This window comes from Anomaloglossus baeobatrachus, chromosome 1 (assembly GCF_048569485.1).
Source record: "Anomaloglossus baeobatrachus isolate aAnoBae1 chromosome 1, aAnoBae1.hap1, whole genome shotgun sequence".
In the NCBI taxonomy this organism is placed as follows: domain Eukaryota; kingdom Metazoa; phylum Chordata; class Amphibia; order Anura; family Aromobatidae; genus Anomaloglossus; species Anomaloglossus baeobatrachus.
This window is the reverse complement of record NC_134353.1, coordinates 332,362,867-332,501,805: the sequence shown is the minus strand read 5'-3', so window position 1 is coordinate 332,501,805 and position 138,939 is coordinate 332,362,867. Positions and strand designations below refer to the sequence as shown.

The window sequence follows — 138,939 nt, the reverse complement described above, 5'->3', positions numbered from 1 at the left end:
CCGCCCCCATCGTTCGTGCGACATGTGGTGATCGCTGCCATAGCGAACAATATCGCTATGGCAGCGTCACACGCACATACCTGTTCAGCGACGTCGATGTTGCTGCCGAACAATCCCTCCTTCAAGGGGGAGGTGCGTTCGGCGTCACAGCGACGTCACAGCGGCGTCACAAAACGGGCGCCCAATAGAAGAGGAGGAGAGGAGATGAGCAGCCAGAACATGCCGCCCACCTCCTTCCTGCCTCCTTTCCGATGGACGCAGGTAGGATGATGTTCGTTGTTCCTGTAGTGTCACACACAGTGGTGTGCGGTTCCGCAGGAACGATGAACAGCCTGCGGAATGAAACACCAACGACATTATGATTTGGAGCGACGTGTTAACGATCAACGATTTTTGCCGTTTTTGCGATCGTTGATTGTTGCTCCTAGCTGTTACATGCTACGATGTCGCTAACGACGCCGGATGTGCGTCACAAACATCGTGACCCCGACGATATATCGTTAGCGATGTCGCAGCGTGTAAAGCACCCTTTAGGCTGTCTCTCGTTTATTTTTTCAATTTAATTAGGCAGCTGTAAACTGATTCCTCAGTGACCAGGCAATCTGATTTCTCTCAATTTTTGCAAGGTTTGTTCAAATACAGGCGGGAGGTAGTGAACTCTCCATCAGTGGAAATCTTCAAGCAGAAGCTGGATAAACATATAACTGGGATGAGTTACGAAAACCTGCACTCGCATTGAACTGGACTTGATAGCGCTTGAGGCCCCTTCCAACGCTACCATTTTATGATTCTGTGTAATGACAGTGATAATATTGAACCGCTATTCCAAAAAGTTTCTTGAATTGTTTTTAGAGCCATTTTGTAGTTCTTTCTTTTTTTAAAGAAATTGCTGAAGCCAGATGTTTTTCTTAAAGTCTCGACAAACGTAGGGTAAAGTCTACATAACGCAGCTTTTTTGTAGCATTGTTTTCTAAAAAAGATAATAATTATAAAAAATATACATTTTCAAGAAATAACATGCCATAAATAACATTGGAAAACCAAGTAGATTTTAAAACTTAAAAAAAAACAAAAAAAAACACAGCAAAAAGTGCATGTGTGAAGGAGACCTAAGCGATACATCATTTGTAATGATCATAAAAAAGAGTGAATCAGCTTACCACCATGTAGTCAATCCAGGAAGGAAAATGCGGACGGTCCTCGTGGGTCAAGAAGACTGTAGGCAATAAAAAAAGGGATCAAAGGAGTTATGTTTTATTCCTTCTTCCCTTTTTTTTAACCATTATTGGAATAAAATGAAATTTTAACTTTATTTCAAGTTTCTATGGACGTTATTCTTGATCATTTGTAATGTAAAGTATTTAAAAAAAAAATGCATTGCACATTATGGGATTACTTGATATGGAGAAAACAATCCATTTTATTTGTATTTCAGAAATATCTTTAATCTTTGGGACGGCAGATGAAAACATTTTCAGATGAGAAACCTTAAAGAGAGGACAGATGGACCATCTATTACTGAATATGAAGTTTTTTACTTGAATGAGAATGAATTATGTGTTTAATGTAAACTAACATTTTTGTAAGATTCTATATACAATGAATTTATGTATATATTGTATATAAATGTGTAGGATTAATGTTTGTATATATAGTATATTTTTAATATAATCTACCATCCTATAGACCATAAGATGCCATACTATAAAGCCTGCTTTACACGTTGCAATTTCACATACTATATCGTATGCGATTTGCAACGCCCCCATCGTATTTGTGGCACGTTCAATTGTTGAATGTGCCGCACATACGAGTAACCCCCCGTCACATGTACTTACCCGTCCATACGACCTCGATGTGGGCGGCGAACGTCCACTTCCTGGAGTGGGAGGTAAGTTCGGCGTCACATCGACGTCATGCGGCAGCCGGCCAATAGAAGCGGAGGGGCGGAGATGAGCGGGACGTAAACATCCCGCCCACCTCTTTCCTTCCGCATTGCCGGCTGGAGCCGCGGGAGGCAGGTAAGATCTGTTCAATGTTCCCGGGGTGTCACACACTGCGATGTGTGCTGCCTCGGGAACATTGAACAACCGGACGTGCAATTCTTCAGGATTCAACAACGTGTATGCGATGAACGTTTTAACGTTCAATCGCAATCGCACATAACTGTCACACACTACTATGTACCTTATGATGCCGGATGTGCGTCACTTACGACGTGACCCCGCCGACACATTGTAAGATATATTGTAGCGTGTAAAGCGGGCTTTAGAAATTATGGAGATTTTAAGTGTTCATCACATGCATGCCCCTTTCAGATCTTAAGACATTTGTGGTAAATTATATTGCTCCTAATTGCATTCAGACCTATGATGACAATTTATATGATAGGATATTAGGATTTTTACAAGTCCGAGTAAATGGGTTTCACATACGTTCAAAACATAGGAATCCAAAAGAGGGCTTGCCAAGGTATGTTTTTACATCCAGTTTATAAATAGACTTATATTTTAAGTCAAAACATGGGATTAAATGGGTTTTCCCACGAAAAAAAGTTCATTTTAATCAATAGATCTTGAAATACAGATAAGTTCCACAATTGGATGTGATTGAAAAAAAAATGTTCCTGTGCTGAGATCTTATAAATGTGACCCTGCTGTGTAATGGCCGTGTCTGACCGTACAGGGACAATGTATGATCATACCACATCTCCTGGTCCGGGGTAGATGTTAAAAAGTATACAGACATTATAGCACGGGATCACAAATAATTATTTGTGATCCCGTGCTATAATGTCTGTATACCTTTTTCTTTCAGGTAAAATGTTGCTTAAAAACAAGCAGGGAATTACTTTACCTTACAGAATCAGATGTGATCCAATACTGTAATGTTTGTATATTCTTTTCATCCTCCCCAGCCCAGGAGATGTGGTATGATCAGACCATGTTCCTCTATGGTCAGACACAGCCATTACACAGTACATAGCAAGACACATACATAACATTATCTCCGCACAGGAATTTTTTTTTTTTTAATCACATCCAATTGTAGAACTTATTGTTATTCCAAGAGCTATTAATTAAAATAAACTTTGTTAATGAGAAAACCCCTTTAAACCTCCTTGGCTAAGAACTAAATAATGGTCTAAGCTATACCAGGGCCAATGTAAATGGCACTGGAGTCAAAGCAATGAAGATGTGACTGTCCTAGACACAATGACACCAAGTCAACATGCTGCAGGTTCTAATGACTTTTTTTTATTTTTTTAGTTCAAGCACAGTAAAAAACAGAGCATGTTATTTTCTTATCAAAATCTTTACTTACTATGACACTAAGGTGTTACATTTTCTCACATCATTTGCCATTTTGCAATTACCAGTTATCTGGTTTTCCACTATAGTCAATGATACACCATATTTTTCGGATTATAAGACGCACTTTTCCTCCCAAAAATTAGCATCTTATCTTAATGTAGCTTACCGGGGGGTGGTGCAGAATGGTGACAGGAGGCAGGGGCAATGCTGCTGGCTGTGTGCTGCTGGGGCTGTGTGGCGGGCACTGCTCTGTGCAACGGGAGGTGCTGATCTCTGCGGCCATGCTCTGTGCGGCAGGTGGTGCTGCTCTGTGCGGCTAGCGGCGCTGCTCTGTGCGGCCGGTTGTGAAGCAGGAGCCATCCTAAAGACGTTGGCGGAGCAGGCCTCAAATAATGTCGCTGTCGTCTCAAGATTTCATCTGCACATAAGCTGTCTCTGGCCCATTGATGTCCCAGCCGGGGACTTAAGAAAAAATGGCGTCCAGAGGTGGCGCGTGTGCAGATGAGCTGTCGGCTTGTCATTGAGCTGATAACTCAATCTGAAAAAAAGAGAAGATTGGGTTGCACAGCTATATCAAATCAAAATTAAAAATAGACAATATGTATAGTGAGGGTGCAAAACCAACCAAAATTCATATAGCAAACAAGAAAAAGGGGGTAGGTAAAGAGCACTCTACTCACAAATCAATCTGCGCACAAGCAAACTTTGGGCACCAAAGCTTTCAAGCCCGCACAGCCGACAGTTCCTGGATGTTTTCTCACAGCGTCGCCGAGCATCTGGGGCACCCACTGCACAGCCCTGCTCCACAACCGCCCCTACCTCCTGTGACCCCTTCTCAAACAACGGTGTCCCACCACCCTGCTATAATCCAATGTGTCTTATAAAACAAAAAATATGGTAGTCTAGTGGCTTTATGCCTTGTGATGTTGTGTCACACTGCACCACCCATTCAACAAACACTGTATCAAAATCTCCTGTCTAGATTGCATTACCTAAGCATCTCTGCAGCTTTAGTTTGCTGTTCTTTCACAGTTGCCTACTAGTCCATTGTGGAACTAATATCAACCTCCAGACCCTCCATATTCGCTGCTCATTGGCTGACTACCGTAATATGTCTGCATGGTTCATATTTTTTAACTACATGATGTATAATGTACCTTGCTCTCCACCCTCCCTCCTTCGTTTGTTGCAACCACTTCCTTCTGCGACAAAATCTGCTGACTAAATATCCTAACCGAATCTGCTGATCCAAATTTGGAGATGTAAACTGTAAGTGTGAATAACATGAAAATCATGGTCTGTATCCACCAGTGACCTTTTCTTATCCATCCACCTAGAGATGACCATATCTTTTGAAATTCAAATTTGCCAAGTTTGACAAATTTTTTCCAAAAGAAATCAGTTAGATGCTAATTGATTCACTGCAAACTGCAATATTGCACAGCCTCCATTTGCCATGAAAAGACGAATGTAACCCTCATATGTCACTAAGGACTCTATTTAAATACTTTTAACTTCTTTAACACATACACAGCCTTAGTAATTAATGTGATTCTTGCCTCAAAGTAGAGATGGATAGTAACCAATAGTCCATTTATTAATAAATTGCACTAACCCACATTTTTTTAATTTAAAATCAAAAAGTCCAAAAATTATACAATTTAGTAAATTGTAATCAGACAGACCATTCTTTGCAGGACACTAATTTATATTGAGTGTATCACTAGAAGAGGTAACATCATATGTTGTGACTAAAATGAGTGATATGCCATATATTACATAATGTGCTCCTCTTCCCTACTAACCTACCTGCCAGAGGAAAAGAACAATTGTAGACTGTGTTTGGTAGTGCTACTACTCAGTTGGGAGGTGCCAGTGGTTATGGTGCTGTTTTTGCTACTAGCGGCTCCCACATTTGTTTCTGTGGTATATTGTTTTTTTCATGTATATTACATTATTCGACCCTTGATAAAAAGAAATGCTAGGTAGTGTCCACGTAAGCAAAACAAAATGTGACTGCAATTTCGGTAAGGCATGTACGGTTGTCAAATTGAACTAGTAAACATATATGTAAAGAAATATTTGGCGAGTAACTGAATCATCGTGATTTGGCCTCTGCATGCCGCTATATTTTATTTTAAATGATACAGCTAAGATGCAATTGAAGTGCAGGCTTTCAGGTTTAATAAAAGGGGTTGAACAAAAATATCCATAAAAAGTATAGGAATTGCAACCATTATTTTTTCTACAAATCCTCCTAATTTAAAAGGCTCAAAAGTAATTGCACAAATTCTTTACCATAAACTAAACACTGAGATTCCTCCTTTGAGATGCTTTGCCAGCCCTTTTCTGCTGCTGACTTCAGTTGTTGTTTTTTTGTGGATATTTCTCCTTAAGTTTGTCTTAAGCATGTGAACTGCATGAGCAATGAAGTTGAGATATAGTGATTGAATCGGCCATTGCACAATATTCCACTTCTTTGCCTGAAAAAAACCCTGGGTTGCTTATGCACTATAATTTTGGATCATTGTCAAGCTGTACTGTGAATTGCCGTACTACATTTTTTTGAATCTGAGCAAAATGTATAGTTTCATACACGTCAGAATTATTCTGGCCTCTGTCTTCAGTCACATAATCAATAAGCACTGGTAACCCAGTGCTATTGGAAGCCATGCATGCCCATGCCATCATACTGCATCCACCATGTTTTACAAAGGACATGGTGGGCTTTGGATCATAAGCCGTTCCAAGCCTTCCCCATACTTTTTTTCCCCCCATCTTTCTAGCACAGGATGATCTCCTCCATAACCAGCTTCTCCACCATAAGAGAAGAACAGCTCTCCTCTTTGCTCTGCAGATCACATCTCACCACCTGTGCACTTGACCTGCTCCAATTCCACCTCATCCCCAACCTCACAACAGTTTGCATCCCAACCCTAACCCATCTATTCAATCTATCTCTAACAATTGGTGTCTTCCCCTCATGCTTTAAACATGCTTCCATCATACCATCCTCAAAAAGCCTTCCCTTGACCCAGCATCTGTGTCTAGCTAGCGCCCCATATCACTTCTACCATATGCTTCTAAAATACTGGAACATAATGTCCATCTTGAACTGTCCTCCCACCTCTCCTCCTGCTCCCTCTTTGACTGGTTACAATCTGGCTTTCAACTGCATCATTCCACTAAAACTGCCCTAACTAATGTCACCAATGACCTACTAACTGCCAAAGCGAAAGCAAAGTGACACTACTCTGTTCTCCTACTCCTAGACTTGCGTTTGACACTGTGGAGCATTATCTCTTGCTACAGATTCTCTCATCTCTTGGTATCACAGACTTGGCATTAACCTGGATCACATCATATCTAATGGACCGGACTTTCAGCCTCTCCCTCTCTGCTCTCTCCTTGAAGCCACATATCCAAGCCCTTTCTACTGCCTTCCAACTCAAAAATATTTCCCAGATCCGTACATTCCTTGACCAAGAATCTGCAAAAAACACTAGTGCATGCCCTCATTATCTCCTGCTTGTAATACTGTAACCTTCTTTTCTGCTGCCTCACTTCTAACACTCTTAGTCCCCTCCAATCTATCCTAAATTCTACTGCCTGACTAATACATCTGTCCCCCCGCTATTACCCAGCCTCTCCACTCTGCCAATCTCTTCACTGGCTTCGCATTCCCAAAGACTTCATTGCAAAACACTAACCATGACATACAAAGCCACATGCAACCTGTGTCCTCCATACATCTGTTACCTAGTCTCCTGATAGTTACCTGAACGCAACCTCCGATCTTCACAAGATCTCTTTCTCTACTCCCCTCTTATCTCCTCATCCCACAATCGCATACAAGATTTCTTGCATGCCTCCCCCATACCCTGGAACTTGCTACCCCCAACATATTAGATTCTCGCCCACTGTGGTAACCTTCAAAGGAACCTGAAGACCCACCTCTTCCGACAAGCCTATAACCTGCATTAATCAGTCCACCATAGTGTTGCACGACCTGCTCTACCCTCACCTACTATATCCTCGACCCCCTTTCCTGTAGACTGTAAGCCCTTGCTGGCAGATTCCTCTCTCCTCCTGTACCAGTCTGTGGCTTAAAATATTCATGGTTATTGTATTTGTTTATATATGCCCCTTTTTTCATATGTAAAGCGCCATGGAATAAATGGTGCTATAATACATAATAATAATTAATAATCTTAGTTTCATCTGCCAAAGAATGCTTTTTTAGAACTGGCTATCTTCATTACTTGTTTTTTGGCAAATTTTAATCGTGGGCAGTAAAGTTACTCCTATTTTTATGTGACTTAACGACCAGGGACGTAACTTTACTGCCTAAAATTCATTTGATTGCCAAAGCATTGCCAAAGCCATAGAAACAGCTTTCAAATGATGTCCCGTGCTGTTTCTTACAGCAGAGAACCTTTGCTTGACCCTATCCACGATTGTTGTGATTGGCTGTTAATATCTGAACCACCAATCACTGCTATCGCACTGTTTCAGACAAAATAAATGTCTGAAATAGTGCGATCCAGCTATGATCTGTGCCCCAGGAGCACTGATCATTGGTTAGAGGCCAGCAAATATGGTGATCCCCCCCGCAGCACTGATTGCGTGTCATTGCACGATCACTCCAATCACCCCAATCAGCGTACAGGGGCGGGCTGACCTAGCGGTGACATCTCTCCCAAGGCTTAATTTAGCCTGGAGAGCCCTCCCCCAGCCAGTCTGTGGCGTGCCCCTGCTGGGAGTTGTAGTTCCATGCCACTGCTGCTGCTGCCCATCGCCGCTGCTCGATCACCGCCACCGCAAGTACTGCCCCACCTCTGATCTCTCCATCTGCCCCCCCCTCCCCTTCCCCATGGCTTCTCCTGTCCCCCCTCCTCCCCCCATGGCTTCTCCTGTTCCCTGCCCTCATCCTCTCACACCCCTTGGTTTCTCCTGTCCCCCCCCCCCCAACGTCCCTTTGCCTGCTACCGCCGCCTGTCCGGATCCTCCAGCCGTTTGTCCGAGGTCTTCATCCATCTGAACTCATCTGCTGATGAGTGCTTTCGTGGGTCCTAGCTTTAGTCTTCCTTCTAACTGCCTGCTGTTCCTCTGGTCACTGATCTTCCTGGTATTGTGAGTACAATTTTATTTTTTTTTCTCCATCATCCCACGTTAATTTTTGTACTCCATCCGTCCATGCGCCCTGCAGCGGCCGATCGCCGATCTGTGGTGCACATCACAGATCACCATCCGTACGCAATTTCGGGCAGGATTTTTTTTTGTTTTGTTTTTTACTGAAGACCGTTTAGTATGTTTCTTTTTCATGTTACCAAATCCGAATCTCCTTTCTATTTTCTCTTTTTCTTTCTAGGTTTTTTTCTACTCAAAGAAAATAGATTCACACACACACACTTTTTTTTTACACATGCCCCAAACACCGTACACAATGTCCCACAGGTTTCCGGGGAAGGGGTCACATGTGTGGCGTTTCCACTGTTTAGGCACATCAGGGGCTCTTCAAATGCAACATAGTGTTCGCTAACTATTCCAGACAATTTTGCGTTTGAAAATTCAAATGACGCTTTTTGCCGTCTTAGCCCTGCCATGCGCATAAACAGTGGTTTCCCCCCCACATATGGAGTATCAGCGTACTCAGGAGAAAATTCCCAAGATATTTTGAAGTCCATTTTATCCTGTTACCCTTGTGAAAATGAAAAAATAGAGACTAAGAGAACATATTTGTGGTAAAAATTTATTTTTTTCATTTTCACGGCACAACATTATAAAATTCACTGAAGCACCTGAGGATTCAAAGTGCTCAGTACACATCTACATAGGTTCCTTGGGGGGTCTAGTTTCCAAATTAGGGTCGGGTTTCCACTCTGTAGGCACCTCAAGGGGTCTCTAAACCCGACATGGTATCCACTAATGATTCCATCTAATTTTGCTTTCAAAAATTCAAATGGCGCTCCCTCCCTTCTGAGCCCTGCCATGCACCCAAACACTTGATTTCCACCACGTATAAGGTATCGGCGTACTCAGGAGAAATTGCACAATAAATTTTATGGTGCATTTTTCCTGATACCCTTTTGAAAATGCAAAATTAAGGTCACATTTTTGTGTAAAAAAGTAAAATTTTCATTTTTTCCTTCCACATTGCTTTTGTTCCTGTGAAGCACCTAAAGGGTTAATAAACTTCTTGGATGTGTTTTTGAGCAGTGTGAGGGGTGCAGTTTTTAGAATGGCGGTCACTTTTGGGTATTTTTTCTCACTTAGGCCTCTCAAAGTCATTTCAAATGTGATGTGGTCCCTAAAAAAAGAAAAAGTTTTCTAAATTTTGTTGGAAAAATTAGAAATTGCTGATGAACTTTGAACCCTTCAAATATCCTAACAAAATACAATTTTGTTTAGAAAATTGTGCTGGTGTAAAGTAGACAAGTGGGATATGTTATTTATTAACTATTTTGTGTGACATATCACTCAGATTTATGGTCATACAATTTCAAAGTTTGAAAATTGTGAAATTTCCAAACTTTTCACAAATAAATGCAAAAAATATAAGCCTAAATTTACCACCATCATGAAGTACAATATGTCACGAAAAAACAATCTCAGAATTGCTGGGATCCATGGAAGCGTTAGCCAAAGTGACACTGTTCAGAATTGCAAAAAATGGCCTGGTCAGTAGGGTGTTTTAGTGGCCGGGGGTGAAGGGGTTAAGGCTGATTAATGGCTTGCACCTTGTGGTGAACCCTATGTGTTTGCTCTCATAAAGTCTTCTCTTTATGGTAGACTTATATACTGAGACACTTACTTCTTGGAGAATGTTATTCATGTGAATGAATATTGTTAAGGGGTTTTTCTTCACCATGGACAGGATTCTGCAATCAACCACTTCTGTTGTCTTCCGTGGATGTACAGGCTTTTTTGATTATCTAACCTACCTAGTGCTCTCTTTTTTTGGAGAATGTACCAGACTACTGATTTAGCCACTTCTAACATTTCTGCTATCTCTCTGATGGTTTTCTTTATTTTCTTTAAGCCCAATGATAGTTTGTTTCTTCACAACAACAGCTTCAAAATGCAAATCTCACACCTAAAATCAGCTCCAGACCTTTTACCTGCTACATTTATGGATTAATGAGGGAATAGACAATGCAGCCCATTAAAGAACTTTTGAGATAATTATCCATTTACTTTTGGACTCTTGAAATAGAGGCAGCTATATATTAAAGAGCTGTAATTCCCAAACACTTACTCCAGTTAGTATGTCAGTACCCTACAATTAAAGCTGAGAGTCTGCACTTTAATCCCATATTGATTATATGCCTGTATCTTGAATATGTTTTGGTAAACAGCTAAAATGCCAACGTTTGTGTCACTGTACAAATATTTCTGGACCGAACTGTATGCTTACACAGAGCACACACACAGACATGCATACAGAGAACACATACATAGACATATACAGTTAGGTCCAGAAATATATTTATTATTAATTATTTCAGAAAAATATAACTAAAATATGACTAATTTGCATTTTGTTATCAATCTCATGTGGAACCCCACCTATAGGTTTTACATTCAGATGTTTCATGCATACTTATGGAGATACTGTAGAATTTTTTTTTCCAGTATAAGAAGATAAGTTAGTTCAGAATCACATACCATATGAGGATATTTTTCATAAACTTCTGATTGTCTTTCATTTAATATTACTATTGACATATAAAGAATATAACCAACTAATATTGTAGATTTTGAAACTAGTTTGAAATAAAAACTTTAAATTCTTCAGATTATATAATTGACAAGTCTGTTTTGTACTTTCACATTATCTTAACTGTTTTTTGCAGCATCAGCTTATTATAATTTACAAGAGCATTTATAATTTCCTAGGTTATGTTACAGAACTGCAAGTTATCCGTAAAAATCAGATGAAATACTGTGAAATCTGCCGATTTTTTTTATTTTTTTTTTCCTTTTTTTTTCTCATTCCCATACACTTGAATGGTTGAGTCTCATCCAATTTCTGGAGGAAAATCGTTCATACTGCGTTTTTTTTCACACACAGATTAAGGCAGTAAAAAACCCGAAAACTGTCATACTGAGTGTTGTGTCATAACTATTGATTAATGTAAAGTACAAAATTGAAAATGGGCTCATACTATATATAGGAGGGCTATGTGAGTGCTCATACTGTACATAGGGGTTATGTGAGGGCAAAAAAGGGTATATAGGAGGGCTGTGTGAGGGCTCATAATGTATATAAGTAACTACAGTGCTGGCCCAAAGTATTGGCACCCCTGCAATTCTGTCAGATAATCAGTTTCTTCTTGAAAATGATTGCAATCACAAATTCTTTGGTATTATTATCTTCATTTATTTTGCTTGCAATGAAAAAACACAAAAGAGAATGAAACTAAAATCAAATCATTGATCATTTCACACAGAACTCTAAAAATGGGCCAGACAAAAGTATTGGCACCCTTAGGCGGGCTTTGCACGTTGCGACATCGCAAGCCGATGCTGCGATGTCGCACGCGATAGTCCCCGCCCCCGTCGCAGCTGCGATATCCTTGTGATAGCTGCCGTAGCGAACATTATCGCTACGGCAGCTTCACGTGGACTCACCTGTCCTGGGACGTCGCTCTGGCCGGCGCTGGATTTTCTTCCTTTCTTACTATTGATTGACTGCCAAGTCTAATCCGTGCGCAGTATCTGGATCACACTAGCAAGGCAGTACGGTGAGCTGGATTACCCTCTTTCCTTTCCTTTTTTATGTTTGGTGTGGAATTATATCCAATTATATCCAATTTGGCTTTATGGCAATTTTTTTTTTTTTTGTTTTTCATTGAAGACAAATGCAATGAAGATAATAATACCAAAGAATTGGTGATTGCAATCATTTTCAAGAAGAAACTGAGTATTATCTGACAGAATTGCAGGGGTGCCAATACTTTTGGCCAGCACTGTGTGTGAGGGCTCACACTGTTTATAGAGGTGGCTGCGTGTGGGATCATAAGGTATATAGGGGGTGCTGTGCGACGGCTCATATAGGATGATGTCAGCATATTTTATTCTGCTCAATATTATGTGAAAAAATTAATATTAGTATAAAATAATTATAATTAATATTTTATATTAATATTGAGCAGAATGAATTTCAGTCTATTGGTTCAGTCCTCCACAATAGTCACGTTCTCTTATGTGGCTTGTTGGGAAAATTAATTTCCCACCCCTGCTCTATTATATACAGTGGGTACGGAAAGTATTCAGACCCCTTTAAATTTTTCACTCTTTGTTTTATTGCAGCTATTTGGTAAATTTAAAAAAGTTCTTTTTTTTTTCTCGTTAATGTATACTCTGCATCTTATCTTTAAGGAAAAAAACAGAAATGTAGACATTTTTGCAAATTTATTAAAGAAGAAAAACTGAAATATCACATAAGTATTCAGACCCTTTGCTCAGTATTGAGTAGAAGCATCCTTAAGAGTCATGAGTCTTCTTGGAAATTATGCAACAAGTTTTTTTACACCTGGATTTGGGTATCCTCTGCCATTCTTCCTTGCAGATCCTCTCCAGTTCCGTCAGGTTGGATGGTGAACATTTTCAGGTCTTTTCAGAGATGCCCAATTGAGTTTAGGTCAGTGCTCTGGCTGGGACAGTCAAAAATGGTCAGAGTTGTTCTGAAGCCACTCCTTTGTTATTTTATCTTTGTGGTTAGGGTCATTGTCTTGTTGGAAGCTGCACCTTCGGCCAAGTCTGAGGTCCAGAGCACTCTAGAAGAGGTTTTCTTCCCGGATATCGCTGTACTTGGCTGCATTCATCTTTCCTTCAGTTGAAACCAGTCGTCCTGTCCCTGCAGCTGTAAAACAGCCCCATAGCATGATGCTGCCACCACCATGTTTCACTGTTGGGATTGTATTGGGCAGGTGATGAGGAGTGTCTGGTTTTCTCCAAACATACCGCTAAGAATTATCACCAAAAAGTGCTATCTTCATCTCATCAGAACAGAGAATCTTATTTATCTTAGTCTGGGAGTCCTTCATGTGTTGTTTTTTTTTTTTTTTTTTGCAAACTCTATGCAGGCTTTCATATGTCTTGCACTGAAGAGAGGCTTCCGTCGGGCAACTCTGCCATAAAGGACCGATTAGTGGAGGGCTGCAGTGATAGTTGACTGTGTGGAACTTTCTCCCATCTCCCTACTGTATCTCTGGAGCTCAACAACACCTGATCTTGGGGTTCTTCTTTACCTTTCTCACCAAGGCTCTTCTCGCATGATTACTCAGTTTGGCTGGTCTAGGAAGAGTTCTAGTGGTCACAAATGTCTTCCATTTAAGGATTATGGAGGCCACTGTGTTCTTAGGAACCTTGAGTACTGCAGAAATTCTTTTGTAACCTTGGCCAGATCTCTGCCTTGCCACAATTCTGTCTCTGAGCTCCTTGAGCAGTTCCTTTGACCGCATGATTCTCATTTGGACTGACATGCACTGTGAGATGTGAGGTCTTATATAGACAGGTGTGTGCCTTTCCAAATCAAGTCTTATCAGTTTAATTAAACACAGCTGGACTCCAATGAAGGAGTGGAACCATCTCAAGGAGGATCATAAGGAAATGGACAGCATGTGACTTAAATATGAGTGTCTGAGCAAGGGGGCTGAATACTTATGACCATGTGATATTTCAGTTTTCCTTGTTTTATAAATTTTAAAAAATTTCTATATTTCTGTTTTTTCTGTCAAGATGGGGTGCAGAGTGTACATTAATGAGAAAAAAATGAACTTTTTTTGAATTTACCAAATGGCTGCAATGAAACAAAGATTGAAAAATTTAAAGGGGTCTGAATACTTTCTATACCCACTATATTATGGTATGCTGTGAATAGCGCTGTACATAAGGAAAAAATGTGCTTGATGCGCTGTCTTTGTAATATATCTGCTCTAGTGAATAGCTGAATCCAGGAGGAGCCAAAAAAAAGCACAGTGTGAAGAACAGGAGACCTAAAATATAACTTTTAATAAGTACTGATAAAAGTGAACCATAGGCTCACAAAAAGGTGAGTAAAAACAGTGAACGCACAATAAATCAATCATGCTAGATAGGGGCATGAAACATAGCCCAGATCATATCACCATTGGCAAAACCTGTGTGGCAGTGGTATCCTCAGTTCTCAACCAAAAAAACACCCAATAATAATGCCATGGTATTGACTCGCCCACCCCAGGGCTATGGGACACCCGGTGCCGGGCCGGACTAGTCCGGGAGACATCAGTGGTGGCGGGGCCCGACTCTGTGGCCCTGGTGGGTGTCAGTTAAATATGGCTGATGAATTAAAGTTTGTGTTCGTGACGCCACCTGTGGTATGCGGCTATAAAGCCGCCGCTGCTGTGTGAGGCCTCCGGGGTGATGATATGGCAGCAATAGTGGTACTGCTCCCCACAGGTGGAGCAATGCCCGGGGCACTGTTGGTGCTCGTGAGAGTCTATGGTGTAGTGGAAGTCTAAGCAGCTAAAATAACAGAGACCACTCCAAGGGTGCAGTTCAAGTTCTTTACTCACAATTCTTGTCAAGGCCGGCAGGAACCCTTGGACTGCTGGGACCACTGTCAGGGACCTCCGCCGTTTCTGGGTGATTCTTGAAGCAAAACCCGGTGCCCTTCTCTTAAGTGTCTCTGTCTTCCGCTGTCTTCCTAAGCCTTGCCTTTTGTAGGGTAAACCTGGCTTGGCCTCCACAACAACCTCCAGGCTGGGGGGTCACCTGTCGGCTGATTACCCCTTTTCTAGAGGTTCTGCTGTGGGCTGTGGCCCGGGGAGTTTACAACTTTCCCTGGGCCTCGGTTTTTACTGTTTGGAGATGATTTTGCACTCCTCCGTTTTCTAGGGACCGTCCCCTGTTGCAGCTTGATCCCTCCACCGATGTTCCTGTGGAACAGGCCACCGCAGCTCTACAGCTACCCGTGGCCCTGGGACCCCTTCTGTTCCCTGCTTGGTGGCACCTGGACCCTCTGAGTCCCAGGATCTTCACCAGGAAGCATCACTTTCTTCGTTTCAGCTCCTGACTGACTTGGAGCTCTCTTGCTTTCTCTCCTCCTTACCTGCCTCCTGCAGGCCTCCTTCTCCTTCCCCACCCTCTCTCTATCTGCTCACACTTGACCTTCCTTTCTGTGTCTGCTCTCATGTGGCTCCTCCCACCTCCCCAGTTACTCTGATCTACCCTATAGGAGCAGGGATGGGTCTTACGGCCCCTCCCAGCATGCAGCATGGGAGGGTTTCTCCCACTATCCCTGGTCCCAGTGTGTTCCTAGCAATGGGTGTAGTGTAGATTTACCAGGGGACCGGTGTTCACTCCCTTCCTCACCCAGAATGGGCATCACACCGCTGGATGGGGTGCAATGACCTGTGGCAATGGAAGCCTCAGGGGCGCCACAGTATATATAAATAGTGTGAAGACACACTCCCCCTTATTACCCCTAACCAGAGGCAAAGATGGAGAAACAAAACAAAGTGTGTCAAAAAATGTACTTAACACAATAATCAAAAGCTGGATATCCTGACGTGATTAAATCCCATATAGGGAACGATCTTACCCACTCTTGTGAAGTACATAAAGGGCGACTTAGAGAAACATCAAGGCTTCTGGGGAAGCTGTTATCCAGCTCTTCAAGTTCCACAGGAATGCCGCAGAGGGGTCACCTCCATATAGTGAAGAATCACTTACTCCCAACGCATTTCATGGGGAACAATCATCAGGGGAGTTCATGTGAAAGATACTGAATACTGCCCATGTATATCCTGTACTGCAGTGTAGTCATGCCCAGTGATGCTGTAAATAAAGCCAAAATATAAAATAAGCCCAAAAATACACATTAAACTGGCCTATTTTAATGCCCCAAAGAGGGATAACTCACCCCATACTGCCGTATGTCAGAACAAACAAATTTCAAATGTGCCGCGTTAAGCGTCCAGGGACACGCTCCCTTTATACCCCAGCGCATGCGCAAAGGCACATTAACCTTCCGTGACATGTACTCCCAGAGTGCATCGGAACCGGAAGTACGCGTCATCGGTCGCCGCGTCGCAGTGAAGCGAACACCGCATACCCCAGTGACATCACATCCTGGAGATCTGCACACGCTGGTTGGATATAAGTAGTAAGGGGGCCATATGTCTCGTCAAATCTGACAGGTGCCCCGCCCCTATCAAACCCTATCAAAGTGTATTAAACACACCCCCTCCCCTCTCCTGACAGGCCCTATATTTTATAGGCTTTTGATTAGGCTTTTGATTAGGGATTTGATAGTGCAACTACACAGGTCCTATATTTTATAGGCTTTTGATTAGGCTTTTGATTAGGGATTTGATAGTGCAATCCTGATAGTGTAAATGCTTAGGATCCCACCCCCTCCCCTCTCCTGACAGGCCCTATATTTTATAGGCTTTTGATTAGGCTTTTGATTAGGGATTTGATAGTGCAACTACACAGGTCCTATATTTTATAGGCTTTTGATTAGGCTTTTGATTAGGGATTTGATAGTGCAATCCTGATAGTGTAAATGCTTAAGCTGGTGTCACACATAACGACGACGACAACGACGTCGCTGCTACGTCACCATTTTCTGTGACGTTGCAGCGACGTCCCGTCGCTGTCGCTGTGTGTGACATCCAGCAACGACCTGGCCCCTGCTGTGAGGTCGCCGGTCGTTGCTGAATGTCCAGCTTCATTTTTTGGTCGTCACTCTCCCGCTGTGACACACACATCGCTGTGTGTGACAGCGAGAGAGCGACGAAATGAAGCGATCAGGAGCCGGCACTGGCAGCTGCGGTAAGCTGTAACCAGCGTAAACATCGGGTAACCAAGGGAAGACCTTTCCCTGGTTACCCGATGTTTACGCTGGTTACCAGCCTCCGCTCTTGCTGCCAGCGCCGGCTCCTGCACTGTGACATGTGGCTGCAGTATGCATCGGGTAATTAACCCGATGCATACTGTAGCAAGGAGAGCAAGGAGCCAGCGCTAAGCAGTGCGCGCGGCTCCCTGCTCTCTGCACTGTGACATGTAGCTGCAGCACACATCGGGTTAATTAACCCGATGTGTGCTGCAGGAGAGCAAGGAGCCAGCGCTAAGCGCGGCTCCCTGCTCTCTGAACTGTGACATGTAGCTGCAGCACACATCGGGTTAATTAACCCGATGTGTGCTGCAGGAGAGCAAGGAGCCAGCGCTAAGCGCGGCTCCCTGCTCTCTGAACATGTAGCACAGCGACGTTATGATCGCTGCTTCTGCTGTGTTTGACAGCTAAGCAGCGATCATAACAGCGACTTACAAGGTCGCTGTTACGTCACCGAAAATGGTGACGTAACAGCGACGTCGTTGTCGCTGTCGTTTAGTGTGACACCAGCTTTAGGATCCCACTATTTTATTTTGATTAGGCTTTTGATTAGGGATTTGATAGTGCAATCCTGATAGTGTAAATGCTTAATCCCACTATTTTATTCACTGATTATGAGAAATCTGATTTAGTGTAATTGTTTGGAATCATACCATTTTATTCAGTGTGGTTTTGTTGCAGAATTCATTCTGCTAGTGTAATTTGATTGGGCATATTATGTATATGGCCAAATTTATTTTATAGGCGTTTGATACAGAATTCATTCTGATAGTGTAATATGGTTGGGCATATTATGTATATGGCCAATTATACTATTACGCGTCTTATGCTGTAAAGCACTTCTTATAGCACCCATGTAGAAAGTTTGTGTTTTATACTGTTTGTATAAAAATGAAAGACAGATTGTGTTTTATACTGTTTGTATAAAATGAAAGACAGACACACTATCAAAATTTAAAAAGTTTATTGCTCAGAATTTAATTACATTCAGTTGCACATTACAGCCTTACCAAGAGGACCAGTTTCTTACCATTACAATGAGTGTTTCAAGCTGTATGTATAGATACAAAGAGGCCCTCCTATCTGATCAGAACCATCTTTACAATTACCCTTCAATGCAGAGATCAAATGCTTCCCACAGACTTATCAACAGGACATGTTTCTTACCATTACAACGCGTGTGTGAAACTGTACATATAGATACAAAGAGGGTTTCCTATCTGATCAAAACCAGTATTACAAGTACCCTTCAATGTAGAGATCAAATGCTTCACACACCCTTACTAATACAATGAGACTCTAGCCCCTCATCAAAGAGGCCCTCCTATCTGATCAAAACCATCATTTACAAATACCCTTCAATGCATAGATCAAATACTTCACACACCCTTACTAATACAATGAGACTCTAGCATTCAAAGCTGGTCCTAGCCAGATGAGATACATCTGTTTGATTAAATGGGTTTATTAAGACATGATCAATGATCACTTCTGACTACTTGGCATAGGGGCATACAAAGCTGCTTATAAAGACAACCTGAATTGATCGAATGCTCTGGTGAAAGAGACGCGACAAAATCAGACACCATATTGTCATTTTCTTTTAAATCACTACTAAAGCATTGTAATATTTTATTGAATGACACTCCCCGTGCTATATGGTACAAAACGTAAACACAGTAATGTCCGCATACTTTGCTAAATGTGTCCTGAATCTGAATGGATTGAAAACAATATAGTTCACTGTTTCTATTTAAGAAGGTTACAAACTCATCAGGAAATAAAACACTTGTTGGTGAACATCCATAACTGTCAAAGAATATTGCCTTCTTATCATCGCAAAGTACAATCAATATCCAATGTCGCCCACTTTGTCCGGAACTGTCTGTATTCACGATGTAGGCAGCGGGTCTCTGGGTCACTCTATATGCCGGTAGCAAATCACACGGAAACACTCCAGCAAATATGCATTCTGTATAATAATCAGACTTCAACAGGTTTGTGAGCTGGAAGTTATCCATAATTAGATGTAATCAAATAGTACTTCTCTTCTATGGTTGATTTCAAGTATAGTTGTGTTGATGGCATATACTATCATATTTACAGTATGCGGGGTAGCTAGCGCAAACCGCACTTCAGCACGTAGGTTACCCGATTTAACGAGCGAGAAATGACCACCAGGTTCTTGATCTGGTGATAAATCAAATGCAAACAATGTGAACCCGGCCATAAATTCTTCACGATCTATCGCCAGAGCATGATCAGATTTTAAACGGCCAGAAACATGAGCCAAAGACATAAATTCGCGGACGGCTAAGTCATCACTGAAATTAGGTTGGAAAGGGCGGGCGGGAAATGGTTGGCCGTCCAGATAAAGCGATGCAAGACTTATTTCGTAATGGTGAAAGCACAACGGGTTTTTATTGTACGATCCGCTAAAGGCTTCATTATCTACAAAGCCCAATATAACAGTTTTTGGAATTTGTCCCAAGAAGAGGTTCTCGTGGTTTGTAATTCGCGTGACGGCTGGAATACTGTATACTTTCATAACTATAATGGCTTTCGTACATGATGCTTCTGTAGAGTGCGCAAAATCTGAACTGGATATTTTTGTCATTCCCCCTACGCAAACAAGTATTGAGAAATCGCTTTTTGTAGAAGTACAACCTATTGCGGCTCTGTCGGAAAATGCCCCCCTGGAATTTTTCATATCGGGTAGCGGTGAATATTATTATGATCTGAACAATACCCTACTGTACATAAATTGCCATATCGTGAAACAAGATAATACGGCTATCGGCGATGGTGCGCGTGTTGCGTTTATAAATTACCCCCTGACAACGTTGTTTAATCAGGTCGATATCACTCTTGGAGATCGCCTCATCTCGCAGTCGGATAACCTCTACAGCTATAGAGCGTACATTGAAACTCTTTTAAATTACAGCACGCAAACACTATCGACACAGTTTATCGCTGGATTGTTCTATAAAGACACTGCAGGTCATCATAATGATCGGGCCTTGGATGGTCTAAATGCTGGATTTGTCAAAAGAGCGCGTATAACCAGGAACTCTAAGACTGTAGATCTATTAGGGCCAATTTTTGGAGATGTATTTAATCAACCAAAGCTCGTACTGAATGGGCTTGACCTCAAGATCAAGTTGTCGAGGAATAAGGACACTTTTTGTTTGATGTCTGGTGATGCAGAACCATATAAAGTGCAGATCTTACAAGCGTCACTCTATGTGAAGAGAGTGCAAGTCTCTCCAGCTGTACGTATAGGCCACAGTCAGGCCCTACTAGCCACAACGGCCAAATACGCTATTGATAGGGCCTGCATGAAAGTATACAGTATTCCAGCCGGCACGCGAATTACAAACCACGAGAACCTCTTCTTGGGACAAATTCCAAAAACTGTTATATTGGGCTTTGTAGATAATGAAGCCTTTAGCGGATCGTACAATAAAAACCCGTTGTGCTTTCACCATTACGAAATAAGTCTTGCATCGCTTTATCTGGACGGCCAACCATTTCCCGCCCGCCCTTTCCAACCTAATTTCAGTGATGACTTAGCCGTCCGCGAATTTATGTCTTTGGCTCATGTTTCTGGCCGTTTAAAATCTGATCATGCTCTGGCGATAGATCGTGAAGAATTTATGGCCGGGTTCACATTGTTTGCATTTGATTTATCACCAGATCAAGAACCTGGTGGTCATTTCTCGCTCGTTAAATCGGGTAACCTACGTGCTGAAGTGCGGTTTGCGCTAGCTACCCCGCATACTGTAAATATGATAGTATATGCCATCAACACAACTATACTTGAAATCAACCATAGAAGAGAAGTACTATTTGATTACATCTAATTATGGATAACTTCCAGCTCACAAACCTGTTGAAGTCTGATTATTATACAGAATGCATATTTGCTGGAGTGTTTCCGTGTGATTTGCTACCGGCATATAGAGTGACCCAGAGACCCGCTGCCTACATCGTGAATACAGACAGTTCCGGACAAAGTGGGCGACATTGGATATTGATTGTACTTTGCGATGATAAGAAGGCAATATTCTTTGACAGTTATGGATGTTCACCAACAAGTGTTTTATTTCCTGATGAGTTTGTAACCTTCTTAAATAGAAACAGTGAACTATATTGTTTTCAATCCATTCAGATTCAGGACACATTTAGCAAAGTATGCGGACATTACTGTGTTTACGTTTTGTACCATATAGCACGGGGAGTGTCATTCAATAAAATATTACAATGCTTTAGTAGTGATTTAAAAGAAAATGACAATATGGTGTGTGATTTTGTCGCGTCTCTTTCACCAGAGCATTCGATCAATTCAGGTTGTCTTTATAAGCAGCTTTGTATGCCCCTATGCCAAGTAGTCAGAAGTGATCATTGATCATGTCTTAATAAACCCATTTAATCAAACAGATGTATCTCATCTGGCTAGGACCAGCTTTGAATGCTAGAGTCTCATTGTATTAGTAAGGGTGTGTGAAGTATTTGATCTATGCATTGAAGGGTATTTGTAAATGATGGTTTTGATCAGATAGGAGGGCCTCTTTGATGAGGGGCTAGAGTCTCATTGTATTAGTAAGGGTGTGTGAAGCATTTGATCTCTACATTGAAGGGTACTTGTAATACTGGTTTTGATCAGATAGGAAACCCTCTTTGTATCTATATGTACAGTTTCACACACGCGTTGTAATGGTAAGAAACATGTCCTGTTGATAAGTCTGTGGGAAGCATTTGATCTCTGCATTGAAGGGTAATTGTAAAGATGGTTCTGATCAGATAGGAGGGCCTCTTTGTATCTATACATACAGCTTGAAACACTCATTGTAATGGTAAGAAACTGGTCCTCTTGGTAAGGCTGTAATGTGCAACTGAATGTAATTAAATTCTGAGCAATAAACTTTTTAAATTTTGATAGTGTGTCTGTCTTTCATTTTATACAAACAGTATAAAACACAATCTGTCTTTCATTTTTATACAAACAGTATAAAACACAAACTTTCTACATGGGTGCTATAAGAAGTGCTTTACAGCATAAGACGCGTAATAGTATAATTGGCCATATACATAATATGCCCAACCATATTACACTATCAGAATGAATTCTGTATCAAACGCCTATAAAATAAATTTGGCCATATACATAATATGCCCAATCAAATTACACTAGCAGAATGAATTCTGCAACAAAACCACACTGAATAAAATGGTATGATTCCAAACAATTACACTAAATCAGATTTCTCATAATCAGTGAATAAAATAGTGGGATTAAGCATTTACACTATCAGGATTGCACTATCAAATCCCTAATCAAAAGCCTAATCAAAATAAAATAGTGGGATCCTAAGCATTTACACTATCAGGATTGCACTATCAAATCCCTAATCAAAAGCCTAATCAAAAGCCTATAAAATATAGGACCTGTGTAGTTGCACTATCAAATCCCTAATCAAAAGCCTAATCAAAAGCCTATAAAATATAGGGCCTGTCAGGAGAGGGGAGGGGGTGGGATCCTAAGCATTTACACTATCAGGATTGCACTATCAAATCCCTAATCAAAAGCCTAATCAAAAGCCTATAAAATATAGGACCTGTGTAGTTGCACTATCAAATCCCTAATCAAAAGCCTAATCAAAAGCCTATAAAATATAGGGCCTGTCAGGAGAGGGGAGGGGGTGTGTTTAATACACTTTGATAGGGTTTGATAGGGGCGGGGCACCTGTCAGATTTGACGAGACATATGGCCCCCTTACTACTGATATAGGTAAACACAAAGCGCGTTGCCATCGCAACGTACATGCGCTCCGGTTAATCCAGCAAGGCGGCCTAAACCAATGTAAACATGCCGGCTCAGGGCCACAACATAGTGGGCAAATCAGGCTGTACATGGCAGCGCACCCAAATGAATCCAGACACCATCGCCCGCATAGGAGGCAAAAATTGTTATCCAAAGACATATAGAAGTTGGGGGCAATCCCATATACAGGGATCAGGACCAACAGTACAAAGATAAATAAAAGAGATGTTAAAAAAGACACAGCTACTGCGTATGCAGCTACATGGGATCATCATAGCACAAGGGAAACCGGGAGGTACAGCCTTATCAAAGAACAACAGTGATGTATAAACGCCTAAATTCACAAAAAATAGTACATATATAGCACCACACGGGGTAGGAAATTTGGCTAAGTAGTTGAGCATATAACGGAGGAGATCAGAGTCGGACCATATAGCTAAAAGAGGACAAAGGAGAAGGGAATCTGAATGAGGATGGGCCAGTATAGTATATGCAAAGTAAACCAAGCATCCAGACATACATGCGACAGGCGTGGGGAAAAAAAGGGGGTTATAAACTAAGGTGCACACTAAGAACAAACCCCTACAACCGTTCTTACCCTACCTATCATGTGGAGGTCGGCACCCTAGTATAGCCCATGTAGATGGTGCCCCCACTCAGCCGTCGTCTCTCCCTCCTATACTTACCCTGAATACTAAGGTGCTCCTACAGGAAGGGTGTAAAGGATAGGGACTCATTTAGACCTAGTAGTGTCATTGTGTTCAGACTATATATCCAGTAGCACTCTTTCTGGAGTATTTTCCTGTCCCAGTTGTCCCCTCTAGCCGGAGGCCGGATGAGGTCAATCCCCTGAATTTTGAAGCTTTCCAAGTCACCATTATGAAAGTTGTTTATATGTCGGGCAATCGGGGTGTCATTTTTCTTCAGGATGTCGTTCTTGTGTTCCCCCACCCATCGTCGTAGTTCCCTGATGGTCTTTCCAACATAGAGTTTTCCGCAAACACATTTCATTCTATAAATGACCCCTTTCGATTTGCAGGTGATCAATGACCTTATGGAAAAACTCTTGCTGTTGTTGTAATTAGTGAACTCCTTGCCTTCCTCAATGAACCTGCAGTTCACACAATCGTGGCATTTAAAACAACCCTTGATCACATTTGCTGTCAACACTGGCCCATCCTCATTAAAATGACTATGGACAAGTCTGTCACCCGGGGATCTTGCCTTCCTGTAGGTAACAGACGGATATGTCAAAAGGTATTTCTCTATCAAGGGGTCCATATGTAAGACATGCCAATATTTGTAGAGGGTTCCCCTAAGGTCCCCTGCCCCATTGTTATAGGTCGTAATGAACCTAAGGATGTCCTCCGATTCCTTCTTCTTTTCATTTGGATTCAATAGCTTGGTACAATCCATATTGCGTACGGAATTGTACGCTCTATGGATGCTCCCCTCCGGATAACCTCTTTCCCTCAAACGTCCCATCAGATTGTGGGCCTCATTCTAATGAATTGCCCTTTGGAAATTCCTCTCTTCAAAGGGCCAGGGTGGGCACTCTCCCACTGAAGTAGGGAATTCGAGGACATCGCCTTCCTGAACGTGGTGGTAACAAGGCGACCATCCAGCCCCCTTTCCACCACCACATCCAGGAAAGCCAGACTGTCCCTGCCTACTTCGCTGGTAAATTTTAGGCCGATGTCATTATCATTCAGTTTAGCTATGAAATGATGGAACCCACTCAGCTGACCCTTCCAGACAACGAAGACGTCGTCAATGTATCTTAGCCACAAGACGACGTCCTCAGTATCCAGAAGGCCCCCAAAGACCACCGTTTCCTCCCACCAGCCCAGGATGAGATTAGCATACGATGGGGCACAACAACTCCCCATCGCAGTCCCCCTGAGCTGGTGAAAGAACCTCCCTCCAAAGGAAAAAACATTCCTGGTAAGGCAGAATTCAAGGGCTCTTACAACGAAGTCATTATGCTGGCTAAATTGACTTCTTCTTGAGCCCAAGAAGTATTTCACTGCTCCTAACCCCGCCGCATGTGGGATGGAGGAGTAAAGTGCCTCAACATCAATGGAGCATAACAGCATCCCTTCCTCTAGAAAGATATCCTCTATCCTACGTAAAAAATCCATAGTGTCCCTGAGATAGGAATTAAGGGACAGCACGAAGGGGCGCAGAATTTTATCAACATATATACTCAGTTTCTCTGTTAAACCACATATGCCTGAAACAATGGGGCAACCTTTCAAAGGGCTCAAGCCCTAATGGACTTTCGGTAGAATATAAAAGGTCGCCACCACTGGAAAAACAGGTAGAAGGTAATCAAATTCGTTTTTATGATGTTAGACTCCAAAGCCACCCCCAATAGGGTCCTCAATTCTTCCTTGTACCCCAACATCGGGTTGGAGTCCAGCTTTGCATAGCATGTTCATCACTCAAGATGTTCAAACAGATCCTCTTATAATCAATAGAGTCCAGTACCACCACATTCCCCCCCTTGTCAGAGGGTTTTATGGTGATACTAGAATCACTCTCTAAGTTTCTAAGACTGCGCATCTCAGCTTTGGTCAGATTATAATGACCCCTACGTCCCCTCGTGCTGTTTCTGATATCTTCGGTGACCAGATTGACAAAGATGTCAATTGCATCAATCTCAGCCATAACAGGAGGCATCTTTACACTTTTTTTTTTTAAATTGGTGAAGGGGCCCTCACCAAGGTCATTTGGATTCATATCCCCAAGGTGGAATAACAATTTCACATCCTGGAGAAGTTCCCCTGGAATTCCCAATTCAGCCGAAGTTCTCTCTGTTTGCCTGCCAAAGAACTTCTTCCATTTGAGATGTCTCGCAAAAAGATGCAGATCTTTTATTGTCTCAAATTCGTCAAAGTCCGCTGTCGGCACAAATGACAGACCTTTATTCAAATTGGATAAATCATTTGAGATGGAGTTATCCATTTTGAATAAAGGTCTGTCATTTGTGCCGACAACAGACTTTGATGAATTTGAGGCAATAAAAGATCTGCATCTTTTTGCGAGACGTCTCAAATGGAAGAAGTTCTTTGGCAGGCAAACGGAGAGAACTTCAGCTGAATTGGGAAATCCAGGAGAACTTCTCCAGGATGTGAAATTGTTATTCCACCTTGGGGATATGAATCCAAATGACCTTGGTGAGGGCCCCTTCACCAATTTAAAAAATAAAAGTGTAAAGATGTAAAAAGTGTAACAAATTGGACCATAATGTGAAACTGGGACTAATCAAATTCATTTGAAAAGAGTTTGTCCTGCAATAATTGATTATTAATTCTGCCTTAACTCTGGGGAAGAAAAAATATTTGAGTTTCTTGATGATTGTGAAACTGATGAGGCGGTAGATGGGGAGTGTGCACGTAGAGATATTTTTTCTGTTATAGAGGGCTTCAATGTGTCCATTAAAATGGGTCAGCTCAGTTTGCTAGCTTGGAGTTTAATGTGTGTCATTTGTGAGGACGTGTACAAAATCCAAGAATAGTTTATCAAATATGGAGGATCAATTAGCAAGTTTGAATATAATGTCTGATTTCAAAAGTTCTAATAGTCCACTTACTACTAAGGTTATTGACCAAGAATGATTAATCCTATAAAGGAATATTCGATGTTTGGGTGTAATGTTGGCGCCAGTGTCCCGGGGCTGCCCTGCATCCTTCAACCGGCAGGGGCACTGGGGCACTCATCATCCCAATTGCTCAGCAATTGGTCCGGTCCCCGCCATAGCTTCCAGTTCCCAAGGCCTGCGCATGCCACACAGGTCTCCTGGGAGTGCACTTAGGGAATGTGGCTTTTTCCTCTCCTTCTTTTAAAGGGGCAGCGTGCTTAATCCTCAGAACTAAGAGTCCTGTATATCTTTACCCATGTTCCTGAGTCCATATTGTCTTGCCAGTGCCTGCCATCCTGCCCAGTACCTGCCAGTATCTGTCATCCTGCCAGTATGTGCCGTCCTGTCAGTACCTGCCATTCTTCCAGCATCTGCTGTCTTGCCAGTACCTGCCGTCCAGCCTGAAGCAATCTTTCCATCTGAGACCCAGAGTCCTTACCTGCTTGGTTGATCCTATCTGTGGTCCATGAACATCCACTTCAATGCTCTGGCACTGGCTGCCTCATGTGCATAAGTTCAGCCAGCAGTTCAAGCACAGCTTGCTATTCCTGTTCCTTGCTCTGGACACCATTTTTCTGCTCCTGCGCAGTTTGACGGTGATTACAAGCAATGTCATGGTTTAATCAACAAGTGCATGTTGCACTTTGAACTTCTCCCTCATCCATTTCCCTCAGACCGGGCCAAGGGGGCATTCATTATGCCCTACCTGAGAAGAGAGACCCTTGCATGGCTCAGTCCCTTATGGGAGAGAGCAGATTTCATAATCTTGACCCTGCAAACCTTCCTGGAAGCGTTCCTCAATATTTTCTTACAGTAGGCTAGTATGTTGTTCATTAACACACCATGTCCTTGGAACTCGATTGGAATAAATGTCATTGGTAGCAGCCTTCTGGGAGGGTTTTGCTGGGAGAATGAAGGAAAAGCTTGCGCAGGTTGTGATATTTTCATTTCCTTAGACAACCTGTTTTTTTTGGCTATCCAAATCTACCTCTGATTTCAAGAACTCTCTAGAGAGGTGAACAAAAAGAAGAAGTCGATGCCTTTGGATCCATCCTTCCAGAGACTGATAGTTCTGCAGTCTTCATCTTCCACAGCTCCTCCTAAACCTACGCAAGTTGACTGAGGGAAGTTGGCTAAGCATTGCCAGATGGCCGTCACACGAGGGGAAGTGCTTCTACTGCAGTAGCCCAGAACATTTAATCCATTCCTGTCTTGAGAAGCTGGAAAACTCTCAAGCCTAGGGTCTGTTTCAGAGGCTATGCTGGGCGAGAGCCATACCTCTCTGACTCTGTCAGTATCCATTTTCTGTGGCAACACCTGGTTCATAGACTCGGTGTTACGGTTGCTGTGGCACTGGAGACTATGTTTGGATTTCTTGCTACTGCACATGTGCGAGCACTGGAGACTATGTTCGGATTTCTTGCTACTGCACATGTGCAAGCGCTGGAGACTAAGTCCTATCTTGAAGCCATTGCACATGTGCGGGTGACATCATCGCTGACACGAGGTCACATGTCTCTGACACATTCTAAGCTGATTGGCCGCTGGTCATGTGCTTGTGACACGTGGTCACATGTCTCTGACACCTTCTATGCCGATTGGTCGCTGGTCATGTGCTTGTGATGCTTTGCTCGGTGATAGGCCAGCGTGACGTCATTGCTGTCATTCTGGCAGCGGATTGGCTCTGGTGTCCTCCATCTTGGATGAGGCACAGAGTCTATATAAGACCCTGACGCACGCCGCCCGGCGCTCAGTCCTCTTGGTTCATGCATGAGAGTAGACGCTCTGTGCACGTCCCTCTAGGCATCTCTCTGTCTATGCTAGGTGAGCGCTACCAGTAGGGTAGCATTCTTATACCTTACAGCTTTGGCTGCGGTCCGTATCCTTACCTCTTAGCGGAGCGGACATAGGCAGGTGCCTGAGGCACATGGTCCGGCTGGGCCTTGTGATTCTACTCGTAGGTGGACGTTGCCGCTAGGGTAACGTTCCTTATACTGCGTCTGGCAGTTGTTCGTATCCTCGCACACTAGGGGAGCGAACATAGGTAGGAGCTTTGTGCGGCTTATGCTGCTGTCCGTCTCTTTTGCACCACTAGTGGAGCGGACCTAGGCAGGTGCCATATCTAGTGGTTCGTGTCCTCGCACACTAGTGGAGCGAACGCAGGTAGGAGCTTTGTGCGTCTTACGCTGCTGTCCGTCTTCTGGCACCGCTAGAGGAACGGACCTAGGTAGGTGCCATTTCACACTCACTGCTTTTGTCTCTGTGACCATTAACTGAGACCATACCACACACCCTCCAAGTAAGGAAGGAATTGCTTTATTTTCTAATTATATTCCTCTGTGAGTTTAACAGAGGTATTGCACTCTGCACTTGTGCTATTACTATTTACAGTGGCACACTTATATACCCCTTATCCTCTGCCATAGTCTGCAGCAGAGTCTTTGCACGGTGGACCCTGACTGTCTGATATTCCTTTGGGTTTTATTATCAGACAGCCCCTCGTAACAGTCGGCCTATCTGGACTCCAGGAAACTTCATGCAATAGGCCATAGTGGATCGGTACCAGATTTCTATACAATGTCTCCAAAATCCTCTGGTGGTGTCGTCTGTTGATATGAGAGCTCTATCTGAGGCCATCCATTTAATCACTGGGCAAGTGGAGCTTTGGGTAGAATTGCTTCATTCTGAGAAGATTGCCTTCTATGTGCTACCAGGTCTGGCGCATCCGTGGCTACAGATGCACAAACCCATCATGGATTGGAGGTACAGAGAAGTGCTTCATTGGGGAAAGTCTAGTCATGAGCAATTTCTCGCTCCCATTCATCCAGCCAGACCTCCAGTGACACCAAGATTACTAGGGGTGCCATCCACCTACTGCTCCTATGTTGAAGTAAGAAGGAAGTAGAGATATTGCCTCTACATAGGCCGTACAGCTATGGAAAAGACCTGCTATTGGGTTCCTCCCCTCTTTGAGGCCGTATATCCCCTCTGCCACAGGCAGAGACCAAATCCATGATAGACAACATCAAGGAGAATCTGATGAGGGGATTCATTTGGAAATCCTCTTCCCAGACAAGACCTGGGTTCTTCTTTGAAGAAGGATGGCTCTCTCTGGCCTTGTATTGACTATGGGGACCCTAGTCAAATTGCGATCAAAAGCAAATATCCGTTGCCTTCACTCTGAGTTTTGTGAAGAGATTAGATTCTGTGAGTCCACAAAACAATTCCAATCTGCATGGGGTGTATAACCTTATCCACTTGTACAAGGGGGACGAATGGAAGACCGCCTCTAACACCTGAGACGGCCACTACAAGTATCTCGTAATGCCATTTGGGCTCAGCAATGCCCTTGTAGTCTTCCAAGAATTTGTTAATGACATCTTCTGTGACCTTCTCTACTTTTCTGTGGTGATTTACCTAAATGATATACTAGGATTCTCTCCGATCTCTCCACACACAGGAGGATTGTTTGCCAGGTCCTGTAGAGATTGAGAGAGAACCATCTGTATGCCAAGTCTCAGAAGTGCACCTTCAAGCAGACCTCTCTGTCATTTCTTAGCTACATCATCTCTGACACTTGAATAAATATGGATCAGGAGACAGTGTCAGCGATGATAATGCAATCCAGCAGTTTATGGGATTCGCTAATTACTGCCGCCAATTTAACTGATTTTCTTATCTCTAGTAGCTCCGATTTCTGCTTTGATCTGCAAGGGTGCCAAGCAGAAGAATGCTTGTATCTCCCTGAAGCAGGTCTTCTCTATGGCTCCAGTGCTTTAGAGGCCAGAAATGAATAAACAGTTCTTTCTGGAAGTAGATGCTTTATCCCCTGAATGGGTTTCACTCAGAAATCTCTCCCTGGACGAATGTTAACCTACAGATTCTTCTCCAAGGCCCTTTCTGTGCCATAGAGCAGTTATTCTATTGGCAATCGTGAGTTGCTCTCTATAAAAAAGGGCTCCAAAAAGACTGGAGTTATCTACTTTAGGGGGCTGCTTATTCCATTGTCATCTACACCAACCACAAGAACTTGGTCTACCTGGGGTTGTGTGGTCACTCAAATAAAGGTGGTATTTACAGGGGATGGTATATTTAGATTCGTGACGCCACCCATGGTGTGTGGTCAGGTGGAGTACCACCGCTTCAGCTGGGAGTACCCGGGGGCGATGGAGTAGCCAGCTAGGTGTCTTAACCCCTCCCATAGGGCAGATGCCTCGGGACTCAGTGATGGAGTTGGGGAGTGCCATTGGGGGTGAAATGGTCACTTGCGTACTCACTCAGTCCATAAAGCTGACACCGACAACTTGGTAAACCAAAGTTCTGGACAACGCTGCCGCTGAGGGGAGCTAGTTTGGGTCCCGTCCCCACTGGTGTTGCCTGATGATCTGTGACCTTTCTCCTGGCACTAAGTTCTCTTGCTAGTTGGCCCCTGTAGTGTAAAACTAGTCGGGTCCCGATCCCCAGTGTGGCTAACTGTGGGAGCCAGGTTTATCTAATTATTTATTTGGCTAACTGTGGAAGCTTGCTCTCAGGGTTAACGCTTGGGATTTTCTGGACCGTTTTGGTGGAAAGTCCTATCCCCCTCGTTGCGCTAGTACCCCGATTTTGGAGCGGGTGGAGAACGGATCTTGAAGGCTCCGTCCTCATCGGGTAAATTGTCAGGTTGCCTGAAGCTACTCCCTGACCTAGGGTCCACGCACCCCGTCGTTCCCTGGTCCCAGCCCGGTGATGGTACAAGGCCTGCTGTCCTCCTCGACAGTTCCGTGCCCCTTGTCACGATCTACTGCGACTGGGGGTCCAACTCCTACTAGGCCCAGACCACTGTCTGCCACCTAGTTACTTCCAAGGAGCCCGGCTCCTGACCTCCTCTCTCCTTCACTTCCTACACTTCACTGACTTACTCCTGACACTCCTGACCTCCCCTTAGCAACCTCCCAAGTGGGAGACCCTATTCCACTCAGGCCGTCCACTGGTGTGTCTGGTGGGTGTGGTGCAGAGTGTTCCTAGGATTTTTATTGGCTGTTATTGGCAACACCATAAGTTGGGTACCCGTAACCAAGGAGGAGGTGGATATTGCAGAGAAGGGCAGATTGCACAATACCCTGTGACAACCTGATAGGCCAGGGCGTCATATTAGTGCCCCAAACTGTGCAGCAAGGGTTAATCCTCAATGCTAGTTTGATGCTCCCATCCCCAGGCCCCATTGGTTCTGTTCCCCTTGTGGGGAGCAGACACTGTCCTAACTCCTCCTCATATTTCAAATGCACCTATGGGATGCTATCCCTACCTTTATAGGATTGGAGAGGGGTGGTGTTCATCCTCTTCCCCCAGGAGTCTCAGATCCTGTCCCAGTTTTCTACTGATCTGACAAGTGAAGAAGTATGGATCCACAGCTGATTGACACGCTGCGGGCCCATGCGCGGCAGGAGGGAGAAGGCTGGCCTGTTTACACTGTGTGCAGAATTATTAGGCAAGTTGTATTTTAGAGGATTTATTTTTTTTATTGATCAACAACTATGTCAATCAACCCAAAAGACTCCTAAATATTAAAGCTTAATATTTTTGAAAGTTGGAGTGGTTTTTTTTAGATTTGGCTATCTTAGGAGGATATCTGTTTTTGCAGGTAACTATTACTGTGCATAATTATTAGGCAACTTAATAAAAAACAAATATATTCCCACCTCACTTGTTTATTTTTACCAGGTAAACCAATATAAAAATTAGTGACCAATATATCCACCTTTCTTTATGATGACACTCAACAGCCTACCATCCATAGATTCTGTCAGTTGCTTGATCTGTTTACGATCAACATTGCATGCAGCAGCCACCACAGCCTCCCAGGCACTGATATGAGAGGTGTACTGTTTTCCCTCCCTGTAGATCTCACGTTTTATGAGGGACCACAGGTTCTCTATGGGGTTCAGATCAGGTGAACAAGGGGGCCATGTCATTATTTTTCCATCTTTTAGACCTCTACTGGCCAGCCACGCTGTGGAGTAGTTGGATGCATATGATGGAGCATTGTCCTGCATGAAAATCATGTTTTTCTTGAACGATACCAACTTTTTCCTATACCACTGCTTGAAGAAGTTGTCTTCCAGAAACTGTCAGTAGGTCTGGGAGTTGAGCTTCACTCCATCCTCAACCCGAAAAGGTCCCACAAGTTCATCTTTGATGATACCAGCCCATACCAGTACCCCACCTCCACCTTGCTGGCGTCTGAGTCGGAGTGGAGCTCTCTGCCCTTTACTCTGAGCCAGCCTTTGGCCCATCCATCTGGCCCATCAAGAGTCACTCTCATTTCATCAGTACATAAAACCTTTGAAAAATCAGTCTTAAGATATTTCTTGGCCCAGTCTTGCCGTTTTATCTTATGTTTCTTGTTTAAGGTGGTCGTTTTTCAGCCATCCTTACCTTGACCATGTCCCTGAGTATGGCACACCTTGTGGTTTTTGATACTCCAGTAACGTTGCAGCTCTGAAATATTGCCGAACTGGTGGCAAATGGCATCTTGGCAGCTTCACGCTTGATTTTCCTTAATTCATGGGCAGTTATTTTGCGCCTTTTTTGCCCAACACGCTTCTTGCGACCCTGTTGCTTGATTGTCCGGTGATCACGCTTCAAAACTTTGTCAGTTTCAAGACTGCTGCATCCCTCTGGAAGACATTTCACAGTTTTGGACTTTTCAGAGCCCGTCAAATCTCTCTTCTGACCCATTTTGCCAAAGGAAAGGAAGTTGCCTAATAATTGTCGAGGGCGGGGGCCGGTTCCCCGTCGCGGGGGCTGCTCGGGGATATCGCGCTCGGATCCGGTGCCTTCTCCTCGGTGGCTCGAGCGGGCCGGACCCGGGGCTCGAGCAGCACTCCTCGCCCCCGAGTGAAAAGGGGAGTTGGGTTTGCGGGGTGGATGTGTATAGAGTTCATGATGCCACGCACAGGTTGTGGTGATGGTGGGCACCACCGCTGCTGGTGACGGGTCTCCCGGGAGCGATGGTGGGGAGCAGCTAGGTGTTAACCCCTCCGTGGGTAGCGGCGGTGGGTCCCGGGGCCCGGTGAGAGAGGGAGAGTCCCGTAGCAGGGATTTGCAGGGTGCAGTGTTGCGGTGCAGCGCGGTGCGGTGCCGGATGGCACTGGTGTACTCACTCAGACACAGATGGACAGAGTCTCTGGTAAACCAAACGGCTGGATGGGCGGGGCCCGCAGCTGGCTGTGGTGTTCTCCTTAGACGGGTTGATGGTGGCTGTCGTTCCCTGCACCTGTGTTTTGTGTCTTGACTCCAATGCCTGGGCACCGGGAGTCCGCTCCCCGACGTATACGTGCCGGAGAAGCCCATTTGCCCGCAGACACTGGCCCTTTGGATCTCTGGCCCTTGGTGGTGGAACTTATCCGATACGATTGGGCTGTTGCCTTCAATCGGGACTTGGGTTGGAATGAACCCCTGAGGTCCATACCACAATCAGAGAATTTGACTAAAGGTTGGCTTTAAGCCTAGTTGGGGTCTGAGTACCCTGTCTGGTGCTTGGCTCCAATCGGCTCCCCAGTTCGGTACCGGCGGGCCACCGCCCGACCCCGGTCCTATGGTTCCGCTGACCTTCACTAACTCCTGCAGACGGCCACCACCATCTGCCGACCTTGCTGAACGTGCCTGGGCTCCAACCCAGACACCAACAGTTTCACTCCTCACTCTCCACGGTCCACAACTGGACCCCACTGTTGTTAAAACTTAACTGTCGTGTTTTTCCCACCTCCAGCCTGTGAACTCCTTGGTGGGCGGGGCCAACCACCTGGCTCCGCCCCACCTGGTGTGGACATCAGCCCTTGAGGGTGGCAACAAGGGTTTGAAGGTGTGACTGGTGTGACCTGTCCAGGGAAGGGGTGTGTGTGTTGTATGTCTGTGACCACCTGGCTAGGCCAGGGAGTCACATAAGCACACCTTAAATAGGGTGTTGATGTCATTACACCACACCCCTCCTCATTACAGAGATACACATCACCTGATTTTCTTTATTGGTAGTTGGCTCTCAAGTCTATATAGCTTGGAGTAGGAACACATGTATAAAAAGTATCATGTGATCAAAATACTAATTTGCCTAATAATTCTGCACACAGTGTATTTGCAGAGCTCAGCTCTCCTCTGTCGGTACCTGTGACTGCATTGCTGGTGACTGCATTGCCTAATATGAAGAAAAATAAGCACCAGGCACTCCAATTGATGTGAAAAAAAGAAGACATTTTATTGCAACTTCAAACAGTTCAACATTTCAGTCGCTGATTGGACCTTCTTCAAGAACCTGTCTTATGATGGTTGAAAAGCGAACAAAGGAAGTATGGATAAGAAACCAGGTGGGAAGTGGACCTGTTATAAAAAGGTTTTGAATGGAAATTCACCTATAGCAAACTGTGTGTGAATCAGTAGCCAGTAATGATGATTGCTCCAGAAAGGGCAGAAAAGAGATGTGCGGTATCCACTGCTTGTAATAAAGATAAGGTAATCTGGCAGCAAGTAATCCTCATCATTACTGGTTACTGATTCACACACAGTTTGCTATAGGTGAATTTCCATTCAAAACCTTTTTATAACAGGTCCACTTCCCACCTGGTTTCTTATCCATACTTCCTTTGTTCGCTTTTCAACCATCATAAGACAGGTTCTTGAAGAAGGTCCAATCAGCGACCGAAACGTTGAACTGTTTGAAGTTGCAATAAAATGTCTTCTTTTTTCACATCAATTGGAGTGCCTGGTGCTTATTTTTCTTCATATGGACTTGGACCCTACCTGATCACCCATGCCCTCACAGAAGTACCGTGACAATCTCTTATTGTATTGCCTAATATACCTGCGGCGCATTACTTTGAAATGCCGCTGCCTCATGGTGTGATAGCAGGGGCTAGGCGGTTGGCATCCGCCCTCCTGATAGATTGAGCCCAAGTGATCGCCTGGCCATCGTTGTGAGAGGCCAGGAAATAGAGCGCGGCCCGTAGCCATGCCCCCTCCTCCTCCAGCAGTCGCACAGGATTCTGTTCTCACTTCAGCAACACCGCTATCTTACCTCCCAGCGATGGTTCCCTTCACCTCCCTGGCTCCACATGTTCCCCCTGCATTACTTGCATCCTTTCTCCCAGCAATGTTTCCCTCACCTCCCCAGGTACACGTTTTCTCTCTGCAGCACTGCTAACACTGCTATCAGTGCTCGGTCCCCTCACCTCCCCTAGTACATATGTTCCCGAACAGTGCTGTAATCCCTGTTTCCAGCGGCGGCTCCCGTCACCTCCTCTGCTGCACGTGTCCTTCCTGCGGCTCTGCCAGCTGTTTTTTTTTCCCTTCCCCTACAACTACTCAGCTCAATTTGCTTCCCACATTAACCCTTCACACAATGTGTTGGGTACCAATGTAACACAATTTTTTTCTCAAGCTTTTAAGTGCTATATTCCAGTTACTCATGCCTAAGTAGTCAAGAAAAACTTTTTAACTAATTATAGACTTTGCTTTTGTGACCAGGACAATGAAATATTCAGTTTTACATATTTGCACAGGGAAATCAAAAATGTTCATCATTTCTTTTTGTTGATACAGTTACAAAAATATTGTATATGCGTTTAATATTGGCCAAGATGAGCAAAATATGGGAAAATATGGGTAAATATGCAAAACAAGAAACCATCCTTACCTATTTAGTCTTCTACTAGGCATTGCTCCCACTAGCCAGTTTCCTACTCCACACTGATGAGGGGCAAAACCCCAAAACAGCTGTCTGTGGATGGATACCATGTTTTGCTATAGGTGGTTTCCTTGACTGGAGACTGCCCTTCCCATGGTTGTTCCTTCCTGGTGAAAGACCTGGCTAGTTTCCTGCCAGCGTTGAGAAACATGTGATGGTGTCTCCGCGCCATTTTTGTTTTGCATAATTTCCCAGGGGGCCTTGTTCTAGTGTCACTGCGTTGAGGAACACGTGATGGTGTCTCCGTGGTGTTAGATGTTGATCTCCCCGAGGTCAACCATCCTTATCTATGTAGTCTTCTACTAGGCATTGCTCCCACTAGCCAGTTTCCTACTCCACACTGATGAGGGGCAAATACCCCGAAACAGCTGTCTGTGGATGGATACCATGTTTTGGTATAGGTGGTATCCTTGACTGGAGACTGCCCTTCCCGTGATTGTTCCTTCCTGGTGAAAGACCTGGCTAGTTTCCTGCCAGCGTTGAGAAGCATGTGATGGTGTCTCCGCGGCATTCTTGTTTTGCATTATTCTTTGTTAGGACAGAAGAGGACAGTGTCCCATCACTAACTCTGCAAGGTTGCTCCAATTGAACAGACTGTTACGTCTACATTTCTACATTGCTAACACCTGATGCCCATGTTATGCAAAATGTCCGCCATCACTAATGTCACAGTTGTTCCATTAGCCACCTGCTTCACATATGAACCCCCAATTATTAATTTCTAGTGCTCCCCTCCTTGCTGACTCCAGAGGTCCTGCATCTGTTTTAAATGGTGACAAGTCCTGCGCCCCCTCTGACTCTCATCATTCTGCTTCGTATAGCCAGTGCTGCTCGCCTGATCGGCACAGAAGGTGGTTTATGCATTCTTCAAAGACCCCCGTCCTTTCACGCAGAAGCCATTGACCAAGATCTTTAGGTGGGAGTTGTCATTCCAGGTGGTGTTCCCCCTCTACAACATCTGAGGGGCGAAGCACTTTGACGGCGACTGGTGAGCATGTGAGGATGCAGTCATTGCAGGAAATTACAGAACAGGCTGGAGATGCAAGGAATGCCCCTTTCCCACGTCAGAGGTCATGTGTTGACGATTAGTTCCCCAGTAATAACATCGATTTCTACGACCAGTGATTTCACAGAGGCTTGGGGGGCATTAAATAGTCTAGCCTTACCTCCCATTTTGGAGGCCTTGGCAGATCATCTAGCCAAGCAAGGTTTGTCACCAGGAACTCAGACACAGCAGCCTGCTCAGGCTGGCATACAGATACGTTTTCTCCACTTATCAACCAATTCTTTCTATACAGTACCATGCCTCCTGAATTAACCATCCATTCTAAAAAAAAAAGCTCAACTCCATTGTGATCAAGATAAAATATCCTGCCAAAACACCATGATGTCAGATTACACCTTTTCTATACTCTATGGAAAAGGAATAAAAGGGGCAGAGTGAGAAAACAGGCAGAGTGAGACACAGAAAAAATATGTTGAGCTTTCTAGCAAGCCTTTCAACTTAACCCAGAGCTGGATTAACATCTACACTAATTACTGTAGCTCCATAATTTACTCCATACTTCTGCTTTCAACTGTATGCTAACTCTGGAATATAGTCCAGGAAACCTGCTTTGTCTGCTGTGTATGGGAGAGAGCATAGTAGATAGACTATCCCCACCAGTTCAAAGTCCACAGAAAATTTAAAGATAGCACTTGTAGAGGGGAAAACTGGTGAAATGCAGAATACAAGACATATAAGGGCCAGAAAAAGACTTATTCCTCATGTACACACACTCAGGGGTATAACTACTGTGGTCTCAGTGGTCGCCATCGCAACCTGGCCCGCAGCCTTAGGGGCCCGGAATGCAGATAACAGCCAGCTCCTCTCTCTATGAGAGAGGAGCTGCGCTGTTCTGTGACAGATCATGCGGCCACTATATGAGTCAAGGGGGCACGGTGTCAGCGGTGGTGACATCGGGCCCCCCTCACCCGTCATTGAACACAGAAATGGCAAAGCATGGAGTAAAAAGACTCCGCTCCATGCTCCACCATTCTCCCCCTGTGCCTGTGCTCAACGTCACAGTGCAGCCAAGGGCAGTGACGTCACCACTGTGTGACTGCAGCCTGGGCTCAGACTGTATAACGCAGAGTGCAGAGCTGGAGGACATTGACTGGAGCTGCAGCGGAATGAGGAGAGAGGTGAGGATGGAGCAGCATGTAAACGAGGAGAGGTGAGGGCTTATTGTTTGTTTTGTTTAATCAGTGAGTACACGGTAGCCAGCAGACTAAGGGGGCTGCATGATATATAAAGATCTATATGGCAGCATTATACATAGAGGTCTATGGTGCTACATTACACATGTAGGACTATGGGGCCTGCATTACACATGGAGGACTATGGGGCTGCACTACATATGGAGGCCTATGGGGCTGCACAACACATGAAGGTCTATGGGGCTCCACTACACATGGAGGTCTATGGGGCTGCATAATGTAATATAAAGGACACCTTATACATAGACTATAGTGGTGCATTATACATGGAGGACTATGGTGCTGCATAATGCAATATAAAGGACTATGGGGCTGCATTATAATATATATAGGACTATAGAGGCTGCATTACAATATATGGAGGACTATGGGGGCTACCTTATACATGGATTATGGGGGAACATTATAATATATGGAGGACTATGTGATGCAGTATAATATATAGAGTTCTATGGGTTGAATTATAATGCATGGAGGTCTATGGGAGCTGCATTATAATAATTGGAGGGTTATAAGGGCTACTTTATACATAGAGGACTATGGAAAATACATTATCATACATTGAGAATTATGGGTGTGCATTCTAATATAAGAAGGGTTATGTTGGACCCTTTATACAATATGGAAGGCTATGTGGGGGCCATTATTGTAATTGGAGAACTATACATGAGGAGGGCAAAGACACAAGCATGGGATGGCAATTTTTTGTGCTGAGGGAAAAAGGCTCCTTCCCTTAGCTTCCAGCCTTCCCATGCTCTGCTATATATCTTCTCTCAGCACCCAGCTTTCCCATGCTCTTATATGGGAAAACTGGGTGCTGAGGGAAGATGTAAAGCAGTGCATGGAAAAGCTGGGTACATAGGAAAGCTGGGTGCTGATAGAAAGAGGGATTTCAGATCATGGGACACCTGGGTGCTGAGGGAAAGAGGCAAGTGTCAGCATCATTAGCCTATATTCTGATTGTCAGCAAGGGGGGGGGGGAGAGGGTCCAATACAAACTTTGCACCGGGGCTCATCAAACTCTAGTTACGCCACTGCACACACTAAAGCTTGGTCGGAAAAATTATTCAAAAGCACCCTTACCCTCAAATAGGGAACCTTATTTCAAGTTTTTTAAGTCAAATTAGCATTTTAGCACAAGAAGCTTCCGAAAGTGCCATGGCCATTTTAAAGCTGTAAATGCTTGTGCCTCTATTAGGAAACTACACCAGCCCTATAGATAGATTCACCCACTATTTCTGACCTGATCTCATTATGATTATAGTGGGAAACGTACTATGTTTCTACCTTGGCAATAGATTCCAGAGTTGTGCTGATGTGTCGGAAGCTTGTGGAAGGGAGGAGCCTGGTCCTTTTGTATAGATTACTTTTCATGCCAACTAGGTCTCTTGTTTTATCTGTAAAAATGTGGCAAACAAACGCAGTTATTTGGTAAAGGTGATTGAGTGGTAAAGCAAATGACAAGCCTTTACTAAAAGATATTGACCAATTTGGTGCAAGTGTTTTTTATGAAGTGAAAAAGTGAGGATGTAGCTCAGTGGTAGAGCGCACGCTTTGCATGTGTGAGGTCCTGGGTTCAATCCGGCATCTCCAAGGTTATCTTTTAATCTCAAAGATCACACTGCCTACTATCGCCAACATTTTCTTTTCAGTATGTTGTTCCCAAAGTCACTGCATGAAATCAGTATATGTGAAATGTGTCATTCTTTCTCTATTTTTTGGGGATGTAGCTCAGTGGTAGAGCGCTCGCTTCGCATGTGTGAGGTCCTGGGTTCAATCCCCAACATCTCCAACTTATTTTCCTATATGATTGGCCAACACCCAAGATTATTGTCAGGACTCCCAAGGATGCTTTATCATTTGATCAGCTTTTCTTTGGCATTTCACATAGCAAGACTAGGTTTTATCTATTGCAGATTCTTAACACTGCATACAGCATAAAGTAAGAGCAATACCTTACCAATCAGTAAAATTACTTCAACGGGAACTGTAATTTTAACAAATGTAGCTTAAAGTACACAGTCAAATGTAAGAAATTTTGTAATATATGTTATCAAAGAAATTAGCTTTTTTTCCTCCACTTAGCAGCCAATTCTTTCTCTAGCATGCCTCCTGAATTAATCATCCACTCTGGAAAAAAACAGCTCAACTCCATTGTGATCGAAATAAAACATCCTGCCAAATCACCATGGTGTCAGATTACACCTTTTCTATACTCTATGGAGAAGGGATAGAGGAGGCAGAGTGAGAAAACAGGCAGCGTGAGACCCAGAAAGAATGTGCTGAGCTTTCTAACAAGTCTTTTAACTTAACTCAGAGCTGGATTCACATCTACACTGATTACTATAGCTCTATAATTTACTCCATACTTCTGCTGCATTCATCTGTATGGTAACTGAGGAATTAAGTCCTGGAAACCTGCTCTGTCTGTTGTGTATGGAAGAGATCATAGTAGATAGACTATCCCCATCCATTTTCACAGAACATTTAAAGATAGATCTAGTAGAGAGGAAAACTGGTGAAATGCAGAATACAAGACATATAAGGAGCAGAAAAAGACTTATTCCTCATGTACACACTACAGCTTAGTCGGCAACATTACTTCAAAGCACCCTTACCCTCAAATATGGCACCTTATTTCTAGGTTTTTAAGGCAAATTAGCATTTTAACACAAGAAGCTTCTGAAAATGCCATGGCCATTTTAAAGCTGTAAATGCTTGTGCCTCTATTAGGAAACTACACCAGCCCTATAGATAGATTCACCCACTATTTCTGACCTGATCTCATTATGATTATAGTGGGAAACGTACTATGTTTCTACCTTGGCAATAGATTCCAGAGATGTGCTGATGTGTCGAAAGATTGTGGAAGGGAGGAGCCTGGTCCTTTTGTATAGATTACTTTTCATGCCAACTAGGTCTCTTGTTTTATCTGTAAAAATGTGGCAAACAAACGCAGTTATTTGGTAAAGGTGATTGAGTGGTAAAGCAAATGACAAGCCTTTACTAAAAGATATTGACCAATTTGGTGCAAGTGTTTTTAATGAAGTGAAAAAGTGGGGATGTAGCTCAGTGGTAGAGCGCACGCTTTGCATGTGTGAGGTCCCGGGTTCAATCCCCGGCATCTCCAAGCTTTTCTTTTAAGCTCAAAGATCACACTGCCTACTATCGCCAACATTTTCTTTTCAGTATGTTGTTCCCAAAGGCACTGCATAAAATCAGTATATGTGAAATGTGTCATTCTTTGGCTACCTTTTGGGGATGTAGCTCAGTGGTATAGCGCTTGCTTCGCATGTGTGAGGTCCTGGGTTCAATCCCTAGCATCTCCAGCTTATTTTCCTATATGTTTGGCCAACACCCAAGATTTTTGTCAGGACTCCCAAAGATACCTTAATAATCAGTAAAATTTCTTCAACGGGAACTGTACTTTTAACAAATGTAGCTTACAGTACACAGTCAAATGTAAGAAATTTTGTAATATACGTTATCAAACAAATTAGCTTTTTTTCCTCCACTTATCAGCCAATTCTTTCTCTAGCATGCCTCCTGAATTAATCATCCACTCTGGAAAAAAACAGCTCAACTCCATTGTGATCGAGATAAAACATCCTGCCAAATCACCATGGTGTCAGATTACACCTTTTCTATACTCTATGGAGAAGGGATAGAGGAGGCAGATAGAGAAAACAGGCAGAGTGGGACCCAGAAAGAATGTGCTGAGCTTTCTAACAAGTCTTTTAACTTAACTCAGAGCTGGATTCACATCTACACTGATTACTATAGCTCTATAATTTACTCCATATTTCTGCTGCATTCATCTGTATGGTAACTGAGGAATTAAGTCCAGGAAACCTGCTCTGTCTGCTGTGTATGGAAGAGATCATAGTAGATAGACTATCCCCATCCATTTTCACAGAACATTTAAAGATAGAGCTTGTAGAGAGGAAAACTGGTGAAATGCAGAATACAAGACATATAAGGAGCAGAGAAAGACTTATTCCTCATGTACACACACTACAGCTTAGTCGGCAACATTACTTCAAAGCACCCTTACCCTCAAATATGGCACCTTATTTCTAGGTTTTTAAGGCAAATTAGCATTTTAACACAAGAAGCTTCTTAAAGTGCCATGGCCATTTTAAAGCTGTAAATGCTTGTGCCTCTATTAGGAAACTACACCAGCCCTATAGATAGATTCACCCACTATTTCTGACCTGATCTCATTATGATTATAGTGGGAAACGTACTATGTTTCTACCTTGGCAATAGATTCCAGAGATGTGCTGATGTGTCGAAAGATTGTGGAAGGGAGGAGCCTGGTCCTTTTGTATAGATTACTTTTCATGCCAACTAGGTCTCTTGTTTTATCTGTAAAAATGTGGCAAACAAACGCAGTTATTTGGTAAAGGTGATTGAGTGGTAAAGCAAGTGACAAGCCTTTACTAAAAGATATTGACCAATTTTGTGCAAGTGTTTTTAATGAAGTGAAAAAGTGGGGATGTAGCTCAGTGGTAGAGCGCACGCTTTGCATGTGTGAGGTCCCGGGTTCAATCCCCGGCATCTCCAAGCTTTTCTTTTAAGCTCAAAGATCACACTGCCTACTATCGCCAACATTTTCTTTTCAGTATGTTGTTCCCAAAGGAACTTCATAAAATCAGTATATGTGAAATGTGTCATTTTTTGGCTACCTTTTGGGGATGTAGCTCAGTGGTAGAGCGCTTGCTTCGCATGTGTGAGGTCCTGGGTTCAATCCCTAGCATCTCCAACTTATTTTCCTATATGTTTGGCCAACACCCAAGATTTTTGTCAGGACTCCCAAGGATACCTTAATAATCAGTAAAATTTCTTCAACGGGAACTGTACTTTTAACAAATGTAGCTTACAGTACACAGTCAAATGTAAGAAATTTTGTAATATACGTTATCAAACAAATTAGCTTTTTTTTCCTCCACTTATCAGCCAATTCTTTCTCTAGCATGCCTCCTGAATTAATCATCCACTCTGGAAAAAAACAGCTCAACTCCATTGTGATCGAGATAAAACATCCTGCCAAATCACCATGGTGTCAGATTACACCTTTTCTATACTCTATGGAGAAGGGATAGAGGAGGCAGATAGAGAAAACAGGCAGAGTGAGACCCAGAAAGAATGTGCTGAGCTTTCTAACAAGTCTTTTAACTTAACTCAGAGCTGGATTCACATCTACACTGATTACTATAGCTTTATAATTTACTCCATACTTCTGCTGCATTCATCTGTATGGTAACTGAAGAATTAAGTCCTGGAAACCTGCTCTGTCTGCTGTGTATGGAAGAGATCATAGTAGATAGACTATCCCCATCCATTTTCACAGAACATTTAAAGATAGAGCTTGTAGAGAGGAAAACTGGTGAAATGCAGAATACAAGACATATAAGGAGCAGAGAAAGACTTATTCCTCATGTACACACACTACAGCTTAGTCGGCAACATTACTTCAAAGCACCCTTACCCTCAAATATGGCACCTTATTTCTAGGTTTTTAAGGCAAATTAGCATTTTAACACAAGAAGCTTCTGAAAGTGCCATGGCCATTTTAAAGCTGTAAATGCTTGTGCCTCTATTAGGAAACTACACCAGCCCTATAGATAGATTCACCCACAATTTCTGACCTGATCTCATTTTGATTATAGTGGGAAACATACTATGTTTCTACCTTGGCAATAGATTCCAGAGTTGTGCTGATGTGTCGGAAGCTTGTGGAAGGGAGGAGCCTGGTCCTTTTGTATAGATTACTTTTCATGCCAATTAGGTCTCTTGTTTTATCTATAAAAATGTGGCAAACAAACGCAGTTATTTGGTAAAGGTGATTGAGTGGTAAAGCAAATGACAAGCCTTTACTAAAAGATATTGACCAATTTGGTGCAAGTGTTTTTTATGAAATGAAAAAGTGGGGATGTAGCTCAGTGGTAGAGCGCATGCTTTGCATGTGTGAGGTCCCAGGTTCAATCCCTGGCATCTCCAAGGTTTTCTTTTAAGCTCAAAGATCACACTGCCTACTATCGCCAACATTTTCTTTTCAGTATGTTGTTCCCAAAGTCACTGCATAAAATCAGTATATGTGAAATGTATCATTTTTTGGCTACCTTTTGGGGATGTAGCTCAGTGGTCGAGCGCTCGCTTCGCATGTGTGAGGTTCTGGGTTCAATCCCCAGCATCTCCAACTTATTTTCCTATATGTTTGGCCAACACCCAAGATTATTGTCAGGACTCCCAAGGATGCTTTATCATTTGAACAGATTTTCTTTGGCATTTCACATAGCAAGACTAGGTTTTATCTATTGCAGATTCTTAACACTGCATACAGCATAAAGTAAGAGCAATACCTTACCAATCAGTAAAATTACTTCAACGGGAACTGTACTTTTAACAAATGTAGCTTACAGTACACAGTCAAATGTAAGAAATTTTGTAATATACGTTATCAAAGAAATTAGCTTTTTTTCCTCCACTTATCAGCCAATTCTTTCTCTATCATGCCTCCTGAATTAATCATCCACTCTGGAAAAAAAACAGCTCAACTCCATTGTGATCGAGATAAAACATCCTGCCAAATCACCATGGTGTCAGATTACACCTTTTCTATACTCTATGGAGAAGGGATAGAGGAGGCAGAGTGAGAAAACAGGCAAAGTGAGACACAGAAAGAATGTGCTGAGCTTTCTAACAAGTCCTTTAACTTAACTCAGAGCTGGATTCACATCTACACTGATTACTGTAGCTCTATAATTTACTCCATACTTCTGCTGCTTTCATTTGTATGGTAACTGAGGAATAAAGTCCAGGAAACCTGCTCTGTCTGCTGTGTATGGAAGAGATCATAGTAGATAGACTATCCCCATCCATTTTCACAGAACATTTAAAGATAGAGCTTGTAGAGAGGAAAACTGATGAAATGCAGAATACAAGACATATAAGGAGCAGAAAAAGACTTATTCCTCATGTACACACACTACAGCTTAGTCGGCAACATTACTTCAAAGCACCCTTACCCTCAAATATGGCACCTTATTTCTAGGTTTTTATGACAAATTAGCTAACACAAGAAGCTTCCGAAAGTGCCATGGCCATTTTAAAGCTGTAAATGCTTGTGCCTCTATTAGGAAACTACACCAGCACTATAGATAGATTCACCCACTATTTCTGACCTGATCTCATTATGATTATAGTGGGAAACATACTATGTTTCTACCTTGGCAATAGATTCCAGAGTTGTGCTGATGTGTCTGAAGCTTGTGGAAGGGAGGAGCCTGGTCCTTTTGTATAGATTACTTTTCATGCCAACTAGGTCTCTTGTTTTATCTGTAAAAATGTGGCAAACAAACGCAGTTATTTGGTAAAGGTGATTGAGTGGTAAAGCAAATGACAAGCCTTTACTAAAACATATTGACCAATTTGGTGCAAGTGTTTTTTATGAAGTGAAAAAGTGGGGATGTAGCTCAGTGGTAGAGTACAGTACACAGTCAAATGTAAGAAATTTTGTAATATACGTTATCAAAGAAATTAGCTTTTTTTCCTCCACTTATCAGCCAATTCTTTCTCTAGCATGCCTCCTGAATTAATCATCCACTCTGGAAAAAAACAGCTCAACTCCATTGTGATCGAGATAAAACATCCTGCCAAATCACTATGGTGTCAGATTACACCTTTTCTATACTCTATGGAGAAGGGATAGAGGAGGCAGAGTGAGAAAACAGGCAGAGTGGGACCCAGAAAGAATGTGCTGAGCTTTCTAATAAGTCTTTTAACTTAACTCAGAGCTGGATTCACATCTACACTGATTACTATAGCTCTATAATTTACTCCATACTTCTGCTGCATTCATCTGTATGGTAACTGAGGAATTAAGTCCTGGAAACCTGCTCTGTCTGCTGTGTATGGAAGAGATCATAGTAGATAGACTATCCCCATCCATTTTCACAGAACATTTAAAGATAGAGCTTGTAGAGAGGAAAACTGATGAAATGCAGAATACAAGACATATAAGGAGCAGAAAAAGACTTATTCCTCATGTACACACACTACAGCTTAGTCGGCAACATTACTTCAAAGCACCCTTACCCTCAAATATGGCACCTTATTTCTAGGTTTTTAAGGCAAATTAGCATTTTAACACAAGAAGCTTCCGAAAGTGCCATGGCCATTTTAAAGCTGTAAATGCTTGTGCCTCTATTAGGAAACTACACCAGCCCTATAGATAGATTCACCCACTATTTCTGACCTGATCTCATTATGATTATAGTGGGAAACGTACTCTGTTTCTACCTTGGCAATAGATTCCAGAGTTGTGCTGATGTGTCGGAAGCTTGTGGAAGGGAGGAGCCTGGTCCTTTTGTATAGATTACTTTTCATGCCAACTAGGTCTCTTGTTTTATCTGTAAAAATGTGGCAAACAATTGGTGAATGGAGGAATCGCGGAATAATCTCCCTGGGATCACTGGTCCGGGATGGTGAACTCCGCCCCTTTTCGCAACTGCGGACAGAATTTGACTTGCCGGAATCTCATGGGTTTCAGTATCTCCAGATTAGGCACGCCTTTCGAGCTCAGTTCTCTGGCCGTGGGGTTAGATTCTCTTCCTTCCCAGTCATTGGAATTATTAGATCACAAGGCCCTCGTGGTCTTATTTCTAAACTATACTCCTCCCTCATTCGAGCCAAGGCCATGAATAATCCTCTTTCTGTCCGTGAGAGGTGGAGTGCCAGGATCCCTGAAATAGATGATGTAGAGTGGGACGACATTGTCGAATCTCACACGTTGGTCTCTCCTGCTGTCAACAATAGACTGATACAATTATATATAATACACCAAAGTTATATTACCCCTAAGAGACTGAACAAAATGAAAAAGCTGAATAATTCGGTGGGGATGGGCTGTCCGAGATGCGGGAGAGACGGTGCTGATTTCTGGCACATGATATGGGATTGCCGAGTCATTCTCTCCTATTGGAGTGAGATTGTTATGACTCTTTCTGCCATATTTCAAAAAGCGGTTGCTATGTGCCCAGTCCTGTGTCTATTTGGGGTGGTAGATGTACACTCCTGGTCCCAAGATGAGAATCTATTAATAAAGAAGGTCCTTTTTCTGGCCCGGAAGGGCATTATACTAAATTGGATGAGCACTCATTCCCCAACTAGAGCCTCTTGGATTGCATTGGTAAATGCTATAATCCCGTCTGAACAATTTGTTTATAAAACAAGAGGCTCTTCAACTAAATTTGACAAAATTTGGGGTAGATGGATGAGGTCGCCCTTGACTGGCGGATCTCCTGGTTCTCTTGCTGATAACCTACAATCGGTATTGTCGCAATAATAGCCAGTAGTGCCCCGGTTGGCAGAGAGGAGACACATGTGATTCATGATGTACTCTATCAGGGATACCACGAGTTCCCCGAAACTTGGGTTGCACTCTCCTTAACAATATGGGTTTCCTTTTTTTGCCTTGAGTTGGATGTGTCTCGCGAGCTAACACCTTTGCTATGTTTGATGCACTATGGATATGCTGAAAATAATGGACGCTGATTTGATTGTTGTTACTTTATTATTCTGATGACCAACCAGTCTACATGTACTCTGTCTTACTGAACAATTTGCTGACTTATTCTTTTATGTAATGTTTTACTTAACTTTCAATAAAACGAGTTTAAAAAAAAAAAAAATGTGGCAAACAAACGCAGTTATTTGGTAAAGGTGATTGAGTGGTAAAGCAAATGACAAGCCTTTACTAAAAGATATTGACCAATTTGGTGCAAGTGGTTTTTAAGAAGTGAAAAAGTGGGGATGCAGCTCAGTGGTAGAGCGCATGCTTTGCATGTGTGAGGTCCCGGGTTCAATCCCCGGCATCTCCAAGGTTTTTTTTTAAGCTCAAAGATCACACTGCCTACTATCGCCAACATTTTCTTTTCAGTATGTTGTTCCCAAAGTCACTGCATAAAATCAGTATATGTGAAATGTGTCATTCTTTAGCTACCTTTTGGGGATGTAGCTCAGTGGTAGAGCGCTCGCTTCGCATGTGTGAGGTCCTGGGTTCAATCCCCTGCATCTCCAACTTATTTTCCTAAATGTTTGGCCAACACCCAAGATTATTGTCAGGACTCCCAAGGATACCTTACCAATCAGTAAAATTACTTCAACGGGAACTGTACTTTTAACAAATGTAGCTTACAGTACACAGTCAAATGTAAGAAATTTTGTAATATACGTTATCAAAGAAATTAGCTTTTTTTCCTCCACTTATCAGCCAATTCTTTCTCTAGCATGCCTCCTGAATTAATCATCCACTCTGGAAAAAAACAGCTCAACTCCATTGTGATCGAGATAAAACATCCTGCCAAATCACCATGGTGTCAGATTACACCTTTTCTATACTCTATGGAGAAGGGATAGAGGAGGCAGATAGAGAAAACAGGCAGAGTGAGACCCAGAAAGAATGTGCTGAGCTTTCTAACAAGTCTTTTAACTTAACTCAGAGCTGGATTCACATCTACACTGATTACTATAGCTCTATAATTTACTCCATACTTCTGCTGCATTCATCTGTATGGTAACTGAGGAATTAAGTCCTGGAAACCTGCTCTGTCTGCTGTGTATGGAAGAGATCATAGTAGATAGACTATCCCCATCCATTTTCACAGAACATTTAAAGATAGAGCTTGTAGAGAGGAAAACTGGTGAAATGCAGAATACAAGACATATAAGGAGCAGAAAAAGACTTATTCCTCATGTACACACACTACAGCTTAGTCGGCAACATTACTTCAAAGCACCCTTACCCTCAAATATGGCACCTTATTTCTAGGTTTTTAAGGCAAATTAGCATTTTAACACAAGAAGCTTCCGAAAGTGCCATGGCCATTTTAAAGCTGTAAATGCTTGTGCCTCTATTAGGAAACTACACCAGACTTTTAGATAGATTCACCCACTATTTCTGACCTGATCTCATTATGATTATAGTGGGAAACGTACTATGTTTCTACCTTGGCAATAGATTCCAGAGTTGTGCTGATGTGTCGGAAGCTTGTGGAAGGGAGGAGCCTGGTCCTTTTGTATAGATTACTTTTCATGCCAACTAGGTTTCTTGTTTTATCTGTAAAAATGTGGCAAACAAACGCAGTTATTTGGTAAAGGTGATTGAGTGGTAAAGCAAATGACAAGCCTTTACTAAAAGATATTGACCAATTTGGTGCAAGTGTTTTTTATGAAGTGAAAAAGTGGGGATGTAGCTCAGTGGTAGAGCGCACGCTTTGCATGTGTGAGGTCCTGGGTTCAATCCCCGGCATCTCCAAGGTTATCTTTTAAGCTCAAAGATCACACTGCCTACTATCGCCAACATTTTCTTTTCAGTATGTTGTTCCGAAAGTCACTGCATAAAATCAGTATATGTGAAATGTGTCCTTCTTTGGCTACCTTTTGGGGATGTAGCTCAGTGGTAGAGCGCTCGCTTCGCATGTGTGAGGTCCTGGGTTCAATCCCCAGCATCTCCAACTTATTTTCCTATATGTTTGGCCAACACCCAAGATTATTGTCAGGACTCCCAAGGATGCTTTATCATTTGAACAGCTTTTCTTTGGCATTTCACATAGCAAGACTAGGTTTTATCTATTGCAGATTCTTAACACTGCATACAGCATAAAGTAAGAGCAATACCTTACCAATCAGTAAAATTACTTCAACGGGAACTGTACTTTTAACAAATGTAGCTTACAGTACACAGTCAAATGTAAGAAATTTTGTAATATACGTTATCAAAGAAATTAGCTTTTTTTCCTCCACTTATCAGCCAATTCTTTCTCTAGCATGCCTCCTGAATTAATCATCCACTCTGGAAAAAAACAGCTCAACTCCATTGTGATCGAGATAAAACATCCTGCCAAATCACCATGGTGTCAGATTACACCTTTTCTATACTCTATGGAGAAGGGATAGAGGAGGCAGAGTGAGAAAACAGGCAGAGTGAGACCCAGAAAGAATGTGCTGAGCTTTCTAACAAGTCTTTTAACTTAACTCAGAGCTGGATTCACATCTACACTGATTACTATAGCTCTATAATTTACTCCATACTTCTGCTGCATTCATCTGTATGGTAACTGAGGAATTAAGTCCTGGAAACCTGCTCTGTCTGCTGTGTATGGAAGAGATCATAGTAGATAGCCTATCCCCATCCATTTTCACAAAACATTTAAAGATAGAGCTTGTAGAGAGGAAAACTGGTGAAATGCAGAATACAAGACATATAAGGAGCAGAAAAAGACTTATTCCTCATGTACACACACTACAGCTTAGTCGGCAACATTACTTCAAAGCACCCTTACCCTCAAATATGGCACCTTATTTCTAGGTTTTTAAGGCAAATTAGCATTTTAACACAAGAAGCTTCCGAAAGTGCCATGGCCATTTTAAAGCTGTAAATGCTTGTGCCTCTATTAGGAAACTACACCAGCCCTATAGATAGATTCACCCACTATTTCTGACCTGATCTCATTATGATTATAGTGGTAAACGTACTATGTTTCTACCTTGGCAATAGATTCCAGAGTTGTGCTGATGTGTCGGAAGCTTGTGGAAGGGAGGAGCCTGGTCCTTTTGTATAGATTACTTTTCATGCCAACTAGGTCTCTTGTTTTATCTGTAAAAATGTGGCAAACAAACGCAGTTATTTGGTAAAGGTGATTGAGTGGTAAAGCAAATGACAAGCCTTTACTAAAAGATATTGACCAATTTGGTGCAAGTGTTTTTTTTGAAGTGAAAAAGTGGGGATGTAGCTCAGTGGTAGAGCGCACGCTTCGCATGTGTGAGGTCCCGGGTTCAATCCCCGGCATCTCCAAGGATATCTTTTAAGCTCAAAGATCACACTGCCTACTATCGCCAACATTTTCTTTTCAGTATGTTGTTCCGAAAGTCACTGCATAAAATCAGTATATGTGAAATGTGTCCTTCTTTGGCTACCTTTTGGTGATGTAGCTCAGTGGTAGAGCGCTCGCTTTGCATGTGTGAGGTCCTGGGTTCAATCCCCAGCATCTCCAACTTATTTTCCTATATGTTTGGCCAACACCCAAGATTATTGTCAGGACTCCCAAGGATGCTTTATCATTTGAACAGCTTTTCTTTGGCATTTCACATAGCAAGACTAGGTTTTATTTATTGCAGATTCTTAACACTGCATACAGCATAAAGTAAGAGCAATACCTTACCAATCAGTAAAATTACTTCAACGGGAACTGTACTTTTAACAAATGTAGCTTACAGTACACAGTCAAATGTAAGAAATTTTGTAATATACGTTATCAAAGAAATTAGCTTTTTTTCCTCCACTTATCAGCCAATTCTTTCTCTAGCATGCCTCCTGAATTAATCATCCACTCTGGAAAAAAACAGCTCAACTCCATTGTGATCGAAATAAAACATCCTGCCAAATCACCATGGTGTCAGATTACACCTTTTCTATACTCTATGGAGAAGGGATAGAGGAGGCAGAGTGAGAAAACAGGCAGAGTGAGACCCAGAAAGAATGTGCTGAGCTTTCTAACAAGTCTTTTAACTTAACTCAGAGCTGGATTCACATCTACACTGATTACTATAGCTCTATAATTTACTCCATACTTCTGCTGCATTCATCTGTATGGTAACTGAGGAATTAAGTCCTGGAAACCTGCTCTGTCTGCTGTGTATGGAAGAGATCATAGTAGATAGACTATCCCCATCCATTTTCACAGAACATTTAAAGATAGAGCTTGTAGAGAGGAAAACTGGTGAAATGCAGAATACAAGACATATAAGGAGCAGAAAAAGACTTATTCCTCATGTACACACACTACAGCTTATTTCTAGGTTTTTAAGGCAAATTAGCATTTTAACACAAGAAGCTTCCGAAAGTGCCATGGCCATTTTAAAGCTGTAAATGCTTGTGCCTCTATTAGGAAACTACACCAGCCTTTTAGATAGATTCACCCACTATTTCTGACCTGATCTCATTATGATTATAGTGGGAAACGTACTATGTTTCTACCTTGGCAATAGATTCCAGAGTTGGGCTGATGTGTCGGAAGCTTGTGGAAGGGAGGAGCCTGGTCCTTTTGTATAGATTACTTTTCATGCCAACTAGGTCTCTTGTTTTATCTGTAAAAATGTGGCAAACAAACGCAGTTATTTGGTAAAGATGATTGAGTGGTAAAGCAAATGACAAGCCTTTACTAAAAGATATTGACCAATTTGGTGCAAGTGTTTTTTATGAAGTGAAAAAGTGGGGATGTAGCTCAGTGGTAGAGCGCACGCTTTGCATGTGTGAGGTCCCGGGTTCAATCCCCGGCATCTCCAAGGTTATCTTTTAAGCTCAAAGATCACACTGCCTACTATCGCCAATCTATACTATTTGTATAGATTACTTTTCATGCCAACTAGGTCTCTTGTTTTATCTGTAAAAATGTGGCAAACAAACGCAGTTATTTGGTAAAGGTGATTGAGTGGTAAAGCAAATGACAAGCCTTTACTAAAAGATATTGACCAACTTGGTGCAAGTGTTTTTTATGAAGTGAAAAAGTGGGGATGTAGCTCAGTGGTAGAGCGCACGCTTTGCATGTGTGAGGTCCCGGGTTCAATCCCCGGCATCTCCAAGGTTATCTTTTAAGCTCAAAGATCACACTGCCTACTATCGCCAATCTATACTATTTGTATAGATTACTTTTCATGCCAACTAGGTCTCTTGTTTTATCTGTAAAAATGTGGCAAACAAACGCAGTTATTTGGTAAAGGTGATTGAGTGGTAAAGCAAATGACAAGCCTTTACTAAAAGATATTGACCAATTTGGTGCAAGTGTTTTTTATGAAGTGAAAAAGTGGGGATGTAGCTCAGTGGTAGAGCGCACGCTTTGCATGTGTGAGGTCCCGGGTTCAATCCCCGGCATCTCCAAGGTTATCTTTTAAGCTCAAAGATCACACTGCCTACTATCGCCAACATTTTCTTTTCAGTATGTTGTTCCGAAAGTCACTGCATAAAATCAGTATATGAGAAATGTGTCCTTCTTTGGCTACCTTTTGGGGATGTAGCTCAGTGGTAGAGTGCTCGCTTTGCATGTGTGAGGTCCTGGGTTCAATCCCCAGCATCTCCAACTTATTTTCCTATATGTTTGGCCAACACCCAAGATTATTGTCAGGACTCCCAAGGATGCTTTATCAATTGAACAGCTTTTCTTTGGCATTTCACATAGCAAGACTAGGTTTTATCTACTGCAGATTCTTAACACTGCATACAGCATAAAGTAAGAGCAATACCTTACCAATCAGTAAAATTACTTCAAGGGGAACTGTACTTTTAACAAATGTAGCTTACAGTACACAGTCAAATGTAAGAAATTTTGTAATATACGTTATCAAAGAAATTAGCTTTTTTTCCTCTACTTATCAGCCAATTCGTTCTCTAGCATGCCTCCTGAATTAATCATCCACTCTGGAAAAAAACAGCTCAACTCCATTGTGATCGAGATAAAACATCCTGCCAAATCACCATGGTGTCAGATTACACCTTTTCTATACTCTATGGAGAAGGGATAGAGGAGGCAGAGTGAGAAAACAGGCAGAGTGAGACCCAGAAAGATTGTGCTGAGCTTTCTAACAAGTCTTTTAACTTAACTCAGAGCTGGATTCACATCTACACTGATTACTATAGCTCTATAATTTACTCCATACTTCTGCTGCATTCATCTGTATGGTAACTGAGGAATTAAGTCCTGGAAACCTGCTCTGTCTGCTGTGTATGGAAGAGATCATAGTAGATAGACTATCCCCATCCATTTTCACAGAACATTTAAAGATAGAGCTTGTAGAGAGGAAAACTGGTGAAATGCAGAATACAAGACATATAAGGAGCAGAAAAAGACTTATTCCTCATGTACACACACTACAGCTTAGTCGGCAACATTACTTCAAAGCACCCTTACCCTCAAATATGGCACCTTATTTCTAGGTTTTTAAGGCAAATTAGCATTTTAACACAAGAAGCTTCCGAAAGTGCCATGGCCATTTTAAAGCTGTAAATGCTTGTGCCTCTATTAGGAAACTACACCAGCCCTATAGATAGATTCACCCACTATTTCTGACCTGATCTCATTATGATTATAGTGGAAAACGTACTATGTTTCTACCTTGGCAATAGATTCCAGAGTTGTGCTGATGTGTCGGAAGCTTGTGGAAGGGAGGAGCCTGGTCCTTTTGTATAGATTACTTTTCATGCCAACTAGGTCTCTTGTTTTATCTGTAAAAATGTGGCAAACAAACGCAGTTATTTGGTAAAGGTGATTGAGTGGTAAAGCAAATGACAAGCCTTTACTAAAAGATATTGACCAATTTGGTGCAAGTGTTTTTTATGAAGTGAAAAAGTGGGGATGTAGCTCAGTGGTAGAGCGCACGCTTTGCATGTGTGAGGTCCCGGGTTCAATCCCCGGCATCTCCAAGGTTATCTTTTAAGCTCAAAGATCACACTGCCTACTATCGCCAACATTTTCTTTTCAGTATGTTGTTCCGAAAGTCACTGCATAAAATCAGTATATGTGAAATGTGTCACTCTTTGGCTACCTTTTGGGGATGTAGCTCAGTGGTAGATGTGTGAGGTCCTGGGTTCAATCCCCAGCATCTCCAACTTATTTTCCTATATGTTTGGCCAACACCCAAGATTATTGTCAGGACTCCCAAGGATGCTTTATCATTTGAACAGCTTTTCTTTGGCATTTCACATAGCAAGACTAGGTTTTATCTATTGCAGATTCTTAACACTGCATACAGCATAAAGTAAGAGCAATACCTTACCAATCAGTAAAATTACTTCAACGGGAATTGTACTTTTAACAAATGTAGCTTACAGTACACAGTCAAATGTAAGAAATTTTGTAATATACGTTATCAAAGAAATTAGCTTTTTTTCCTCCATTTATCAGCCAATTCTTTCTCTAGCATGCCTCCTGAATTAATCATCCACTCTGGAAAAAAACAGCTCAACTCCATTGTGATCGAGATAAAACATCCTGCCAAATCACCATGGTGTCAGATTACACCTTTTCTATACTCTATGGAGAAGGGATAGAGGAGGCAGAGTGAGAAAACAGGCAGAGTGAGACCCAGAAAGAATGTGCTGAGCTTTCTAACAAGTCTTTTAACTTAACTCAGAGCTGGATTCACATCTACACTGATTACTATAGCTCTATAATTTACTCCATACTTCTGCTGCATTCATCTGTATGGTAACTGAGGAATTAAGTCCTGGAAACCTGCTCTGTCTGCTGTGTATGGAAGAGATCATAGTAGATAGACTATCCCCATCCATTTTCACAGAACATTTAAAGATAGAGCTTGTAGAGAGGAAAACTGGTGAAATGCAGAATACAAGACATATAAGGAGCAGAAAAAGACTTATTCCTCATGTACACACACTACAGCTTAGTCGGCAACATTACTTCAAAGCACCCTTACCCTCAAATATGGCACCTTATTTCTAGGTTTTTAAGGCAAATTAGCATTTTAACACAAAAAGCTTCCGAAAGTGCCATGGCCATTTTAAAGCTGTAAATGCTTGTGCCTCTATTAGGAAACTACACCAGCCCTATAGATAGATTCACCCACTATTTCTGACCTGATCTCATTATGATTATAGTGGGAAACGTACTATGTTTCTACCTTGGCAATAGATTCCAGAGTTGTGCTGATGTGTCGGAAGCTTGTGGAAGGGAGGAGCCTGGTCCTTTTGTATAGATTACTTTTCATGCCAACTAGGTCTCTTGTTTTATCTGTAAAAATGTGGCAAACAAACGCAGTTATTTGCTAAAGGTGATTGAGTGGTAAAGCAAATGACAAGCCTTTACTAAAAGATATTTGGCTACCTTTTGGGGATGTAGCTCAGTGGTAGAGCGCTCGCTTCGCATGTGTGAGGTCCTGGGTTCAATCCCTGTTACGGGGGGCTGTCTGATAACCTAAAGGAGTATCAGACAGTCAGGGTCCACCGTGCAAAGACTCTGCTGCAGACTATGGCAGAGTGCAATACCTCTGTTAACTCACAGAAGGATATAATAAGTAAGTAAAGCAATTCCTCCCTTACTTGGAGGGTGTGTGGAATGATCTCTGTTAATAATCACAGAGACAAAGGCAATGTGTGCGAAATGGCACCTACCTAGGTCCGCTCTTCTAGTGGTGCAAAAGAGACGAACAGCAGCGTAAGCCGCACAAAGCTCCTACCTGCGTTCGCTCCACTAGTGTGCGAGGACACGAACCACTAGATATGGCACCTGCCTAGGTCCGCTCTTCTAGTGGTGCAAAAGAGACGAACATGCTTAGGGCGTGAGGAAGAGACCTCGAGTCTACGTTCCTTATGGCGTACATCGATCCTCGTTGCTACTGTGATCAAGTCCTCCAGAGAAGCAGGGACCTCACGAGTAGCAAGAGCATCCTTGACATAGCCTGCCAACCCTCTCCAGAAGATAGGAATCAACACCTTCTCTGGCCAATCTAGTTCTGCCACAAGAGTTCTAAAAGCAATGGCATAAGAACTAGTGGATAACGAACCCTGAGATAGATCTAACAGTCTCAGGGCCGCATCATGGGTAACCTGCGGACCCATGAATACCGCCTTAAGAGCATCAAGAAAGTCTTGATGTCTCAGAGTAACCACATCAGAGCGCTCCCATAAGGGAGTCGCCCATTCTAAGGCTTTGTCCTGAAGTAAGGAGATGATAAAGCCTACTCTGGACCTCTCCGTAGAGAAGCGAGAAGAGTTGACCTCTAGGTGTATCTGACACTGACTAATGAAACCACGACATGATCTGGCATCGCCAGAATATCTGTTTGGCAGAGCAAGTCGAGGATCATGTGCAGATGTCACCATGGTCTGAGGTTTATCCTCTATACTCTTGAGCCGTGACTCAAGTACTTGTATGTAATGGTGTAACTGCTGATATTCTGCCATAACTGCCAGACCCTTGGCTCAGTCCTAATGTTACGGGGGGCTGTCTGATAACCTAAAGGAGTATCAGACAGTCAGGGTCCACCGTGCAAAGACTCTGCTGCAGACTATGGCAGAGTGCAATACCTCTGTTAACTCACAGAAGGATATAATAAGTAAGTAAAGCAATTCCTCCCTTACTTGGAGGGTGTGTGGAATGATCTCTGTTAATAATCACAGAGACAAAGGCAATGTGTGCGAAATGGCACCTACCTAGGTCCGCTCTTCTAGTGGTGCAAAAGAGACGAACAGCAGCGTAAGCCGCACAAAGCTCCTACCTGCGTTCGCTCCACTAGTGTGCGAGGACACGAACCACTAGATATGGCACCTGCCTAGGTCCGCTCTTCTAGTGGTGCAAAAGAGACGAACAGCAGCGTAAGCCGCACAAAGCTCCTACCTCTGTTCGCTCCCCTAGTGTGCGAGGATACGAACAACTGCCAGACGCAGTATAAGGAACGTTACCCTAGCGGCAACGTCCACCTACGAGTCGAACCACAAGGCCCAGCCAGACCATGTGCCTCAGGCACCTGCCTATGTCCGCTCCCCTAAGAGGTAAGGATACGGACAGCAGCTGAAGCTGTAAGGTATAAGAACGCTACCCTGCCGGTAGCGCTCACCTAGCATAGACAGAGGAATGCCTAGAGGAACGCGCACAGAGCGTCTACTCTTATGCATGAACCAAGAGGACTGAGCGCCATGCGGCGTGTGTCAGGGTCTTATATAGACTCTGTGCCTCATCCAAGATGGAGGACACCAGAGCCAATCCGCTGCCAGAACGACAGGAGTGACGTCATGCTGGCCTATCACCGAGCAAGGCATCACAAGCACATGACCAGCGACCAATCGGCATAGAAGGTGTCAGAGACATGTGACCTCGTGTCAGCGATGATGTCACCCGCACATGTGCAATGGCTCCAAGATAGGACTTCGTCTCCGGCGCTCGCACATGTGCAGTAGCAAGAAATCTGGACTTAGTCTCCAGCGCTCGCACATGTGCAGTAGTAAGAAATCTGGACTTAGTCTCCAGTGCTCGCAGCAACCGTAACAGTACCTCCCCCTCAAGGGCCCCCCTCCCGGCGACGCAGGTAATCGGCAACTAAGTCGGGAGCATGGACAGCCTCCTCAGGCTCCCAAGAGCGATGTTCCGGGCCGTAACCCTCCCAATCTATCAAGAAGAACCTGCGCCCTCTAACCATCTTAGAACCAACTATGGCTCGTACCTCATAGCTAGAGCGAGAGGTATCAGAGGCAGGAGAGTGCACTTCACGAGCGTGAGGTAAAATAGCCGGCTTTAGCAGTGAGACATGGAATTTGTCATGAATCTTAAGATGGACGGGTAACTTCAATTGGTAGACTACAGGATTTACCTGTCGAAGAACCTCATAAGGACCCAGGAAGCGAGGAGCAAATTTGACAGAGCTCACTCTAAGTCTCACGTGTTTTGCAGAGAGCCACACAAAGTCCCCTGGAGAAAAGACAGGAGCCGGGCGACGAAACCGATCGGACACCGTCTTCATACGGTCCTTAGCTGCTTGGATCGACTCTTGAGTCCGATCCCAAACCTCTCTGGCATTAGTTGCCCAGTCGGCCACAAGAGGAGGAGGTGCAGCAGCGGGAAACGGTACCGGTACCCTAGGGTGTTGCCCATTATTGAGTACGAACGGTGTCTGCCCAGTGGCCTCAGCCAGCGAATTGTTAAGGGCAAATTCTGCCCAGGGTAGGAGGGAGGACCAGTTATCGTGGTTCTCAGCAACAAAGTGTCGAAGGTATATAATCATAGATTGATTGGTACGCTCAACCAAACCATTGGTCTCCGGATGGTATGCCGAAGATAGATTCAACTCAATTTGCAGAAGGCTACAAAGATCTCGCCAGAAACGGGAAGTAAATTGCGGGCCTCTATCACAAATGATACGATCTGGCATCCCGTGAAGCCTAAAGACATGCTTGAGGAATAGTTTGGCTAGTACCCTGGAAGATGGGATTCTCGATAACGGTACGAGATGAACCATCCGGGAGAAATGGTCCGTAATGACCCACACAAATCTATGTCCCTGTGAACATGGAAGATCACCCACAAAGTCCATGCCTACCACCTCCCATGGTCTATCTGGCACTGGTAAAGGATGCAAGAGTCCAGCCGGTCTCTGCCGTAATGGACGGTTGCGAGCACACGAGTAGCAGGAACCGACATATCTCTTGACGTGGCTGGCTAAGTGTGGCCACCAATACCACCTCTCCAGTAACTCTCGTGTCCGCCTAATACCAAAATGCCCACCCACCTTTGAGGTGTGGGCCCATGACAGTATATCATTCTGTCGATCAGGCGGAACAAAGGTCTTGCCCGGTGGGATTTGGTCTAACGTCACAGGGGAGAGCGTATGAAAAACCCTGGAGGGAAGGATAAGACGAGGTTCGTCAATCTCCTCCTGGGTAGAAAGCATAGAGCGAGACAGGGCGTCTGCCTTGTTATTCTTACTCCCAGACAGATAGTTGATGGAGAAGTGAAAGCGGGAGAAAAACAAGGACCAGCGGGCTTGGCGAGGATTCAGACGCTGAGCGGTTTGTAAGTACGTCAGATTCTTATGGTCTGTATAGACCTGGAAAGGATGTTTCGCTCCTTCCAGCAAGTGACGCCACTCCTCCAAGGCTAATCTCAAGGCGAGCAGTTCCCTATCCCCAATGGTATAGTTTCTCTCTGCTGGTGAAAAGGTTTTCGCAAAGAAGAAACACGGCCTTTTTCTACCTGCACCGTTCTTTTGATACAAGACCGCACCAGCACCCACTGAAGAGGCATCAACCTCTAAGAGGAAGGGCTTACTCTCATCGGGTCTTTGAAGAACGGGAGCAGTTGAAAAGTGTCTTTTTACTGCCTCAAAAGCCTGAGATGTCTCAGTAGACCAGGCTTTGGGATTAGCACCTTTCTTAGTCAAGGCCACCAAAGGGGCCACCAAAGTAGAAAAATGGGGTATGAACTGCCTGTAATAATTTATGAATCCTAAGAAGCGTTGCACCGCCTTCAAGGAATGAGGTTCGGACCATTGCAGGACAGCAGAGAGCTTCGCAGGATCCATAGCCAGGCCCTCTTGTGAGATAATGTAACCCAAAAAAGGCAATGAGGACTGCTCGAATACACATTTCTCGAGTTTAGCAAACAATGAGTGCTCCCTTAAACGGGAAAGGACACGAACGACATCCTGACGATGAGTCTCCAGATCAGGAGAAAAAATCAGGATGTCGTCCAGATACACCACTACTGAGGATAACAGTAAATCCTTGAACACATCGTTTACGAAGTCCTGAAATACTGCGGGTGCATTACATAACCCAAAAGGCATGACGAGGTATTCATAGTGACCGTCTCGGGTGTTAAAAGCGGTCTTCCATTCGTCACCCTTTCGAATTCGTACCAAGTTATACGCACCCCGCAGATCCAACTTTGTAAAAACTTGAGCTCCTCTCAATCTGTCAAAGAGCTCCGAAATTAAAGGTAATGGGTATTTGTTCTTTATTGTGATTGCGTTGAGACCCCTGTAATCTATGCAGGGACGCAAATCACCCTCTTTCTTCCGAACAAAGAAAAACCCAGCTCCCGCGGGAGAGACAGACTTACGAATGAACCCCTTCTCTAAACTCTCTCTTATATAGGTCGACATGGCCTCCGACTCAGGTATCGACAGGGGGTAAACCCTGCCTTTAGGTGGAACCGAACCTGGGATAAGGTCTATGGCACAGTCATACGGCCTATGGGGTGGAAGAACCTCAGCACCCTGTTTGGAGAACACGTCAGCGAATTCCAGATAGGGTGTAGGTATGGGAGAGAGATCAGTAGATGCAACCGCAATGACCTTAGGTGGTAAGGGAAGACATCGGGACTGACATTTCGAACCCCAACTAATAATGCTGTCAGACTCCCAGTCAATGTGAGGAGCATGAGTCCGAAGCCATGGGAGACCCAGAAGGATGTCGTCTATACCCTCAGGCAAAACAAGAAAAGAAATCTCCTCTATGTGACCCTGAGACAGGGAAAGGCGCAAGGGAACTGTCCTCAATGTAATGGAGTCAGACAACATAGTTCCATTAACAACACGGACAGGAATAGGCGCCTCTAACATGATAGAGGGAATATTGTGTCCCTTTACAAATCCTGAGGACACAAAAGTCCCGTCAGCTCCGGAATCCACAAAAGCCATAATAGGCCATGTATTCTCAGATAACGAGAGCTGACCTGGGATACAACACTTAGAGGGTGCAGAAGACGTCTCTAGTAACCCCCCTCTAATGGTTACTAGGCCAGGGAGTTTCCCTGACGACTAGGACACTTGTTGGCATAGTGCCCAGCCTGACGACATACGTAACATATAGGAGGACCAGACTTGCGTAGTCTGGAAGACGTATGACCTAACTCCATAGGAGTGGGAGATGTTTCAGATGCTGAGGAAGATGGTAGTGGACCCTCAACAACTGGAATAGCCCGATGCTTAGGGCGTGAGGAAGAGACCTCGAGTCTACGTTCCTTATGGCGTACATCGATCCTCGTTGCTACTGTGATCAAGTCCTCCAGAGAAGCAGGGACCTCACGAGTAGCAAGAGCATCCTTGACATAGCCTGCCAACCCTCTCCAGAAGATAGGAATCAACACCTTCTCTGGCCAATCTAGTTCTGCCACAAGAGTTCTAAAAGCAATGGCATAAGAACTAGTGGATAACGAACCCTGAGATAGATCTAACAGTCTCAGGGCCGCATCATGGGTAACCTGCGGACCCATGAATACCGCCTTAAGAGCATCAAGAAAGTCTTGATGTCTCAGAGTAACCACATCAGAGCGCTCCCATAAGGGAGTCGCCCATTCTAAGGCTTTGTCCTGAAGTAAGGAGATGATAAAGCCTACTCTGGACCTCTCCGTAGAGAAGCGAGAAGAGTTGACCTCTAGGTGTATCTGACACTGACTAATGAAACCACGACATGATCTGGCATCGCCAGAATATCTGTTTGGCAGAGCAAGTCGAGGATCATGTGCAGATGTCACCATGGTCTGAGGTTTATCCTCTATACTCTTGAGCCGTGACTCAAGTACTTGTATGTAATGGTGTAACTGCTGATATTCTGCCATAACTGCCAGACCCTTGGCTCAGTCCTAATGTTACGGGGGGCTGTCTGATAACCTAAAGGAGTATCAGACAGTCAGGGTCCACCGTGCAAAGACTCTGCTGCAGACTATGGCAGAGTGCAATACCTCTGTTAACTCACAGAAGGATATAATAAGTAAGTAAAGCAATTCCTCCCTTACTTGGAGGGTGTGTGGAATGATCTCTGTTAATAATCACAGAGACAAAGGCAATGTGTGCGAAATGGCACCTACCTAGGTCCGCTCTTCTAGTGGTGCAAAAGAGACGAACAGCAGCGTAAGCCGCACAAAGCTCCTACCTGCGTTCGCTCCACTAGTGTGCGAGGACACGAACCACTAGATATGGCACCTGCCTAGGTCCGCTCTTCTAGTGGTGCAAAAGAGACGAACAGCAGCGTAAGCCGCACAAAGCTCCTACCTCTGTTCGCTCCCCTAGTGTGCGAGGATACGAACAACTGCCAGACGCAGTATAAGGAACGTTACCCTAGCGGCAACGTCCACCTACGAGTCGAACCACAAGGCCCAGCCAGACCATGTGCCTCAGGCACCTGCCTATGTCCGCTCCCCTAAGAGGTAAGGATACGGACAGCAGCTGAAGCTGTAAGGTATAAGAACGCTACCCTGCCGGTAGCGCTCACCTAGCATAGACAGAGGAATGCCTAGAGGAACGCGCACAGAGCGTCTACTCTTATGCATGAACCAAGAGGACTGAGCGCCATGCGGCGTGTGTCAGGGTCTTATATAGACTCTGTGCCTCATCCAAGATGGAGGACACCAGAGCCAATCCGCTGCCAGAACGACAGGAGTGACGTCATGCTGGCCTATCACCGAGCAAGGCATCACAAGCACATGACCAGCGACCAATCGGCATAGAAGGTGTCAGAGACATGTGACCTCGTGTCAGCGATGATGTCACCCGCACATGTGCAATGGCTCCAAGATAGGACTTAGTCTCCGGCGCTCGCACATGTGCAGTAGCAAGAAATCTGGACTTAGTCTCCAGCGCTCGCACATGTGCAGTAGCAAGAAATCTGGACTTAGTCTCCAGCGCTCGCACATGTGCAGTAGTAAGAAATCTGGACTTAGTCTCCAGTGCTCGCAGCAACCGTAACAATCCCCAGCATCTCCAACTTATTTTCCTATATGTTTGGCCAACACCCAAGATTATTGTCAGGACTCCCAAGGATGCTTTATCATTTGAACAGCTTTTCTTTGGCATTTCACATAGCAAGACTAGGTTTTATCTATTGCAGCTTCTTAACACTGCATACAGCATAAAGTAAGAGCAATACCTTACCAATCAGTAAAATTACTTCAACGGGAACTGTACTTTTAACAAATGTAGCTTACAGTACACAGTCAAATGTAAGAAATTTTGTAATATACGTTATCAAAGAAATTAGCTTTTTTTCCTCCACTTATCAGCCAATTCTTTCTCTAGCATGCCTCCTGAATTAATCATCCACTCTGGAAAAAAACAGCTCAACTCCATTGTGATCGAGATAAAACATCCTGCCAAATCACCATGGTGTCAGATTACACCTTTTCTATACTCTATGGAGAAGGGATAGAGGAGGCAGAGTGAGAAAACAGGCAGAGTGAGACCCAGAAAGAATGTGCTGAGCTTTCTAACAAGTCTTTTAACTTAACTCAGAGCTGGATTCACATCTACACTGATTACTATAGCTCTATAATTTACTCCATACTTCTGCTGCATTCATCTGTATGGTAACTGAGGAGTTAAGTCCTGGAAACCTGCTCTGTTTGCTGTGTATGGAAGAGATCATAGTAGATAGACTATCCCCATCCATTTTCACAGAACATTTAAAGATAGAGCTTGTAGAGAGGAAAACTGGTGAAATGCAGAATACAAGACATATAAGGAGCAGAAAAAGACTTATTCCTCATGTACACCCACTACAGCTTAGTCGGCAACATTACTTCAAAGCACCCTTACCCTCAAATATGGCACCTTATTTCTAGGTTTTTAAGGCAAATTAGCATTTTAACACAAGAAGCTTCCGAAAGTGCCATGGCCATTTTAAAGCTGTAAATGCTTGTGCCTCTATTAGGAAACTACACCAGCCCTATAGATAGATTCACCCACTATTTCTGACCTGATCTCATTATGATTATAGTGGGAAACGTACTATGTTTCTACCTTGGCAATAGATTCCAGAGTTGTGCTGATGTGTCGGAAGCTTGTGGAAGGGAGGAGCCTGGTCCTTTTGTATAGATTACTTTTCATGCCAACTAGGTCTCTTGTTTTATCTGCAAAAATGTGGCAAACAAACGCAGTTATTTGGTAAAGGTGATTGAGTGGTAAAGCAAATGACAAGCCTTTACTAAAAGATATTGACCAATTTGGTGCAAGTGTTTTTTATGAAGTGAAAAAGTGGGGATGTAGCTCAGTGATATAGCGCACGCTTTGCATGTGTGAGGTCCCGGGTTCAATCCCCGGCATCTCCAAGGTTATCTTTTAAGCTCAAAGATCACACTGCCTACTATCGCCAACATTTTCTTTTCAGTATGTTGTTCCGAAAGTCACTGCATAAAATCAGTATATGCGAAATCTGTCCTTCTTTGGCTACCTTTTGGGGATGTAGCTCAGTGGTAGAGCGCTCGCTTTGCATGTGTGAGGTCCTGGGTTCAATCCCCAGCATCTCCAACTTATTTTCCTATATGTTTGGCCAACACCCAAGATTATTGTCAGGACTCCCAAGGATGCTTTATCATTTGAACAGCTTTTCTTTGGCATTTCACATAGCAAGACTAGGTTTTATCTATTGCAGATTCTTAACACTGCATACAGCATAAAGTAAGAGCAATACCTTACCAATCAGTAAAATTACTTCAACGGGAACTGTACTTTTAACAAATGTAGCTTACAGTACACAGTCAAATGTAAGAAATTTTGTAATATACGTTATCAAAGAAATTAGCTTTTTTTCCTCCACTTATCAGCCAATTCTTTCTCTAGCATGCCTCCTGAATTAATCATCCACTCTGGAAAAAAACAGCTCAACTCCATTGTGATCGAGATAAAACATCCTGCCAAATCACCATGGTGTCAGATTACACCTTTTCTATACTCTATGGAGAAGGGATAGAGGAGGCAGAGTGAGAAAACAGGCAGAGTGAGACCCAGAAAGAATGTGCTGAGCTTTCTAACAAGTCTTTTAACTTAACTCAGAGCTGGATTCACATCTACACTGATTACTATAGCTCTATAATTTACTCCATACTTCTGCTGCATTCATCTGTATGGTAACTGAGGAATTAAGTCCTGGAAACCTGCTCTGTCTGCTGTGTATGGAAGAGATCATAGTAGATAGACTATCCCCATCCATTTTCACAGAACATTTAAAGATAGAGCTTGTAGAGAGGAAAACTGGTGAAATGCAGAATACAAGACATATAAGGAGCAGAAAAAGACTTATTCCTCATGTACACACACTACAGCTTAGTCGGCAACATTACTTCAAAGCACCCTTACCCTCAAATATGGCACCTTATTTCTAGGTTTTTAAGGCAAATTAGCATTTTAACACAAGAAGCTTCCGAAAGTGCCATGGCCATTTTAAAGCTGTAAATGCTTGTGCCTCTATTAGGAAACTACACCAGCCCTATAGATAGATTCACCCACTATTTCTGACCTGATCTCATTATGATTATAGTGGGAAACGTACTATGTTTCTACCTTGGCAATAGATTCCAGAGTTGTGCTGATGTGTCGGAAGCTTGTGGAAGGGAGGAGCCTGGTCCTTTTGTATAGATTACTTTTCATGCCAACTAGGTCTCTTGTTTTATCTGTAAAAATGTGGCAAACAAACGCAGTTATTTGGTAAAGGTGATTGAGTGGTAAAGCAAATGACAAGCCTTTACTAAAAGATATTGACCAATTTGGTGCAAGTGTTTTTTATGAAGTGCAAAAGTGGGGATGTAGCTCAGTGGTAGAGCGCACGCTTTGCATGTGTGAGGTCCCGGGTTCGATCCCCGGCATCTCCAAGGTTATCTTTTCAGCTCAAAGATCACACTGCCTACTATCGCCAACATTTTCTTTTCCGTATGTTGTTCCGAAAGTCACTGCATAAAATCAGTATATGCGAAATCTGTCCTTCTTTGGCTACCTTTTGGGGATGTAGCTCAGTGGTAGAGCGCTCGCTTCGCATGTGTGAGGTCCTGGGTTCAATCCCCAGCATCTCCAACTTATTTTCCTATATGTTTGGCCAACACCCAAGATTATTGTCAGGACTCCCAAGGATGCTTTATCATTTGAACAGCTTTTCTTTGGCATTTCACATAGCAAGACTAGGTTTTATCTATTGCAGATTCTTAACACTGCATACAGCATAAAGTAAGAGCAATACCTTACCAATCAGTAAAATTACTTCAACGGGAACTGTACTTTTAACAAATGTAGCTTACAGTACACAGTCAAATGTAAGAAATTTTGTAATATACGTTATCAAAGAAATTAGCTTTTTTTCCTCCACTTATCAGCCAATTCTTTCTCTAGCATGCCTCCTGAATTAATCATCCACTCTGGAAAAAAACAGCTCAACTCCATTGTGATCGAGATAAAACATCCTGCCAAATCACCATGGTGTCAGATTACACCTTTTCTATACTCTATGGAGAAGGGATAGAGGAGGCAGAGTGAGAAAACAGGCAGAGTGAGACCCAGAAAGAATGTGCTGAGCTTTCTAACAAGTCTTTTAACTTAACTCAGAGCTGGATTCACATCTACACTGATTACTATAGCTCTATAATTTACTCCATACTTCTGCTGCATTCATCTGTATGGTAACTGAGGAATTAAGTCCTGGAAACCTGCTCTGTCTGCTGTGTATGGAAGAGATCATAGTAGATAGACTATCCCCATCCATTTTCACAGAACATTTAAAGATAGAGCTTGTAGAGAGGAAAACTGGTGAAATGCAGAATACAAGACATATAAGGAGCAGAAAAAGACTTATTCCTCATGTACACACACTACAGCTTAGTCGGCAACATTACTTCAAAGCACCCTTACCCTCAAATATGGCACCTTATTTCTAGGTTTTTAAGGCAAATTAGCATTTTAACACAAGAAGCTTCCGAAAGTGCCATGGCCATTTTAAAGCTGTAAATGCTTGTGCCTCTATTAGGAAACTACACCAGCCCTATAGATAGATTCACCCACTATTTCTGACCTGATCTCATTATGATTATAGTGGGAAACGTACTATGTTTCTACCTTGGCAATAGATTCCAGAGTTGTGCTGATGTGTCGGAAGCTTGTGGAAGGGAGGAGCCTGGTCCTTTTGTATAGATTACTTTTCATGCCAACTAGGTCTCTTGTTTTATCTGTAAAAATGTGGCAAACAAACGCAGTTATTTGGTAAAGGTGATTGAGTGGTAAAGCAAATGACAAGCCTTTACTAAAAGATATTGACCAATTTGGTGCAAGTGTTTTTTATGAAATGAAAAAGTGGGGATGTAGCTCAGTGGTAGAGCGCACGCTTTGCATGTGTGAGGTCCCGGGTTCGATCCCCGGCATCTCCAAGGTTATCTTTTAAGCTCAAAGATCACACTGCCTACAATCGCCAACATTTTCTTTTCAGTATGTTGTTCCGAAAGTCACTGCATAAAATCAGTATATGCGAAATGTGTCCTTCTTTGGCTACCTTTTGGGGATGTAGCTCAGTCGTAGAGCGCTCGCTTCGCATGTGTGAGGTCCTGGGTTCAATCCCCAGCATCTCCAACTTATTTTCCTATATGTTTGGCCAACACCCAAGATTATTGTCAGGACTCCCAAGGATGCTTTATCATTTGAACAGCTTTTCTTTGGCATTTCACATAGCAAGACTAGGTTTTATCTATTGCAGATTCTTAACACTGCATACAGCATAAAGTAAGAGCAATACCTTACCAATCAGTAAAATTACTTCAACGGGAACTGTACTTTTAACAAATGTAGCTTACAGTACACAGTCAAATGTAAGAAATTTTGTAATATACGTTATCAAAGAAATTAGCTTTTTTTCCTCCACTTATCAGCCAATTCTTTCTCTAGCATGCCTCCTGAATTAATCATTCACTCTGGAAAAAAACAGCTCAACTCCATTGTGATCGAGATAAAACATCCTGCCAAACCACCATGGTGTCAGATTACACCTTTTCTATACTCTATGGAGAAGGGATAGAGGAGGCAGAGTGAGAAAACAGGCAGCGTGAGACCCAGAAAGAATGTGCTGAGCTTTCTAACAAGCCTTTTAACTTAACTCAGAGCTGGATTCACATCTACACTGATTACTATAGCTCTATAATTTACTCCATACTTCTGCTGCATTCATCTGTATGGTAACTGAGGAATTAAGTCCTGGAAACCTGCTCTGTCTGCTGTGTATGGAAGAGATCATAGTAGATAGACTATCCCCATCCATTTTCACAGAACATTTAAAGATAGAGCTTGTAGAGAGGAAAACTGGTGAAATGCAGAATACAAGACATATAAGGATCAGAAAAAGACTTATTCCTCATGTACACACACTACAGCTTAGTCGGCAACATTACTTCAAAGCACCCTTACCCTCAAATATGGCACCTTATTTCTAGGTTTTTAAGGCAAATTAGCATTTTAACACAAGAAGCTTCCGAAAGTGCCATGGCCATTTTAAAGCTGTAAATGCTTGTGCCTCTATTAGGAAACTACACCAGCCCTATAGATAGATTCACCCACTATTTCTGACCTGATCTCATTATGATTATAGTGGAAAACGTACTATGTTTCTACCTTGGCAATAGATTCCAGAGTTGTGCTGATGTGTCGGAAGCTTGTGGAAGGGAGGAGCCTGGTCCTTTTGTATAGATTACTTTTCATGCCAACTAGGTCTCTTGTTTTATCTGTAAAAATGTGGCAAACAAACGCAGTTATTTGGTAAAGGTGATTGAGTGGTAAAGCAAATGACAAGCCTTTACTAAAAGATATTGACCAATTTGGTGCAAGTGTTTTTTATGAAGTGAAAAAGTGGGGATGTAGCTCAGTGGTAGAGCGCACGCTTTGCATGTGTGAGGTCCCGGGTTCAATCCCCGGCATCTCCAAGGTTATCTTTTAAGCTCAAAGATCACACTGCCTACTATCGCCAACATTTTCTTTTCAGTATGTTGTTCCGAAAGTCACTGCATAAAATCAGTATATGTGAAATGTGTCACTCTTTGGCTACCTTTTGGGGATGTAGCTCAGTGGTAGAGCGCTCGCTTCGCATGTGTGAGGTCCTGGGTTCAATCCCCAGCATCTCCAACTTATTTTCCTATATGTTTGGCCAACACCCAAGATTATTGTCAGGACTCCCAAGGATGCTTTATCATTTGAACAGCTTTTCTTTGGCATTTCACATAGCAAGACTAGGTTTTATCTATTGCAGATTCTTAACACTGCATACAGCATAAAGTAAGAGCAATACCTTACCAATCAGTAAAATTACTTCAACGGGAATTGTACTTTTAACAAATGTAGCTTACAGTACACAGTCAAATGTAAGAAATTTTGTAATATACGTTATCAAAGAAATTAGCTTTTTTTCCTCCATTTATCAGCCAATTCTTTCTCTAGCATGCCTCCTGAATTAATCATCCACTCTGGAAAAAAACAGCTCAACTCCATTGTGATCGAGATAAAACATCCTGCCAAATCACCATGGTGTCAGATTACACCTTTTCTATACTCTATGGAGAAGGGATAGAGGAGGCAGAGTGAGAAAACAGGCAGCGTGAGACCCAGAAAGAATGTGCTGAGCTTTCTAACAAGTCTTTTAACTTAACTCAGAGCTGGATTCACATCTACACTGATTACTATAGCTCTATAATTTACTCCATACTTCTGCTGCATTCATCTGTATGGTAACTGAGGAATTAAGTCCTGGAAACCTGCTCTGTCTGCTGTGTATGGAAGAGATCATAGTAGATAGACTATCCCCATCCATTTTCACAGAACATTTAAAGATAGAGCTTGTAGAGAGGAAAACTGGTGAAATGCAGAATACAAGACATATAAGGAGCAGAAAAAGACTTATTCCTCATGTACACACACTACAGCTTAGTCGGCAACATTACTTCAAAGCACCCTTACCCTCAAATATGGCACCTTATTTCTAGGTTTTTAAGGCAAATTAGCATTTTAACACAAAAAGCTTCCGAAAGTGCCATGGCCATTTTAAAGCTGTAAATGCTTGTGCCTCTATTAGGAAACTACACCAGCCCTATAGATAGATTCACCCACTATTTCTGACCTGATCTCATTATGATTATAGTGGGAAACGTACTATGTTTCTACCTTGGCAATAGATTCCAGAGTTGTGCTGATGTGTCGGAAGCTTGTGGAAGGGAGGAGCCTGGTCCTTTTGTATAGATTACTTTTCATGCCAACTAGGTCTCTTGTTTTATCTGTAAAAATGTGGCAAACAAACGCAGTTATTTGGTAAAGGTGATTGAGTGGTAAAGCAAATGACAAGCCTTTACTAAAAGATATTGACCAAGTTGGTGCAAGTGTTTTTTATGAAGTGAAAAAGTGGGGATGTAGCTCAGTGGTAGAGCGCACGCTTTGCATGTGTGAGGTCCCGGGTTCAATCCCCGGCATCTCCAAGGTTATCTTTTAAGCTCAAAGATCACACTGCCTACTATCGCCAACATTTTCTTTTCAGTATGTTGTTCCGAAAGTCACTGCATAAAATCAGTATATGCGAAATGTGTCCTTCTTTGGCTACCTTTTGGGGATGTAGCTCAGTGGTAGAGCGCTCGCTTCGCATGTGTGAGGTCCTGGGTTCAATCCCCAGCATCTCCAACTTATTTTCCTATATGTTTGGCCAACACCCAAGATTATTGTCAGGATTCCCAAGGATGCTTTATCATTTGAACAGCTTTTCTTTGGCATTTCACATAGCAAGACTAGGTTTTATCTATTGCAGATTCTTAACACTGCATACAGCATAAAGTAAGAGCAATACCTTACCAATCAGTAAAATTACTTCAACGGGAACTGTACTTTTAACAAATGTAGCTTACAGTACACAGTCAAATGTAAGAAATTTTGTAATATACGTTATCAAAGAAATTAGCTTTTTTTCCTCCACTTATCAGCCAATTCTTTCTCTAGCATGCCTCCTGAATTAATCATCCACTCTGGAAAAAAACAGCTCAACTCCATTGTGATCGAGATAAAACATCCTGCCAAATCACCATGGTGTCAGATTACATCTTTTCTATACTCTATGGAGAAGGGATAGAGGAGGCAGAGTGAGAAAACAGGCAGAGTGAGACCCAGAAAGAATGTGCTGAGCTTTCTAACAAGTCTTTTAACTTAACTCAGAGCTGGATTCACATCTACACTGATTACTATAGCTCTATAATTTACTCCATACTTCTGCTGCATTCATCTGTATGGTAACTGAGGAATTAAGTCCAGGAAACCTGCTCTGTCTGCTGTGTATGGAAGAGATCATAGTAGATAGACTATCCCCATCCATTTTCACAGAACATTTAAAGATAGAGCTTGTAGAGAGGAAAACTGGTGAAATGCAGAATACAAGACATATAAGGAGCAGAAAAAGACTTATTCCTCATGTACACACACTACAGCTTAGTCGGCAACATTACTTCAAAGCACCCTTACCCTCAAATATGGCACCTTATTTCTAGGTTTTTAAGGCAAATTAGCATTTTAACTAGAGTTGAGCGCGGTTCGTGGTTCGTGGTTCTCCAGTTCTAGGCTCGAGTGATTTTGGGGCATGTTCTAGATCGAACTAGAACTCGAGCTTTTTGCAAAAGCTCGATAGTTCTAGAAACGTTCGAGAACGGTTCTAGCAGCAAAAAACCAGCTAAATCCTAGCTTGGTTTCTGCTGTAATAGTGTAAGTCACTCTGTGAATCACACTATTATGACATTTCAGTGTATAGTGTGCGTGAACAGCGCCTTCAGATCACTGCTGTTTCTATAATGGCGATCGCCATTTTTTTTTTTTTTTCTTGTCTTCCTTCCCTAAGCGCGCGCGTCTTGTGGGGTGGGCCAGCATGTCAGCCAATCCCAGACACACACACAGCTAAGTGGACTTTTAGCCAGAGAAGCAACGGCATGTGTGATAGGATGTCCATGTCACATGTCCCTGCATTATAAAAACGGACATTTTCCTCCAGGACGCCATTATCTCTTCTGCGTCTTTGGTGTCAGACATCACTGTCGCAGCTCCGTCTTGAGTCCTATCGCTGATACAGCTGTATGCGCTCCATACACAGCGCTGGACAGCATAGGGATAGCACTTTCTATCAGTCCTTTTAAGGGCTCAAACCGGCAGGGTCAGAGTTAAGGTGACAGGTCCTGAAAACAGCGCCAGCGTCTGTGTAGCCAAGGTCAGGGATTTCCTCCCTGCATTTCCCTATTAGGAGGGATAGAAAGGCAGGCTTCCATTCCTCTACCCAGAGCCCCAAAATCCTGGCACTGTACCCTCCTGTCCTCTGCACACTCCAACTCATGATAACTAAGCCATTATACTATCAAACACTCAGTGTACCTAGTGGCATCCTATACGTGGCTATTGGACTTTGCTATAGTCACACTAGTGCAAAGACATTTGCAGCACCTCTACCTGCATTGCACACTCCAACTCATTATAACTAAGCCATTATACTAGCAAACACTCAGTGTACCTAGTGGCATCCTATACGTGGCTATTGGACTTTGCTATAGTCACACTAGTGCAAAGACATTTGCAGAGCGCGTCTGCCTGCATTGCACACTCCAACTCATTATAACTAAGCCATTATACTAGCAAACACTCAGTGTACCTAGTGGCATCCTATACGTGGCTATTGGACTTTGCTATAGTCACACTAGTGCAAAGACATTTGCAGCACCTCTGCCTGCATTGCACACTCCAACTCATGATAACTAAGCCATTATACTAGCAAACACTCAGTGTACCTAGTGGCATCCTATACGTGGCTATTGGACTTTGCTATAGTCACACTAGTGCAAAGACATTTGCAGAGCGCGTCTGCCTGCATTGCACACTCCAACTCATGATAACTAAGCCATTATACTAGCAAACACTCAGTGTACCTAGTGGCATCCTATACGTGGCTATTGGACTTTGCTATAGTCACACTAGTGCAAAGACATTTGCAGCACCTCTACCTGCATTGCACACTCCAACTCATGATAACTAAGCCATTATACTAGCAAACACTCAGTGTACCTAGTGGCATCCTATACGTGGCTATTGGACTTTGCTATAGTCACACTAGTGCAAAGACATTTGCAGCACGTCTCCCTGCATTGCACACTCCAACTCATTATAACTAAGCCATTATACTAGCAAACACTCAGTGTACCTAGTGGCATCCTATACGTGGCTATTGGACTTTGCTATAGTCACACTAGTGCAAAGACATTTGCAGAGCGCGTCTGCCTGCATTGCACACTCCAACTCATTATAACTAAGCCATTATACTAGCAAACACTCAGTGTACCTAGTGGCATCCTATACGTGGCTATTGGACTTTGCTATAGTCACACTAGTGCAAAGACATTTGCAGCACCTCTGCCTGCATTGCACACTCCAACTCATTATAACTAAGCCATTATACTAGCAAACACTCAGTGTACCTAGTGGCATCCTATACGTGGCTATTGGACTTTGCTATAGTCACATTAGTGCAAAGACATTTGCAGAGCGCGTCTGCCTGCATTGCACACTCCAACTCATGATAACTAAGCCATTATACTAGCAAACACTCAGTGTACCTAGTGGCATCCTATACGTGGCTATTGGACTTTGCTATAGTCACACTAGTGCAAAGACATTTGCAGCACCTCTACCTGCATTGCACACTCCAACTCATGATAACTAAGCCATTATACTAGCAAACACTCAGTGTACCTAGTGGCATCCTATACGTGGCTATAGGACTTTGCTATAGTCACACTAGTGCAAAGACATTTGCAGAGCGCGTCTGCCTGCATTGCACACTCCAACTCATGATAACTAAGCCATTATACTAGCAAACACTCAGTGTACCTAGTGGCATCCTATACGTGGCTATTGGACTTTGCTATAGTCACACTAGTGCAAAGACATTTGCAGCACCTCTGCCTGCATTGCACACTCCAACTCGTTATAACTAAGCCATTATACTAGCAAACACTCTGTGTACCTAGTGGCATCCTATACGTGGCTATTGGACTTTGCTATAGTCACACTAGTGCAAAGACATTTGCAGAGCGCGTCTGCCTGCATTGCACACTCCAACTCATGATAACTAAGCCATTATACTAGCAAACACTCAGTGTACCTAGTGGCATCCTATACGTGGCTATTGGACTTTGCTATAGTCACACTAGTGCAAAGACATTTGCAGCACCTCTACCTGGATTGCACACTCCAACTCATGATAACTAAGCCATTATACTAGCAAACACTCAGTGTACCTAGTGGCATCCTATACGTGGCTATTGGACTTTGCTATAGTCACACTAGTGCAAAGACATTTGCAGAGCGCGTCTGCCTGCATTGCACACTCCAACTCATTATAACTAAGCCATTATACTAGCAAACACTCAGTGTACCTAGTGGCATCCTATACGTGGCTATTGGACTTTGCTATAGTCACACTAGTGCAAAGACATTTGCAGAGCGCGTCTGCCTGCATTGCACACTCCAACTCATGATAACTAAGCCATTATACTAGCAAACACTCAGTGTACCTAGTGGCATCCTATACGTGGCTATTGGACTTTGCTATAGTCACACTAGTGCAAAGACATTTGCAGCACCTCTACCTGCATTGCACACTCCAACTCATGATAACTAAGCCATTATACTAGCAAACACTCAGTGTACCTAGTGGCATCCTATACGTGGCTATTGGACTTTGCTATAGTCACACTAGTGCAAAGACATTTGCAGAGCGCGTCTGCCTGCATTGCACACTCCAACTCATTATAACTAAGCCATTATACTAGCAAACACTCAGTGTACCTAGTGGCATCCTATACGTGGCTATTGGACTTTGCTATAGTCACACTAGTGCAAAGACATTTGCAGCACCTCTGCCTGCATTGCACACTCCAACTCATTATAACTAAGCCATTATACTAGCAAACACTCAGTGTACCTAGTGGCATCCTATACGTGGCTATTGGACTTTGCTATAGTCACACTAGTGCAAAGACATTTGCAGCACCTCTACCTGCATTGCACACTCCAACTCATGATACCTAAGCCATTATACTAGCAAACACTCAGTGTACCTAGTGGCATCCTATACGTGGCTATTGGACTTTGCTATAGTCACACTAGTGCAAAGACATTTGCAGAGCGCGTCTGCCTGCATTGCACACTCCAACTCATTATAATTAAGCCATTATACTAGCAAACACTCAGTGTACCTAGTGGCATCCTATACGTGGCTATTGGACTTTGCTATAGTCACACTAGTGCAAAGACATTTGCAGCACCTCTGCCTGCATTGCACACTCCAACTCATTATAACTAAGCCATTATACTAGCAAACACTCAGTGTACCTAGTGGCATCCTATACGTGGCTATTGGACTTTGCTATAGTCACACTAGTGCAAAGACATTTGCAGAGCGCGTCTGCCTGCATTGCACACTCCAACTCATTATAACTAAGCCATTATACTAGCAAACACTCAGTGTACCTAGTGGCATCCTATACGTGGCTATTGGACTTTGCTATAGTCACACTAGTGCAAAGACATTTGCAGCACCTCTGCCTGCATTGCACACTCCAACTCATGATAACTAAGCCATTATACTAGCAAACACTCAGTGTACCTAGTGGCATCCTATACGTGGCTATTGGACTTTGCTATAGTCACACTAGTGCAAAGACATTTGCAGAGCGCGTCTGCCTGCATTGCACACTCCAACTCATTATAACTAAGCCATTATACTAGCAAACACTCAGTGTACCTAGTGGCATCCTATACGTGGCTATTGGACTTTGCTATAGTCACACTAGTGCAAAGACATTTGCAGCACCTCTGCCTGCATTGCACACTCCAACTCATGATAAGTAAGCCATTATACTAGCAAACACTCAGTGTACCTAGTGGCATCCTATACGTGGCTATAGGACTTTGCTATAGTCACACTAGTGCAAAGACATTTGCAGAGCGCGTCTGCCTGCATTGCACACTCCAACTCATGATAACTAAGCCATTATACTAGCAAACACTCAGTGTACCTAGTGGCATCCTATACGTGGCTATTGGACTTTGCTATAGTCACACTAGTGCAAAGACATTTGCAGCACCTCTGCCTGCATTGCACACTCCAACTCATTATAACTAAGCCATTATACTAGCAAACACTCTGTGTACCTAGTGGCATCCTATACGTGGCTATTGGACTTTGCTATAGTCACACTAGTGCAAAGACATTTGCAGAGCGCGTCTGCCTGCATTGCACACTCCAACTCATGATAACTAAGCCATTATACTAGCAAACACTCAGTGTACCTAGTGGCATCCTATACGTGGCTATTGGACTTTGCTATAGTCACACTAGTGCAAAGACATTTGCAGCACCTCTACCTGGATTGCACACTCCAACTCATGATAACTAAGCCATTATACTAGCAAACACTCAGTGTACCTAGTGGCATCCTATACGTGGCTATTGGACTTTGCTATAGTCACACTAGTGCAAAGACATTTGCAGAGCGCGTCTGCCTGCATTGCACACTCCAACTCATTATAACTAAGCCATTATACTAGCAAACACTCAGTGTACCTAGTGGCATCCTATACGTGGCTATTGGACTTTGCTATAGTCACACTAGTGCAAAGACATTTGCAGAGCGCGTCTGCCTGCATTGCACACTCCAACTCATGATAACTAAGCCATTATACTAGCAAACACTCAGTGTACCTAGTGGCATCCTATACGTGGCTATTGGACTTTGCTATAGTCACACTAGTGCAAAGACATTTGCAGCACCTCTACCTGCATTGCACACTCCAACTCATGATAACTAAGCCATTATACTAGCAAACACTCAGTGTACCTAGTGGCATCCTATACGTGGCTATTGGACTTTGCTATAGTCACACTAGTGCAAAGACATTTGCAGAGCGCGTCTGCCTGCATTGCACACTCCAACTCATTATAACTAAGCCATTATACTAGCAAACACTCAGTGTACCTAGTGGCATCCTATACGTGGCTATTGGACTTTGCTATAGTCACACTAGTGCAAAGACATTTGCAGCACCTCTGCCTGCATTGCACACTCCAACTCATTATAACTAAGCCATTATACTAGCAAACACTCAGTGTACCTAGTGGCATCCTATACGTGGCTATTGGACTTTGCTATAGTCACACTAGTGCAAAGACATTTGCAGCACCTCTACCTGCATTGCACACTCCAACTCATGATACCTAAGCCATTATACTAGCAAACACTCAGTGTACCTAGTGGCATCCTATACGTGGCTATTGGACTTTGCTATAGTCACACTAGTGCAAAGACATTTGCAGAGCGCGTCTGCCTGCATTGCACACTCCAACTCATTATAATTAAGCCATTATACTAGCAAACACTCAGTGTACCTAGTGGCATCCTATACGTGGCTATTGGACTTTGCTATAGTCACACTAGTGCAAAGACATTTGCAGCACCTCTGCCTGCATTGCACACTCCAACTCATTATAACTAAGCCATTATACTAGCAAACACTCAGTGTACCTAGTGGCATCCTATACGTGGCTATTGGACTTTGCTATAGTCACACTAGTGCAAAGACATTTGCAGAGCGCGTCTGCCTGCATTGCACACTCCAACTCATGATAACTAAGCCATTATACTAGCAAACACTCAGTGTACCTAGTGGCATCCTATACGTGGCTATTGGACTTTGCTATAGTCACACTAGTGCAAAGACATTTGCAGAGCGCGTCTGCCTGCATTGCACACTCCAACTCATGATAACTAAGCCATTATACTAGCAAACACTCAGTGTACCTAGTGGCATCCTAAGCGTGGCTATTGGACTTTGCTATAGTCCCACTAGTGCAAAGACATTTGCAGCACCTCTACCTGCATTGCACACTCCAACTCATTATAACTAAGCCATTATACTAGCAAACACTGCTGCCACTTTAAGGGCCGTAGTTGCATTGTTAGGGATAATTATTCTTTATTATTCAGCTGTTAATAAAGCTAGACCACCGCTGCAATCTACACCACCTCTCAATTTTTAATACCACATTTTAAGTGCGCAATCTTGTCGCAATCAACATGAGTGGCAAAATGACAGATGCTGGTGGAAAGGGGAAGAGGCGTGGTGGAAAAGGAAAAAAAGGGTTTGTCCGTGGGGAAGGTGGCAAAGCTCCATTATCATCTGCTGAAGATAGACCATCTACCAGCAAAAAGTAAGATGTCTACTACTTACCGTGGACAATCCGATGTGCTCCCTTTTTTACGGACACGAACAACAGGAACAAAGGTAGATGATGGCCAAAAAAGGAAAATGCTTGAATGGATCTCAAGTGGTCCAACAAGTGCCCTCTCAGCCACTTCAAGTTCCGCATCCAACAAACACCAGTCCTCTAAGTTGTCATCCCAATCAAACTTGCTTTCTCCCAGCTCTGAAGTCTCCATCAGCCCTGCACAGTATGGTGGAACTGAGATGGCTGAGTCTGCAGAGCTGTTCAGTCACACTATAGCCTGGGAATCAGAGGTCTGCTCCCAAGCTACAGTGAGTACAGAACAGGAAATGGTCTGCAGTGATGCCCAGAACCTTTATGACTCTGATTCAGGCCGTGAGGACCAAGTTTCTGAGCATAATGTTGACCCTTTGTCACAAACTGTAACACCTGTGGTTATAGACAATGAGGAACATACTGATGAAGATGAGACGCAGATACCCGATTGGGATGACAACTTAAATATTCGGTCAGGGCAAGAAGAGGCTCGGTCTGAGGGGGAGGGGAGTGCAAACACAACAATTGATGATGAAGTTCTAGATCCCACCTACTGTCAACCCACAGTCAGACACTCGAGGAGGTCAACAGAGGCGGTGGAGGAGGATGTAACCGACGACGAAGTTACCTTGCGCCTTCCTGGACAGAGTCGGAGCACTGGTAGCACGTCTACAACTGCATCCTCAGCCACCACTCTGCCTATGAGCATTATTCGGGGTGGATCAACAGGTCGCATGGCCTCTAAGCCTTGCCTAGCCTGGTCCTTTTTTGACATAGAAAAAGATCGCCCAAATTATGTGATCTGTAAACTTTGTCATGATTCTCTTAGTAGAGGTCAAAACCTCAGCAGTTTGACAACTTCTTCCATGAATCGTCACATGAATAAATATCATAGGTCCCGGTGGGAAGCTCACTGTGCTGCAATGCGGCCAAGCGGAGCGAACCATCCACCGCCTGCCCCTTCCAGTGCATCCGCGCGCTCTTCATCTTCTAGGACTGTGGGGACAGCTGTCACACCTGTTTTTCCACGCACAACTTCCACCACTGTAACCGTAACAGGCAGTTTGCTTGGTAGGTCGTCAGTTGGTTTGGAAGGGGAAACAAGTGAGTGTGTACAGCTCTCTCAGACATCGATAGCACCAACGTTGGATGAAGGCAACATCATGTCTCCGCCTGCACTTTCCTCACAAACCTGCATTTTTCTAGGGACACCCTACTCAACACCGTCTACACACAGCAGCCAGATCTCTGTCCCTCAGATGTGGTCAAATAAAAGGCCACTTCCTGCGACCCATGACAAAGCTAAGAGGTTGACTCTATCCCTCTGTAAGCTGTTGGCTACCGAAATGCTGCCTTTCCGCCTAGTGGACACACAGGATTTTAGAGACCTTATGTCTGTCGCTGTGCCCCAGTACCAGATGCCTAGTCGCCACTACTTCTCTAAGAAAGGTGTGCCCGCGCTACACCAGCATGTCGCACACAACATCACCGCTTCCTTGAGAAACTCTGTGTGTGAACGGGTGCATTTCACCACCGATACTTGGACCAGTAAGCATGGACAGGGACGTTACATGTCGCTGACTGGGCACTGGGTAACTATGGTGATAGATGGTGAAGGGTCTGCTGCACAAGTCTTGCCGTCCCCACGACTTGTGTGTCAATCCTCTGTCTGTCCAAGTTCCGCCACTGCTTCTGCATCCTCCACCTCATCTGGGTCCTCCACCTCCGCCCCAAGCCTGCCTGGTCAGGCCACCAGCGTTCTCACTGCGCAGAAGGAATCACGCACCCCTCATTACTATGCTGGCAGCAGAGCGCAACAGCATCAGGCGGTCTTTAGCTTGACATGTCTTGGGAATAAGAGTCACACAGCTGAGGAGTTGTGGTCAGCTCTGCGGTCCGAGTTTAATAAATGGTTGTCTCCACTCAACCTGCAGCCTGGTAAGGCCGTGTGCGACAATGCTGCAAACCTGGGTGCGGCCCTTCGCCTGGGCAAGGTGACACACGTACCTTGTATGGCTCACGTGTTGAACCTTGTCGTCCAGCAATTTTTAACACACTATCCCGGCCTAGATGGCCTTCTGAACAGGGCACGAAAACTGTCTGCTCACTTCCGCCGTTCAAGCGCCGCAGCTGAGCGACTTGCATCGCTCCAGAAGTCTTTCGGCCTGCCGGTTCATCGCCTGAAATGCGATGTGGCGACACGCTGGAATTCAACTCTCCACATGTTACAGCGACTGTGGCAGCACCGCAGAGCCCTGGTGCAATACGTCATGACGTATAGCCTGGGCCAACGAGATGCAGAGGTGGGGCAGATCACCCTGATGGAGTGGTCTCAGATCAAGGACCTATGCACCCTTCTGCACAGTTTTGACATGGCGACGAATATGTTTAGCGCTGACAATGCCATTATCAGCATGACGATTCCAGTCATTTACATGCTGGAGCACACGCTAAACACTATTCGGAGTCAGGGGGTGGGACAACATGAAGGGGAGGAACTACAGGAGGATTCATATGCGCAAGGGACAACAACATCACCAAGGTCCAGACGTTCATCATCACCAACGCAGCAGGCATGGGACCATGGGGGACAGGGATCGACAAGGGCGCATAGTAGCAGGCGAAATGTTGAGGAAGGTGCAGGAGAACATGAAGAAATGGAGGACGAACTGTCCATGGACATGGAAGACTCAGCGGATGAGGGAGACCTTGGTCAAATTTCAGTTGAAAGAGGTTGGGGGGAGATGTCAGAGGAAGAAAGAACGGGTAGCACCTCTATGCCACAAACACAGCGTGGACTTGGTCCGCATGGCTGCGCAAGACACATGAGTGCCTTTTTGTTGCACTACCTCCAACATGACAGTCGTATTGTCAAAATTAGAAGTGATGATGACTACTGGATTGCCACACTATTAGATCCCCGGTACAAGTCCAAATTTTGTGACATAATTCCAGCCATAGAAAGGGACGCACGTATGCAGGAGTATCAGCAGAAGCTGTTACTCGATCTTAGCTCGGCTTTTCCACCAAACAACCGTGCAGGTGCAGGGAGGGAATCTCCCAGTTGTAACTTGACAAACATGGGACGGTCTCGTCATCTTCAACAGTCTACCCGTACCAGTAGGACCGTATCTGGTGCTGGTAACAGCAATTTTATGGAATCTTTTCATAATTTTTTTAGACCCTCTTTTGCAAGGCCACCAGAGACAACAAGTCTGACACATAGTCAACGGCTGGAGAGGATGATACAGGAGTATCTCCAAATGAACATCGATGCCATGACTTTGCAAATGGAGCCTTGCTCCTTTTGGGCTTCAAATCTAGAAAAATGGCCAGAGCTCTCCAGTTACGCCTTGGAGATTTTGTCGTGTCCAGCTGCCAGCGTTGTCTCTGAACGTGTCTTCAGTGCTGCTGGGTGTGTGCTGACAGATAAGCGCACGCGTCTGTCCAGTGACAATGTGGACAGACTGACGTTCATCAAAATGAACAAGTCATGGATCCAGAAGGAATTTACTACCCCTGTGTCATCCTGGGGAGAGTAAATGCTTGTGGATTTGGAATGTGCTTGATGCAAATCAAAACATCCTGTTTGCAACTAGGGCACAAGTGCTGCCACTGATGGGGTGTCTGTGTGGCCCAATTTTTGGAAAAAAGGGAGACTCCGCTTGGAGTAACCCTTGCTTGATGTGTTTTTAAAAGAAGCCAAGATGAACAGAGCTGGGATCAGGAAAGACTTTGCTACCTACCCCGGTGTCATCCTGGGGACGGATAAGAATGGCGTATTTTTGAATGTGCTTGATGCAAATCTAGCTGTTAAGTGTACAACTGGGCCACAACTGCTGCCACTGAAGGGGTGGGTGTGTGTGGGGCCCAATTTTTGGAAAAAAGGGAGACTCCGCTTGGAGTAACCCTTGCTTGATGTGTTTTTAAAAGAAGCCAAGATGAACAGAGCTGGGATCAGGAAAGACTTTGCTACCTACCCCGGTGTCATCCTGGGGACGGATAAGAATGGCGTATTTTTGAATGTGCTTGATGCAAATCTAGCTGTGAAGTGTACAACTGGGGCACAACTGCTGCCACAGAAGGGGTGGGTGTGTGTGGGGCCCAATTTTTGGAAAAAAGGGAGACTCCGCTTGGAGTAACCCTTGCTTACATTGTTTTTAAAAGAAGCCAAGATGAACAGAGCTGGGATCAGGAAAGACTTTGCTACCTACCCCGGTGTCATCCTGGGGACGGATAAGAATGGCATATTTTTGAATGTGCTTGATGCAAATCTAGCTGTGAAGTGTACAACTGGGGCACAACTGCTGCCACTGAAGGGGTGGGTGTGTGTGGGGCCCAATTTTTGGAAAAAAGGGAGACTCCGCTTGGAGTAACCCTTGCTTACATTGTTTTTAAAAGAAGCCAAGATGAACAGAGCTGGGATCAGGAAAGACTTTGCTACCTACCCCGGTGTCATCCTGGGGACGGATAAGAATGGCGTATTTTTGAATGTGCTTGATGCAAATCTAGCTGTGAAGTGTACAACTGGGGCACAACTGCTGCCACTGAAGGGGTGGGTGTGTGTGGGGCCCAATTTTTGGAAAAAAGGGAGACTCCGCTTGGAGTAACCCTTGCTTGATGTGTTTTTAAAAGAAGCCAAGATGAACAGAGCTGGGATCAGGAAAGACTTTGCTACCTACCCCGGTGTCATCCTAGGGACGGATAAGAATGGCGTATTTTTGAATGTGCTTGATGCAAATCTAGCTGTGAAGTGTACAACTGGGCCACAACTGCTGCCACTGAAGGGGTGGGTGTGTGTGGGGCCCAATTTTTGGGAAAAAGGGAGACTCCGCTTGGAGTAACCCTTGCTTGATGTGTTTTTAAAAGAAGCCAAGATGAACAGAGCTGGGATCAGGAAAGACTTTGCTACCTACCCCGGTGTCATCCTGGGGACGGATAAGAATGGCGTATTTTTGAATGTGCTTGATGCAAATCTAGCTGTGAAGTGTACAACTGGGGCACAACTGCTGCCACAGAAGGGGTGGGTGTGTGTGGGGCCCAATTTTTGGAAAAAAGGGAGACTCCGCTTGGAGTAACCCTTGCTTACATTGTTTTTAAAAGAAGCCAAGATGAACAGAGCTGGGATCAGGAAAGACTTTGCTACCTACCCCAGTGTCATCCTGGGGACGGATAAGAATGGCGTATTTTTGAATGTGCTTGATGCAAATCTAGCTGTGAAGTGTACAACTGGGGCACAACTGCTGCCACAGAAGGGGTGGGTGTGTGTGGGGCCCAATTTTTGGAAAAAAGGGAGACTCCGCTTGGAGTAACCCTTGCTTACATTGTTTTTAAAAGAAGCCAAGATGAACAGAGCTGGGATCAGGAAAGACTTTGCTACCTACCCCGGTGTCATCCTGGGGACGGATAAGAATGGCATATTTTTGAATGTGCTTGATGCAAATCTAGCTGTGAAGTGTACAACTGGGGCACAACTGCTGCCACAGAAGGGGTGGGTGTGTGTGGGGCCCAATTTTTGGAAAAAAGGGAGACTCCGCTTGGAGTAACCCTTGCTTGATGTGTTTTTAAAAGAAGCCAAGATAAACAGAGCTGGGATCAGGAAAGACTTTGCTACCTACCCCGGTGTCATCCTGGGGACGGATAAGAATGGCGTATTTTTGAATGTGCTTGATGCAAATCTAGCTGTGAAGTGTACAACTGGGGCACAACTGCTGCCACTGAAGGGGTGGGTGTGTGTGGGGCCCAATTTTTGGAAAAAAGGGAGACTCCGCTTGGAGTCACCTTGCGGTGTTTTACATGACTTTAGAAGGGCGTGCCATGCCTATATCTGTGTGTCCTCCTCTTTTTCCTTGTCCAGCTGTTTTGTTTTCGCATGAGTATATGTCCTTGTCACTTTCCCATGTGTTTGTGTTGTGTTGTGAGTTGTTTGTCTCCTTTTGGACACCTTTGAGGGTGTTTTCTAGGTGTTTTTATGTGTTTGTGATTGCCTGCCATTGTTTCCTATGCAGTTCGAGTTTGGTTCGTCGAACGTTCGACGAAGCGAAGTCGAACAGGACCTCCGTTCGGCGAACCGACCTCGAGCCGAACCGGGACCGGTTCGCTCATCTCTAATTTTAACACAAGAAGCTTCTGAAAGTGCCATGGCTATTTTAAAGCTGTAAATGCTTGTGCCTCTATTAGGAAACTACACCAGCACTATAGATAGATTCACCCACTATTTCTGACCTGATCTCATTATGATTATAGTGGGAAACGTACTATGTTTCTACCTTGGCAATAGATTCCAGAGTTGTGCTGATGTGTCGGAAGCTTGTGGAAGGGAGGAGCCTGGTCCTTTTGTATAGATTACTTTTCATGCCAACTAGGTCTCTTGTTTTATCTGTAAAAATGTGGCAAACAAACGCAGTTATTTGGTAAAGGTGATTGAGTGGTAAAGCAAATGACAAGCCTTTACTAAAAGATATTGACCAATTTGGTGCAAGTGTTTTTTATGAAGTGAAAAAGTGGGGATGTAGCTCAGTGGTAGAGCGCACGCTTTGCATGTGTGAGGTCCCGGGTTCAATCCCCGGCATCTCCAAGGTTATCTTTTAAGCTCAAAGATCACACTGCCTACTATCGGCAACATTTTCTTTTCAGTATGTTGTTCCCAAAGTTACTGCATAAAATCAGTATATGTGAAATGTGTCATTCTTTGGCTACCTTTTGGGGATGTAGCTCAGTGGTAGAGCGCTCGCTTCGCATGTGTGAGGTCCTGGGTTCAATCCCCAGCATCTCCAACTTATTTTCCTATATGTTTGGCCAACACCCAAGATTATTGTCAGGACTCCCAAGGATGCTTTATCATTTGAACAGCTTTTCTTTGGCATTTCACATAGCAAGACTAGGTTTTATCTATTGCAGATTCTTAACGCTGCATACAGCATAAAGTAAGAGCAATACCTTACCAATCAGTAAAATTACTTCAACGGGAACTGTACTTTTAACAAATGTAGCTTACAGTACACAGTCAAATGTAAGAAATTTTGTAATATACGTTATCAAAGAAATTAGCTTTTTTTCATCCACTTATCAGCCAATTCTTTCTCTAGCATGCCTCCTGAATTAATCATCCACTCTGGAAAAAAACAGCTCAACTCCATTGTGATCGAGATAAAACATCCTGCCAAATCACCATGGTGTCAGATTACATCTTTTCTATACTCTATGGAGAAGGGATAGAGGAGGCAGAGTGAGAAATCAGGCAGATTGAGACCCAGAAAGAATGTGCTGAGCTTTCTAACAAGTCTTTTAACTTAACTCAGAGCTGGATTCACATCTACACTGATTACTATAGCTCTATAATTTACTCCATACTTCTGCTGCATTCATCTGTATGGTAACTGAGGAATTAAGTCCAGGAAACCTGCTCTGTCTGCTGTGTATGGAAGAGATCATAGTAGATAGACTATCCCCATCCATTTTCACAGAACATTTAAAGATAGAGCTTGTAGAGAGGAAAACTGGTGAAATGCAGAATACAAGACATATAAGGAGCAGAAAAAGACTTATTCCTCATGTACACACACTACAGCTTAGTCGGCAACATTACTTCAAAGCACCCTTACCCTCAAATATGGCACCTTATTTCTAGGTTTTTAAGGCAAATTAGCATTTTAACACAAGAAGCTTCTGAAAGTGCCATGGCCATTTTAAAGCTGTAAATGCTTGTGCCTCTATTAGGAAACTACACCAGCACTATAGATAGAGTCACCCACTATTTCTGACCTGATCTCATTATGATTATAGTGGGAAACGTACTATGTTTCTACCTTGGCAATAGATTCCAGAGTTGTGCTGATGTGTCGGAAGCTTGTGGAAGGGAGGAGCCTGGTCCTTTCGTATAGATTACTTTTCATGCCAACTAGGTCTCTTGTTTTATCTGTAAAAATGTGGCAAACAAACGCAGTTATTTGGTAAAGGTGATTGAGTGGTAAAGCAAATGACAAGCCTTTACTAAAAGATATTGACCAATTTGGTGCAAGTGTTTTTTATGAAGTGAAAAAGTGGGGATGTAGCTCAGTGGTAGAGCGCATGCTTTGCATGTGTGAGGTCCCGGGTTCAATCCCCGGCATCTCCAAGGTTATCTTTTAAGCTCAAAGATCACACTGCCTACTATCGGCAACATTTTCTTTTCAGTATGTTGTTCCCAAAGTTACTGCATAAAATCAGTATATGTGAAATGTGTCATTCTTTGGCTACCTTTTGGGGATGTAGCTCAGTGGTAGAGCGCTCGCTTTGCATGTGTGAGGTCCTGGGTTCAATCCCCAGCATCTCCAACTTATTTTCCTATATGTTTGGCCAACACCCAAGATTATTGTCAGGACTCCCAAGGATGCTTTATCATTTGAACAGCTTTTCTTTGGCATTTCACATAGCAAGACTAGGTTTTATCTATTGCAGATTCTTAACACTGCATACAGCATAAAGTAAGAGCAATACCTTACCAATCAGTAAAATTACTTCAACGGGAACTGTACTTTTAACAAATGTAGCTTACAGTACACAGTCAAATGTAAGAAATTTTGTAATATACGTTATCAAAGAAATTAGCTTTTTTTCATCCACTTATCAGCCAATTCTTTCTCTAGCATGCCTCCTGAATTAATCATCCACTCTGGAAACAAACAGCTCAACTCCATTGTGATCGAGATAAAACATCCTGCCAAATCACCATGGTGTCAGATTACATCTTTTCTATACTCTATGGAGAAGGGATAGAGGAGGCAGAGTGAGAAATCAGGCAGATTGAGACCCAGAAAGAATGTGCTGAGCTTTCTAACAAGTCTTTTAACTTAACTCAGAGCTGGATTCACATCTACACTGATTACTATAGCTCTATAATTTACTCCATACTTCTGCTGCATTCATCTGTATGGTAACTGAGGAATTAAGTCCAGGAAACCTGCTCTGTCTGCTGTGTATGGAAGAGATCATAGTAGATAGACTATCCCCATCCATTTTCACAGAACATTTAAAGATAGAGCTTGTAGAGAGGAAAACTGGTGAAATGCAGAATACAAGACATATAAGGAGCAGAAAAAGACTTATTCCTCATGTACACACACTACAGCTTAGTCGGCAACATTACTTCAAAGCACCCTTACCCTCAAATATGGCACCTTATTTCTAGGTTTTTAAGGCAAATTAGCATTTTAACACAAGAAGCTTCTGAAAGTGCCATGGCCATTTTAAAGCTGTAAATGCCTCTATTAGGAAACTACACCAGCACTATAGGTAGAGTCACCCACTATTTCTGACCTGATCTCATTATGATTATAGTGGGAAACGTACTATGTTTCTACCTTGGCAATAGATTCCAGAGTTGTGCTGATGTGTCGGAAGCTTGTGGAAGGGAGGAGCCTGGTCCTTTTGTATAGATTACTTTTCATGCCAACTAGGTCTCTTGTTTTATCTGTAAAAATGTGGCAAACAAACGCAGTTATTTGGTAAAGGTGATTGAGTGGTAAAGCAAATGACAAGCCTTTACTAAAAGATATTGACCAATTTGGTGCAAGTGTTTTTTATGAAGTGAAAAAGTGGGGATGTAGCTCAGTGGTAGAGCGCACGCTTTGCATGTGTGAGGTCCCGGGTTCAATCCCCGGCATCTCCAAGGTTATCTTTTAAGCTCAAAGATCACACTGCCTACTATCGGCAACATTTTCTTTTCAGTATGTTGTTCCCAAAGTTACTGCATAAAATCAGTATATGTGAAATGTGTCATTCTTTGGCTACCTTTTGGGGATGTAGCTCAGTGGTAGAGCGCTCGCTTCGCATGTGTGAGGTCCTGGGTTCAATCCCCAGCATCTCCAACTTATTTTCCTATATGTTTGGCCAACACCCAAGATTATTGTCAGGACTCCCAAGGATGCTTTATCATTTGAACAGCTTTTCTTTGGCATTTCACATAGCAAGACTAGGTTTTATCTATTGCAGATTCTTAACGCTGCATACAGCATAAAGTAAGAGCAATACCTTACCAATCAGTAAAATTACTTCAACGGGAACTGTACTTTTAACAAATGTAGCTTACAGTACACAGTCAAATGTACGAAATTTTGTAATATACGTTATCAAAGAAATTAGCTTTTTTTCATCCACTTATCAGCCAATTCTTTCTCTAGCATGCCTCCTGAATTAATCATCCACTCTGGAAAAAAACAGCTCAACTCCATTGTGATCGAGATAAAACATCCTGCCAAATCACCATGGTGTCAGATTACATCTTTTCTATACTCTATGGAGAAGGGATAGAGGAGGCAGAGTGAGAAATCAGGCAGATTGAGACCCAGAAAGAATGTGCTGAGCTTTCTAACAAGTCTTTTAACTTAACTCAGAGCTGGATTCACATCTACACTGATTACTATAGCTCTATAATTTACTCCATACTTCTGCTGCATTCATCTGTATGGTAACTGAGGAATTAAGTCCAGGAAACCTGCTCTGTCTGCTGTGTATGGAAGAGATCATAGTAGATAGACTATCCCCATCCATTTTCACAGAACATTTAAAGATAGAGCTTGTAGAGAGGAAAACTGGTGAAATGCAGAATACAAGACATATAAGGAGCAGAAAAAGACTTATTCCTCATGTACACTCACTACAGCTTAGTCGGCAACATTACTTCAAAGCACCCTTACCCTCAAATATGGCACCTTATTTCTAGGTTTTTAAGGCAAATTAGCATTTTAACACAAGAAGCTTCTGAAAGTGCCATGGCCATTTTAAAGCTGTAAATGCTTGTGCCTCTATTAGGAAACTACACCAGCACTATAGATAGAGTCACCCACTATTTCTGACCTGATCTCATTATGATTATAGTGGGAAACGTACTATGTTTCTACCTTGGCAATAGATTCCAGAGTTGTGCTGATGTGTCGGAAGCTTGTGGAAGGGAGGAGCCTGGTCCTTTCGTATAGATTACTTTTCATGCCAACTAGGTCTCTTGTTTTATCTGTAAAAATGTGGCAAACAAACGCAGTTATTTGGTAAAGGTGATTGAGTGGTAAAGCAAATGACAAGCCTTTACTAAAAGATATTGACCAATTTGGTGCAAGTGTTTTTTATGAAGTGAAAAAGTGGGGATGTAGCTCAGTGGTAGAGCGCACGCTTTGCATGTGTGAGGTCCCGGGTTCAATCCCCGGCATCTCCAAGGTTATCTTTTAAGCTCAAAGATCACACTGCCTACTATCGGCAACATTTTCTTTTCAGTATGTTGTTCCCAAAGTTACTGCATAAAATCAGTATATGTGAAATGTGTCATTCTTTGGCTACCTTTTGGGGATGTAGCTCAGTGGTAGAGCGCTCGCTTTGCATGTGTGAGGTCCTGGGTTCAATCCCCAGCATCTCCAACTTATTTTCCTATATGTTTGGCCAACACCCAAGATTATTGTCAGGACTCCCAAGGATGCTTTATCATTTGAACAGCTTTTCTTTGGCATTTCACATAGCAAGACTAGGTTTTATCTATTGCAGATTCTTAACACTGCATACAGCATAAAGTAAGAGCAATACCTTACCAATCAGTAAAATTACTTCAACGGGAACTGTACTTTTAACAAATGTAGCTTACAGTACACAGTCAAATGTAAGAAATTTTGTAATATACGTTATCAAAGAAATTAGCTTTTTTTCATCCACTTATCAGCCAATTCTTTCTCTAGCATGCCTCCTGAATTAATCATCCACTCTGGAAAAAAACAGCTCAACTCCATTGTGATCGAGATAAAACATCCTGCCAAATCACCATGGTGTCAGATTACATCTTTTCTATACTCTATGGAGAAGGGATAGAGGAGGCAGAGTGAGAAATCAGGCAGATTGAGACCCAGAAAGAATGTGCTGAGCTTTCTAACAAGTCTTTTAACTTAACTCAGAGCTGGATTCACATCTACACTGATTACTATAGCTCTATAATTTACTCCATACTTCTGCTGCATTCATCTGTATGGTAACTGAGGAATTAAGTCCAGGAAACCTGCTCTGTCTGCTGTGTATGGAAGAGATCATAGTAGATAGACTATCCCCATCCATTTTCACAGAACATTTAAAGATAGAGCTTGTAGAGAGGAAAACTGGTGAAATGCAGAATACAAGACATATAAGGAGCAGAAAAAGACTTATTCCTCATGTACACACACTACAGCTTAGTCGGCAACATTACTTCAAAGCACCCTTACCCTCAAATATGGCACCTTATTTCTAGGTTTTTAAGGCAAATTAGCATTTTAACACAAGAAGCTTCTGAAAGTGCCATGGCCATTTTAAAGCTGTAAATGCCTCTATTAGGAAACTACACCAGCACTATAGGTAGAGTCACCCACTATTTCTGACCTGATCTCATTATGATTATAGTGGGAAACGTACTATGTTTCTACCTTGGCAATAGATTCCAGAGTTGTGCTGATGTGTCGGAAGCTTGTGGAAGGGAGGAGCCTGGTCCTTTTGTATAGATTACTTTTCATGCCAACTAGGTCTCTTGTTTTATCTGTAAAAATGTGGCAAACAAACGCAGTTATTTGGTAAAGGTGATTGAGTGGTAAAGCAAATGACAAGCCTTTACTAAAAGATATTGACCAATTTGGTGCAAGTGTTTTTTATGAAGTGAAAAAGTGGGGATGTAGCTCAGTGGTAGAGCGCACGCTTTGCATGTGTGAGGTCCCGGGTTCAATCCCCGGCATCTCCAAGGTTATCTTTTAAGCTCAAAGATCACACTGCCTACTATCGGCAACATTTTCTTTTCAGTATGTTGTTCCCAAAGTTACTGCATAAAATCAGTATATGTGAAATGTGTCATTCTTTGGCTACCTTTTGGGGATGTAGCTCAGTGGTAGAGCGCTCGCTTCGCATGTGTGAGGTCCTGGGTTCAATCCCCAGCATCTCCAACTTATTTTCCTATATGTTTGGCCAACACCCAAGATTATTGTCAGGACTCCCAAGGATGCTTTATCATTTGAACAGCTTTTCTTTGGCATTTCACATAGCAAGACTAGGTTTTATCTATTGCAGATTCTTAACGCTGCATACAGCATAAAGTAAGAGCAATACCTTACCAATCAGTAAAATTACTTCAACGGGAACTGTACTTTTAACAAATGTAGCTTACAGTACACAGTCAAATGTACGAAATTTTGTAATATACGTTATCAAAGAAATTAGCTTTTTTTCATCCACTTATCAGCCAATTCTTTCTCTAGCATGCCTCCTGAATTAATCATCCACTCTGGAAAAAAACAGCTCAACTCCATTGTGATCGAGATAAAACATCCTGCCAAATCACCATGGTGTCAGATTACATCTTTTCTATACTCTATGGAGAAGGGATAGAGGAGGCAGAGTGAGAAATCAGGCAGATTGAGACCCAGAAAGAATGTGCTGAGCTTTCTAACAAGTCTTTTAACTTAACTCAGAGCTGGATTCACATCTACACTGATTACTATAGCTCTATAATTTACTCCATACTTCTGCTGCATTCATCTGTATGGTAACTGAGGAATTAAGTCCAGGAAACCTGCTCTGTCTGCTGTGTATGGAAGAGATCATAGTAGATAGACTATCCCCATCCATTTTCACAGAACATTTAAAGATAGAGCTTGTAGAGAGGAAAACTGGTGAAATGCAGAATACAAGACATATAAGGAGCAGAAAAAGACTTATTCCTCATGTACACACACTACAGCTTAGTCGGCAACATTACTTCAAAGCACCCTTACCCTCAAATATGGCACCTTATTTCTAGGTTTTTAAGGCAAATTAGCATTTTAACACAAGAAGCTTCTGAAAGTGCCATGGCCATTTTAAAGCTGTAAATGCTTGTGCCTCTATTAGGAAACTACACCAGCACTATAGATAGAGTCACCCACTATTTCTGACCTGATCTCATTATGATTATAGTGGGAAACGTACTATGTTTCTACCTTGGCAATAGATTCCAGAGTTGTGCTGATGTGTCGGAAGCTTGTGGAAGGGAGGAGCCTGGTCCTTTCGTATAGATTACTTTTCATGCCAACTAGGTCTCTTGTTTTATCTGTAAAAATGTGGCAAACAAACGCAGTTATTTGGTAAAGGTGATTGAGTGGTAAAGCAAATGACAAGCCTTTACTAAAAGATATTGACCAATTTGGTGCAAGTGCTTTTTATGAAGTGAAAAAGTGGGGATGTAGCTCAGTGGTAGAGCGCACGCTTTGCATGTGTGAGGTCCCGGGTTCAATCCCCGGCATCTCCAAGGTTATCTTTTAAGCTCAAAGATCACACTGCCTACTATCGGCAACATTTTCTTTTCAGTATGTTGTTCCCAAAGTTACTGCATAAAATCAGTATATGTGAAATGTGTCATTCTTTGGCTACCTTTTGGGGATGTAGCTCAGTGGTAGAGCGCTCGCTTCGCATGTGTTATGTCCTGGGTTCAATCCCCAGCATCTCAAACTTATTTTCCTATATGTTTGGCCAACACCCAAGATTATTGTCAGGACTCCCAAGGATGCTTTATCATTTGAACAGCTTTTCTTTGGCATTTCACATAGCAAGACTAGGTTTTATCTATTGCAGATTCTTAACACTGCATACAGCATAAAGTAAGAGCAATACCTTACCAATCAGTAAAATTACTTCAACGGGAACTGTACTTTTAACAAATGTAGCTTACAGTACACAGTCAAATGTAAGAAATTTTGTAATATACGTTATCAAAGAAATTAGCTTTTTTTCCTCCACTTATCAGCCAATTCTTTCTCTAGCATGCCTCCTGAATTAATCATCCACTCTGGAAAAAAACAGCTCAACTCCATTGTGATCGAGATAAAACATCCTGCCAAATCACCATGGTGTCAGATTACATCTTTTCTATACTCTATGGAGAAGGGATAGAGGAGGCAGAGTGAGAAAACAGGCAGAGTGAGACCCAGAAAGAATGTGCTGAGCTTTCTAACAAGTCTTTTAACTTAACTCAGAGCTGGATTCACATCTACACTGATTACTATAGCTCTATAATTTACTCCATACTTCTGCTGCATTCATCTGTATGGTAACTGAGGAATTAAGTCCAGGAAACCTGCTCTATCTGCTGTGTATGGAAGAGATCATAGTAGATAGACTATCCCCATCCATTTTCACAGAACATTTAAAGATAGAGCTTGTAGAGAGGAAAACTGGTGAAATGCAGAATACAAGACATATAAGGAGCAGAAAAAGACTTATTCCTCATGTACACACACTACAGCTTAGTCGGCAACATTACTTCAAAGCACCCTTACCCTCAAATATGGCACCTTATTTCTAGGTTTTTAAGGCAAATTAGCATTTTAACACAAGAAGCTTCTGAAAGTGCCATGGCCATTTTAAAGCTGTAAATGCTTGTGCCTCTATTAGGAAACTACACCAGCACTATAGATAGATTCACCCACTATTTCTGACCTGATCTCATTATGATTATAGTGGGAAACGTACTATGTTTCTACCTTGGCAATAGATTCCAGAGTTGTGCTGATGTGTCGGAAGCTTGTGGAAGGGAGGAGCCTGGTCCTTTTGTATAGATTACTTTTCATGCCAACTAGGTCTCTTGTTTTATCTGTAAAAATGTGGCAAACAAACGCAGTTATTTGGTAAAGGTGATTGAGTGGTAAAGCAAATGACAAGCCTTTACTAAAAGATATTGACCAATTTGGTGCAAGTGTTTTTTATGAAGTGAAAAAGTGGGGATGTAGCTCAGTGGTAGAGCGCACGCTTTGCATGTGTGAGGTCCCGGGTTCAATCCCCGGCATCTCCAAGGTTATCTTTTAAGCTCAAAGATCACACTGCCTACTATCGGCAACATTTTCTTTTCAGTATGTTGTTCGCAAAGTTACTGCATAAAATCAGTATATGTGAAATGTGTCATTCTTTGGCTAACTTTTGGGGATGTAGCTCAGTGGTAGAGCGCTCGCTTCGCATGTGTGAGGTCCTGGGTTCAATCCCCAGCATCTCCAACTTATTTTCCTATATGTTTGGCCAACACCCAAGATTATTGTCAGGACTCCCAAGGATGCTTTATCATTTGAACAGCTTTTCTTTGGCATTTCACATAGGAAGACTAGGTTTTATCTATTGCAGATTCTTAACGCTGCATACAGCATAAAGTAAGAGCAATACCTTACCAATCAGTAAAATTACTTCAACGGGAACTGTACTTTTAACAAATGTAGCTTACAGTACACAGTCAAATGTAAGAAATTTTGTAATATACGTTATCAAAGAAATTAGCTTTTTTTCCTCCACTTATCAGCCAATTCTTTCTCTAGCATGCCTCCTGAATTAATCATCCACTCTGGAAAAAAACAGCTCAACTCCATTGTGATCGAGATAAAACATCCTGCCAAATCACCATGGTGTCAGATTACATCTTTTCTATACTCTATGGAGAAGGGATAGAGGAGGCAGAGTGAGAAAACAGGCAGAGTGAGACCCAGAAAGAATGTGCTGAGCTTTCTAACAAGTCTTTTAACTTAACTCAGAGCTGGATTCACATCTACACTGATTACTATAGTTCTATAATTTACTCCATACTTCTGCTGCATTCATCTGTATGGTAACTGAGGAATTAAGTCCAGGAAACCTGCTCTGTCTGCTGTGTATGGAAGAGATCATAGTAGATAGACTATCCCCATCCATTTTCACAGAACATTTAAAGATAGAGCTTGTAGAGAGGAAAACTGGTGAAATGCAGAATACAAGACATATAAGGAGCAGAAAAAGACTTATTCCTCATGTACACACACTACAGCTTAGTCGGCAACATTACTTCAAAGCACCCTTACCCTCAAATATGGCACCTTATTTCTAGGTTTTTAAGGCAAATTAGCATTTTAACACAAGAAGCTTCTGAAAGTGCCATGGCCATTTTAAAGCTGTAAATGCCTCTATTAGGAAACTACACCAGCACTATAGGTAGAGTCACCCACTATTTCTGACCTGATCTCATTATGATTATAGTGGGAAACGTACTATGTTTCTACCTTGGCAATAGATTCCAGAGTTGTGCTGATGTGTTGGAAGCTTGTGGAAGGGAGGAGCCTGGTCCTTTTGTATAGATTACTTTTCATGCCAACTAGGTCTCTTGTTTTATCTGTAAAAATGTGGCAAACAAACGCAGTTATTTGGTAAAGGTGATTGAGTGGTAAAGCAAATGACAAGCCTTTACTAAAAGATATTGACCAATTTGGTGCAAGTGTTTTTTATGAAGTGAAAAAGTGGGGATGTAGCTCAGTGGTAGAGAGCACGCTTTGCATGTGTGAGGTCCCGGGTTCAATCCCCGGCATCTCCAAGGTTATCTTTTAAGCTCAAAGATCACACTGCCTACTATCGGCAACATTTTCTTTTCAGTATGTTGTTCCCAAAGTTACTGCATAAAATCAGTATATGTGAAATGTGTCATTCTTTGGCTACCTTTTGGGGATGTAGCTCAGTGGTAGAGCGCTCGCTTCGCATGTGTGAGGTCCTGGGTTCAATCCCCAGCATCTCCAACTTATTTTCCTATATGTTTGGCCAACACCCAAGATTATTGTCAGGACTCCCAAGGATGCTTTATCATTTGAACAGCTTTTCTTTGGCATTTCACATAGCAAGACTAGGTTTTATCTATTGCAGATTCTTAACGCTGCATACAGCATAAAGTAAGAGCAATACCTTACCAATCAGTAAAATTACTTCAACGGGAACTGTACTTTTAACAAATGTAGCTTACAGTACACAGTCAAATGTAAGAGATTTTGTAATATACGTTATCAAAGAAATTAGCTTTTTTTCCTCCACTTATCAGCCAATTCTTTCTCTAGCATGCCTCCTGAATTAATCATCCACTCTGGAAAAAAACAGCTCAACTCCATTGTGATCGAGATAAAACATCCTGCCAAATCACCATGGTGTCAGATTACATCTTTTCTACACTCTATGGAGAAGGGATAGAGGAGGCAGAGTGAGAAAACAGGCAGAGTGAGACCCAGAAAGAATGTGCTGAGCTTTCTAACAAGTCTTTTAACTTAACTCAGAGCTGGATTCACATCTACACTGATTACTATAGCTCTATAATTTACTCCATACTTCTGCTGCATTCATCTGTATTGTAACTGAGGAATTAAGTCCAGGAAACCTGCTCTGTCTGCTGTGTATGGAAGAGATCATAGTAGATAGACTATCCCCATCCATTTTCACAGAACATTTAAAGATAGAGCTTGTAGAGAGGAAAACTGGTGAAATGCAGAATACAAGACATATAAGGAGCAGAAAAAGACTTATTCCTCATGTACACACACTACAGCTTAGTCGGCAACATTACTTCAAAGCACCCTTACCCTCAAATATGGCACCTTATTTCTAGGTTTTTAAGGCAAATTAGCATTTTAACACAAGAAGCTTCTGAAAGTGCCATGGCCATTTTAAAGCTGTAAATGCTTGTGCCTCTATTAGGAAACTACACCAGCACTATAGATAGAGTCACCCACTATTTCTGACCTGATCTCATTATGATTATAGTGGGAAACGTACTATGTTTCTACCTTGGCAATAGATTCCAGAGTTGTGCTGATGTGCCGGAAGCTTGTGGAAGGGAGGAGCCTGGTCCTTTTGTATAGATTACTTTTCATGCCAACTAGGTCTCTTGTTTTATCTGTAAAAATGTGGCAAACAAACGCAGTTATTTGGTAAAGGTGATTGAGTGGTAAAGCAAATGACAAGCCTTTACTAAAAGATATTGACCAATTTGGTGCAAGTGTTTTTTATGAAGTGAAAAAGTGGGGATGTAGCTCAGTGGTAGAGCGCACGCTTTGCATGTGTGAGGTCCCGGGTTCAATCCCCGGCATCTCCAAGGTTATCTTTTAAGCTCAAAGATCACACTGCCTACTATCGGCAACATTTTCTTTTCAGTATGTTGTTCCCAAAGTTACTGCATAAAATCAGTATATGTGAAATGTGTCATTCTTTGGCTACTTTTTGGGGATGTAGCTCAGTGGTAGAGCGCTCGCTTCGCATGTGTGAGGTCCTGGGTTCAATCCCCAGCATCTCCAACTTATTTTCCTATATGTTTGGCCAACACCCAAGATTATTGTCAGGACTCCCAAGGATGCTTTATCATTTGAACAGCTTTTCTTTGGCATTTCACATAGCAAGACTAGGTTTTATCTATTGCAGATTCTTAACGCTGCATACAGCATAAAGTAAGAGCAATACCTTACCAATCAGTAAAATTACTTCAACGGGAACTGTACTTTTAACAAATGTAGCTTACAGTACACAGTCAAATGTAAGAGATTTTGTAATATACGTTATCAAAGAAATTAGCTTTTTTTCCTCCACTTATCAGCCAATTCTTTCTCTAGCATGCCTCCTGAATTAATCATCCACTCTGGAAAAAAACAGCTCAACTCCATTGTGATCGAGATAAAACATCCTGCCAAATCACCATGGTGTCAGATTACATCTTTTCTACACTCTATGGAGAAGGGATAGAGGAGGCAGAGTGAGAAAACAGGCAGAGTGAGACCCAGAAAGAATGTGCTGAGCTTTCTAACAAGTCTTTTAACTTAACTCAGAGCTGGATTCACATCTACACTGATTACTATAGCTCTATAATTTACTCCATACTTCTGCTGCATTCATCTGTATTGTAACTGAGGAATTAAGTCCAGGAAACCTGCTCTGTCTGCTGTGTATGGAAGAGATCATAGTAGATAGACTATCCCCATCCATTTTCACAGAACATTTAAAGATAGAGCTTGTAGAGAGGAAAACTGGTGAAATGCAGAATACAAGACATATAAGGAGCAGAAAAAGACTTATTCCTCATGTACACACACTACAGCTTAGTCGGCAACATTACTTCAAAGCACCCTTACCCTCAAATATGGCACCTTATTTCTAGGTTTTTAAGGCAAATTAGCATTTTAACACAAGAAGCTTCTGAAAGTGCCATGGCCATTTTAAAGCTGTAAATGCTTGTGCCTCTATTAGGAAACTACACCAGCACTATAGATAGAGTCACCCACTATTTCTGACCTGATCTCATTATGATTATAGTGGGAAACGTACTATGTTTCTACCTTGGCAATAGATTCCAGAGTTGTGCTGATGTGCCGGAAGCTTGTGGAAGGGAGGAGCCTGGTCCTTTTGTATAGATTACTTTTCATGCCAACTAGGTCTCTTGTTTTATCTGTAAAAATGTGGCAAACAAACGCAGTTATTTGGTAAAGGTGATTGAGTGGTAAAGCAAATGACAAGCCTTTACTAAAAGATATTGACCAATTTGGTGCAAGTGTTTTTTATGAAGTGAAAAAGTGGGGATGTAGCTCAGTGGTAGAGCGCACGCTTTGCATGTGTGAGGTCCCGGGTTCAATCCCCGGCATCTCCAAGGTTATCTTTTAAGCTCAAAGATCACACTGCCTACTATCGGCAACATTTTCTTTTCAGTATGTTGTTCCCAAAGTTACTGCATAAAATCAGTATATGTGAAATGTGTCATTCTTTGGCTACTTTTTGGGGATGTAGCTCAGTGGTAGAGCGCTCGCTTCGCATGTGTGAGGTCCTGGGTTCAATCCCCAGCATCTCCAACTTATTTTCCTATATGTTTGGCCAACACCCAAGATTATTGTCAGGACTCCCAAGGATGCTTTATCATTTGAACAGCTTTTCTTTGGCATTTCACATAGCAAGACTAGGTTTTATCTATTGCAGATTCTTAACGCTGCATACAGCATAAAGTAAGAGCAATACCTTACCAATCAGTAAAATTACTTCAACGGGAACTGTACTTTTAACAAATGTAGCTTACAGTACACAGTCAAATGTAAGAGATTTTGTAATATACGTTATCAAAGAAATTAGCTTTTTTTCCTCCACTTATCAGCCAATTCTTTCTCTAGCATGCCTCCTGAATTAATCATCCACTCTGGAAAAAAACAGCTCAACTCCATTGTGATCGAGATAAAACATCCTGCCAAATCACCATGGTGTCAGATTACATCTTTTCTACACTCTATGGAGAAGGGATAGAGGAGGCAGAGTGAGAAAACAGGCAGAGTGAGACCCAGAAAGAATGTGCTGAGCTTTCTAACAAGTCTTTTAACTTAACTCAGAGCTGGATTCACATCTACACTGATTACTATAGCTCTATAATTTACTCCATACTTCTGCTGCATTCATCTGTATGGTAACTGAGGAATTAAGTCCAGGAAACCTGCTCTGTCTGCTGTATATGGAAGAGATCATAGTAGATAGACTATCCCCATCCATTTTCACAGAATATTTAAAGATAGAGCTTGTAGAGAGGAAAACTGGTGAAATGCAGAATACAAGATATATAAGGAGCAGAAAAAGACTTATTCCTCATGTACACACACTACAGTTTAGTCGGCAACATTACTTCAAAGCACCCTTACCCTCAAATATGGCACCTTATTTCTAGGTTTTTAAGGCAAATTAGCATTTTAACACAAGAAGCTTCTGAAAGTGCCATGGCCATTTTAAAGCTGTAAATGCTTGTGCCTCTATTAGGAAACTACACCAGCACTATAGATAGATTCACCCACTATTTCTGACCTGATCTCATTATGATTATAGTGGGAAACGTACTATGTTTCTACCTTGGCAATAGATTCCAGAGTTGTGCTGATGTGTTGGAAGCTTGTGGAAGGGAGGAGCCTGGTCCTTTTGTATAGATTACTTTTCATGCCAACTAGGTCTCTTGTTTTATCTGTAAAAATGTGGCAAACAAACGCAGTTATTTGGTAAAGGTGATTGAGTGGTAAAGCAAATGACAAGCCTTTACTAAAAGATATTGACCAATTTGGTGCAAGTGTTTTTTATGAAGTGAAAAAGTGGGGATGTAGCTCAGTGGTAGAGCGCACGCTATGCATGTGTGAGGTCCCGGGTTCAATCCCCGGCATCTCCAAGGTTATCTTTTAAGCTCAAAGATCACACTGTCTACTATCGGCAACATTTTCTTTTCAGTATGTTGTTCCCAAAGTTACTGCATAAAATCAATATATGTGAAATGTGTCATTCTTTGGCTACCTTTTGGGGATGTAGCTCAGTGGTAGAGCGCTCGCTTCGCATGTGTGAGGTCCTGGGTTCAATCCCCAGCATCTCCAACTTATTTTCCTATATGTTTGGCCAACACCCAAGATTATTGTCAGGACTCCCAAGGATGCTTTATCATTTGAACAGCTTTTCTTTGGCATTTCACATAGCAAGACTAGGTTTTATCTATTGCAGATTCTTAACGCTGCATACAGCATAAAGTAAGAGCAATACCTTACCAATCAGTAAAATTACTTCAACGGGAACTGTACTTTTAACAAATGTAGCTTACAGTACACAGTCAAATGTAAGAAATTTTGTAATATACGTTATCAAAGAAATTAGCTTTTTTTCCTCCACTTATCAGCCAATTCTTTCTCTAGCATGCCTCCTGAATTAATCATCCACTCTGGAAAAAAACAGCTCAACTCCATTGTGATCGAGATAAAACATCCTGCCAAATCACCATGGTGTCAGATTACATCTTTTCTATACTCTATGGAGAAGGGATAGAGGAGGCAGAGTGAGAAAACAGGCAGAGTGAGACCCAGAAAGAATGTGCTGAGCTTTCTAACAAGTCTTTTAACTTAACTCAGAGCTGGATTCACATCTACACTGATTACTATAGCTCTATAATTTACTCCATACTTCTGCTGCATTCATCTGTATGGTAACTGAGGAATTAAGTCCAGGAAACCTGCTCTGTTTGCTGTGTATGGAAGAGATCATAGTAGATAGACTATCCCCATCCATTTTCACAGAACATTTAAAGATAGAGCTTGTAGAGAGGAAAACTGGTGAAATGCAGAATACAAGACATATAAGGAGCAGAAAAAGACTTATTCCTCATGTACACACACTACAGCTTAGTCGGCAACATTACTTCAAAGCACCCTTACCCTCAAATATGGCACCTTATTTCTAGGTTTTTAAGGCAAATTAGCATTTTAACACAAGAAGCTTCTGAAAGTGCCATGGCCATTTTAAAGCTGTAAATGCTTGTGCCTCTATTAGGAAACTACACCAGCACTATAGATAGAGTCACCCACTATTTCTGACCTGATCTCATTATGATTATAGTGGGAAACGTACTATGTTTCTACCTTGGCAATAGATTCCAGAGTTGTGCTGATGTGTCGGAAGCTTGTGGAAGGGAGGAGCCTGGTCCTTTTGTATAGATTACTTTTCATGCCAACTAGGTCTCTTGTTTTATCTGTAAAAATGTGGCAAACAAACGCAGTTATTTGGTAAAGGTGATTGAGTGGTAAAGCAAATGACAAGCCTTTACTAAAAGATATTGACCAATTTGGTGCAAGTGTTTTTTATGAAGTGAAAAAGTGGGGATGTAGCTCAGTGGTAGAGCGCACGCTTTGCATGTGTGAGGTCCCGGGTTCAATCCCCGTCATCTCCAAGGTTATCTTTTAAGCTCAAAGATCACACTGCCTACTATCGGCAACATTTTCTTTTCAGTATGTTGTTCCCAAAGTTACTGCATAAAATCAGTATATGTGAAATGTGTCATTCTTTGGCTAACTTTTGGGGATGTAGCTCAGTGGTAGAGCGCTCGCTTCGCATGTGTGAGGTCCTGGGTTCAATCCCCAGCATCTCCAACTTATTTTCCTATATGTTTGCCCAACACCCAAGATTATTGTCAGGACTCCCAAGGATGCTTTATCATTTGAACAGCTTTTCTTTGGCATTTCACATAGCAAGACTAGGTTTTATCTATTGCAGATTCTTAACACTGCATACAGCATAAAGTAAGAGCAATACCTTACCAATCAGTAAAATTACTTCAACGGGAACTGTACTTTTAACAAATGTAGCTTACAGTACACAGTCAAATGTAAGAAATTTTGTAATATACGTTATCAAAGAAATTAGCTTTTTTTCCTCCACTTATCAGCCAATTCTTTCTCTAGCATGCCTCCTGAATTAATCATCCACTCTGGAAAAAAACAGCTCAACTCCATTGTGATCGAGATAAAACATCCTGCCAAATCACCATGGTGTCAGATTACATCTTTTCTATACTCTATGGAGAAGGGATAGAGGAGGCAGAGTGAGAAAACAGGCAGAGTGAGACCCAGAAAGAATGTGCTGAGCTTTCTAACAAGTCTTTTAACTTAACTCAGAGCTGGATTCACATCTACACTGATTACTATAGCTCTATAATTTACTCCATACTTCTGCTGCATTCATCTGTATGGTAACTGAGGAATTAAGTCCAGGAAACCTGCTCTGTCTGCTGTGTATGGAAGAGATCATAGTAGATAGACTATCCCCATCCATTTTCACAGAACATTTAAAGATAGAGCTTGTAGAGAGGAAAACTGGTGAAATGCAGAATACAAGACATATAAGGAGCAGAAAAAGACTTATTCCTCATGTACACACACTACAGCTTAGTCGGCAACATTACTTCAAAGCACCCTTACCCTCAAATATGGCACCTTATTTCTAGGTTTTTAAGGCAAATTAGCATTTTAACACAAGAAGCTTCTGAAAGTGCCATGGCCATTTTAAAGCTGTAAATGCTTGTGCCTCTATTAGGAAACTACACCAGCACTATAGATAGAGTCACCCACTATTTCTGACCTGATCTCATTATGATTATAGTGGGAAACGTACTATGTTTCTACCTTGGCAATAGATTCCAGAGTTGTGCTGATGTGTCGGAAGCTTGTGGAAGGGAGGAGCCTGGTCCTTTTGTATAGATTACTTTTCATGCCAACTAGGTCTCTTGTTTTATCTGTAAAAATGTGGCAAACAAACGCAGTTATTTGGTAAAGGTGATTGAGTGGTAAAGCAAATGACAAGCCTTTACTAAAAGATATTGACCAATTTGGTGCAAGTGTTTATTATGAAGTGAAAAAGTGGGGATGTAGCTAAGTGGTAGAGCGCACGCTTTGCATGTGTGAGGTCCCGGGTTCAATCCCCGGCATCTCCAAGGTTATCTTTTAAGCTCAAAGATCACACTGCCTACTATCGGCAACATTTTCTTTTCAGTATGTTGTTCCCAAAGTTACTGCATAAAATCAGTATATGTGAAATGTGTCATTCTTTGGCTACCTTTTGGGGATGTAGCTCAGTGGTAGAGCGCTCGCTTCGCATGTGTGAGGTCCTGGGTTCAATCCCCAGCATCTCCAGCTTGTTTTCCTATATGTTTGGCCAACACCCAAGATTATTGTCAGGACTCCCAAGGATGCTTTATCATTTGAACAGCTTTTCTTTGGCATTTCACATAGCAAGACTAGGTTTTATCTATTGCAGATTCTTAACACTGCATACAGCATAAAGTAAGAGCAATACCTTACCAATCAGTAAAATTACTTCAACGGGAACTGTACTTTTAACAAATGTAGCTTACAGTACACAGTCAAATGTAAGAAATTTTGTAATATACGTTATCAAAGAAATTAGCTTTTTTTCCTCCACTTATCAGCCAATTCTTTCTCTAGCATGCCTCCTGAATTAATCATCCACTCTGGAAAAAAACAGCTCAACTCCATTGTGATCGAGATAAAACATCCTGCCAAATCACCATGGTGTCAGATTACATCTTTTCTATACTCTATGGAGAAGGGATAGAAGAGGCAGAGTGAGAAAACAGGCAGAGTGAGACCCAGAAAGAATGTGCTGAGCTTTCTAACAAGTCTTTTAACTTAACTCAGAGCTGGATTCACATCTACACTGATTACTATAGCTCTATAATTTACTCCATACTTCTGCTGCATTCATCTGTATGGTAACTGAGGAATTAAGTCCAGGAAACCTGCTCTGTCTGCTGTGTATGGAAGAGATCATAGTAGATAGACTATCCCCATCCATTTTCACAGAACATTTAAAGATAGAGCTTGTAGAGAGGAAAACTGGTGAAATGCAGAATACAAGACATATAAGGAGCAGAAAAAGACATTCCTCATGTACACACACTACAGCTTAGTCGGCAACATTACTTCAAAGCACCCTTACCCTCAAATATGGCACCTTATTTCTAGGTTTTTAAGGCAAATTAGCATTTTAACACAAGAAGCTTCTGAAAGTGCCATGGCCATTTTAAAGCTGTAAATGCTTGTGCCTCTATTAGGAAACTACACCAGCACTATAGATAGAGTCACCCACTATTTCTGACCTGATCTCATTATGATTATAGTGGGAAACGTACTATGTTTCTACCTTGGCAATAGATTCCAGAGTTGTGCTGATGTGTCGGAAGCTTGTGGAAGGGAGGAGCCTGGTCCTTTTGTATAGATTACTTTTCATGCCAACTAGGTCTCTTGTTTTATCTGTAAAAATGTGGCAAACAAACGCAGTTATTTGGTAAAGGTGATTGAGTGGTAAAGCAAATGACAAGCCTTTACTAAAAGATATTGACCAATTTGGTGCAAGTGTTTTTTATGAAGTGAAAAAGTGGGGATGTAGCTCAGTGGTAGAGCGCACGCTTTGCATGTGTGAGGTCCCGGGTTCAATCCCCGGTATCTCCAAGGTTATCTTTTAAGCTCAGAGATCACACTGCCTACTATCGGCAACATTTTATTTTCAGTATGATGTTCCCAAAGTTACTGCATAAAATCAGTATATGTGAAATGTGTCATTCATTGGCTACCTTTTGGGGATGTAGCTCAGTGGTAGAGCGCTCGCTTCGCATGTGTGAGGTCCTGGGTTCAATCCCCAGCATCTCCAACTTATTTTCCTATATGTTTGGCCAACACCCAAGATTATTGTCAGGACTCCCAAGGATGCTTTATCATTTGAACAGCTTTTCTTTGGCATTTCACATAGCAAGACTAGGTTTTATCTATTGCAGATTCTTAACACTGCATACAGCATAAAGTAAGAGCAATACCTTACCAATCAGTAAAATTACTTCAACGGGAACTGTACTTTTAACAAATGTAGCTTACAGTACACAGTCAAATGTAAGAAATTTTGTAATATACGTTATCAAAGAAATTAGCTTTTTTTCCTCCACTTATCAGCCAATTCTTTCTCTAGCATGCCTCCTGAATTAATCATCCACTCTGGAAAAAAACAGCTCAACTCCATTGTGATCGAGATAAAACATCCTGCCAAATCACCATGGTGTCAGATTACATCTTTTCTATACTCTATGGAGAAGGGATAGAGGAGGCAGAGTGAGAAAACAGGCAGAGTGAGACCCAGAAAGAATGTGCTGAGCTTTCTAACAAGTCTTTTAACTTAACTCAGAGCTGGATTCACATCTACACTGATTACTATAGCTCTATAATTTACTCCATACTTCTGCTGCATTCATCTGTATGGTAACTGAGGAATTAAGTCCAGGAAACCTGCTCTGTCTGCTGTGTATGGAAGAGATCATAGTAGATAGACTATCCCCATCCATTTTCACAGAACATTTAAAGATAGAGCTTGTAGAGAGGAAAACTGGTGAAATGCAGAATACAAGACATATAAGGAGCAGAAAAAGACTTATTCCTCATGTACACACACTACAGCTTAGTCGGCAACATTACTTCAAAGCACCCTTACCCTCAAATATGGCACCTTATTTCTAGGTTTTTAAGGCAAATTAGCATTTTAACACAAGAAGCTTCTGAAAGTGCCATGGCCATTTTAAAGCTGTAAATGCTTGTGCCTCTATTAGGAAACTACACCAGCACTATAGATAGAGTCACCCACTATTTCTGACCTGATCTCATTACGATTATAGTGGGAAACGTACTATGTTTCTACCTTGGCAATAGATTCCAGAGTTGTGCTGATGTGTCGGAAGCTTGTGGAAGGGAGGAGCCTGGTCCTTTTGTATAGATTACTTTTCATGCCAACTAGGTCTCTTGTTTTATCTGTAAAAATGTGGCAAACAAACGCAGTTATTTGGTAAAGGTGATTGAGTGGTAAAGCAAATGACAAGCCTTTACTAAAAGATATTGACCAATTTGGTGCAAGTGTTTTTTATGAAGTGAAAAAGTGGGGATGTAGCTCAGTGGTAGAGCGCACGCTTTGCATGTGTGAGGTCCCGGGTTCAATCCCCGGCGTCTCCAAGGTTATCTTTTAAGCTCAAAGATCACACTGCCTACTATCGGCAACATTTTCTTTTCAGTATGTTGTTCCCAAAGTTACTGCATAAAATCAGTATATGTAAAATGTGTCATTCTTTGGCTACCTTTTGGGGATGTAGCTCAGTGGTAGAGCGCTCGCTTCGCATGTGTGAGGTCCTGGGTTCAATCCCCAGCATCTCCAACTTATTTTCCTATATGTTTGGCCAACACCCAAGATTATTGTCAGGACTCCCAAGGATGCTTTATCATTTGAACAGCTTTTCTTTGGCATTTCACATAGCAAGACTAGGTTTTATCTATTGCAGATTCTTAACACTGCATACAGCATAAAGTAAGAGCAATACCTTACCAATCAGTAAAATTACTTCAACGGGAACTGTACTTTTAACAAATGTAGCTTACAGTACACAGTCAAATGTAAGAAATTTTGTAATATACGTTATCAAAGAAATTAGCTTTTTTTCCTCCACTTATCAGCCAATTCTTTCTCTAGCATGCCTCCTGAATTAATCATCCACTCTGGAAAAAAACAGCTCAACTCCATTGTGATCGAGATAAAACATCCTGCCAAATCACCATGGTGTCAGATTACATCTTTTCTATACTCTATGGAGAAGGGATAGAGGAGGCAGAGTGAGAAAACAGGCAGAGTGAGACCCAGAAAGAATGTGCTGAGCTTTCTAACAAGTCTTTTAACTTAACTCAGAGCTGGATTCACATCTACACTGATTACTATAGCTCTATAATTTACTCCATACTTCTGCTCCATTCATCTGTATGGTAACTGAGGAATTAAGTCCAGGAAACCTGCTCTGTCTGCTGTGTATGGAAGAGATCATAGTAGATAGACTATCCCCATCCATTTTCACAGAACATTTAAAGATAGAGCTTGTAGAGAGGAAAACTGGTGAAATGCAGAATACAAGACATATAAGGAGCAGAAAAAGACTTATTCATCATGTACACACACTACAGCTTAGTCGGCAACATTACTTCAAAGCACCCTTACCCTCAAATATGGCACCTTATTTCTAGGTTTTTAAGGCAAATTAGCATTTTAACACAAGAAGCTTCTGAAAGTGCCATGGCCATTTTAAAGCTGTAAATGCTTGTGCCTCTATTAGGAAACTACACCAGCACTATAGATAGAGTCACCCACTATTTCTGACCTGATCTCATTATGATTATAGTGGGAAACGTACTATGTTTCTACCTTGGCAATAGATTCCAGAGTTGTGCTGATGTGTCGGAAGCTTGTGGAAGGGAGGAGCCTGGTCCTTTTGTATAGATTACTTTTCATGCCAACTAGGTCTCTTGTTTTATCTGTAAAAATGTGGCAAACAAACGCAGTTATTTGGTAAAGGTGATTGAGTGGTAAAGCAAATGACAAGCCTTTACTAAAAGATATTGACCAATTTGGTGCAAGTGTTTTTTATGAAGTGAAAAAGTGGGGATGTAGCTCAGTGGTAGAGCGCACGCTTCGCATGTGTGAGGTCCCGGGTTCAATCCCCGGTATCTCCAAGGTTATCTTTTAAGCTCAGAGATCACACTGCCTACTATCGGCAACATTTTCTTTTCAGTATGATGTTCCCAAAGTTACTGCATAAAATCAGTATATGTGAAATGTGTCATTCTTTGGCTACCTTTTGGGGATGTAGCTCAGTGGTAGAGCGCTCGCTTCGCATGTGTGAGGTCCTGGGTTCAATCCCCAGCATCTCCAACTTATTTTCCTATATGTTTGGCCAACACCCAAGATTATTGTCAGGACTCCCAAGGATGCTTTATCATTTGAACAGCTTTTCTTTGGCATTTCACATAGCAAGACTAGGTTTTATCTATTGCAGATTCTTAACACTGCATACAGCATAAAGTAAGAGCAATACCTTACCAATCAGTAAAATTACTTCAACGGGAACTGTACTTTTAACAAATGTAGCTTACAGTACACAGTCAAATGTAAGAAATTTTGTAATATACGTTATCAAAGAAATTAGCTTTTTTTCCTCCACTTATCAGCCAATTCTTTCTCTAGCATGCCTCCTGAATTAATCATCCACTCTGGAAAAAAACAGCTCAACTCCATTGTGATCGAGATAAAACATCCTGCCAAATCACCATGGTGTCAGATTACATCTTTTCTATACTCTATGGAGAAGGGATAGAGGAGGCAGAGTGAGAAAACAGGCAGAGTGAGACCCAGAAAGAATGTGCTGAGCTTTCTAACAAGTCTTTTAACTTAACTCAGAGCTGGATTCACATCTACACTGATTACTATAGCTCTATAATTTACTCCATACTTCTGCTGCATTCATCTGTATGGTAACTGAGGAATTAAGTCCAGGAAACCTGCTCTGTCTGCTGTGTATGGAAGAGATCATAGTAGATAGACTATCCCCATCCATTTTCACAGAACATTTAAAGATAGAGCTTGTAGAGAGGAAAACTGGTGAAATGCAGAATACAAGACATATAAGGAGCAGAAAAAGACTTATTCCTCATGTACACACACTACAGCTTAGTCGGCAACATTACTTCAAAGCACCCTTACCCTCAAATATGGCACCTTATTTCTAGGTTTTTAAGGCAAATTAGCATTTTAACACAAGAAGCTTCTGAAAGTGCCATGGCCATTTTAAAGCTGTAAATGCTTGTGCCTCTATTAGGAAACTACACCAGCACTATAGATAGAGTCACCCACTATTTCTGACCTGATCTCATTATGATTATAGTGGGAAACGTACTATGTTTCTACCTTGGCAATAGATTCCAGAGTTGTGCTGATGTGTCGGAAGCTTGTGGAAGGGAGGAGCCTGGTCCTTTTGTATAGATTACTTTTCATGCCAACTAGGTCTCTTGTTTTATCTGTAAAAATGTGGCAAACAAACGCAGTTATTTGGTAAAGGTGATTGAGTGGTAAAGCAAATGACAAGCCTTTACTAAAAGATATTGACCAATTTGGTGCAAGTGTTTTTTATGAAGTGAAAAAGTGGGGATGTAGCTCAGTGGTAGAGCGCACGCTTTGCATGTGTGAGGTCCCGGGTTCAATCCCTGGCATCTCCAAGGTTATCTTTTAAGCTCAAAGATCACACTGCCTACTATCGGCAACATTTTCTTTTCAGTATGATGTTCCCAAAGTTACTGCATAAAATCAGTATATGTGAAATGTGTCATTCTTTGGCTACCTTTTGGGGATGTAGCTCAGTGGTAGAGCGCTCGCTTCGCATGTGTGAGGTCCTGGGTTCAATCCCCAGCATCTCCAGCTTATTTTCCTATATGTTTGGCCAACACCCAAGATTATTGTCAGGACTCCCAAGGATGCTTTATCATTTGAACAGCTTTTCTTTGGCATTTCACATAGCAAGACTAGGTTTTATCTATTGCAGATTCTTAACACTGCATACAGCATAAAGTAAGAGCAATACCTTACCAATCAGTAAAATTACTTCAACGGGAACTGTACTTTTAACAAATGTAGCTTACAGTACACAGTCAAATGTAAGAAATTTTGTAATATACGTTATCAAAGAAATTAGCTTTTTTTCCTCCACTTATCAGCCAATTCTTTCTCTAGCATGCCTCCTGAATTAATCATCCACTCTGGAAAAAAACAGCTCAACTCCATTGTGATCGAGATAAAACATCCTGCCAAATCACCATGGTGTCAGATTACATCTTTTCTATACTCTATGGAGAAGGGATAGAGGAGGCAGAGTGAGAAAACAGGCAGAGTGAGACCCAGAAAGAATGTGCTGAGCTTTCTAACAAGTCTTTTAACTTAACTCAGAGCTGGATTCACATCTACACTGATTACTATAGCTCTATAATTTACTCCATACTTCTGCTGCATTCATCTGTATGGTAACTGAGGAATTAAGTCCAGGAAACCTGCTCTGTCTGCTGTGTATGGAAGAGATCATAGTAGATAGACTATCCCCATCCATTTTCACAGAACATTTAAAGATAGAGCTTGTAGAGAGGAAAACTGGTGAAATGCAGAATACAAGACATATAAGGAGCAGAAAAAGACTTATTCCTCATGTACACACACTACAGCTTAGTCGGCAACATTACTTCAAAGCACCCTTACCCTCAAATATGGCACCTTATTTCTAGGTTTTTAAGGCAAATTAGCATTTTAACACAAGAAGCTTCTGAAAGTGCCATGGCCATTTTAAAGCTGTAAATGCTTGTGCCTCTATTAGGAAACTACACCAGCACTATAGATAGATTCACCCACTATTTCTGACCTGATCTCATTATGATTATAGTGGGAAACGTACTATGTTTCTACCTTGGCAATAGATTCCAGAGTTGTGCTGATGTGTCGGAAGCTTGTGGAAGGGAGGAGCCTGGTCCTTTTGTATAGATTACTTTTCATGCCAACTAGGTCTCTTGTTTTATCTGTAAAAATGTGGCAAACAAACGCAGTTATTTGGTAAAGGTGATTGAGTGGTAAAGCAAATGACAAGCCTTTACTAAAAGATATTGACCAATTTGGTGCAAGTGTTTTTTATGAAGTGAAAAAGTGGGGATGTAGCTCAGTGGTAGAGCGCACGCTTTGCATGTGTGAGGTCCCGGGTTCAATCCCTGGCATCTCCAAGGTTATCTTTTAAGCTCAAAGATCACACTGCCTACTATCGGCAACATTTTCTTTTCAGTATGATGTTCCCAAAGTTACTGCATAAAATCAGTATATGTGAAATGTGTCATTCTTTGGCTACCTTTTGGGGATGTAGCTCAGTGGTAGAGCGCTCGCTTCGCATGTGTGAGGTCCTGGGTTCAATCCCCAGCATCTCCAACTTATTTTCCTATATGTTTGGCCAACACCCAAGATTTTTGTCAGGACTCCCAAGGATGCTTTATCATTTGAACAGCTTTTCTTTGGCATTTCACATAGCAAGACTAGGTTTTATCTATTGCAGATTCTTAACACTGCATACAGCATAAAGTAAGAGCAATACCTTACCAATCAGTAAAATTACTTCAACGGGAACTGTACTTTTAACAAATGTAGCTTACAGTGCACAGTCAAATGTAAGAAATTTTGTAATATACGTTATCAAAGAAATTAGCTTTTTTTCCTCCACTTATCAGCCAATTCTTTCTCTAGCATGCATCCTGAATTAATCATCCACTCTGGAAAAAAACAGCTCAACTCCATTGTGATCGAGATAAAACATCCTGCCAAATCACCATGGTGTCAGATTACATCTTTTCTATACTCTATGGAGAAGGGATAGAGGAGGCAGAGTGAGAAAACAGGCAGAGTGAGACCCAGAAAGAATGTGCTGAGCTTTCTAACAAGTCTTTTAACTTAACTCAGAGCTGGATTCACATCTACACTGATTACTATAGCTCTATAATTTACTCCATACTTCTGCTGCATTCATCTGTATGGTAACTGAGGAATTAAGTCCAGGAAACCTGCTCTGTCTGCTGTGTATGGAAGAGATCATAGTAGATAGACTATCCCCATCCATTTTCACAGAACATTTAAAGATAGAGCTTGTAGAGAGGAAAACTGGTGAAATGCAGAATACAAGACATATAAGGAGCAGAAAAAGACTTATTCCTCATGTACACACACTACAGCTTAGTCGGCAACATTACTTCAAAGCACCCTTACCCTCAAATATGGCACCTTATTTCTAGGTTTTTAAGGCAAATTAGCATTTTAACACAAGAAGCTTCTGAAAGTGCCATGGCCATTTTAAAGCTGTAAATGCTTGTGCCTCTATTAGGAAACTACACCAGCACTATAGATAGAGTCACCCACTATTTCTGACCTGATCTCATTATGATTATAGTGGGAAACGTACTATGTTTCTACCTTGGCAATAGATTCCAGAGTTGTGCTGATGTGTCGGAAGCTTGTGGAAGGGAGGAGCCTGGTCCTTTTGTATAGATTACTTTTCATGCCAACTAGGTCTCTTGTTTTATCTGTAAAAATGTGGCAAACAAACGCAGTTATTTGGTAAAGGTGATTGAGTGGTAAAGCAAATGACAAGCCTTTACTAAAAGATATTGACCAATTTGGTGCAAGTGTTTTTTATGAAGTGAAAAAGTGGGGATGTAGCTCAGTGGTAGAGCGCACGCTTTGCATGTGTGAGGTCCCGGGTTCAATCCCCGGCATCTCCAAGCTTATCTTTTAAGCTCAAAGATCACACTGCCTACTATCGGCAACATTTTCTTTTCAGTATGTTGTTCCCAAAGTTACTGCATAAAATCAGTATATGTGAAATGTGTCATTCTTTGGCTACCTTTTGGGGATGTAGCTCAGTGGTAGAGCGCTCGCTTCGCATGTGTGAGGTCCTGTGTTCAATCCCCAGCATCTCCAACTTATTTTCCTATATGTTTGGCCAACACCAAGATTATTGTCAGGACTCCCAAGGATGCTTTATCATTTGAACAGCTTTTCTTTGGCATTTCACATAGCAAGACTAGGTTTTATCTATTGCAGATTCTTAACGCTGCATACAGCATAAAGTAAGAGCAATACCTTACCAATCAGTAAAATTACTTCAACGGGAACTGTACTTTTAACAAATGTAGCTTACAGTACACAGTCAAATGTAAGAAATTTTGTAATATACGTTATCAAAGAAATTAGCTTTTTTTCCTCCACTTATCAGCCAATTCTTTCTCTAGCATGCCTCCTGAATTAATCATCCACTCTGGAAAAAAACAGCTCAACTCCATTGTGATCGAGATAAAACATCCTGCCAAATCACCATGGTGTCAGATTACATCTTTTCTATACTCTATGGAGAAGGGATAGAGGAGGCAGAGTGAGAAAACAGGCAGAGTGAGACCCAGAAAGAATGTGCTGAGCTTTCTAACAAGTCTTTTAACTTAACTCAGAGCTGGATTCACATCTACACTGATTACTATAGCTCTATAATTTACTCCATACTTCTGCTGCATTCATCTGTATGGTAACTGAGGAATTAAGTCCAGGAAACCTGCTCTGTCTGCTGTGTATGGAAGAGATCATAGTAGATAGACTATCCCCATCCATTTTCACACAACATTTAAAGATAGAGCTTGTAGAGAGGAAAACTGGTGAAATGCAGAATACAAGACATATAAGGAGCAGAAAAAGACTTATTCCTCATGTATACACACTACAGCTTAGTCGGCAACATTACTTCAAAGCACCCTTACCCTCAAATATGGCACCTTATTTCTAGGTTTTTAAGGCAAATTAGCATTTTAACACAAGAAGCTTCTGAAAGTGCCATGGCCATTTTAAAGCTGTAAATGCTTGTGCCTCTATTAGGAAACTACACCAGCACTATAGATAGATTCACCCACTATTTCTGACCTGATCTCATTATGATTATAGTGGGAAACGTACTATGTTTCTACCTTGGCAATAGATTCCAGAGTTGTGCTGATGTGTCGGAAGCTTGTGGAAGGGAGGAGCCTGGTCCTTTTGTATAGATTACTTTTCATGCCAACTAGGTCTCTTGTTTTATCTGTAAAAATGTGGCAAACAAACGCAGTTATTTAGTAAAGGTGATTGAGTGGTAAAGCAAATGACAAGCCTTTACTAAAAGATATTGACCAATTTGGTGCAAGTGTTTTTTATGAAGTGAAAAAGTGGGGATGTAGCTCAGTGGTAGAGCGCACGCTTTGCATGTGTGAGGTCCCGGGTTCAATCCCCGGCATCTCCAAGGTTATCTTTTAAGCTCAAAGATCACACTGCCTACTATCGGCAACATTTTCTTTTCAGTATGTTGTTCCCAAAGTTACTGCATAAAATCAGTATATGTGAAATGTGTCATTATTTGGCTACCTTTTGGGGATGTAGCTCAGTGGTAGAGCGCTCGCTTCGCATGTGTGAGGTCCTGGGTTCAATCCCCAGCATCTCCAACTTATTTTCCTATATGTTTGGCCAACACCCAAGATTATTGTCAGGACTCCCAAGGATGCTTTATCATTTGAACAGCTTTTCTTTGGCATTTCACATAGCAAGACTAGGTTTTATCTATTGCAGATTCTTAACACTGCATACAGCATAAAGTAAGAGCAATACCTTACCAATCAGTAAAATTACTTCAACGGGAACTGTACTTTTAACAAATGTAGCTTACAGTACACAGTCAAATGTAAGAAATTTTGTAATATACGTTATCAAAGAAATTAGCTTTTTTTCCTCCACTTATCAGCCAATTCTTTCTCTAGCATGCCTCCTGAATTAATCATCCACTCTGGAAAAAAACAGCTCAACTCCATTGTGATCGAGATAAAACATCCTGCCAAATCACCATGGTGTCAGATTACATCTTTTCTATACTCTATGGAGAAGGGATAGAGGAGGCAGAGTGAGAAAACAGGCAGAGTGAGACCCAGAAAGAATGTGCTGAGCTTTCTAACAAGTCTTTTAACTTAACTCAGAGCTGGATTCACATCTACACTGATTACTATAGCTCTATAATTTACTCCATACTTCTGCTGCATTCATCTGTATGGTAACTGAGGAATTAAGTCCAGGAAACCTGCTCTGTCTGCTGTGTATGGAAGAGATCATAGTAGATAGACTATCCCCATCCATTTTCACAGAACATTTAAAGATAGAGCTTGTAGAGAGGAAAACTGGTGAAATGCAGAATACAAGACATATAAGGAGCAGAAAAAGACTTATTCCTCATGTACACACACTACAGCTTAGTCGGCAACATTACTTCAAAGCACCCTTACCCTCAAATATGGCACCTTATTTCTAGGTTTTTTAAGGCAAATTAGCATTTTAACACAAGAAGCTTCTGAAAGTGCCATGGCCATTTTAAAGCTGTAAATGCTTGTGCCTCTATTAGGAAACTACACCAGCACTATAGATAGATTCACCCACTATTTCTGACCTGATCTCATTATGATTATAGTGGGAAACGTACTATGTTTCTACCTTGGCAATAGATTCCAGAGTTGTGCTGATGTGTTGGAAGCTTGTGGAAGGGAGGAGCCTGGTCCTTTTGTATAGATTACTTTTCATGCCAACTAGGTCTCTTGTTTTATCTGTAAAAATGTGGCAAACAAACGCAGTTATTTGGTAAAGGTGATTGAGTGGTAAAGCAAATGATGCATGTGCGGGTGGGTGCTGTCGGAGGAAGTACGTCGACTCTGGCAATGGTGTGAAGCGCTTTTTGCTTTTTGTCTGTATGGGGACGTGTGAAACTTCCAACGCTGATGGGGTGGAGTGAGGTGAGAAGGGCTTAGAAGTCTCCGACTTCACCTGATTTTATGTCTTAAACCAAAAAAAAAGATGGCCACCACACGATCTCTGCAGGAAACGGTTGTTATCACTGGAGGTAGCGGTTACTTTGGACACAGGTATATCTGATCATCTCTCCTCATCTGCTGGATTTAGCTTTGCTTTTTGCTTATGGTAATTATATGGATATATGATCATCTTCTTTTTCTGACTTTGTTCTTGGATGCTGTAATGTTGTCTGTCATGTTCATGAGGTTTATGATCCATGTTAGCTTGCAAGCATTTTTTTTGTTTTGCAACTTATCACCTCCTGTTGTCCAAAGTTAGCTGATTGATTGATTGATTGATTAACGAGTTAAATTGACCCAGATCTAAGCACAAACCTTCCTATATAACTAAACTTAGCTAAGGGGAAGCATTTGTGCAGCTATTTCTCAAGTGCTGATTTTAATAAGTGCAAAGCAGTTATACATGGCAGTTTTACAGGGCAGGGAACAGGTAAGGCATACAAAACAATCAAACAAGCTTGCCTTTATGCTGCAAAATGTTTCCACCCTATGTATTTGTATTATTTATATGCTAGCTCCTTCAATCCCTCATTTCTATCGCTCTTTCACACAACCAGTACCCTCCATCCATATTAGTCCTCTCCTCCTTTCTCCTATGTACTGCTCTCTTGCTCTTTTCAAAATTATAAACCATCCTGAACCTTTCACTCCCACCATTCAACATAACAAACACTCTCATAATTCTCTTAACCACATGCTCACTCTCTCTATTCTCCTTCTCTTTTTAGCAGGAGATATTGCACCTAATCTAGGACCTTCTTATAATAGTAATTTCAAATCCTTCCCTGCTTTACTCAAAAATCCCATAAATCTAATTACTATACTTTGCACACCTGCTGTCTCCTTTAATTGTTTTGTTTGGAATCCATGATCAGCATGTAACAAACTCTCCTTCATCCATAACTTCTTCCTTTCCAATTCCCTTAAACTCCTGGCCCTTGCTGAAACCTGGATTCAGCAGTCGGACACCACGGATGCTGCTGCGCTCTCACATGGTGGCGTACAATTTTCTCAGACCCCTAGACTTGACAACAGATCAGGTGGAAGTGTTGGTCTGCTACTCTCTCTTAACTGCACTTTTCAGGTCATCGCTCCTGTCCCCTCACTTACCTTCCCCTCTTTTGAGGTCCACACTGTCAGGCTTTTCAGACCCTTCTCCCTGCAAATAGCAGTTATCTATCACCCTCAAGGCTCAACTCACCAGTTCTTGGATCATGTCGCCACCTGGCTTCCACATTTCCTAGCTTGTGACCTCCTCACTCTTTTCATCGGGGACTTTAACATCCCTATTGATGATCCCCTCTCCCCAGCTGCCACTCATCTTTTATCTCTAACTTCCTCTCTTGGCCTTTCACAGTTAACTAACACTCCTACACATGAAGGCAGGAATATACTAGACCTGGTCTTCTCCCGTCTCTTCTCAGTGCATGATTTTTCTAACTCCCCTCTCCCACTCTCTGACCACAACCTTGTTTCATTCTTGGTCAAGAACTGTCAATCCACTCAGGACACCCCCACTTACCACACATATATGAATATACATGCCATTGATACACAGAAATTTCTGAAAAATTTGCAATCATCATTGGCCCCAATATCTTCCCTCTCATGTCCTGACTGCTGTAAAACATTATAATGAAACCCTGCAGCACACCCAGGATGATGCTGCTTCTGCTACATGCAGAGCAACTCGGCACAGATGGCAGCAGCCCTGGCACACGTTGCAAACACGTTTTCTCCAGCGGTTCTCCAGGTGCGCTGAATGTCTGTGGAGAAAATCGAATCTTGCCGAAGATTTCATCCATTATAAGTTTATGCTCAAAACGTACAATGCTGCCCTTCACCTTTCCAAACAAGTGTACTGTAACATCCTCATCACCTCTCTAGCCAACAATCCTAAACGACTCTTTGATACTTTCCACTCCCTTCTTGGAACAAGAGTTCTGGCCCCAACCACCAACCTCTGCGCCGACGACCTGGCCAATTATTTTAAAGAAAAAATTGACCATATAAGCCAGGAAATGTTGTCACAGCCTCATGACACCACACTTTGTTTGCCCTCCTAAACTACATCTAGCTCACTTCCATCCTTTGATCCGGTCACTGAAGAAGTCACCTACCACCTGACCAGTGACCCTATTCCCTCATATCTCCTTAAATCTGTCACTCCAGCTGTCAGCACTCACCTAACTAAAATATCCAATCTCTCTCTCTCTCCTCTGGTGTCTTTCCCTCCTCCTTCAACCATGCCAGCATACACGCATTACTTAAAAAAACCTTTCCTGGACCAAAAAATGCACCGCAAACTACAGACCAGTCTCTAATCTCCCTTCATCTCCAAACTCCTGGAACGCTTGGTTCACTCCCGTCTAATCCGATATCTGTCAGATAACTCTCTCTTCGACCCTCTACAATCCGGTTTCAGCTCCTTACACTCTATTGAAACTGCTCTTACTAAAGTCTGTAATGATCTACTAACAGCTAAATCTAATGGCACTATTCACTGTTGATTCTCCTGGGTCTCTTTGCTGCATTTGATACCGTGGATCATCGGCTCCTCCCCACTATGCTCTGCTCTATCGGGCTCAAGGACACCGTTCTTTCTAGGTTCTCCTCTTACCTCTCTGGCCACTATTCACTGTATCTTTTTCTGGCTCCTCTTCTTCTTCTCTTCCCCTTACCGTCGGGGCTCCCCAGAGTTCAGTCTTAGGCCCCCTCCTTTTCTCTGTATACACTGCCCCTATTGGGCAAACCATCAGCATATTTGGTTTCCAGTACCATCTCTAAGCTGATGACACCCAACTGTATACATCGTCTCCTTACATTACCCTTGCATTATTACAAAACATTAGTGATTGTCTGTCCGCTATCTCCAACATCATGTCCTCCCTCTATCTAAAACTGAACCTGTCAAAAACTGAACTTCTCCTGTTTCCTCCCTCTTCCAACCTCCCCAAACCCAATATTACCATTTCTGTGTGTGGTTCTACCATTATGTCCCAGCAGCAAGTCCGCTGTCTTGGAGTTATATTTGACTCTGATCTCTCCTTCACTCTCCATATTCGTTCACTTGCTCGTTCTTGTCAATTCCACCTCAAAAACATCTCTAGAATTTGACCTTTTCTTACCGACTCTGCAAAAACTCTTACTGTCACTGTTATTCATTCTTCCTTGGATTACTGTAATTCTTTACTAATTGGTCTCCCTGTTACTAAACTCTCCTCTCTCCAATCCATTCTGAATGCTGCAGCCAGGATCATTTTCCTCTCCAACTGCTTCACTGATGCCTCTGCTCTTTGCCAGTCATTGCACTGGTTGCCTATCCGTTACAAAATCCAATTTAAACTTATCACTCTGACTCACAAAGCTCTCCACAGTTCCGCATGGTCCTACAACTCCTGCCTCATTACTGTCTATCACCCCACCCCTGCCCTCTGTTCTGCTAATGGCTTAAGACTGACATCCTCAATAATTTAGAACCTCCCAGTCCCGTCTCCAAGATTTCTTATGAGCTGAGCCAATGCTCTGGAACACACTACCAAGAACAATCTGACTAATTCCCAACAGCCACACCTTTAAGCAAGCCCTAAAAATGCATTTCTTTAGACTAGCCTATCACCTCACCTCCCTCATCTAATCTAATCCCATTCTGCCCTTCATAAAATTTACTTCCAATTCTTGTCCCCTGTATCTTCAGATTCCATTCCTTAATGTACTTTTTTTACACTCTGTACCTGCATAAATTCTGGCTGAAGACCGTTCCATGCAGCTGGTTTTGAATCCCCTATTAAATCGATGGCTGGACCATATATGACAAGCCTCCCCCCCATTCACCTTTTGTACCTCCCCTATTCCCTCATAGACTGTAAGTTTACAAGCAGGGCCCTCACTCCTCTTGGTATCTGAATTTTGTTATTTTGTATTGTCTCATTGTCTGTACATGTCCCCTCTGAATTGAAAGCGCTGCGGAATATGTTGGCGCTATATAAATAAAATTATTATTATTATTTTCTTTTCAGTATGTTGTTGCCAAAGTCACTGTATAAAATCAGTATATGTGAACTGTATCAGAAGCTAGCTAACATGTTTGTGATGTAGATCAATGGTAGAGCGCATGCTTTGCATGTACAAGATCCTGGGTTCAATCCCCAGCACCTCCAACTTTTTCCAATAGGTTTGGCCAAAACACAAGGCTATTGTCAAGATTCCACAGGAAGCTTTTCAACTTCTGGTTCCTGCGCTTGCATGGAAGGCAGACAAATGAGGAGAAAGTGTGCATGCCCCTTAGACGCAATGGAGAGGTATGTGCACAAGTATGGGCTGAGGGAGGAAAATCCCCCCTAGTTCAGAGGAACAGTCGTACTAAAATAACGCCGATCATACAGAAGCCCAGCAAAAGCAGTAAAATAGTTATGCAGCTTACCCAGCAGGAGGGATGGGGGTAACTCAGATGAGGAGACTCACCATTCCCTTTAAGTCCCTGGCAGCTGAGGTGGTTAAGATGTTAACCCCAAGAATCCAAGAAATGGAGACAATGGTGAACAGAATCAGCACATATGAGGATGAGCTTGGGGAGTTGCAAGCCGAGCTGCAAAGAATCAAGCTAAACCAATAGCTTTCTGATAAGATTGATGGTCTTGAGAATCGATCTAGAAGAAACAACTTAAGAATCATTGGGCTCCCAGAAGCCATCACCCCACACCAGTTAATGGCAATATGCATGGAGCACATACCTCACGCTTTGGGGATTGCTGACAAACTAAAAGCTGAAAGAGCACATGTGGCGTCCTGGACAAGCCAGGTCGTCACAGGTACTGCAACAACACACCCCACACCCTGAGATAGGCACATCAGCCGCACACAAATCCTTGTTGCCTCCCTCCAGGGGCTGATGTCCACACCAGGTGGGGTGGAGCCAGGCAGTTGGCCTCACCCACTGAGGAGTTCACAGTCCTGGAGGCGGGAAAAGGAAGTCAGATCAGTTAGGGAAGTGGTAGTAGAGGAGCAGACTGACCGTGTCCGGGTATGTGGCCCGGGCACAGAGAGCAAGGTTGGCAGATGGTGGTGGCCGTCTGCAGGAGAGGCCAATTGACGCGGAACCGTAGGACCGGGGACAGGCGGTGGCCCGCCGGTACCAAACCGGGGAGCGAAGAGAAGCCAGCACAAACCGGCAGGGCCTGCGGACCCCGACCAGGCTTGGAGTCGCCGTTAAACAGGTCAAATCCGTTAGCGACTGGAACCTCCGGGGTTTCCTAGCAGCAAAGACCCGATTGAAGGCAACCGTCCAAACAGAGAAAGGGAAATACAGCTATCGCCACAGCTAGAGTTCCCAGGGCCAGATCCTGCGGGCAAAAGGGGCTCCTCCGGCACCTATCTAAGCTGGGGAGCGGGTTACCGGTGGGAAGCCATCGGGACCGAAGATACACAACAGGTGCAGGGAAAGGCAGCCACCACCACCCGTCTGGGAGTAACCACAGCAGCCGGCTGCGGGACCCGTCCATCCAGCCGTTTGTTTTACCGGAGACTCTGTATCCCTTCTTGGCTGAGTGAGTACCACCGTGCCATCTGGCACCGCGCTACCCCCGCGACCCTGCACCTCGCCAACCCTGCCTCCCCGACACCTCACCGGGCCCCGGGACCACCAAAACCCCCCCACCCACGGAGGGGAGAGAAACATCTCGGCTGCTCCCTGTCATCGCTCCCGGGATCCCCGTCCAGAGCAGCGGTGCTGTCCCAACCTCACCACAAACCATGGGTGGCGTCACGGACCAACTCCCCAAACCCAAACTACACTCCCTTTCACTCACAGGCGAGGAGCGCCGCTCGAGTCCCCGGATCCGGCCCACCGCTCGAGCCACCGAGGAGCAGCAGCAGCGCCGGACCCGAGCGTGGTGAACGCAGCCCCTCTGCCCGCGACAACTTGGCGTCATGAACAGGATCTTACCGTTCTACCGGCTGGTAAAGGTGTGCCTTGTGTCCCGCCGGTGGTGTCCTGCCGAAAAATTTCAGAAGCCGCCATCTTGGGCGCGAAGATTTTCCCGCTCGAGCGTCCTGAAGAGGAGGTGCTGAGATAAGACCAAGGGGGGCGGATGGCGTCCGGCCGCATGTAAACCGTGGCTATAAAAGCAGGGACGCCAGGACTCTGCGGCCATATTTGGTTCCTGGAAGGGACCGCTACCAACATGTCCGCCCCGTCCAGCCACGCAGAGATTACGGAGCCGGTGCCCGGAACAGCGGCATAGCTCAGGGCCCGAACGGCGGGGATCTGCCGGCGCTACCGGAATCAGATATGTCTTCTGATGGAGCAGTGGACCGCAGAGGTGGAGGAGTTAGTTGCGGTCGCCCGGGTGTACGGGTTGGAGGCCATGATGGAGGAGCTGGTGAGTGACCCACGCCCCTGTGTCCCTGAGGGACCGGCCGCTGCGGCTGAGGGACCCGGTCTGCCCCTAGCCCCCATACTGCCTCCGTCTTCCTTGCCCGCGCTCCCCGCCGCTGCTGGTCCGTCTGGCTTGCGCCCCCCTCGCAGCGGCAGCCGAAAGAGTGGCGAGCCCGGAGACTGCGGCAGCTGGCGGCAACCTGCCTGGCGCAGGGACGGATGATAGTGACTCCGGGCCAGACATGGAACCTGTCTCGGAGGAAGAGGGAGTCGCTGGCTTGCACGATATGGAGGCCACCTACATTCCACGGAGCGGAAACAATGGATATCGGGCGGCCCTTCCCCGTCGCGCCTGTTATGCGCTGGAGGGGCTGGTACCCGTGTTTTTCCACCCGGGGCCGGATGAGGAGCAAGAAAGCGAGCAGTAAGGCAGCGGACCCTCCGTTGCACTGTTGTCCCCGTTGGGACCACCAGTACCGTTGACTTAGTAAATGAAAAAAATCAACCGAGTAAATCATCTAATTGTCAACTGTGATTGAACCGGCCGTTGCCGGCAAGTTTGTTCCCGTAGGGACCCTTTGCACCGTGCGTAAGGAACAACTTACGGACATGCCCGAGAACTCGCAGGGCAACCACAAACTTGTGGGATGTAAATAGTTGGCATGTTTCCGTTACCGCCTCCGGAGAGGCAGATTGGAGGAAGAGCCCGCAGCAGAGTAGGCTGGGGCCCAGCCACCACCGGGACCGGTGGCCATCCTCCGGGGGGTCAGGAGTCCCCCATGGATGTGGGGTCCCCTGCAGTGACCGTAGGGTGCGAAACACCGTACCCGTTCCCGCTCGGGCAGCCTGGATCAGGACTGGGGTCAAGGGGTGCTGCCCACTTCTTAGGGGCAGCATCAGGGCCAGGTTGTTTGGGTGGGAGAGCGGAAGCCGACCGTTTTAAATAAATATGTCTACCGTTTGTAACGTTAAAAGTACCGTGCCTCCCGTTAGGGGAAGTTTCATAAAAATACTTGTGTTCAATGTTTACATGTTTTCTACCTTTTTTTTTTTTGCAGTTTTACAAAACTAAAACCAGTGATGGACGGGCAGCCCGCGGACGGTCTGCATTTAACCAAGGGGGAATGTGGCGCCCTGGACAAGCCAGGTCATCACAGGTACTGCAACAACACAACCCACACCCCGAGATAGGCACATCAGCCGCACACAAATCCTTGTTGCCTCCCTCCAGGGGCTGATGTCCACACCAGGTGGGGTGGAGCCAGGTGGTTGGCCCCACCCACTGAGGAGTTCACAGTCCTGGAGGCGGGAAAAGGAAGTCAGATCAGTTAGGGAAGTGGTAGTAGAGGAGCAGACTGACCGTGTCCGGGTACGTGGCCCGGGCACAGAGAGCAAGGTTGGCAGACGGTGGTGGCCGTCTGCAGGAGAGGCCGATTGACGCGGAACCGTAGGACCGGGGACGGGCGGTGGCCCGCCGGTACTGAACTGGGGAGCGAAGAGAACCCAGCACAAACCGACAGGGCCTGCGGACCCCGACCAGGCTTGGAGTCGCCGTTAAACAGGTCAAATCCGTTAGCGACTGGAACCTCCGGGGTTTCCTAGCAGCAAAGACCCGATTGAAGGCAACCGTCCAAACAGAGAAAGGGAAATACAGCTACCGCCACAGCTAGAGTTCCCAGGGCCAGAGCCTGCGGGCAAACGGGGCTCCTCCGGCACCTATCTAAGCTGGGGAGCGGGTTACCAGTGGGAAGCCATCGGGACCGAAGATACACAACAGGTGCAGAGAAAGGCAGCCACCACCACCTGTCCGGGAGTAACCACAGCAGCCAGCTGCGGGACCCGTCCATCCAGCCGTTTGTTTTACCGGAGACTCTGTATCCCTTCTTGGCTGAGTGAGTACCACCGTGCCATCTGGCATCGCGCTGCCCCCGCAACCCTTCACCTCCCCAACCCTGCCTCCCCGACACCTCACCGGGCCCCGGGACCACCAAAACCCCCCTACCCACGGAGGGGAGAGAAACATCTCGGCTGCTCCCTGTCATCGCTCCCGGGATCCTCGTCCAGAGCAGCGCAGTGGTGTCCCACTCCACAAACCGTGGGTGGCGTCACGGACCAACTCCCCAAACCCAAACTAGACTACCTTTCACTCACGGGCGAGGAGCGCCGCTCGAGTCCCCGGATCCGGCCCACCGCTCGAGCCACCGAGCAGCAGCAGCAGCGCCGGACCCGAGCGTGGTGAGCGCAGCCCCTCCGCCCGCGACACACACAGAGTGGGACCCCCAGCCCAGCAGACAAGTGTAAACACACCTCCAAGACCCAGGCCAGTGATTGTCAGATATTTGAACTCTGTGGATAAAACAAACATTTTACAAGCATTCCATAAGAAAACTTCCCCCACTGTGGTAAGGGGTCATAAGAGTCTAATATTCAGTGACTATTCGGCAGTGGTCACAAAGAAACAAAGAGCCTTTAGTGATGTCTACACAGAGCTTTTCATAAAGAAGATAAAATTTGCTCTGCAGTTCCCAGCCGTTCTTAAAATCTTTGCCCCAGGAGAAGATACAGAGACATTCACGGCCCCCGATGGGGCAAGAAGTTTTGTGGACAAGACTTTTGCAAAAATGTCACCACTGGAGAAGAATGGGGAGGCTACTCCCCAGAGATGGTGAGGACATAAATTAGCCCATACTGGGACGCGTGGGGGAGGGGGATGCGGGTGGGGGGGATTTGGGGTTCGTGTTATGGGTCTGAAAGCATTAACTATACCATGGCATGGACGACCCCACTCTCTCTCACTACTTTCCCCCCTTGGCTGCTACCGTGGGGTGCCCCTCTTGTCCACCCTGTTAAAAAGGCCATAATTTTACAGTGATGCAATCCAAGTTATGCATCTATCTTAACACCGTCTGCATCTGTAGCGCCCCTGAGACACTCAGGGCACTACAGGGAACTGCATCCTCCTGGGGATGCAGGACATACCCCCTGGGACCTGGAGTACCAGTGCCGATACCACCAAGGCATAACCAAAATCCTTGTTCTCCACTCCACACTGGGCGTAGAGGGTTAACCATGTAAGGGGATGGTCACCATGGGAATGAGTCCCTGGGTTTAGCCAGCCTGGTGGGAGGAATCAGCAGTCAGTTAGAGGGGAAGTGAGCACACAGGAGAGGTGTGTGGACGTTCCTGAGCTAGGTCCATGCAACGGTGACCCCAGGGGCACAGGAGAGACGTCGCCAGGTAGGGTACCGGAGATATCGCTGGGACCGAAGCACGAACAGGGCACAGGGCCCTAGATCAGGCGCCAGTTTTCCATGGCTTGGTAAATACCTGCCCGGTGAGGACACCTTCACAGACTTCACCGAGCCAAATAATCCGGGGGCATCAGCAGTAAACTAGGATCGGGGCTTGGACACTTACCTCCCCACAGGGTCCGCACTGCCCGCCGTACGGAGAAGGAGACTGTACCCCAAAAAGCACAGTCGGGTCCCAAATGCTCCACGCCATGGGGACCCAACCAACAGAGAGTGCCGGGGACAGAGCAACCTGGGTCACTACATTGACACTGGTCCTCCAAGGGACCTGAACCAGCAACCCCTGGCTCCACAGTGAGTAGAGACAGTTAAAGACAACCTGGTGTGGTCTCTGTCTTTTCCCAGTTACATCTCCCAGGCACGGCCCTACCTGTGGAGGGTCTAACACCATTGCTGCAATAACCACCAGCCCTGGGAGTACCCACATTGAGCAGCGGCAGTTCTCTACCTTTAACCGCAACCCGCAGATGGCGTTACATGAACATTAACTACTATTTCCCTTGTAAATAGCCCCCTTACAAAGGAGGCCTAGGGCATGGAACCGGGCAACGGCCACCAAAGTAACATTCACAATTATAAATACTGCCCGGGACCGAGTAGCCCCTTCCCTGGGCACACACATCCAAATCATGAGTCATTTTGTCAGTAGCATGCTATTCATTCATACACAGACCAGTAAGAGATATACACTGATCTACGTAGAACATATGACTGATTTAATTACGGAAGTTCACATACATTTAAAGAAATCAGTTAGCTAGGAGCCAACAATACGTAACACGTCTCCTCTTGAGTAAGCTGTACAAAGAGCTTAGTCTGAAATATATGTATACTGTATACGTGTTTCTTCATTTATATTAAGCTAAGTCAGAATGATTCACTTATTATATGAAAGTTCCAGAATGTCTTGTGAGTCTTATGATGTCTGCTGAATATAGGTGTGGTACATATTTCAAGCACCATCTTAAGTCTTGTTTTTTGATATCTTCATATAATTATTAATATTCATAACAGTTCATAATCATGTCCAACCCCACATATCATACTTCCATATGCCAGTCCTCAGATCCAGGCACTTCATGTACACTTCACTGTTCTCCCCCGACACGTCTCCCTCTCATCCAATATCCTCCTTTTCTCCCTCCATGCCCACACACCCCCTCCCACCCCCCAGCGACACCTCCCCTCCTGCAAACCACAGCCCACCCCCTTCCCAATCACGTCCCCGTTCCCACCCACAGAGCCACCTCCCACCCTCCAATCACGCCCCCATGCTATTCATTTGTTTTTCTACAAGGTATATAGGTTAGTGGTGTTTTTTGTTGGTTTGATTGACATTTCTATTGTACCACTGCATAGAGACATGGTGGACAGGTTTTAATAACGTTAGAGTTAAGATAAGATAAAAAGTAATATCTCAAGAAATATAAAAGGATGCAAATCGTGTCATAGAACGTGAAAGGCCTGCAGTCGCCACACAAAAGACGTATGATATTGAGGCACTTAAAGAAGCTTAAACTAGACATTGCCCTACTTCAAGAGACTCACTTAAAAGTTCAGGATTTTACCAGAATGCGCAAAATGTGGGTGGGAGAAGTGATGGGATCCTCAGCCCAAAATAACAAAGCAGGAGTGTTAATACTACTTCATAAGCAGGCAAATTGCAAGGTAATAACACAGGAAAATGATGGAGAGAGGAGGGTATAAAAATGTTTGCTTGATACCCCATGTGGATGACTCAAAATCTATAACGTTTATGCGCAAAATGAAAGTAATAAAATTTTCTTCCAGGAGATGGAGAGGCAGGTTTTGGAAAACCCCGAGAGTGTCATAATAATAGGAGGGGATCTTAATACGGTAATGGACGTAAAAGAAGATAGGTCGGGCACAGGACACAAAAGCATGGTAGCCAGGACACATGACAGGGTGTTGGATGCGATCACAGAACATACTAGCTTAACAGCTGCTTCGCAAAGCTCACACCTGGCAAGCAGACCGAGAGTACACTCATTTCTCCCACGTCCATAGCACATGGTTCAGGATAGATTATTTTTTACTACTCAACAAAATGAGGATCGACATTCAAGATCTGGTGATCTCAGATCACACCACATTACTTTTAGACCTGAAAGATACCTATCCTAAGGGAACAGATATACTGTGGAGATTCCCTTCACACTTAGCGCAAGATGAAAATCTCCAAAAATTGGTGAGAATATGGTAGCAGAAATATACATAGGACAATAAGGAGCATGAGGAGTACTCACATTTATACTGGAACACAGCTAAGGCAGTACTAAGGGGAAGAATAATGGAATATGTGAAGGCATTGTGAAACAAAACAACTAAAGCATACACTGAAGGCAGCAGAAGGACCAGAGAAGCATACACAAAATACATGGATAACTAGTGATGGGCGATCCCCCCAATGGTCGTGATCGGGGAGACTCGCCCGATCGTTTTGTAAAGATCGATATTGGGATCGAGATAACACAATCCTGCATCCGATCACCGATCTATGACTTTACAGCTATGGGATGGGGTTGGGGGGCTGTAAAATAAAGAATATAGTTAATAATAAACATTGTCATTATACTTACAGGTGTCACGACGTGTCCTGCAGACTCTGTTTCCTGCCGCTTCTGCTTCCGAGTACGATCATTGCTGTGCCCTACTGGTAATCACCGCTGACTAAAGGACCTTCCGTGACGTCATAGCCATGTGACCAGTCAGGTGTGAATTTTGTATTACCTACATGGCTATGACGTCATGCAAGGTCCTGTAGTGTCAGTGAATAGGGATGGGCAAGCAAGCTCGCCGGTATTCGGTGCTCGCCCGAGCATCTCAGTGCTTTATATACTCAGCGAGTGCCGAGTACCAGTGAGATGATCGAGCACATGCTCGGCTCCCAATCCCTGCCTGTTGGCGCTCTTTACAGAGTCAGCCCACATGCAGGGATTGGCTGCTACACACTGTAATGACAAAGCTGGTGAATATCGGCTCCGGGGATCAGGTGATCGTAGATCACCGTTGCTATAGTAACCTGCTCGTTAGCTTACTATGGCAATGGTGGCAGCGGTGACATCACCGCTTACCAACCCACAGTCTCTGCTCACTCATTGAGTGATTAGACAGCATGGGTAGCAGAAGCATTCTTCCTCCCCCTGTACTTTCTGATATAGCAAAGCTAGATCGGTGACATAAGACAAAAAACCAGGATCGTGGAGGGGTGAGAGGGAGTAATAAATATGGAGTCCCTAAGTGTGTCTGTGTATTTATTTCTAATAAAGTATTTTTTCTCTGTGTGTTATCTTTTTGTTAACCCTTTATTGGAGATTCTTAATGGCCGGGTCAAACTTGGCCTGACATTAAGAATCTCGGTCTTAATACCAGCTGGTAAAACAAAGCTGGTATTAACACCTTATTACACAGCATGCCACCCGGCACTAGGGCCGCTTGAATAGTTGGATATAGCACCAGAAGATGGTGCTTCTATAAAAGTGCCATTTTCTGGGGCGGCTGCAGACTGCAATTAGCTGCGGATTCCAATCCCCTGCTGCCTAGTTGTACCTGGCTATAGTAACCTGCTCGTTAGGTTACTATGGCAATGGTGGCAGCGGTGACATCACCGCTTACCAACCCACAGTCTCTGCTCAATCATTGAGTGATTAGACAGCATGGGTAGCAGAAGCATTCTTCCTCCCCCCGTACTTTCTGATATAGCAGAGCTAGATCGGTGACATAAAGCCCGCTTTACACGCTACTATATATCTTACGATGTGTCGGCGGGGTCACGTCGTAAGTGACTCACATCCGGCATCGTAAGTTACATTGTAGCATGTAACAGCTATGTGCGATTGTGATTGAACGGTAAAACGTTCATCGCATACACGTCGTTCATTTCCTAAAAATTGAACGTCAGGTTGTTCAGCGTACCCGGGGTAGCACACATCGCAGTGTGTGACACCCCGGGAACGATGAACAGATATTAGCTACGTCCTGCGGCTCCCGCCGGCAATGCGGAAGGAAGGAGGTGGGCGGGATGTTTACGTCCCGCTAAGCACCGCCCCTCCGCTTCTATTGGCTGGCTGCCGCGTGACGTCGATGTGACGCCGAGCGTCCCACCCACTCCAGGAAGTGGATGTTCGCTGCCCACATCGAGGTCGTATGGACGGGTAAGTACGTGTGACGGGGGGTTATTCGTTTGTGCGACACATTCAACAAATTGAACGTGCTGCACATACGATGGGGGCGGGTATGATCGCATATGATATCGTATGCTTAATTGCAAGGTGTAAAGCAGGCTTTTGACAAAAGACCAGGATCGTGGAGGAGTGACAGGGAGTAATAAATATAGAGTCCCAAAGTGTGTCTGTGCATTTATTTCTAATAAAGTATTTTTTCTCTGTGTGGTATCTTTTTGTTAACCCTTTATTGGAGATTCTTAATGGCCGGGTCAAACTTGGCCTGACATTAAGAATCTCGGTCTTAATACCAGCCGGTAAAACAAAGCTGATATTAACACCTTATTACACAGCATGCCACCCGGCACTAGGGCCACTTGAATAGTTGGATACAGCACCAGAAGATGGTGCTTCTATGAAAGTGTCATTTTCTGGGGCGGCTGAGGACTGCAATTAGCTGCGGATTCCAATCCCCTGCTGCCTAGTTGTACCTGGCTGGACACAAAAATTGGGCGAAGCCCATGTGATTTTTTTTTTTATTATTTCATGAAATTCATGAAATAATTAATAAAAGGGCTTCCCTATATTTTTGGTTCTTAACCGGGAACAAAAAGGCAGCTGGGGGTTGGGGGCAGCCTATAGCTCCCTGCTGTACCTGGCAAGCATACAAAAATATGGCAAAGCCCACGTCATTTTTTTTTTTAGTTTTTTGGCAAAACAATTAAAAAAAAAAACAAAAAAAAAACCAGGCTTCCCTGGATTTTCCATTGCCAGTGAAGGTAACAGCAAGCAGTGGGGGTTAGCAGCCAGAAGCTGCTTGGATTACCCTTAGCTAGCAATAGAAAGTGCAGCGGGAGCCCATGCATTTTTTTAAATTATTTTTTTAAATAACTAAAAATAAAGAAGAGCTTCCCTGTATTTTGATTGCCAGCCAAGGTAAAGCGAGGCAGATGGGGGTGGCAGCCCGTAGCCATCTGCTTTATGTGCGCTGAGAATCAAAAATAGCAAGAAGCGCTACGTCATTTTTTTTAATTATTTATTTGTTTTTATACAACCATATATTGTGTGTGTGTGTGTGTGTGTGTGTGTGTGTGTGTGTGTGTATATATATATATATATATATATATATATATATATGTATATATATATATATATATATACTGTATATATATATGCAGCTCTGGGAAAAAAGAGACCACTGCAAAATTTTCAGTTTTTCAGGTTTTTCTCTTTATAGATATATTTGTACAATGCAAATTGTTCTTTTATTCTATAAACTACTGACAACATGTCTCCAAATTTATTTTTTGAAAATACCAGTATATAGAATAAAAGAGCAATTTACATTTTACTCAAAAATATACATATAAAGAGAATAATCAGGAAAAGTGAAAATTTTGCAGTGGTCGATTAATTTTTGCCAGAGCGATATATATTCACTACAGTTCAAAAAGGTCACTTACATATTTCCTTATTTTTGAAAGGAAAGCACATTTTTTTCAATGAAGTTAACATTAAATTAAACAGAAATACACTCTATACATTATTAATGTGGTAAATGACTATTCTAGTTTAAAACGTCCGGTTTTTAATGCAATATCTAGATAGGCGTATAGAGGCCCGTTTCCAACAAACAACACTCCAGTGTTCTAATGGTACATTGTGTTTGCTAACTGTGTTAAAAGGCTAATGGATGTTTAGAAATCCCTTGAAAATCTTTGAGCAAGTATGTTAGCACAGCTGGAAACAATTTTGCTGATTAGAGAAGCTATAAAACTGACCTTCCTTTGAGCTAGTTGAGAATCTGGAGCATTACATTTGTTGGTTCCATTAAACTCTCAAAATAGCCAGAAAAAGAAAACTTTCATGTAAAACTTGACAGTCTATTCTTGTTCTTAGAAATTAAGGATATTCCATGCGAGAAACTGCCAAGAAATTGAAGATTTCCTACAACAGTGTGTACTACTCCCTGCAGAGAAGAGCACAAGCAGGCTCTAACCAGAGTAGAAAGAGAAGTGGGAGGCCCTGCTGCACAACTGAGCAACAAGACAAGTACATTAGAGTCTCTACTTTGAGAAATCGATGCCTCACAGGTAATCAACTGGCAACTTCATTAAATAGAACCCGCAAAACACCAGTGTCAATGTCTACAGTGAAGAGGCGATTTTGGGATGCTGGCGTTCAGGGCAGAGTGGCAAAGAAAAAGCCATGTCTGAAACTGGCTAATAAAAGAAAAAGATTAATATGGGCAAAAAAACACAGACATTGGACAGAGGAAGATTGGAAAAATGTGTTACCTCCGCAAATTAACAGCTAGAATACCAAAGGTCTGCAAAGCTGGAATTGCTGCAAAGGGAGCATTATGTGATGAAAGTAAAGTTTGAAGGAGAAAATTATTATTTCAAGCAAAAACCATTACTTCTAACCCAGTCAATGTCTGGACTATAATTTCTATTTATCATGCAACTCATTTGATAAATAAAAGTATGATTTTTCATGGAAAAAACAAAATTGTCTGAGTGACCCAAAACTTTTGAACTGTATATATATATATATATATATATATATATATATATATATATATATATAAAACGTACACAATATATAGTTTTATAAAAATAAATATATCATTTTAAAAAATGACGTAGGTATTTTGGATTCTCAGCGCAGATAATGCGGACGGCTATGGGTTGCCACCCCCATCCCCAGCTGCCTGGCTTTATTTGGCTGGCAATCAAAATACAGGGAAGCCCATTATTTATTTTTTAATTATTTAAAAAAATAATTAAAAAAAAGCGTGGGCTCCTGCCGTATTTTGATCGCCAGTGAGGTAAAACTAGGCAGCTGAAGGCTGGAATTTTCCGCAGCTTCCATTGGAAATGGCGCATTGTTTCTTAGCGCCATTTCCAAGCATTTTACCTGGCTCGTCCAGTGGCCATGGTGACGGGGTGGCTCGTTGGGTAATAAAGGGGTAATACCAGCTTTGTATTCTCAGATGTCCAAAATTCATGGTGTCATGCCAAATTAGACATGGTCACCAGGAATTTCTAGTAAACAGTAAAAAATAAAAAAAAAGACAACACAGAGATTTTTTTTTATTAGAAATAGAACAAAAAAAAACATTTAGAGACTCCATCATTATTATAAAAACAATCCTTAGTCCGACGTTATCCAAAGGTACAGCAATGTCAACTCTGCTTCATCACTTTGCACAGGTACAGTCTAAACAAAGTGAGAAGCAGAGAGAGCCCTGTTAGCTCTGCTACATCGTTCTGTACAGAACGAGAAGCACGCGGTCAGTGAAGGTATGATTTCACTTGCGTCTCGTATCACCCCGCACCTTACGCTCTCAGGACAAGAGCACTTCAGCTGCATGGAAATAAATGCAGCCGACCGCTCCTGTCAGGAGATTGTGCGCCGTGATGTGATGTGACAGTGACAATGAAAGTTCAGTTACCAGGACCTTTGATGACATCATAGTCATGTGACCAGTCTGTAGCCAATGAGGTAATACAACATTCACACCTGACTGGTCACATGGCTATGACGTCACGGAAGGTCCTTTTAATCAGAGGTGATTACCAGGGGGCACAGCAATGATGGGACGGACGAGGAAGCAGAAGCAGCCAGGAGACAGAGTCTGCAGAACATGTTGCGGGACCTGTAAGTATGATCATAATGTTTTTTAATAATATGCTTTTTTTACAGCCCCTGGACCCGATCTGGACCCGATCTGTAACACGAGCTTCCCAGGAAAGCTCATGATCGGGATCATGTACACGATCACTATGTGGTCGGTACGATCCCCGATCTTTATAGATCGGGATCACCCATCACTATTGATAATCCATCTGTTGGCAATAGGAACAAGTGGATAAAAGATTAAAGCAGAATTTGACTTGTGGGTAGATAGGTCAGAGAGGATGAGGGGTCAAAGAATTGCATCAGATTATTACAGATTCAGGAACAAGACAGGCTCAATTTTGGCTAAAATTGCAAGGGGAATAACTCCTATAACTCTTGCATTCATGCTGCCCTAGGCACTTTAAGTGGTAAAGCCCCTTAGTGACAACCTAAAACTATGAGTATGTGCACACGACATCTATTTAAGGCTGATCTATGATGGAACACACTCGAAAAAGTGCTAAATGCTAAAAGAATGAAGATATGCACTTGCTGCGCATATGTTCAGGTTTTATATCTTCTTTTAACAACTTCAGGTTTTCAAAGACAGTAAGCGGTTAAAATAGGGATGTTACTGCTTAATACAATTTCAATAATAATAATAATTAAAAAAAAAAACAGCAGCCAAAAGATGTTGGAAAAGCCACCCAAAAATATAAATGCCAGTGTTTCCTAACCTGTCCTCCACCTGAGAAACTCAAAAGATTTGCCAATGTGTAAAAGCAATGGTGTGCACATACCCTAACAGGTCATATACCCTTTAGATAGTAGTTATGGTGCTTGTACACGGACTACAGTTGGCCGAACCCGGAGATAGACAGGTTTGGCCGACAGTCTGATTCTCAGGGAAAGGAGGCCCAGCATGTCCAATTTTGAAACATGGATCCTTTTTTTCTCTAAGAGATGAGCCAACGCCAGAGATGTCTGGTAGTGTCTGTCTCATAGAGAACACGAGCACTCAACAAAGTGAGCGGTCCTGTGTATGGGCGAATCAGGGAGATAACTGTCAGCCGAATGATGGGACACCTGTCTATAGTGCATGAAGGCTTTAGTCAAATACTCGTTTAGCTGACATATGGCCTCATTAAGACAGCTATATTTTTAGTCTGGCACACTGGCCCTATAATGATCTACTATCAAATCTAATAAATTAAATATTGCTACAGCTACATGACTACATCACCAGATTCACCATGTGTACACAATAACATCACCAGAACCAACCTTAAATCACTATTACATAACCAGAACCACTATTGGTACATGATTACATTACCAGATCCAACCTCTAATCACGATAACATCACCAGAACCCCCATCTGTATAAGGCCACATCATCAGAACCAACCTCAAATCACTTTCACATAACCAGAACCACTATTGGTACATGATTACATCACAAGAACCAACCTGAATTTAACAGTACATCACCAGAACCAAAGCCAGCCAACATATAATTGTATGGCATCAAACTGTAGCTCCTAGTATGTCTTTAACAATGGTAAGGAGATATTAACTTGTTACCAGCCATCATCAGACTGCAGACCATTCCACAGTACTGATGAGGTGCAGGTAGAAGCACTACTAAACATTTAAAAAAATACTTTAATGTTTGGGAGATAGCTTCTATGTTTTAGGTCCATTAATTATGAGCACACTGATGTGAGTCTGGGTCCTGAAACCCCATAGCATGCTCAAAAGACCCCTTAGAAGTGCACAGCTCAGGAGACAGGACTATGGCTTTCCACTGCATCCACTCTGTGCTGCTCATGCTCTTTTAAAATATATTTTCAGCTGTGGTTGGGTGTCTCTGGACCAGATTCCTCACCAACCTGCTCAGAAGTACTGGGCATAAAACATAAAAAAAAAGTCATAAAATTGTTTAGTTACTCTGAGGTGCATTTACAGTGCTGCCAATAATCGGAAACCGATTGGTCTATCTACACATGCTGTCAGATCACCCAATTCACAAGCAAAAATGTTGGTTTATCGTCTGCAAATTATTTTTCTGCTTACCTAAATAAACATTTATATTAGAGAACGGTTCCCCTACAAAAATCACACACAGTTTAGCTTAAAGTGGTTGTCCGGTCTAGAATGACAAATCTGCAGTCAAGTATGCTATATGCAGACTCCCGGTCAGAACTCGTCTAGTGAGTACGGCCTCCTTAATGCACTTGTATTGAGCGAGGCAGTGCCCCCTAGACGGGTTCTTGTGGGGAGTCTGCATATCGCATACTTAACCGCCGTTACCGGCGCAGACACCAGAGAATCCTCATAGCATACAGTGAGTGTGCTGGGAAGATTCACAAATCTGTAGTCACACGGAGTGAATGCAGACTTGTCATTCTAAACTGGAAAACCCCTTTAAAATTTGCTTAAAAATCTAATTTTTAATATGCAAATGAGGGGTCTTTGGTGCACCCTTGTCGTGACCTATGCCTTGGTGAAACCTTATATTTGCATATGCAAGCCAGTCCTCACTTAGCAAGAGCAATAAAATCAAGCTGATTATAGACAGCACTCACTTTTACTAATGGGGCGCTGTCAATAAAAACAAAAGACTTTAAAATACAAATACGAGGGCGTAACAGAGCACCAGAGCAAAGACCACCCCAACAGTGCACCAAAGCAAATACAATCCCAACGGAGCACCAGAGCAAATACCACCCCAACGGAGCACCAAAGCAAAGACCACCCCAACGGTGCACTGAAGCGTCTTCATTTGAATATTAAATAAGAGTAGATTTTTCTGTAAATAGCAAAGAAGCACTCCAGTACTTTTGTCCTCCAAACTTGTATAAATGTTAGGGCAGTGTAATGTTTGTGGTAATTCACTCACCGATCACTGTTTTCTCATGTACCTGACTCCATAATGACTTCACATTCACAGCTCGTCTCTGCAGACTTCCCTCTTCTCCAGTCTTCTGCAGCACATCTCAACATGGTGCCCTGAAAAATAACAATCTATATATATAATTGCCTTATGCTGTCTGTCTGTCTGTCTGTCTTGCTCCAAAATTCTGTCGTTACCGCAACAAGTGTCTCATTGGCCGCTCGCCTCGCCTCGGCTCCGCCCCCCACACGGATTGGCCTCTCGCCCCGGCCCCCTGCACGCATTGGCAACGCGGCCCCCCTCACGCATTGCACGCTTGCCCTGGCCCCGCCCCCCGCACGCATTTCCCAAACCGACACGGAGCCCCGACTCCTAGGTGAGTGCTGTACCCCCGGGAGCCCAGTATACAAATTCAAACACTGCACTCTCATTCAAGATAAGGTAGAAAAAGAAACCAACAGATTCGTTTTTTAAAGTCAAAAGATTTTTTTGTGTTTTATTTGTGAACAAATTCAAGTGGAGGGGGACGTTTCGACCTAAACGTAGGCCTTCTTCACGCCACTTTACACTGAAAAAATGGTAAAACAAATGTAATCACTATTTACAATATAATACATTTTCACTTATTTATAGACAATATACATATATACATAGTAGAGAAAGTTCCATGTCGGGACTGAGTCTTTGCAAAAGACAGTACAATATATATCAACAGTTACCCATAGGATATCGGGTTCTAGATGAAATGCAACAGCCTCAGTATGAAAAAATTGAACAGCATACCTCCATGAAAGAAGAGAATTAATTCTTTAAGTAGAATACTGCAAGTGTAGATAAAGAAGAGGAAACCCCGGGTATAGCCTTTTAGTATAGTAGTCACAGAGAGCAAGTCCTGTGAACAAAGCGTATGTAGATGAGTGGGTATAAGTACACCTGTTTGCATACCTATAGTATGGAAATGGGCAAGTGTATTACATTACCTGAATGGTATTAATATAAAGTCTCACAGTGTGAGTATTCTGAAAGGGTTTGCAAGGGGCAGCCGTACAGGACTTGTGATTCCTTGGCATAAACCTCCAATCCCTTGGTATGAAATAAAGAATAATTATCAATTCCTCAGGAGAGTCTGCCAACAAGCATATAAGTCTTTTGAAAGCCTACCTCATGAAATTTTTTATAATCAAATCAGCAAGTGTGAGGATGATATGCAGGTCTGTCCCAGATATATCATAATTCGTGGTGGTCCCAGAGTTTATGTCCTATAGATCAGGGAATATATATGACTAGCAATCATATGTTGGAAATATGGTAAATGTATGTAGGAAATACGTACAATTACCTTATTGGACTTCACATGGAGTTTTTTAATATAGATTTTCCTATGTGATGAGTCAAATTCTGTGACTTGTAGTCCCTTTAGGGAAATGTGAATTAATTACAAATTTGTATCCATGTGTGTGTCGCGGGCGGAGGAGGGGACGCCGCGCTCTCCCACTGCTCGGGTCCGGCTGCCGCGGCTGCCGCGGCCTGCTGCTGCTCGGTGGCTCGAGCGATGGGCCGGATCCCGGGGACTCTAGCGGCACTCCTCGCCCGTGAGTGAAAGGGGGTTTTTGGGTGTGGGGATTGTTTATTGTCCATGACGCCACCCACGGTTGTGGTGATTGAGTGTACACCACCGCTGCTCTGGCTGGGGATCCCGGGAGTGATGGTGTGGAGCAGCCAGTTGTTGTGTTGCCCCTCCGTGGGTAGGGGTTGGTGATCCCGGGGCCCAGTGATGGGGTTGGGATGGTGGACAGGCGGGCTATGGGCCTGTGGAGGTACAGGGGCGCAGGGGCAGCGCTGTGCCGCACGGCACGGAGGTACTCACTC

The 138,939-nt window shown here is 43.1% G+C and overlaps 2 protein-coding genes and 66 non-coding genes across 68 annotated transcripts in view; all 68 read left to right on the top strand.

Annotated features, from left to right (window-relative positions):
- The window catches only part of CCDC158 (coiled-coil domain containing 158), an 84,843-nt gene extending 82,314 nt beyond the window's left edge, over positions 1–2,529 (top strand). Inside the window, exon 23 of the mRNA XM_075337628.1 lies at positions 1,436–2,529. Within this exon, the coding sequence (XP_075193743.1) occupies positions 1,436–1,482 (47 nt within the window). The 3' untranslated portion in view covers positions 1,483–2,529. The remainder of the gene's footprint in view (positions 1–1,435) is intronic.
- A 17,225-nt stretch (positions 2,530–19,754) lies between these two features.
- LOC142299437 (uncharacterized protein F54H12.2-like) lies at positions 19,755–21,062 on the top strand. The gene has a single exon (XM_075341831.1). It carries the CDS (start codon positions 19,755–19,757, stop codon positions 21,060–21,062), a length of 1,308 nt encoding a protein of 435 aa, XP_075197946.1.
- Positions 21,063–40,366: 19,304 nt separating this feature from the next.
- TRNAA-CGC (transfer RNA alanine (anticodon CGC)) lies at positions 40,367–40,438 on the top strand. The gene has a single exon. It is a non-coding gene; the product is annotated as a tRNA-Ala (tRNA).
- Positions 40,439–41,704: 1,266 nt separating this feature from the next.
- On the top strand, positions 41,705–41,776 carry TRNAA-UGC (transfer RNA alanine (anticodon UGC)). The gene has a single exon. It is a non-coding gene; the product is annotated as a tRNA-Ala (tRNA).
- A 1,364-nt stretch (positions 41,777–43,140) lies between these two features.
- TRNAA-UGC (transfer RNA alanine (anticodon UGC)) lies at positions 43,141–43,212 on the top strand. The gene has a single exon. It is a non-coding gene; the product is annotated as a tRNA-Ala (tRNA).
- Positions 43,213–43,339: 127 nt separating this feature from the next.
- TRNAA-CGC (transfer RNA alanine (anticodon CGC)) lies at positions 43,340–43,411 on the top strand. The gene has a single exon. It is a non-coding gene; the product is annotated as a tRNA-Ala (tRNA).
- Positions 43,412–44,577: 1,166 nt separating this feature from the next.
- On the top strand, positions 44,578–44,649 carry TRNAA-UGC (transfer RNA alanine (anticodon UGC)). Its single transcript has one exon. It is a non-coding gene; the product is annotated as a tRNA-Ala (tRNA).
- A 127-nt stretch (positions 44,650–44,776) lies between these two features.
- Positions 44,777–44,848, top strand: TRNAA-CGC (transfer RNA alanine (anticodon CGC)). Its single transcript has one exon. It is a non-coding gene; the product is annotated as a tRNA-Ala (tRNA).
- A 3,610-nt stretch (positions 44,849–48,458) lies between these two features.
- TRNAA-UGC (transfer RNA alanine (anticodon UGC)) lies at positions 48,459–48,530 on the top strand. Its single transcript has one exon. It is a non-coding gene; the product is annotated as a tRNA-Ala (tRNA).
- Positions 48,531–48,657: 127 nt separating this feature from the next.
- On the top strand, positions 48,658–48,729 carry TRNAA-CGC (transfer RNA alanine (anticodon CGC)). The gene has a single exon. It is a non-coding gene; the product is annotated as a tRNA-Ala (tRNA).
- A 1,165-nt stretch (positions 48,730–49,894) lies between these two features.
- TRNAA-UGC (transfer RNA alanine (anticodon UGC)) lies at positions 49,895–49,966 on the top strand. The gene has a single exon. It is a non-coding gene; the product is annotated as a tRNA-Ala (tRNA).
- Positions 49,967–50,093: 127 nt separating this feature from the next.
- On the top strand, positions 50,094–50,165 carry TRNAA-CGC (transfer RNA alanine (anticodon CGC)). The gene has a single exon. It is a non-coding gene; the product is annotated as a tRNA-Ala (tRNA).
- A 1,268-nt stretch (positions 50,166–51,433) lies between these two features.
- Positions 51,434–51,505, top strand: TRNAA-CGC (transfer RNA alanine (anticodon CGC)). Its single transcript has one exon. It is a non-coding gene; the product is annotated as a tRNA-Ala (tRNA).
- A 127-nt stretch (positions 51,506–51,632) lies between these two features.
- Positions 51,633–51,704, top strand: TRNAA-UGC (transfer RNA alanine (anticodon UGC)). Its single transcript has one exon. It is a non-coding gene; the product is annotated as a tRNA-Ala (tRNA).
- Positions 51,705–52,923: 1,219 nt separating this feature from the next.
- TRNAA-UGC (transfer RNA alanine (anticodon UGC)) lies at positions 52,924–52,995 on the top strand. The gene has a single exon. It is a non-coding gene; the product is annotated as a tRNA-Ala (tRNA).
- A 224-nt stretch (positions 52,996–53,219) lies between these two features.
- TRNAA-UGC (transfer RNA alanine (anticodon UGC)) lies at positions 53,220–53,291 on the top strand. The gene has a single exon. It is a non-coding gene; the product is annotated as a tRNA-Ala (tRNA).
- A 224-nt stretch (positions 53,292–53,515) lies between these two features.
- Positions 53,516–53,587, top strand: TRNAA-UGC (transfer RNA alanine (anticodon UGC)). Its single transcript has one exon. It is a non-coding gene; the product is annotated as a tRNA-Ala (tRNA).
- A 127-nt stretch (positions 53,588–53,714) lies between these two features.
- TRNAA-UGC (transfer RNA alanine (anticodon UGC)) lies at positions 53,715–53,786 on the top strand. The gene has a single exon. It is a non-coding gene; the product is annotated as a tRNA-Ala (tRNA).
- A 1,268-nt stretch (positions 53,787–55,054) lies between these two features.
- On the top strand, positions 55,055–55,126 carry TRNAA-UGC (transfer RNA alanine (anticodon UGC)). The gene has a single exon. It is a non-coding gene; the product is annotated as a tRNA-Ala (tRNA).
- Positions 55,127–65,186: 10,060 nt separating this feature from the next.
- On the top strand, positions 65,187–65,258 carry TRNAA-UGC (transfer RNA alanine (anticodon UGC)). The gene has a single exon. It is a non-coding gene; the product is annotated as a tRNA-Ala (tRNA).
- Positions 65,259–65,385: 127 nt separating this feature from the next.
- On the top strand, positions 65,386–65,457 carry TRNAA-UGC (transfer RNA alanine (anticodon UGC)). The gene has a single exon. It is a non-coding gene; the product is annotated as a tRNA-Ala (tRNA).
- A 1,268-nt stretch (positions 65,458–66,725) lies between these two features.
- TRNAA-UGC (transfer RNA alanine (anticodon UGC)) lies at positions 66,726–66,797 on the top strand. Its single transcript has one exon. It is a non-coding gene; the product is annotated as a tRNA-Ala (tRNA).
- Positions 66,798–66,924: 127 nt separating this feature from the next.
- Positions 66,925–66,996, top strand: TRNAA-CGC (transfer RNA alanine (anticodon CGC)). The gene has a single exon. It is a non-coding gene; the product is annotated as a tRNA-Ala (tRNA).
- Positions 66,997–68,264: 1,268 nt separating this feature from the next.
- On the top strand, positions 68,265–68,336 carry TRNAA-UGC (transfer RNA alanine (anticodon UGC)). The gene has a single exon. It is a non-coding gene; the product is annotated as a tRNA-Ala (tRNA).
- A 127-nt stretch (positions 68,337–68,463) lies between these two features.
- On the top strand, positions 68,464–68,535 carry TRNAA-CGC (transfer RNA alanine (anticodon CGC)). The gene has a single exon. It is a non-coding gene; the product is annotated as a tRNA-Ala (tRNA).
- Positions 68,536–69,803: 1,268 nt separating this feature from the next.
- TRNAA-UGC (transfer RNA alanine (anticodon UGC)) lies at positions 69,804–69,875 on the top strand. Its single transcript has one exon. It is a non-coding gene; the product is annotated as a tRNA-Ala (tRNA).
- A 127-nt stretch (positions 69,876–70,002) lies between these two features.
- Positions 70,003–70,074, top strand: TRNAA-CGC (transfer RNA alanine (anticodon CGC)). Its single transcript has one exon. It is a non-coding gene; the product is annotated as a tRNA-Ala (tRNA).
- Positions 70,075–71,342: 1,268 nt separating this feature from the next.
- On the top strand, positions 71,343–71,414 carry TRNAA-UGC (transfer RNA alanine (anticodon UGC)). Its single transcript has one exon. It is a non-coding gene; the product is annotated as a tRNA-Ala (tRNA).
- A 127-nt stretch (positions 71,415–71,541) lies between these two features.
- TRNAA-CGC (transfer RNA alanine (anticodon CGC)) lies at positions 71,542–71,613 on the top strand. The gene has a single exon. It is a non-coding gene; the product is annotated as a tRNA-Ala (tRNA).
- Positions 71,614–85,781: 14,168 nt separating this feature from the next.
- On the top strand, positions 85,782–85,853 carry TRNAA-UGC (transfer RNA alanine (anticodon UGC)). Its single transcript has one exon. It is a non-coding gene; the product is annotated as a tRNA-Ala (tRNA).
- A 127-nt stretch (positions 85,854–85,980) lies between these two features.
- TRNAA-CGC (transfer RNA alanine (anticodon CGC)) lies at positions 85,981–86,052 on the top strand. Its single transcript has one exon. It is a non-coding gene; the product is annotated as a tRNA-Ala (tRNA).
- A 1,268-nt stretch (positions 86,053–87,320) lies between these two features.
- On the top strand, positions 87,321–87,392 carry TRNAA-UGC (transfer RNA alanine (anticodon UGC)). Its single transcript has one exon. It is a non-coding gene; the product is annotated as a tRNA-Ala (tRNA).
- Positions 87,393–87,519: 127 nt separating this feature from the next.
- Positions 87,520–87,591, top strand: TRNAA-UGC (transfer RNA alanine (anticodon UGC)). Its single transcript has one exon. It is a non-coding gene; the product is annotated as a tRNA-Ala (tRNA).
- A 1,262-nt stretch (positions 87,592–88,853) lies between these two features.
- On the top strand, positions 88,854–88,925 carry TRNAA-UGC (transfer RNA alanine (anticodon UGC)). The gene has a single exon. It is a non-coding gene; the product is annotated as a tRNA-Ala (tRNA).
- Positions 88,926–89,052: 127 nt separating this feature from the next.
- On the top strand, positions 89,053–89,124 carry TRNAA-CGC (transfer RNA alanine (anticodon CGC)). Its single transcript has one exon. It is a non-coding gene; the product is annotated as a tRNA-Ala (tRNA).
- Positions 89,125–90,392: 1,268 nt separating this feature from the next.
- TRNAA-UGC (transfer RNA alanine (anticodon UGC)) lies at positions 90,393–90,464 on the top strand. Its single transcript has one exon. It is a non-coding gene; the product is annotated as a tRNA-Ala (tRNA).
- Positions 90,465–90,591: 127 nt separating this feature from the next.
- TRNAA-UGC (transfer RNA alanine (anticodon UGC)) lies at positions 90,592–90,663 on the top strand. The gene has a single exon. It is a non-coding gene; the product is annotated as a tRNA-Ala (tRNA).
- Positions 90,664–91,925: 1,262 nt separating this feature from the next.
- On the top strand, positions 91,926–91,997 carry TRNAA-UGC (transfer RNA alanine (anticodon UGC)). The gene has a single exon. It is a non-coding gene; the product is annotated as a tRNA-Ala (tRNA).
- Positions 91,998–92,124: 127 nt separating this feature from the next.
- Positions 92,125–92,196, top strand: TRNAA-CGC (transfer RNA alanine (anticodon CGC)). Its single transcript has one exon. It is a non-coding gene; the product is annotated as a tRNA-Ala (tRNA).
- Positions 92,197–93,464: 1,268 nt separating this feature from the next.
- Positions 93,465–93,536, top strand: TRNAA-UGC (transfer RNA alanine (anticodon UGC)). The gene has a single exon. It is a non-coding gene; the product is annotated as a tRNA-Ala (tRNA).
- Positions 93,537–95,003: 1,467 nt separating this feature from the next.
- TRNAA-UGC (transfer RNA alanine (anticodon UGC)) lies at positions 95,004–95,075 on the top strand. The gene has a single exon. It is a non-coding gene; the product is annotated as a tRNA-Ala (tRNA).
- A 127-nt stretch (positions 95,076–95,202) lies between these two features.
- On the top strand, positions 95,203–95,274 carry TRNAA-CGC (transfer RNA alanine (anticodon CGC)). The gene has a single exon. It is a non-coding gene; the product is annotated as a tRNA-Ala (tRNA).
- A 1,262-nt stretch (positions 95,275–96,536) lies between these two features.
- On the top strand, positions 96,537–96,608 carry TRNAA-UGC (transfer RNA alanine (anticodon UGC)). The gene has a single exon. It is a non-coding gene; the product is annotated as a tRNA-Ala (tRNA).
- A 127-nt stretch (positions 96,609–96,735) lies between these two features.
- TRNAA-CGC (transfer RNA alanine (anticodon CGC)) lies at positions 96,736–96,807 on the top strand. Its single transcript has one exon. It is a non-coding gene; the product is annotated as a tRNA-Ala (tRNA).
- A 1,268-nt stretch (positions 96,808–98,075) lies between these two features.
- On the top strand, positions 98,076–98,147 carry TRNAA-UGC (transfer RNA alanine (anticodon UGC)). The gene has a single exon. It is a non-coding gene; the product is annotated as a tRNA-Ala (tRNA).
- A 127-nt stretch (positions 98,148–98,274) lies between these two features.
- Positions 98,275–98,346, top strand: TRNAA-CGC (transfer RNA alanine (anticodon CGC)). Its single transcript has one exon. It is a non-coding gene; the product is annotated as a tRNA-Ala (tRNA).
- A 1,268-nt stretch (positions 98,347–99,614) lies between these two features.
- Positions 99,615–99,686, top strand: TRNAA-UGC (transfer RNA alanine (anticodon UGC)). The gene has a single exon. It is a non-coding gene; the product is annotated as a tRNA-Ala (tRNA).
- A 127-nt stretch (positions 99,687–99,813) lies between these two features.
- TRNAA-CGC (transfer RNA alanine (anticodon CGC)) lies at positions 99,814–99,885 on the top strand. The gene has a single exon. It is a non-coding gene; the product is annotated as a tRNA-Ala (tRNA).
- Positions 99,886–101,153: 1,268 nt separating this feature from the next.
- On the top strand, positions 101,154–101,225 carry TRNAA-UGC (transfer RNA alanine (anticodon UGC)). Its single transcript has one exon. It is a non-coding gene; the product is annotated as a tRNA-Ala (tRNA).
- A 127-nt stretch (positions 101,226–101,352) lies between these two features.
- On the top strand, positions 101,353–101,424 carry TRNAA-CGC (transfer RNA alanine (anticodon CGC)). The gene has a single exon. It is a non-coding gene; the product is annotated as a tRNA-Ala (tRNA).
- A 1,268-nt stretch (positions 101,425–102,692) lies between these two features.
- TRNAA-UGC (transfer RNA alanine (anticodon UGC)) lies at positions 102,693–102,764 on the top strand. Its single transcript has one exon. It is a non-coding gene; the product is annotated as a tRNA-Ala (tRNA).
- A 127-nt stretch (positions 102,765–102,891) lies between these two features.
- Positions 102,892–102,963, top strand: TRNAA-CGC (transfer RNA alanine (anticodon CGC)). The gene has a single exon. It is a non-coding gene; the product is annotated as a tRNA-Ala (tRNA).
- Positions 102,964–104,231: 1,268 nt separating this feature from the next.
- Positions 104,232–104,303, top strand: TRNAA-UGC (transfer RNA alanine (anticodon UGC)). Its single transcript has one exon. It is a non-coding gene; the product is annotated as a tRNA-Ala (tRNA).
- Positions 104,304–104,430: 127 nt separating this feature from the next.
- On the top strand, positions 104,431–104,502 carry TRNAA-CGC (transfer RNA alanine (anticodon CGC)). Its single transcript has one exon. It is a non-coding gene; the product is annotated as a tRNA-Ala (tRNA).
- Positions 104,503–105,768: 1,266 nt separating this feature from the next.
- On the top strand, positions 105,769–105,840 carry TRNAA-UGC (transfer RNA alanine (anticodon UGC)). Its single transcript has one exon. It is a non-coding gene; the product is annotated as a tRNA-Ala (tRNA).
- A 127-nt stretch (positions 105,841–105,967) lies between these two features.
- On the top strand, positions 105,968–106,039 carry TRNAA-CGC (transfer RNA alanine (anticodon CGC)). Its single transcript has one exon. It is a non-coding gene; the product is annotated as a tRNA-Ala (tRNA).
- A 1,268-nt stretch (positions 106,040–107,307) lies between these two features.
- Positions 107,308–107,379, top strand: TRNAA-UGC (transfer RNA alanine (anticodon UGC)). Its single transcript has one exon. It is a non-coding gene; the product is annotated as a tRNA-Ala (tRNA).
- Positions 107,380–107,506: 127 nt separating this feature from the next.
- Positions 107,507–107,578, top strand: TRNAA-CGC (transfer RNA alanine (anticodon CGC)). Its single transcript has one exon. It is a non-coding gene; the product is annotated as a tRNA-Ala (tRNA).
- Positions 107,579–108,846: 1,268 nt separating this feature from the next.
- TRNAA-CGC (transfer RNA alanine (anticodon CGC)) lies at positions 108,847–108,918 on the top strand. The gene has a single exon. It is a non-coding gene; the product is annotated as a tRNA-Ala (tRNA).
- A 127-nt stretch (positions 108,919–109,045) lies between these two features.
- Positions 109,046–109,117, top strand: TRNAA-CGC (transfer RNA alanine (anticodon CGC)). Its single transcript has one exon. It is a non-coding gene; the product is annotated as a tRNA-Ala (tRNA).
- Positions 109,118–110,385: 1,268 nt separating this feature from the next.
- Positions 110,386–110,457, top strand: TRNAA-UGC (transfer RNA alanine (anticodon UGC)). The gene has a single exon. It is a non-coding gene; the product is annotated as a tRNA-Ala (tRNA).
- A 127-nt stretch (positions 110,458–110,584) lies between these two features.
- TRNAA-CGC (transfer RNA alanine (anticodon CGC)) lies at positions 110,585–110,656 on the top strand. The gene has a single exon. It is a non-coding gene; the product is annotated as a tRNA-Ala (tRNA).
- Positions 110,657–111,924: 1,268 nt separating this feature from the next.
- Positions 111,925–111,996, top strand: TRNAA-UGC (transfer RNA alanine (anticodon UGC)). Its single transcript has one exon. It is a non-coding gene; the product is annotated as a tRNA-Ala (tRNA).
- Positions 111,997–112,123: 127 nt separating this feature from the next.
- On the top strand, positions 112,124–112,195 carry TRNAA-CGC (transfer RNA alanine (anticodon CGC)). Its single transcript has one exon. It is a non-coding gene; the product is annotated as a tRNA-Ala (tRNA).
- Positions 112,196–113,463: 1,268 nt separating this feature from the next.
- Positions 113,464–113,535, top strand: TRNAA-UGC (transfer RNA alanine (anticodon UGC)). Its single transcript has one exon. It is a non-coding gene; the product is annotated as a tRNA-Ala (tRNA).
- A 127-nt stretch (positions 113,536–113,662) lies between these two features.
- On the top strand, positions 113,663–113,734 carry TRNAA-CGC (transfer RNA alanine (anticodon CGC)). The gene has a single exon. It is a non-coding gene; the product is annotated as a tRNA-Ala (tRNA).
- A 1,267-nt stretch (positions 113,735–115,001) lies between these two features.
- On the top strand, positions 115,002–115,073 carry TRNAA-UGC (transfer RNA alanine (anticodon UGC)). Its single transcript has one exon. It is a non-coding gene; the product is annotated as a tRNA-Ala (tRNA).
- Positions 115,074–115,200: 127 nt separating this feature from the next.
- On the top strand, positions 115,201–115,272 carry TRNAA-CGC (transfer RNA alanine (anticodon CGC)). Its single transcript has one exon. It is a non-coding gene; the product is annotated as a tRNA-Ala (tRNA).
- The last annotated feature ends 23,667 nt before the right edge of the window (positions 115,273–138,939 follow it).

Excerpts from the sequence above, each read along its gene's own strand:
- LOC142299437 (XM_075341831.1), top strand. The coding sequence starts at position 19,755 with ATGGCTTTCGTACATGATGCTTCTGTAGAGTGCGCAAAATCTGAACTG.